General features: G+C 39.5%; 2 protein-coding genes and 1 long non-coding RNA gene across 10 annotated transcripts; 1 reads left to right on the forward strand and 2 right to left on the reverse strand.

Moving 5' to 3' along the window:
• Positions 1–202: 202 nt before the first annotated feature.
• AFTPH (aftiphilin) lies at positions 203–63,262 on the reverse strand. Of its 8 annotated transcripts, XM_036890339.2 has the most exons (11): positions 63,080–63,249; positions 62,403–62,498; positions 35,016–36,973; positions 23,974–24,125; positions 21,927–22,053; positions 21,473–21,529; positions 18,295–18,417; positions 12,365–12,425; positions 10,773–10,853; positions 6,722–6,845; positions 203–1,334 (listed from the first exon to the last, which is right to left on the reverse strand). In XM_036890339.2, the coding sequence occupies exons 3-11, from the start codon at positions 36,939–36,941 to the stop codon at positions 1,187–1,189; spliced, it is 2,799 nt and encodes a 932-aa protein (XP_036746234.2). In that variant the 5' UTR covers positions 36,942–36,973; positions 62,403–62,498; positions 63,080–63,249; the 3' UTR covers positions 203–1,186. The 8 variants fall into 8 exon arrangements, 5 of the variants coding, with proteins under 5 accessions (XP_036746234.2, XP_036746233.2, XP_036746235.2 ...); XR_005025827.2 differs by lacking the exon at positions 62,403–62,498 and having other exon boundaries at positions 10,773–10,795; positions 63,080–63,262; XR_005025826.2 differs by lacking the exon at positions 62,403–62,498 and having other exon boundaries at positions 10,773–10,798; positions 63,080–63,262.
• Positions 63,263–106,945: 43,683 nt separating this feature from the next.
• LGALSL (galectin like) lies at positions 106,946–114,374 on the reverse strand. Its single transcript, XM_036890379.2, has 5 exons — positions 113,986–114,374; positions 113,104–113,175; positions 112,867–112,955; positions 112,039–112,216; positions 106,946–110,080 (listed from the first exon to the last, which is right to left on the reverse strand). The coding sequence occupies exons 1-5, from the start codon at positions 114,355–114,357 to the stop codon at positions 109,937–109,939; spliced, it is 855 nt and encodes a 284-aa protein (XP_036746274.2). The 5' UTR covers positions 114,358–114,374; the 3' UTR covers positions 106,946–109,936.
• Positions 114,375–114,598: 224 nt separating this feature from the next.
• LOC130682583 (uncharacterized) lies at positions 114,599–128,339 on the forward strand. The gene is made up of 2 exons (XR_008995829.1): positions 114,599–114,737; positions 127,254–128,339. It is a non-coding gene; the product is annotated as an uncharacterized LOC130682583 (long non-coding RNA).
• Positions 128,340–144,179: the final 15,840 nt, after the last annotated feature.

The following is a 144,179-nucleotide window of genomic DNA, read 5'->3' on the forward strand; positions in this document are numbered from 1 at the left end:
TCTACATGAAAACAGCTCGGCTACTGAAAGTACTGATTCAGTTCTTAGGGGCCAGATCCTAATTCCTTCTGGTTTCAACAAAGTGGAAACCCTACAAAATGATTTCCTCTGGATTGAATATGGTAAAATGGAATAAAACTTCACATCCCAACTCATTACATTTTTCCCTCAGATACCAAAGTTACAAAGAAGCTAGACTAAGTTTCTTTTAAATTATTTTATTTTTGTGTAACCTAAAAGGAAATTTACACACTGAAATCTCAAAAGACCTGGGCATGCACATTAACCTTGTTAGAGGTTCTTCTACATGTCTCTCTTTTTTCCATAGGAATTTCCCCAAACATTTAAAACCCATAGTTTTTACTGTATATACATCCTAAACCATAGCAATCTATGATTATGTCATTTTACACTGTGCAAAATCCTCAAAAAATAGTGGTATGATAGAACAACAAAAAAAACAAGTAACAAGTAAATTTCATTGTAAGACATTCATACAATTTTGGTCCTTCTCTGAAGCAAACTGATTTAAAATAGACACAATCTCTTCAAACCCCCTCCAATCAAGTTCTGACAATGATCTATACCCTATAAACAGAAGAGCAATTGATGAAGTACCTTGTAAAAGGTCAGACAGCAGTATGCCAGACTGAAAAGATTAAAAAAGTGCAAAAATGTTAACAAAAGCCAGATCTGAAACAAACCCACCACACATACAATTAAAAAAAAAAAAAAAAAAAGAAATTAAAAGAGCTTATTTAGCAAAGTAATTTGACATATGATATGAAAAATTAACAGGACACTGAATGCAATCTGAAAAGACTGAAGGGGATTTCACAGACAGTGGAAACTTGAGTTTTTAATTTTCTTTTTTTATCTCAAAAGTTTTGTAAGAAGGACACCACCAGTGTATTTCACAAAGACATAAATGTATACACCCCAGCAACACAAAAAAAGAATAAATCTTCAAAAATGTTCACCCCAATTATTTACATTTTTTTTCTAATATAAATTTAGGACTTCAGTATGTAAATAAATATACATTACTATGTATATACCTTTCTAGTGCGGCTTACCAACAAATCAGCTGAACTTGATATTTTTTAAAATTAAAGCAGGTATGCTTTTGATGGTAGGGAAGGGACAGAGGGAAGGAAAAGCAACGAAACTGTCCAGTTCCCAGCAGTTATCCATCAGCATTCTCCTGGGAGCTTGTGGATGGTGTTAACGTGGCTGGGAACATCAACACCTTGGCATGCATGAATGTTAAGTCAGGAAGACTAGCGATCACCTTGATGGCTTCTTCACTCAGGTGCTCTTCCCTTTTCGGTTTCCTATTGACAAATGAAAAAGAGTAGTGTGTTAGTGTGATTTTGCTCTAGGTCAAATGGGAGAAAATCCACTCTTGAGGTAGACAGCAATCTGTGGGGTGTTTACCTTTTCCTCATCCAGTTTCTGGACCTCGTAGTACCTTTTTATTGTGTGCCTCCTGTGCCAGGTGCCAAATCCTACAAAGATGTATGCCCTACTTATGTACATTCCTTACAGCCAGGCACATACACATACTCACATGTACCTATGCACAGCTCGCAGCTTCACCTAAGACTAATGCATCTACCCAGGCATACTTCTAAAATGTTACTGAGTAGAAATACAATGCCCAAAGCCCTAACAGCACTCCGCCCAACTGGATTTCCCCAGACCCCCTGTGAAACTACCACTTACCTCAACATAAAACAAAGTATGTCTGGCACAAGACCTTGCAAGTCATTTTAACCTTAGGCTTTCTTCTTCCCCAGTGGGGAATTCCAGGAGAGAAAGGCCTCAGCTCAAAACCACTTAGCCTTGGCCCCACTGGGACACAGACAGGAGGTCCCAAAGCAGCAGCGCTAGGCTGGCTGCTGGTACTGAGAGTGCACACAGGCAGGAAGGACTTGGGCAGAGAGCAAATCTCGATATCCTATGGGTCCTGTAGATGAAGTACATTTTACTACACTAGCCCCCAGTGTTAAAAGTGAGCAGTTGGCACCTAAGAGACAGGAAGAACTCCTGGTGACCAGGTCTTCCCAGCAGGTAAGCTGCAAAAATACCAACTGAGTCACATCTGAGGTTTCTAACCCAACCTTTATTTTTCCTAGGATGTTAAATATATCAAAAGAATAGTTGTAATCATACTGATATTAAGGTTAGGCCAAAGTTCACTTAAAATTGATTCCAAAAAAAAAAGAAATTGTTGACTCTAAAAAAGCCCAGTTCTTTTTCATTGTAAAGGATAGTTGGTACTCTATTAGGTGTGACCCAAGTTATTTCTTCCACCTAAATATTCTGTCTTTGAGATGGGAAGCAGGAAGTCAGGAGATGGAGCAAGAATGGAAAGATAGATGCAGGTCTTTATTTTATAACTAGACTTTCCTTTTGTTACCACTTTGAATTTAGGCTGAAATCAGAAGATTTTACAGAATGACTGGAAAATCAAAAATAAGATTTTTAGGACCAAAGTTCTCCAATAGGAAGCCAGTTTCAGGGACCCTGAAACCATCAGCAGATCAATCAACACTGAACTCACTTCAAGGGTTTATCAGAAAACAGAATAGCAATTCCAAAGTTTTCTGACTGAAATCTACATTTTTAATTGCATTGAAATGGTGGCAATTAGATGGATATTTGATATGGAATTGGGACAGCAGCATCATTCTAAAGTAAAATCATCATTTTTTTAGTCTCAAAGTGGAAAACTGGAAGTGTATCATGGAAAAGGTCAGTCTTTCATCAATGGTCAATCTTAGTATCGCCAACAACACCTATAATGTAGTCTAGCCAAAATGTTTTTCATGAACATATCAAACTTGTGGATATAATTTCCAGTTTACAGGAAATAAAGGAATAGAGAACTGTATTAAATACTATTTGAAGGAAGCAAATAGACAAGTCCAGAGGCTGGGATGTTCTGCAGGACAACTGGACTGATCTTTTTTAACTGGAAAACAAAAAAACAGAAGGGTGGGATTAGATAAGCAAAGGAGACTTAAAAGCCATAACAGCCAGGTACAATAGTCTTTGTCCAAACCAGAATGTCAGTCTAGGGGAAATGTGAATGTAGCCTGGGTATTAGATGAAATGAAAAATTACTGAAATTGACAGATGGAGATCACTGACTGCAAGAGTAGGTTCAATTCAATATGGACTATAAAAATCTCATTTTTGGCTAAAACAACACATGTGTTTGCACAAAAAAGATATGAAAGAATACACATTAATGAGCTTACTGATCTGAGTGGTAAGAATGCGGATATTTTAGTTTTTAATTTTTGCCTGAATTTTCTTTCTATGATACAGCTGACTGCTTCTATATTGATAAAAAGTTATTAAAAACAGTTACAGATAAAATTGCACTAACAGACTTCCTCATTTGTGAAGTGCAGCTGGGATTTGGGAAAGGAGAGCAAGGAAGAAACTTTCACACAAGGAATGGTTGGTAAAGATTATTCTAGAGTTTATATTTCAGAGGCACTACTTGGAGGCAATATGGAATTGTATTTAAAAATAAAAATTGTATATAGTTTATATATATATGTATGGCTTGTACTTTTATCTGTAGTCACTGCTTTGATGTGATCTAGTTTTCTCAGAACTTAAGAAAGAAGAAAATGCTTGAGGAGAATTTGAAAACAAAAAGTTTTATCATGATTTTTTTTCAAAGCCAAAGGCAGTGACCTAATTTTGATGTATAATCTCTCTAGCTAAGATTTATCCTTTTTGTCAATAGAATACAATTGAGAGTACAGAAATAAACTCATGTCTTTATGGTAAATTGATTTTCAACAAGGCTGCCAAGGCCATTCAATGGGGAAAGAATAGTTTTTTAAAAAAAGTTATGGACACTCCCATGCAAAAGAATGAAGCAGGACCCCTACCTCATACCATTTAAAAAATTAACTCAAAATGGATCAAAGCCCTAAATGTAAGATTGAAGCTATAAAATTCTTAGAAGAAAATCTAGGTGTAAATCTTCCTGACCTTGAAGTAGGCAGTGATTTCTGTGATGGCTATAACCAGAAAGTCAGACAATAACAAGACTCGGTGAGAATGTAAAATGGTGCCACTACTTTGGAAAATAGTTTGGCAGTTTCTCAAAAAGTTGAACATAGAGTTATCATATGACTCAGCAGTTTAACTCCCAAGAAAATTGAAAACATTTGTTTACACAAGAACTTATATATGAATGTTCACAGTGGCATTATTCATAATAGCCAAAAAGTGAAAATAACCCAAATATCTATCAATTGAGTAACAGGCAAGCAAAATATGATATGTTTATACTATGGAATATTATGGAGCCAAAGGAATGAACAGTAATGAATGTTCAGTAACAACATAGTTGAACTTGAAAACTTTATGCTAAGTGAAAGAAGCCAGACATAAAAGGTCACATACATGATTCCATTTATATGAAATAACCAGAATGGGTAAATCCTCAGAAACAGAAGGCAGATTAGTGGTTGCCAGGGCTGGGAAAAGAGGCAGATAGGGAGTAACTATTAATGGGCATGGAGTTTCTTTTTGGGGTGATAAAAATAAAACTGTCTGGAATTAAATAGTAGTGATGGTTGCACAGCCCTGTGAATATACTAAAAACCACTGAACTGTACACTTGAGAAGGGTGAATTTTATGGTATGTGAATTACATCTCAAAAGGTCAAGAAAAGAGAAAAAGACATACCCTTTTGGTAATTAGTTGTTTGGCTTCTTTAAACTTCAGTTAGAGGTCTATGGCTACTAACTAGCTGCCTATTCACTGATTAAGAAGTAATTTTTCTCTGTTTTAGAAAAGGTAAGCAAAAAGATGGAACTATTTTAAAGCTAAGAACTTAACATTTCTCTAAAAAGTGAGCAGTCACTTCCACAACCTGTGTATGGAAAGAAGAGCACCGTACTAACATATGCAAAGGCCCTTATAGAAGTGTACTGGGTGCTGCTGGTTGCCATGGCAAATCCCTCTACCCGACCATTGTTTCTTAACTTTTTCTTACTCTACTGTCCCTCAGTGCTTTTTCACTCTATCTTCTATATTTTGTCAATAGCCAAGGAGATTTTTCTGAGCTTTACTTTCTGTAGTATAATTTATTCAAAAACAAAAAGAAAAATGAAACAAAACCTAAAAACAACAAAGACTTTGAATTTATATATGCCATCCACCTTTCTTTTTTCTCTGTACAACTGAGAATCACTCATGGGGACATTTTACAGTATTACCCTCTAATTGTAAGACTTGTGAATATATGCACTACTAAGCATTTTCAAAAATACAAACTTGGTAACTTGTTTTCTCTTCAATTTGTTGTGTTTTAAGTATGAAGCTGGACAGGTAATAGAGATTAATTCAATGCAGCTACTAACACTGACCCTAGGATACATACTATGGTTTTAGTTTATTCATAATAGCACAGAATAAAAATAAAAATAATTTCTTAGAGTGAAAGGAGTTGTAGAAGTTCCCTAGTGTTCATGGAATGCTTACAGGATGAGTTAAGAAGTCGGGAGAGCAAGCAAGTTAACAATGTGGTTTAGAGCTCCTCCTAATGGCACAAAAAATGAATTCTCATCACTGGGCCTTTTCAAAACTCTACTATGGTTTGTTCAGTGAGACTGTGAAAAAAAAAAGTAAGGAAACAGTATGATCCTCCTTAGAAAAGACTGTCCTAAAAATAGCAGGGGAAAGCCTACACATTAAAGCATCTGTTTTTTTGAAGTTAAATGTGCATTAGCTTTTGGTTAACATACACAGAAAAAATGGACGATAAATTTGTGGAAGAATTTCAATTTGAAAATATGATTTGGAAAAAGAAAAAATTAGAAAAATCAAGCAAAAAACCCCACAAAGGCTTCATTTACAAGTAAGTTCACTTACTAGGAGGCTTTAATAATAGTAGGTAGTGTTACTACGAAGAAATGGGGCAGTGAGAACAATGGAGAAACTGGACAAATGAGAATGTGCATACAGCAGAGCAATTCCAGGACGGTAAGGGCATCCATGATTATAAACAAATCATGGGTTTTCATAATCACAAATGTTAATAGCTTTAATAATAATAAATACCTATTGAATGGGTATTTAAGCACACAATACAGTTTAAAAGGCAATGTGGCAATTTCAAGCTGAAGTTCTAAGACAGGTAAGCATTTATTATTTCAAACTTTTTAACATGGATGCTTTCTACAGAAAAGGGTTGGTAGGCTTGGTAAAGCACGGCTTCGTATCTAAATCAGAGGTGTTGCACATTAGTAAAATTCAGAAAATAAAATAGTGTCTGTCCTTTACTCTTTGCCAGAAAGTGAAGATTAGCCTCAGTGACTCTGTGAAACTGGGTTCCCAAAGAGGATCATCTCAGTGGTTATTAAAGGACAGGAACAATGTTTCTACAAGGACTTTATGATCTCAATACTTAATCAGAATTCTTCTCCATTGAGTTTGGAGGGTGGGTAAAAGAAAACCACATGTCAGTCCTTTTCAGTATCTTATGAAATAGTTCTGCTCTATTGAAGTTTCATAATTAAACATAATTTGATACTGTTTCCTGGAATTAGGCATCTATTGGTTTTTACAAATATAAAGTGAATTTTAATACAATATGTTAAAATATGGCCAATGTATTTGCTTTCCCATTTGGGCTGTTTTGTATAATACAGAATTCAAAACTAGGGTGCAATACTGGCTGTTTACCTGGTAGATGTGCTTGTCTTCTCTACTGTGGACATGAGTCTCGCAAATGCATCAGTCACCTTGAGGCTTGAGGTGGAGATTTCCAGCTTAGAAGTTGTTAACTCATACAACTCTGGATCCACACCTTATAGTACAAAATGATAGTCAGTGATGGCAAGCTGCAATTGGTTACTCAATTAGCCACAATCCAAGATGCAAAAGGCAATTATTCTGTAAACATCTGAGTCTTCTGCAAGCACAGCACATCTTTAAAAACTACTGCATTTATTTTTTAAATTATAAATTCTACTTTTCAAGTTTTTATAAAGTAGGAAAATATTTTTAGAATTTCACTGTGATATAAATATAGCCTTAATTAATTTAACGTTTATGTAGTAGATACAATGCAAATACTGCTAAAATTTGCATCAGCTATAGAAAACTCCCTCAGTTTTGGTTTAGTGATATGAAAGTTATGAATGTTTTATAAATAGCACAAGATTTGTTAAATGACACCTCAATTTTTAAATTGAGTGATTGATTAACCTCATTTTTTGAAAATTCCTCTCTCCCACTTCAGTGACCATTTTTTCTTCATTATTTGCTTCCACACCAAAAGATTGAGAAGTTAATACAAAATCTCAAATATGGTAGATGATCTGGTTATTTAAATATACTCTGACCATTTGAGGATATGAAATATTACTTAAAGCATCAAATTATTACTAAAGATAAATTATATACCACATTGTTCTTTCTTCAGGTAAGAAGTGGGAAGGGTAAAATATTGCATTAAACCACTACTTCTGGACAAAATGAAAATTGTTAATTAAATTTCTATAGTCTCATATCTAAACCTAGTAGCTAACTGCTCAAATATCTTGTTAGAGGAATTCAAAATGATGCGGAGTTTGAGGGTTAGATACATTGTAAGAGTATAAAAATCTTCCTCTGTCTAACTTCACAAAAATATTCATACATATTTTTATATTTCCTTTGACTATAGATTTAACATAAATTATTAAATCTATAACTATAAATTATTGACTATAGATATAATATAAATTATAGTCAAGGGAATGGCAACAATGGCTATAAAAACACTGAAAAGAACAATTAAATATTTTCAACTCAAGCTAAACTTTGGATAATAATCAGATAAAAAATAATAATCCTCTATTTCTTTGGTACCAGGAAATTGAGATAAAGTTCAGTAGTTTCAGGGTAAAACAGAAAGGCAGATTCTAAGGAAGAAATGTCTTATCACTTCATCAATTTCTACTTATTTCTAAAAAAGCCCTAAAATCAGCCCTAAAAATTATACTGTAAATGCAAATATTGATACCAAAAATTTCCTTTTAGGATATTTCAAGGTTAAGACAAAAATCAAGAACTGCCTTCTATTAACCAACTTTGCAGATGACTAGCAGATGTAAACACAGATCTCAGATGTCTACAGAAATCAAACAAGCAGAAGCAGTTTCCACAGTTATCATGTCCAACAAGGGAGGAAGGCTATAGAAAATGTTTGTTGACTCTCCCAAGTTCTTAGTATTTCATTAAGATACAATTTCAAAATATATTTTAAAGGTCTTTTCTTTGTATTTCTTTAAGCATATGGGTTTCAATTAAAATATAAAAAATTGCAGATGCCTGTATAGGGACGAAATGAACCCAAAATACCTTCTTCCTCCACTGTGAAAGGTTAGATTCCAAGTAACCACAAAATTTAAGTTTATGTCTAATGCATAATGCAGAATAAACACTGGCATTCTGACTGGCAACACGAAAGTGCTAGTAAAAACTTGGTTGGGTTTGTAAAAGACTGGCTACTTGGCTGTCATAAAGTGGGAGATTAAAAAAAAAAAGGAATCACCTCCCTATCCCCTCCCACCCTCAGCCCATCACACCATCACACACACAAAATGTACAATGTTTTATGTTTTTCAAAAACAAGATTAACTACTTCCTCTACACTAATAACTGGAGAGTAATCTTTTTAATAGAAGAGTTTGTGTTTTATAGACTCTTACTAAGGCATAGTTTAGTTACATAACTAAAGCTAGCCAACCAAGTTCTATGCCAACCTCCTAAGTCTCACACACAAAATAATTAAATTACTGCAAGTTAAGACAAAATGACTTTCCCAGAAACAAGTGAGAAAAAGTGCAAGCAACTGGGGAAATGGAATACAACACTAAGGTGTTGATACCTGTAGCTTGATAGTAAGTTTTAACAAAACCCAATAGCAATAAACAGAAGCCAATGTAAATTTATAGTCATTAAGTTTATATAGCAGCTAGAGCAAATTAATGAAAATACAGAACAAAAATATTTAAAAGATTCCAAAGTAATGAGGACTGTATTTGAACATGCTAATTTCACTTCCATTACAGCTCTAAGCTTCTGAGACCACTTGATCTTCTCAAAGCTGTGTATACTGAGCCTGGTTATCAGGTCATTTCTGTACTTCTTTATATGGTCAGATTATTTCTGTTCCTATGGATGATTTTTTAACCAAGTGTGAAATGTAACCAAAAATTAAATTTAAACCAGGTTTTAGGCATCCAAAAACAGTGACTTCACTTGAATCATAGTACTAGTTCGAGACAAAACAAAGCTAAGAGCAAATTAAAAATGGGAGCTTGATAATTCATTTTGGGAATACAGTAATAAGGAAACTGATTCAAAAGTTTGGTTTTTTGTTTTTTTTCCCCATTAAATATTAAAAACAATGACTTAGGCTCAGTCAGGTCATTCAACAGCTTAAATATATTTAGAAATAATTTAAGTGAATAGTAAAATACCATTTTGAAGTCAAAATCAGAACAGATTGGTTTTTTGTATGCTTGCAAAATCTTGAAAATAATGAAAATGATAACCAGGGGCTTAAATTGAGGAATCCAGACATTCTATCAAATGGTCTTGGAACTTCCTTAAAGCAGGATCAGATTTCCATAACCAGATTTTGGAGAAGAGCATCCTGGACCCCAGGCTTAACCTGAGCTGATTCTTTTGGCCAACCCCATTTCCCACCATGGCTCCTAAACTGCTGGGAAGTGGATGGCAAGGTTATATAACAGAACAGAACAAAACCCAGAATTTCTCAGGAACCAGGCTGGCTGTCTAACTGGCTGCTTAGTGGGAACAAAGAGGGATCCTTGCTATGCATTCTGGGTATTAGCATCTATATTGCACCCCAACAACTGTCTGGTGATCAATGGGCATGATTACCAGATCACAAGTTGGGATGACAGGGACTCTTCAAAATCATATTAAATAAAATGTAAACATAAAAATGCCATTATATTTTAATCTTTTATTCAGTTAGAAAATGACAAAGTACATTCGTCCTTTGGTTAATGAACTGAACTTTCGCAGGGCTGAACATTAAATTAACAGGCACTCCAATAAGTTTTAATTTCTAGCTTTTAATATCTCATAGCAATTATTTTCTACTATTAACTTTTGTAACATTTTTTCCCTCGCATGGAAAACAGTATACTTTCTATTTAAAAGCTACATAAAAACAGTAATAGTTCTATGTGGAACTATATAACTAAATGGTAGACTCCAACATTTTAGAAACTAATTATACATTTAGCAGCACTAATAAACAACTAATTCAATCCTAGAATCTGTAAAGTTTCTATTACCACAGGCACTACAGTGTGAAGTCATCTTTGCATGCTAAAATATTCTTGTATCTCTAAACATGTATTTTTTTCAAATGGCTTTATGGAATATGCTTTCAAAAATAAGCATGTAAAATACCACATTTTCCACTTATAGGGGGAAAAAAAACCCTGCCTTTAACCTGTCTAAGGACATTAGGGCTATTTTATTCCTAAGAACTACTGTCAGTTCTGAGTATTATACTCTGAAAAAACTTTCCTTAAAATGCATTTCGCATGTCATTTATTATAGTCAGACACTGGAAAATAACAACAGATAGATGAAAGAGAAGTATCAGACACAGAGAATACAATTTACTTGTTCCTTGTTTATAGGAAAGTCAGGTGATGTGACCATGCTTTTAGTAAACCAGAAATGTGGTTAACACTCTGCTGACCTGGGATTGTGCTGCTGCTAGAGCTACTGTCATCCACGGGCCCAAAGAAATCAAGGTTCAGAAGAGTGGAACCTCCACTGGCTTGAAATTCAGTGACCGTGTTGGTGGGCAGCCACACAGAAGGGAAGCCAAGGGAGGATGGGTTATGTGTAAAAAGGGGTAAGACACACACTTGAACATGCAGGTTATAATTAGTAGTCATTACACATTTTAAAATCAACATTAAAACAATGTACAGTATTAGTTTCTCATTACTAAGGACATTTCTAAAGTAACAATTTAACTCAATGTATATTTTCTCATGTACAAAGTAAATAATTGAACACTTAGTAAGGTTTTAGTTAGGCATTCAGTTCTTTCAATCAAGACTTGAAACCATACCAGAAAGACCAAGGGGAAAGTGTATCCGTTAAAGGGAAACAATACTTTAGTCTCAACCCAATGTTAAACCAATACACATGCCCAAATCAATCTTTCATGTTAGTAATGTTTTCTAATTAACTTTTTTATAAGTGACAAAGTTGTCAATTCCAGACACGCACTCGCACATTCAACTTAGTTTAACATGATAGAATAAAGAATGTCGTAACTGCCCTACCCTGACGTGCAACCTCAAGCTGTACTGTTCCCCTTTAACTCTGAAACAGTAATCAGAAATAGTATACATTTTTAAAGAAGTTGTTTGTTAATAAAAAGCACGATGATTTGACTGAATAAGACACCAGACAACAGCAAAAGGTGCATCCAGGCTTTCCTTCAGCACTGCTATTCAAATGGATGCTTTTCAGACATTCTAGGACCCCCCCACTTAAAGGAAAAGCTGATAGAATGACAGGTGTTTTAGACAATGGCTCAAGCAACTTATGAAACATAAAGAGTTAAGAGTAATTGTACCTTAGGGTCCAATAAAACTTGGGATGTCAACACACTGAAAAACTAGCATTTCATGTTATTTATTTTTCAGACCCCATATTACTAGAATAAATTATTCCTTTTTGAAGATTTTCTCTTAAAGCCATGAGCAAAACCAATTATTTCTGGAACTACCTACTAGTATTTTGAGATAAGTTTTAGAAAAGGATCATTTCCATGTGTATATAAGTGCTCTATAAAATATTATTAAATCTGAAAACTACTTTAAGTCAATAAATATGGATGTACTTGCACATTGTTTTGGTTAAATAATTGTGCTTTGTGCTTAAAATTTAGCAGCCTCTAGCCACAAGACTTTGCATCCAAGAAAATTCCATAAATTACAACTACAGAAACAAATTTCAAGTAAATTGATACTATCTAAGATATTATTTAAACTATCTATAGTAAAAAACAAAGAAGCTTGTTTTTGACTTAAGGTAAAGAAACTAAAATTTTACCTAGCTACTACTACCTATATTTGGACAGTATACTGTTAATAATAGTAATGGCTGGTTTCTTGAGCAATTACTATTCAGAAAGAAAGCCTGAATTTCCAAAGATAAGAATAAGAAGTTATGTTCAAACAAAAAAAGGAAATCAGCAGAGAGAAGTTTGTCTGAATTTTGTAGCTTTCTTAACTCTAGCTCTGGTGCTAGAGGCTCTACGGAGAGACGTACCATCTAAAGGGTTAGTAAGGCCACTGCTACTCCAGTCAAACTGGACGGGTGGTAGAGACTCCTAGAGTTGAAAACCAAAACATCAAAATTAATCAGTACAGGTTGTAGCAACGTAAAGAATCCTTAAAAAAAAAAAAAAGGCAACAACAAAAAACTATTACAAGATCATTAGGCAGTAAAATACCTAAAGAAAAAATTGGGATAATTTACAATTTCAGAAGGTTACCTGCAAATATTAACACAAACTGAAATTGCAAAATTTACAAACAGTACAGCTTGTTGCATCAAAAAATTTTTATCTGAGAAATGGAATTATCTTTACATTTTCAAACAGATATTTATGGACTGATTCTATGTGAAGATTTCAATCTACTCACAAATCATGATTTAAACTATTGGCTTGATTACAGTAAAAATATTAAAAACATCACTATTTTCATTAAAGGGTGATTTACTTTATTTCATATGACTAGCCACTTAAAATTTCTTACTAATATAATACAATACAGAAGGTACTATACTGAAAGTGAGGAGATTTGGGTTACTTAAGACCGGGTACCTACTAACCGAGGAGCTGACCATGTATAGTTAATTTAGTTTGTCTCCTTATACATAAAACGAGAAGGTTCAAAGTTCAAGGTCTCTGGTTCTTTACAATTTTCCAAATCACAAAGGAAATCACGGGCCAGTAAATGTGCACATTTTTTAAAAATTAAAAAATTTTTTTAATGTTCGCTAATTTAGAAATTTCCTATAACTAGTATCAGAATTTAACTTTGAAAATAATGTACTGGAAAGTATATTTAGCATTCATTTGAATAGTCTAGGGTTTAAAATTTTGTTAAGTGCCAAGCACATAAAGATAAGATGCACACACAGTACATTTAAGATGGGAGGTAGTACAAAACATTTTTTAAATGAGCATTGTTCTAAGAGTATCTTGTTGGAAAAAAAAATGTTTTTTTGGTTTTCTTCTTTTATTTTGGGGGTGGTGTTGGCAACACTGACATAACCTGAGTTTTATTAGATTCTTAACACTAACATGCTATTGTTTTTTTTTTTTTGTATTGTTTACCACTATACTTTACTGTAAGGTAGTTACTATTAAAAAGTTTATACTCATATTTTCTGTGTAGATAAAGACATTGTTCCCTGTGGGAAAGAAGCATGAATTGGTGATTTCTGAAAGTCTAATCCCATGATAAAATGACAAAGAACTATAAATATATATTGTACAAATGCCATATTCCTGGATTTGATATTATACTATAATTAAGATGTAATAATGGAGAAAACTGGTGAAGGGTACAAGGTACCTTTTCTGTACTATCTTTGCAACTTCCTGTATCTGTATTTCAAACACAATTAAAAAAATAATAAAAACGGTGAAAATTTAGCTTATAACCTACCTGCAAAACTGATAACATTTAGAAAAGATCTTCTTTAGCTGGTCTCAGAAACAAAAAACTCTAGGCATCGCAACAGATTTAACTTACATTATTCTACTTGTAGATCAGTGACACCTTTAGTTCTATTCAACATTTAACAGATGGACAAAAACCCTGGTTTATGCAGTAACAAAATTTCTGGATAAATGGAGCAAAGCTCTCAAAAGATTGGAGACTGACGAAAATTAGGCTTGGGGTGGATTAATGATTGTGCATTGACCATTGACCCCCCTATAGAGAATTTTATTGTTGTCAACAACCATTTGATCAATAAATATGAGAGATGCCCTCACACACACAAAAAATATATATATATACACGCACTTCCAATTGTAAAATAAATAAGTAACCGGGATGTAATGTATAGCATAAGGAATATAGTCAAAATATTGTAACAACTTGGTATGGTGATAGCTGGTACCTAGAATTATCATGTATATAAATGTTGAATCACTGTGTTGTACACCTGAAACTAATGTAATACTGTGTGTCAACTACCCTTCAATAAAAAGTAAAAAAAAAAATGGAACAAAGCTCTTTCATTAATGTGTTTTATCTAAATAATGTTAAGTAGCTGGATGCTTAGAAGTGTTTCAGTGATTTGCTGGAATTTTAGCTTCTCATTTGGGTGTATGGTATTTCAAAGACAAAGCCAGTATTTTTTTTATAATAATGAGGTGCTAAAGCAGGAATCAATATTTAGTGGAAATGAAACACATGACAAACAGGATACCTTACCAATTACTAATGGCAATAACAAGTAAGACTACTCAGAGAGAGTGCATAGGAATGAAGCATTTTAAATCAATTTGAAGCAATGTAGTATGAATGATTACTGCAGAGACAAAAACTCTAAGGAAACAAGGTCATAATAAAAAGAACAAAAAGAAAAAAAAAATGGAGACTAGGGACAGGAGATTTGGGTTCTAGTCCTAGCCAAACCACTGATGTATGATTTTGGGTATATTATTTAGCCTTTCCTTATTGTAAAAAGAGAACACAGAGTTAAATAATTTTTCTTTCTTCTAACTCTAGAATTCTGATTCACAATTGAAATGGCCACATCAAGTAGTCTAAGAGAGAAGCTTGCTAGTGGTTAACTAGTTGGATAACTGCTAGCCAGAGAGTTTAGTCTACTAAGCAGTAAATCAAGTGTGGTGAAAGCATTGACCTTAGTAAGACGGGTATCAGTAATGGCACCACTGAATGATGTGACCTCGAAATTCAGTGGATTAAGATAAAAAGAAAAAAAAAACCCTTAAACTAAACAACAGAAGAATCATTGCTTTTCACCTGTAATTGTCTTTCCAGGTGGAAGTAGCTTAGAAAAAACACCATTAACACTTGTTAGCAAGTTATTAATTCCTAAATGAGATGCAATGGCTACAAGATAAGTACAAACTAATTTGAAAAAAAAAAGAACAAAAAAAACTCAATGGGAACAAAAATTGAGACAGAACAGACACATCAAAAAGCATGCAGTCATCTGCGGCATCTTACTACACTGATGGACAGTGACTTGAATGGGGCGTGGGTGGGACCTGATAATATGGGTGAATGTAGTAACCACAACAATGTTTTTCATGTGAAACCTTCGTAAGAGTGTATATCAATGATACCTTAATAAAAATAAAAAAAGCATGCAGTTACAATGAGAATTACACAACTATGCTAAGTTTGAAAGTCACTGTTCAGTTTTGCCAAAGACAAAAACATAAAAGGCTTGAAGGCTTGATATGCATTTTAAAACAAGGAAAAAAATCAGGTATTGAACAGATCTTTACTGACACATTTTGCTCAACTTCTAACACTAAAGGCTATGGCTGTTTCATCTGAAAGGTATGACTAGCAGGAAGGCCTAACAGTATTACTGTGTGGCCAAAAAGTAAAGTAAAAATAATACATACATTGCATGCTAAAGAATAGTGGCTAAGCAGTATCATTTTATATGAAGAGAATCTTACAATGTATTTTAGATATTTTTATAATATTTTTAACCTGAATGATAAGTAGGAGCCAAGTGAACATCATACAATTTAGTGATGAAGGTCTGGTATCCTAGCACAAAATTCTGATATGCAAACTGAAATCTTCAGCTGAGTGTGTGTGTGTTAGAATGAAGACGGACACAGGCTCAAGTCAATTGAGAAATAAGTTTGAACAACTTCTACTGAAATATTTTCATCGGTTACCAAAAAAGCCTAAAAACTATAACTAATGGGGATCACAAACTTCTATTAAAAAAGTACAGAATAAACTTGTTAATTCAATATTTGTGTGCATTTTAAATGAAGAAATGTGTGCAATGAACGGAATGAAAGGATGTGTTTAATTAAAAAAAAACCTTTATGTAAGTAGCAAGAGACCGAGTTTCACCTTCTAGCAAAAAAGCCAGATATGCTTAAATGTTGCTGAAAATTTCTATACTTGCCTATAAACAGGGATACAATAGTCCTTTGATTACATGTAAGTAGGGGTGTATGTGTATGTACAGAGATGGCAGCAGCTGAGCACATATCATGGAGCTGTGATTAACCTCCACTAAATTAAAACAAGTTAATTTCTGTTAAATTTTCCACTAAATTAACACATGTTTTTTATTAGCTCATCTAGATTAGTTTTAGTCATTTATAATTAAATTATATAAGAAAGAGGTCAAGTCTGACGTATGACTAGAGTGAAATAAGACTGATCAAATCAGCTAGGGGCAAAAATGGCAGGTGACAGCTGATAGAATAAGCAATAGTTTATGGGGCTGTAACACGTGGATATGGTTGGGTGGATGAGTAAAGAAAGAGGCAAGCAAAACAAGCAACAAGTGTCCTCAAATAAGAACAGCTTCATTTTTATTAAACATATTAGGCAATTACTCAAATTACTTTCCCAATACCTAGCACTACAGGATTAAAAAAATGTTGACTGAGGCAGAAGTGGGAATGTGCTATGGGAGAAGTAATTTTGCAATCTGCATAGACAGGGCAGGCCTGGAAGGGCAGCTGACAGCAAAAGGGCAATATAAGGGCAATGAAAGGAAAATAACTAAGGAGACCGTCTACCTATGGAGACATTTTGCCCAAGTCACCCTGTCTGTTGCCCAACCATCAATAAGGCCAGGCATTTTACACATCACTCCCCCTTGCCCATTAATTCAGTGCCAGTAGTAAACTGTCTTCAGAGGGATGTTCAAGCTAAGCCCAAGTATAAACCGCAGTGGTATACTGTGGTGTTAGATGTTTCCTGAAACACACCTGAAAACACAGGACCTTGCTTTACATCATTATTTTCTACAGTATGTTCTTCAAAACACTACTTCTACAGGTGTTATGACTTCTCCCCTTGTCCCTGCGGAAAAGGGTCCTGTGGCCAAGTAAATCTGAGAAATGAATTTAAACTAAATAGGGTAATTCGATGCAGGATTCTTCAGAGTCCTTTGCGTGTGTGTGTGCATGCGTGCACACGTGCGTGTGTGTTGTAAATCTCCAAGGGTGGTTGTAGGGTATGATATGAATGAAGTATTCCCCAGATTTACTTTACCCTGGAACCTTTCTTTAAGGGAGTATCTCTGGGCATTAGTGTACAATGGAACACATTTTGGGAAAAGCTATCCAAATACACATTTTTGTGTTAAATATAGAGATGATATGTAAGGTTAAAAAATGACAAACATAGCAAGAATGTGTTTTAGAAATGGTAATGTTCATTTAAAAATACTAATCTTCTAAGAACAATGTTTAACCAGCATTGAGTCAGTTTCTAATTCGATTTGGGAAAGGTAAGCAAACCAAAACAGCTATTTCCCCACGCCCCGATAAAAGACAGAGGGAAGGCTCTGACATTAACTACATTAGACTGAAATAACACTTGTGCTTAAGTATGTCAAGGAGGTAAAGGATAAAAAAGGTAAGACAGCTTTCTTTTTTCCTAATCCATAGAATGTTCTGTTATAGGCCACATCATTTGCAACTTAAGTGACAATTTTATTCAGACTCTCAAATTAACAGGTTTTGATGTAATAAGCACACCTAAATTTTTTTCCTTTATAAAATTTTGCAGGCTTCACAACACACAATAACATACGTGAAGAGCTGGTATAAATGTAGTGTTTTTCTTTTTTTTTGAAAATCCAGCACTTACCAGATTTGCATGCCAGTAATTATGTTCACACAATGTTCAAGCTGCAAGGGATTTTTAAACATGCTTGCCTCAAAGTCACCATTTTATAGGTGAAGACACTAAGGCCTAGAGTGGTTTAACAGACTTACCCATTTTCAGCCAGTTCTCAAATTGTGCCTTTCTATTTTTGGAAATTACAGATAATTTGTTCATTGTATTCTGAGGGGTGTTAATAAATAGTCAAAATCATGCCCATCATGAAATCAAATTTTATATTTTAAAAACTATTTATATATGAAGGGAAACAACACTGTGGCTGTATGTGTAGACACATACATAAAATATCTATACACATACAGATATTTTTACCTGGGATTGGTCAGATGTACACGTGTTCATTTCTGGTGACATGGTGGTTGTCTGACCAATGGAAGCAATTTTTTCTGCAGCAGATAATGGTTTCAATGGTTCCTTGGTGGGTTCCAACATACCCTGAAAAAGGCAAGTTAATTGAGGTGAGGGGGGAATCAACCCATAAATTTCACAAGGAAGTTAACCTAGTAGAAAGCAAAACAACAGGTCATTTGGAAAATGCTAAAGTCAAGAAAGCTATTCTTAAATTTTGTTTAGAGGAAGTCTTATAGTACTATAAACATTGGGAAATGTTTCACAATAATACCTTTGGAACATAAATTTTGAAGCAAGGCCTTGTATTTTAAATCAGATTTGTCTTAAAGTGCCTAGTTATCACTGTCACACAAAAGTGTACGCATAACTTGGGATGGCAAGGGTAGGAAAGAGGCAAGCACAATGGAATCCAACACTTTTATGTTTCAGACACTGAAACTGTAGGAAAGGACATACTTTCTGAACATTACACCATGGCGGTGCTTGGAAAAGTGAGAGCTAATTCTAAAACACACCATAGAATGTGATGACACCTGCATGCTTTAATGTGAATTTAGTGTTTGATCTTATCTCCTCCACTAAAGGATAGGAGCCTTGATAATTAGTTTCTTGGACTAGCAAAACAGAGACATAGCTAATTCAGAGGGGAAAACAATTTACATGTTCCACTAAGTGTGTTATAAATTTAACATACTTTATGAGTAAGAAAGGAAGACATTCAGGATGGGTGCAGAAACCAAAAAGAAAACCCCCCAGCATTTTGGATCAACATTCTACCAAAGTCTAATAACAATGGGTAATAATCCAGGCTAATGGCCTGAAAAAAAGTCAAGCTTTTACACATTTAAAAATAATACTCGATAAACTCTTGAATATTTATCAACCAGACCAAACAACAGTCTCTATTTACTGTGTGTGTGTGTGTGTGCGTGTGTGTGTGTGGAGGGTGGGGAGCAGAAATCAAAGCTCCAAAATCAGTAAGATTAGAATCTCTGTATTTCTAAAAACAAGTTTTCAGGAGAATCCTCCCCTCCCCCAAAAAAGGGAACACACCAACTAAAGCAATTTACAGATTCAATTCTTAACAATGGTTCATGTGAAAGGCTTTAATTTCGCAGCATCAAAAACAAAAATAAATTCATGGTCTAACTCAATACTATATACATTACACAGGTTTTCCAGTGTGCCCTTATGTAAAAAGACAATGCATTTGGCAAAAATTACTAGTCTTAGCCAACTGTTCTAATGTGAGCTTTCACTTAAACCAGTGGTTCTCAAAGTGGTCCCCAACCAGTAGTTTTTCCACCTCCTGGGACCTGACAGATGTGCAAATTCTCAAGCCCCACCCCAGACCTATTAAATAAGAAAATCTGGGGTTGTGCTCAGCATTCTGTGTTGGTATTAACAAGTCTTTCAAGTAATTTTGATGTGTGTTAAAGCTGGAGAACCAGTGACTTAAATAATCATTTTAGGTACTATTCCTCTGGAAGAGATCAAAAGTTACTGAACATCATACAGTGTAAAGCACCATGGGAAAAATGTGCGTATAATTAAAACTTGAAACCAGATATGAAAAAGAGTAAGTTTCCAAACGACAGGCATTACAAAGATGGAGAATGAGATACATTACTAATATTCAAGAGCTTATTGAGCATTATTTTAAAATGTGTAAAAGCTTGATTTTATTACACATTATTATTAGAGTTTGGTAAAGTGTTGACACAAAATGCTGGTTTTTTTCTTCTTGGTTTCTACACCCATCCTGAATGTCTTCTTTTCTTATTAAAACCTAGAAATGGTAAAATTATTACTAATAAAGATTGTAATTAAGATAGGAAAGTAAAACCTAAGTAAGTATTAGGCTCTAACTCCTCATAAAACTTAAAGAACTGGCTAATGTGCTGAGCCCACACATAAGCATTAAGTAGGTTATTACCCTAAATGTGGTGAAATGTAGGTAAAAGCTCCTACATTTTAAATTCATACTTTCTATTTAGAATGTGAAAATAAGACCAGCAAACTCTAGAATGCTACTCCCTGAGAAAAAAAAGAAATACAATGACCAAAAAATTAAAGAAATGTTCTGGACTGTATTTACCCACAACAGAAAAGAGTGTAGGGATAAGCAAGGTGTTTTGAAAATACAAGATAATCATTTATCTAGGAGCTGAAACTGATAAAAAAAACTCAAGCACGAAAAAGTTTTTGTCCAATTCCACAAAACAAACCCAACTAAAAAACAAAAACAAAGCAAAATGTTGTAATTCAATAATTAGAGCTTATTCATGGAAAAAGTTTGTAGATTTAATAAAACACACAAGTTCCACAGCAAATTCATTTTCACATGCACATAAAGGGTTGTAGAACTTAAATCCCATCCAAGGGTTCCTTAGTTACTATTTTCTTTCTTTCTTAAATGTCATACTTATTTCTTAATTTCAAGTTATTGGTGAAAGAATTTTAAAATATTTTTAGTTTACTAGATAGGACATTTTTATTCACTAATAACTCAAAAAACACAACAAAAAGCACAAACACATCAAACTTTAAAACGTGACTGAGTCTTGATAAGGTACAGAATGAAAATTCCTCAGTTATCCTGGACTACCTGGCATATCTGTAAAAACAAAATCCAACAATTTAAAACATTAATAGAAAAACTAAGGACCAATTGTGGGTCCTAGCTCATTTTCAATTACTATAATTTGGTATTTCCAAGTTTTTATATACGTCTATAGCCTCAATATTGCGTATCCGAAAGTGATTATAAATGCACTAAAACAAATTATATTTAAGTCTTCAGATACTTTTTTTTTCTTTATAACAGCAAATTTAGAAGAAGAAAAGAGAAAAGGAGAGACTGACCTCCAAAGGAACATTATACAAAGAGGTATGAGCACTAATATTGCTAGGATAAAACTAATTTTCAATCTAAAACAAAACTGTCTGTAATTAATGTAATAGAGTAATGTCCTCAGATCAAGACTTGAAGGGATTTGTGAGATCAGAAAGGATAGTCTATTTATTTCCTTAATGTTCCCTTAGATGTCCCTTAAAATACACTTTCCATGTCATGCTACACAAGATGATTTTATAGAATAAATGCAGCAACAATACACAGAAACATTTTTGTACTTACCAATCCTGCTGCATACATGGGCACTATAACAGGCTGCTTCTTATTGCCCGTGAAGAGCTATACATGTATGAGAGAAAGAACATATAGAGAATATCTGTCATACAATGAAAGAGCTTCCAAAATATGCCTGAATGCTTTATTACATGCATTATGAATGATAAACTGAAGAAATTATTAAATTGCTCATATGAGGTTATATTTTTGATCTCCCAGTCCAAGTTCATTTTATAGTTAAGGAAAACGACTGACAACTTTTTCTAAAAATAAGAGATGTCAACTGGAGAAAAAATTTAGATTTGTTTTAAAAGTTGGTATATTCTATACATATGAACATTTAAACCAACTAATATTAATTTTTCTGAAGAACTAGCCTATCATAGCTTGAACAAAGGTGTAACAATTTAAAAACACCCATAGTTGATCAAAGGATTTTCCAAGGTACTAACAAACTCACAATGTTTCGGGTATCTATTCCCAAGGAGCACAAAAGCTTCTTGTTACTATGGGAGCCGCCCCACTGGTATCTCAAGCCATGTGCATCGTGGATATCCTGTAGCTCGGTCCACACATCCAGCAGTTCCCTGAAAGCCACCAACAATAGGTTACCAATAGCTTTCACCACAAATTCTACTTTTAATGTGACTGTGAAATATTAAACATTCCAATTAATCTTGTGTGTCTAACATGAGTATACAACTACAATCTCAATGAAATCAACAGCCAATATTAGTTATCAAAAAGGTTAAGTTAACCTCACTTGAAATAATATACTAGTAATCAAGCAAAAATTTAGTCCATGTTATTTTTTACTGTAAAACAAAAATATTTAAAAGGAGTAAAAAACCACTCAGCATTCTACTGTCTTACTATAGCCACGTAATATTTGTGTTTTCTTCTTGAGTCTTGATCCACACAGTTCCAAGTACTGCATATGTATAATCTTGTATTTTTTTCAGATTTTAAGCATGTCCTCATCTACATACATATCTTTTTCAATGGCTGTGTAATGTTCTATTAGACTGATGCACTATTATTTATTCAGTCACAATCCTACAGTTTTTGAAAAAAAATTTTAAGCATTTATTTGAGCAAAAGTCAATTAGAATCAGACACACAAAGTAAGAAGTAGTTAAGAGTACACCCCAATTGTAGTTTTATATAAGTTATTTGTACTGTTCTGCTCCTTTTGTTGGTAAGGCAAGAATATCTTCCTGTACTTTATAGTGTATTTTAGAGTTGTGTTATTTCCTTTAAATCTGTTGCAAAGAGATTTCTCGGTGTAAGAGTGTAAACTATCTGTACAGCTAGCACATTAAAAACAACAAACATCTAAACAGTTTAAGATGGCCAAAACATAAATCTCTTCTGTCTCTACTCAAAACAAAAATCAAGAAGGGAAAAAATCCACAGTCAATGAAATGAAGAGATAAAACTTTGCATCAGAAGTATCAGTCACCAAGAGGGACGAAGGAGAGGCAGAGAAAGACACTGCCTCTATAGGCAGAGAGTAATGAAATGCAAGGGAAGCGTCCAGGAATAACAATAACTTTGAAATTAAAATTAGAAAATCAATATAGATCTTCTAACATCCAATAATTAATACGAGTTCCAGAAAGAGAACAGAGACAATGGAGGGAATGTCACTGTCAGTACAAGAGAATTGCCCAATACTGAAGAACTCCAGTTTGAAAGGGTCTCGAGAAAAGGTCCTACCTAGGGCTCAGTCCGGTGAATAAAGACACTTATATCAACATACTTCATTGTGAAATTTTGGAACGTGAGCAACAAAAGACCCCAAATTATAAATTTAAATGGGGGTAGAATAAAATAAAATTTTATCTCCCATGTGCCATTTTTCCTCAGGAGGCTATTAGAGGATGTGCTCCACCAAAATATAATCTAAGGAAAGAGAGGTCCCAAGTCAGTATGTGTTTAAGAGGCCTCGACTGAATCCATTCCAGATTGGAACAGGAAAATGGAGGTCATCTATCAGATTAACAGGTTTTGGGAGGGTAGGAAAAGACTCAGTAAATGAAAAAAGAGAGGTAATCATTAAGACCAGGAAAAAATTGTACTATAAAGGAAATAGTGGCTTAACAGTGAACATTATATGATTAAGATAATGAAAACACCAAATAACAACATAACCCGAAACTATAAGAATATTGGGAAGATAAAGGGACAAGAATAGCAGGTATAAGATCTAAATTCTCATCTATCACACTAGGAAGTCAAAAGATTATATATATATAATTGTTTGGAATATTGATTTAGAAATATTTTTTTGAAAAGTGTTTGGAATATTGATTTAGAAATATTTTTTTGAAAAGCTCAAAATGGAGAAGCAGAGTTTTAAAAATCATGTCTTTAAGCACAAGATGATTTTTTGAACTTTAACACAATAACGTCACAATAGTTTTAGAACTTTAATGTTTTATGATAAGTTAGAACAGTTGAAACTAACAGATATACATGCTATCTAAAAACTGCCTACTACTTACCCATTTTCAGCTAAGGCCTCTCTTGTTTTTAATGGGAAGGTGCTTGTTTCCAGCAAGTGCTGCAGGGAAGTAACTTCCTCTTCAGTATCAGGGACAAACACAGAAGGAAAACATGCTTCGAAAATTCGTTCCAGGCGGTTTAGTAAAGCTGTCTGCATCAAAACATCCCCCAAAAGTTTATTTTCATTTCTCTAATTTTAATAATCAAAGTTCTATCATTAATGCACACACACACACACCCCACTTCCACACCCTATCCACTCCTGCGAGAGAGAGGTGAACTGTATCACCACTGAGTGAAGGAGCGTAACTCCATAGAACAGTTGCTCTAAATGATTTAATAATCATAGTGGTAACAGTAGTGACAATTAAACATAGTTACCTGACAATCACCATACTTGGTAATTTACAAATGTTATCTTATTTAATCCATTACAAAATTCTACAAAGAAAAAATTAAAGCCCATTGCACAGTGAGAAAGCAGTCTCAAAGTTTGAATAGTTTGTCCAAAGCAAAAAATGAAAACAAACGAAAAACCAGACAGCATTCAAATTCTTTCCACCACACTGGGATGTTTCTTACTATCACTAATTTACTCTAGGTTTAGGAACAATTGGATTGGATGGTTGTGAAAAATACTATGCTGTTACCCTCAACCAGAACCTTTTCCTTTGACATAAACATTTAAATTTTAAAAGCTTTTTAGAAATCTCTCTGCTGCTAATAGAACAAAGTAGGGAAGAATGTCTCAATTTTTACTAAGAAATGCAACACCTCATTTATCATTTTGATGATCTATGTCACCTTTTAGGATTTCCATTTCTCTACTCTTCCATGGTGTCTACACATGTATTTTTGAATAGAACACTGACTTTTCCCAGCAAAGCCTGCATATTCCCTAGAATATTCTCACTGAGAACACTGGCATTTGGGAGTACTTTCACTAATTAAAACTTGTTGGGTTTAGAGTGACACATTTTTTGGATACTACTAGGTTTATTTTACATGTGCAACCTACAGTAACATTTATTCCCACTTTTCTAGCTGGATTTCAGATACACATAAAATATTTTCAACACAGCTCAATTTACTACTTAAATATCAAACAGGAATACAAACTGGGAATAAGTTCAAGCTTGTTGAAAGATTAAGTGTACTACTGGTATGACACCCAATGTACAAGTAAAGACCACATCATGTGGTATTTCCTGTCAAGTAACAAAACACAAGTTTGATTTCTATGCTTTATTTAGTAGTCAGGAAACAGAAAAATGAAAAACAAAAGGAAAAATTTTCACAAACACATTTTCTAAACCCAAATTTCTTTTGGATGCAGTATCACAACAAAAAACTTAACACCGCATAATTAGTCTCAGGGTACTCTTCTGCTGTCTCTACAAAAGTTACTCTAGCACCTTCATTATATTCATGTGTGTGATATGGGAAAAGGTTCTCAGTATCAATTATGAAACCTACAGTAAAAAGTAGACTCAAAATCCCAAGGCTTGTGAAACTTGAGTGCGTCAAGGGGACTGGCACTTACTTGCTTCAACAGAGGGAATGGACAGACTTTACTTTTCAAAGGATCAGATAACCATCTAATTGGAAACATGATGAGTGTTGGGTCCTTCTGGGCAGGGAAGATTAAATAAAAACTCACATATGACCAAATTTTATTTCTCTGTAAATTTTAAACAAAATCTCTTATCCTCTTTGTTATCCTCTTAATGAGATAGAAAAAATATATTTATCAAAGAAAGAAATGACCCCCAAATACTTTCAGTCGTTTGAGCAACATTACATGATCTTCAGTACACCAATAAGCCAATTCTCAAATTAGTGGAATGTACTTGAACAAACAGAACATTACATTAACCTAATCACCTCAACTTTTTACTTCTTCTCAACCCTTTTTCTCATAAAGAATATAAATTCTGTGGAAAATTTAAAAGAAAGTTTAGGATTATATTATATTCAATTGCTTCAAATTTTTTTGTTGAATGAGGTAGAGCAAGGGTCAACAATTTTTTCTGTATAGGGACAGATAATAAATATTTTCAGCTTTGCAGCTCATCCATAAATGAGTAAGAGTGGGTGTGTTTCAATGAAACTTCATTTACTCTAACAGGAAGCAGGACAGATCTGTCTTGTAGGCCAGAGTCCGCTGATCCCTGAGGTATAGCAATAAAGATTCAACTAAACAATGCACTGACTGAACAGAACCATCCATCACAAGGAGAAACTCAACAATTCAACAAGAAAGCATCAGAATTAACAAAGATTTTGATTAAAATTAAATTTCCTCTGACACCTTACTTTTAAAATATATCAGTTTCCAACTATCCACAAGATCAGTTTGATGGTAAAAGGACACCCTCTAAAGAGTTTCTTACTACTATGTTGTCCACGGTAATAAGTAACTAATGCCAGATTTCACTTATTACTAGTTAATTCCTTAAGTAAATGGCTGATGTAATTGTAACACTTCAGTAGAGGACTATGGACCCAAGGGATGGGATTCAGTTTCTGGATTTATAAATTGGAGACATCAGGACCTACCTCACAGGGTGGATGATGGAATTACAGGATTAAGTGCTTGGCAGCCAATGTGTGCTCAAGAAGTGGTAACTTTTATCACTAGTATTATTATACAGATGATACATACAGACACAGTGGCCTGCCAGGGAATAAAATAAATGTCAACACTGCATTCAAATCTCACTAAGAATGTTTCTCTACCATATACTTAACATTCTAAACTATTATGAAAACACTTGTTCCATCCATCAATTTCTATTCTCAGTAGTACCCCCATTTAATCAAAACCAGTAGACTTCCTATTGTGGTTAGATATACACTATACAGAAAGAAGAGTTCATATAAGCAGGGTAATATAAATAAAGCTCCTTTTTTACTCATGCACTCTAGAAGAATAAACTCATTATATTTTAACACATTATAAGAAGTTAAATAATCTAAATATTTTGCATTCTCCCCAGGATCTTCATATTGAGTTGGGAAAAAAGTACCAAATTAAAAAATATTTATCTTTAAGAGCTGCTTACATAAACAGAACCTGTTACTTCTTGTGGATTTTAAACTTTGGAAATTGGTGAACATTTTGGTTGACTTGTTGGTATGTGTGACTTAACCCTGATCATACTATGAAATACAAAGTATGTGAACCACACATTGGGTGTGTTTAAGAATGTTTCACTTCTCAAGAAGCATAATAAAAGTTAAAAAGTGTGACGGAACATAGACCAACTAAGAATATAACTAACATAATGCTCAGGAAAGAAAGAAATGACCTATGTAAGAACACTTTCTCTTGTGACCAGACAGGTTTCCTTCAAGAAGCAGGTTTTCTTAAACAGATTGTAATCAAACACTAAATATTTTTTTTCAAAAAAATGCCAAAGATTCCTTTAATTCAAGTTCCTTTCAAACAGCAACAGTCAAACACTAAATTTTTTAAAAAATTATTTTGAACATAAAATTTGAGCATGAGATAAAAGGCATACCAAAACTGTTGGTATTGGAAAAGGTACCAGGTTTGTTTTTGAGTATTATTAAATAATTTTAGCTGATTGAAAATATATACTTTTCCTCAACATAATCAGCCAAGGTAGTTTAATATACCCAACAGCCTTAAACCAAATCAGAAATAAAATTAGTATCACATCAAAACTAGAGTCAATAAAGTGAAGTACTACTTAAACTTGTATTCTACTGTGCATGAGTAAAAAGGAACTGCTTCTATGAACTCTTGCTTCTATATAATGCATATCTAGCCATATTAGGAAGTCTACTCCTGGTTTGATTGAATGGGAGTACTATGCAATTTTTAAAATCCTTGTAGCTGATTAACTCAGAAAAAGAAGAAATGAATTGAACAGTGATGTTTATTAACATATTCCAGTACATGCAGACTTGTATTAGATATAAAATTCCAAAAGATTATATTTTATTATTTGGAATTAGTGGTAAAGTCAGACTGGCTGAATTCCAGTTTCCCTAGGCAGGTGAGGCAGCATATATAAAGCAAGAAATACCAGTATAACCCAGTTCAGGCAAGTAAGGGCCTAAATTCAGCAAAAGATCAAAAGAAGCTCTCTGACACAAAGTCAGAAGCTACAAAACCCTGATACAGTGCATTAAAGTTTGTATTTATTGCTTATATGGTCCTTACCATGTGCCAGGCATTTTCCAAAATGCTTTACAAATATTAGATCATTTAAGTCAAATAAGAACCACATAAGGAAGGTAACAGTAATAATATTATTACCCCCATTTTCTAGATGAGAAAATGGAGCATTGAGAGGTTAACTTGTCCGTAGCCACATGAATATTACATGGGAAGGGCAAAACCTAACCTAGGAAATGTAACGTCGGAGTCTGTGCTCTTAAACACTACATTTTCAAAGCAGTTCTAAGTTCAATGTCTAAAAATTTTGTGAGCTTTGAGGACAGGAACTATGTCTTATCTTGAATCTCCAGCACATCATTGGTACAGGAATGCTAACTAAATCAATGTGCACCAGATTTTTCAAAAAACACTCCACTTTAAAGACTGCAGGGGTATATTTGTTCTACTTATAAGTGTATTTTATTGTAAGCCATCTAAATCACTTTTGTACATAGGTTGGATATGTTTACATGATTATAACAAATATACATAACAACTGAATGCTCTACATATGTAACTTGATGAATCTCCTAAAAGAAACCCTGAAAGAAAAGCATTACTTTTTCCATATTATAGATGAATAAACTAAAGCTCATAGAGATTAAAATCATTAACCAGTCTCATGTTGCTAGGATCTGATCCAAAGTCCAACTCCAAAGTCTACTTTCTTTTCATCAAATAATGCTTTTACCTGCTTTTTTGTGATCTTTCAAACATTCCTAGCCATTAGATAAGGGATTCTGCTGTTAACTGCTGAGGTAATAACTACACTTAAAAAGCAAATTACGTCATCTAACATTACAATTCACAGTTTTCAACAAAGCTGTTTTTAGTAAAAATTGTTAAGTTTTTACTAAGGAGTCACTGCTGCACTGACCTAAGGCCCACATAAATTAATGTGAGGGTAAAAAGTAAGTACATACACACTTAGCATACTAAGTATTTAGCTGAGGTTCCAATAGGAACTAAACAGCAAACTAAATAAAATAATATCCCCACAAATAAAGTTTGAATTTTAAATGCTTTCAACTTCAAAATCAAAGAGGAATATTAGTCATCAGTTCTCTGTTGAATTTGGATTTAGGAAATTGGTGGCCAGTTACCTAAATACCAGTTTGGGTAACTCAGTCATGTCCTTCAATGCATACATATCTCAAATTCTGAGCCAGGCAAACATCAGCACATCTGGTAATTAAACATTTTAAGAACTGGGGGCTCTGATAAATGTAAGGTTGAAAGTCAAATGCTCTTCAAGGCAGGTGCCAAACTCCCTTTTTATTTTCTCTATTTATGCCCAGCGCTAAGAAGCCAAAGGAGGTCTGCTACCTGCACAGAAGAACCCTTGTAGTCAAGGGTTCCTACCTGTCAAAACTATTCTGAGAATGGAAATTAGCCTAAAGCAGCAGCTTTTCTCTCAAAATAGTTTGAAAGGTGAGTATACAGCCAGAACCAGGAGTACTGCCATGCAAATTCTCCTTTGCCTCCCTATTACTTTCTGTTCAAAAACCCTGTTGAATTTCCAAACAGTTCATTTCTGAGATTATTCAGTAACAGCTAACATTTATTAAGGGAAGTGGCTAATTCAAGTAAGTCCTGAAACCTGAATCTGAGTCTCGGAGTATGAATCCAGAGCTTTGTTTTTAAGCACTATACTATACCCAGGGCCAACTTATGCAGTAGGCACAGGGCCTAAGGCCTGCAATAATTTAGGGATTCATTAAAATGTTTAAATAGCTAGTACTGACATACTTGTCTTTATAGGAAGTTATAAAATAGAATTTTAAATATCTTTTATGGGGAAGGGGTTCACAAGAGTTGTATGTGGCCTTGGCTATACTTGTCTCTTAAGGTATGCTGGCTTTTAACATTTCTTTCCCAATTTTCTAATTTCTCATGTTTGTTTTTCTACCAGTGTCCTTTATTTATTACCTTAAACATCTCTATAAATTTTATTTTCACTTTTTCACCAGATAGGATTTCTGGGAAAGCAAAACGGATATTATCCAATGGTTTAATTCATCAATGGGGGCAAAGCAACATGCATAAATTCACGTATACTCATTCTCAGTTCTGTCACATCTCTACGTCTGGGATTGGAGGAGGGCACCCTGGGATAGATAAACAAGCAGCCATCTCATTTTACTCACTGGTGCAAAATAAGTCATATTACCTAATGCAGAGCTTCCCAACTGGTATGCCCCCAGTCACAAAGAGCTTACAAGTCTTTACTGAGAGTCTCATTCAGTTTTCCAAAGGGGTAAGACCAGTACCTAGGATCCTAGATTCTGGTTCTTATGCCATTCAAATGTATATCTCCTTTAAAGTATCATTCCTAAAATTCCTTCAACATATTTCTAGTTAGTTTTCCTTTCTTCCTTAGGCATAGAAGTTGATTAATGTCAATAATTTTAATATTGATAGCATTAGGTTTTGCTCTAAACATAAAAATTTTATGTTTAGAAGAAACATAAAATCCACTGGGTAATTTTATCTTCCATTTAAGAGGCTAACTTATCCCACATCACCATTAAATATTAAGTAAGATATCAAGTACAATCTACAACTGTAACTATCAATCCCCCCATTTCAAGCTATATAAGAAGAGTGACCTATTATAATATTTACCATGCTCTAAAAAGATGGCTTGTCCTTTCTGCACAATTTCTGGATAAATTCAATAAGTATTTCTATCTATTTTGGAATTGAAGACCAGAATTTCAAATTTTCTAAGCGAAAAATAGCAAAAGGAATTGCCATCTAAATACTTCAAGTAAGCAAAGAGTTACAAGGCCACAATCTTAGTTTTTAAAAAAATTGAGATATAATTGATATATAACATTATATTAGTTTCAGGTGTACAATTACTGTACATACTGCAAAATGATCAGAATAAGTCTAGTTAACATCCATCACCACAGTTACAAATACTTCTTTTCTTGTGATGAGAACTTTTGGGTCTACTCTCTTAGAAATTTTTAAATATACAACAGAGTATTAACTATAGTCACCATGCTGTACATTACATTCCCAGGACTTTATTATTTTTTAACTAGAAGTTTGTACCTTTTAACCACTTAATTTCTTTATTTTGTTGCTTACGTCTGTTTTCAATAATAAGTGTTCACCCACAGAAAGGAAAACTTGCACAAATCTTAGGCAGATGTTTAAATAAAGGTGAAAATGTAGGATTTCAGTTTGAGAATGCTGACTTACTGGTGAACAAACCAAAAACTTAATCACAAAATAAGCCAGAGTATTAGTGAATCTCTTCTTTTTTCCTTTTTGTGATGTTTAAAATTTTAAAAGTTTTCAAAACAAATCTTTAATAACATTTTCTGAGTAGCAATATCAATTAGATGGCTAATAAAGAAAAAATGACTCATAGCTTCCTTTCCTATAGCCATTTAATAAAAAGAGATGACCTAGCATTTACCTAAATTTTCAAATAACACTCATAACGATATTTTAAAAATTTTACAAAAGCCCAGAGTTAAAAGCAGTGCTTATGACATCTCCTTTACCATATAACTAAGAAAAAGACCGTGCGGCTATTTCAATCAAGATTCCTTTCTGGAACATTAACAGGTTAAAAAATAAAACAGAAATAAAAGTGACAAGGTGGCACAATGGTCTTTTGGAACAAAGGACTGCTTTGAAAGTAAGGAGGATTTTTTTCTTTGTTGTCATTTTGTTTTGTTTTAAATCTTAGATCCAAAAGTGAAGGACAGTTTTGACCTCTTTCCAATTTGTATAATACAGATACCACTACTTGCTTTTCTCTACAATTTATAAGAATGTTAACTAGAGCATGAAAAACACTGAACTCTGGGTTCTCAGCAAAAATATTCACTGAAGGAGAAGAGTATCTCAATAAGTGGTTTTTTTGGCTTTTATATCAAGCTTGAACCTTCTGAGGCTTGCTGAACCCACATCTGACAATTAGTTTGACTAAGAACATTGTTAAGTTTGAAAGATTTCTTCTTGGTTGACTTTTCCCTAACTAATTAACAAATTACTATAATAAAGCTGCAACAAATGATTGCTGACTCAAGAAGATATATTTTATTAAATATTAAGTGGTCTTTTGCTAGGCTAAAAAAAGGGAAGTACTAAAAAATAGGGACTTCAACAATGTCACATAGAGTGAAAAGTAGAAAAAATCTGAAATGACAACTATACCATTTGTTGACTTCACAAAACAAACAGCTGTTCTCTGTGTCTGTTAGTTGAATTAACTGAGCAAAGACTCTTAAAATATTTTGTCAAAGCGTAATTTGGACAAAGCCACTTGATAGCACTCTGTCCAGTATAGACAGAATAGTTGCATTCAGATAAGAGTCAACAGGAATAAATCATTTTAAATTCTACCATTGAAAAAACCTAATGTTTACTGTCACTAATATGTGAGGATTTCTGTGCTGTCCTCAACACTGTAACAACTAGGATAAACATTTTAAGAAAAATATTAATAAATCTAATCCTCTCCAAGAGAACTAAGTTAATGTACTTTTTCAGCAGATTCTGGAAAAGGAAGAAACTGTGGGCCACAAACCTCCTTCACAACAGTAGGATAATAATGAAAATCACTTCCAATTCAGTCACTTCCTCAGCAGGGCTTACCCATTTTCCTAACTCAACTTCCTCCCAAACTTCTCTTCAAGCTCCTTCCAGCATTTTATCCTTTCTAACATCCAGCTCCAACTTATTTTCATTTTGTATAACCCACTCAGCAAAAATAAATGCCTGAGGACTGAGCCAAACAAATCTCAGGAAGTTAATGCATCTTGCCACATCTATACAAAATCATACTATAAAATTTTACAAAAAAAAAAAAAAAAAAAAATCAAACTATAGAACTTATTTTTCAGATTTTTTCACTCATTAAAAATTTTATTGTCATTGTATCTTCACAAAAGTCCTTTGAAGTATATAGTATCTCCTCTTTACAGACTCTATTTGAGCTCAGAAGTAACTTGTCCAAATTCATAAAGCTTAAAAGAATATGAGTCAAGACTCAAATTACAGATCTGTAAGATTCATAAAGCCCATATACTTAATTACCTCTTATATCTAGTTATCAAATTAGACATAAACAACTTCAATCAACTTATATGATGCAAAAAAATCCCTTTGGAAGTGGTCATATTTTTAAAAATTCATTATCTCATGATGTTAAAAGTTCTAAGGCTATAAATTAAAGATTATCCAATACTGGTGTCACCTTATACTCTAGGAAGATGAAACCAAGTAGTGAAAGGATTAAAAGGTCAAAAGCAAGACTTCCCTTTGCATTATATTAGTTCATACACATAATTAATTCACTCCTTGTTTAATTTAAACTTTTAATCTTCTTTTTCCCTATGTTGTACTGCATTCCTTATTTAAAACTGCAAGCTTGTCTCAATAATAAATTACTCACTAGGAATAACACCCAGTATAGCCAAGCAATGTAACAACTGAATCAGCAAATTAAGCTATTCAGACACTCAAAGTCAAATAACAAGTGATTAGCTGTACACACTAACTGGTTAATACCATAATTTCTAATATCTTAATGTATCAAAGGTATCAAAGCAATAATGTATAACCATTTCAATTAACACTCAGACTTTGGAAATATTTTCAATTGAAAATGGTTTGCTCAGCAAAAGATAACTGGGGAAGTAGAGTTTGTGGATTCTGATTTTATTTTCAGTATCTTTAAAAGAAGCCTGTGGACTAACTGTTATATATCAACTGTCAGCACAAAGCAGGGATTTTCCCTAGGAAACACCCTCTAGAGTATTCTCTTCCACATCCCTGGGGTTGAGGAAAGGTTAAATTTAGCACAGGGTACAACTCAGGACTGGGGAATAATCCAGGTATCAAGCTGTACTTCTAGGGGCTACTTTAGCTCAAAATAAATCTTAATAAATATTTTCTGAAAGAGTCTAGACCAGAAAAGAATAAAGTACAGGGGCTGTGGGGTAAAAATACTCTCCCTGACACACATACTCCCTAAGAGTATACATATGTACACCCTGCAGGAAATTATAAGCAAATAAACACAGCCATAGTAAATCAACCTACAGCTATTTCTTGTTCTAGGTCTACACTTTAATTCAGCTCACATAGAGTGAAAAGTAGAAAAAAAATATCAAATGACAACCTCCCCCCAGGTTTTTTTGTAGCTGTTAAATTATAAACTCCAACAGTGACTGTAATGGGGTATGTGGAGGGAACTTGATAATGGGGGATCTAGTAACCATAACGTTGTTCAAGTAATTGTACATTAATGATATCAAAATAAAAAAATTAAAAAAAAATTTATGAAGTCCAAGTCTGCTTTTTTCAAATTCTTTTTCTGTCCTTCAAGTAAGTCCCTACAATCTTCAGCTCAAGTAATGGTTTCAAATTTTGCTTGCTCTCTCCTGCAATCAAAACTTCAATTTCCTAAGTCTTTCATAGACAAATTGAAAATTTTATGAAAAAAGAAAAAAGTCTTATAAATCTGTTTAATCTTCTTTGAAAATCACTGTAAAAGTAAAAACTGAAGGATTAACTGGAATAGTTAGCTACTTAATCCATTTTTATATAAGTGGTTATTCATCTAAAAACCAAGTTGATGAATTTCTGTAAATACTAAAAAAACTCACTGATAAAAATAAAAATCTGACCAAGCATTATTATAGGACTGTCTACTTAAAGTTTACTGAGGATTGTGAAAACTGTAACTAATCTACAGATTGGGCAAGCATTATGTATCAAGAGACTCCTTTACAGGTACCCAATTCACAAATATTTTTGAAAGCTGAATTAGAAGCCTCCACAGCAATTAACACATCTTATAAAATAGAGAAAATCAGTAAATACCTGAACTGAAGTGGCTGTGTCCTGTAACTGGCCACCAGCAACTGCTCCTTTGGAAGTTGCTAAGGGGACACTGTGCATTTTGGGAGTTCCTGGAGTATCCATCTTTTCATCTGTCCTATGTGACTGCCAGGCTTCTTTTCGATGATGAGATTCGGCAGTCTGCTGGTCTCCAAAAGCAGCCCAAGAGCAACTATCTTTCTGTCCATCTTCAAAAGCATCCCAATCTACAACCTGGGTAGGCCCAGCTGAACTGAAGTCTGCAAAATCATCAGAGTCTTGAAAAGCACTGCCGTCATCTTCAATATTTGGCACAGAATCAAAATCTCCAAACTCACCTTCTTGCTCAATTTCCAGTTCTGAAACAGGTTCATTGCTTGTCTCAGTAGCCTTTCTTGCCAACTTACATCCCTCTGATAAAATACCAGAAGTCTGTTTTAGGTCTGACTCAGTAAATATAATTTCTTCCTGGCAATAAACCGCATTTATATCCCCAAATTCTCCAAAGTCATCACCTGGTTCACTATAATGTGGAAAGTGCTCTGAGGACTCTTCAAAAGTAACATCGCTCATTGAATCTTGAGTACCAGTAACAAAAGGTGGAGTTGTGCCACTAGCTGTGCCAAAGTCACCAAAATCATCCTCGTTAGTATCATTGCAAGTCACAAAGTCATTACTGCTGTCACCATTTTTTACACTCAGAGAATCGTCTAAAACATTTTCTTCTGCAGGATCAATGCTGGGGCGTTGGGAATCAGTGAACTTTCTGCATTCTTCTTTGGAAGAGCCAACTTCATCTTCACCATCAGAAGTTGAATCCATGCATAGGTCAGCACATTTAGAAGTAAATAAATCAAGTTTTTCCTCAGCTTTACATTGTTCTCTCCTACTGGCTTCAGAATTATCAGCTGGGTCTACTGAACTCCAAGTCTTGGAGTGAAAGCCTGAATTCAAAAATTCATTCTGTTGCAATGTTGGAAGGCCTTGTTTTTCAGTACTGAAACCTCTGGTACTTGTTACACTTATTTCTGAAACACAAGCCTGATCCCCTCTATCAGTGTCTCCCTTATCATCAAAGCTTCTACCCAAAGACCCTTCTTTTACAGAATGCAGCTCATTGACTCTATTAATTTTATTGTTTTCCTGAATGGCTAGTACGTCTCTGTCATTTAAAAATTCACATCCTATTTCTTCTAGTTGTATCCTTTCCTTTTTGGAAAATGTGGCAAAACCAGAAAATTCCTCAGCAGGACTAGGTTCACAGTCTAAATCATACTCAGTACCAAGAGTGCTAAGAGGCTTTCGTCCTTTTGAATCACTGATAGTGTCCAGATCATCTGTTCCCTGAGGATTTACAGTTTCCAACACTGCAAACCCATTTGTTAGAATCTCCAGACAGGGTGGCTTTTCACCATTGCAGTTCTCTAACCGCTTGTTTTGATGAACAACATTCATATCAGTTCTAAAATCTCCTGGAGAGCAACTTGCAAGTGTTCCAACATTCTGTCTCTGCTCCACAACTTTATTGCAATCTCCTGAACCTTCTATGCCATCAATGGAAGTATCTAAAGTTTTAGATGCAATTATTTCTTTGCTGGTGGCAGAAAGTAAAACATCAGACTGTCCTTTCATAGGAGAAGAAAGTTCAGCAGTGATGTCCTTATCATTACCATTTTTAATGGGCTTAAAGTTTGTAAGGCTATCTATATTATCTGAGAAATCATGAATTGGCATAAAATGGTTTGAAGGTACAAATTCTTCCTTGGGACAAATATAATCTGGTGTATCAAAATCAACCAACCCTACACCAGAAGGGCTAACTTCCGAAAACCCACCAAATTCTCCAAATTCATCATCATCATCATCCTCGGCTCCATTGTCTAGTGGTGGTGGAGATGAAGAGTACATTCGAATGATGTCTGGCTCCATTGTTCAATTGCTTTCAAGTAATTAATTTATACCTGGAAAAAAAAGATTTTTTGGGGGAAGGGACAGATTACATATAACAAGTTCTTTCAAAATTCTCTCAAAACCAACTGCAAAACAATGCAAATTTACAGTGCTGTTTTGTATCTTTTAAACCATTTTTCTCTTACATAGCTATAATATAATGGCAAAAAAAAAATCTTCTCTTCTAATGTATGCTTCCAAGGGCACTGGTAGTACATTACTGAATCTGGGGACTCCAGGAAATTTCAAATAATACAAAAGTACACACATCTACAAAATTCTTTCTTGCGGCACATGATTGTTCTCTTAAGCACTCTTTCCAGTTCATTGGTGACTCCGGGCTTGCCTTATGGATTTGCCTGAGTTCTTACTAAATAAAAGACATGAAAATTTTATCTGTAATAATTGATACAAATATTTTCTTTACTTTACTTTCCAGTGTTTATTTCTAACCCAGGTTAATTTTTTTTGTCTTTGTTTTAATGGACTATTTGTTTGCACAGTTTTAGGTTCACAGCAAAGTTGAACAGAAGGTACAGCAATTTCCTATATTATCCCCTGCCTCCATTCATGCTTGGCTTCCTCTATTATGAACATCCCCCACCAGAGTGATACATTTATTACAACTGAATCTACACTGATAGCCCATAGTTTCTATCAAGGTTCACTCTTTGCACTGTACATTCTATGGGTTTGGAGAAATGTATAAAGACATGTATGTATCCACTGTTATAGTGTAACCCAGAGTAATTTCACTGTCCTAAAATCCTGTTCCAACTATTCATCCCTCCCATCCTGCCCTGGCAACCACTGATGTTTTTACTTTTCCAGAATGTCACAGAGTTGGAATCATACAGTATGTGTCCTATACATACTATATGATTGGCTTCTTTCACTTAGTAATATGCACCTAAGCTTCCTCCATGTCCTTTTACAGCTTGATAGCTCATTTATTTGTAGAACTGAATAATATTCCATTTTCTGGATGTACCAGTTTATTTTTTATAACTCTCAATTTTGAAATTGGTTAGGCAGGACTCACAAGATGTAGCAAAAATAGTACAGAGTTCTTGTGTATATTCTACCCAGTTTCCCCCAATTATAATATGATAATGATAGCATATGATCAAACCAGGAAACTGACATCAGTACACTATTAACTCAGCTACAGACCTTGTTTAGATTTCACCGGCTTTTTCATGTGTGTGTGTGTGTGTGTGGTTCTAGGAAATTTTATCACATGAATATAGATTAAGGTAACCATCACTGCAACTGGGATAAGAACTGCTGCAAAAATTGTTCACTAATATTCATCAATATAAAGAAACCCCCTTATGGTACCCCTTAATAGTCATGTCCTTTCCCAAACCCTAACTCCTGGCAACCACCGATCTATTTTCCATCATTATAATTTTGCTACTTCAAGAGTGTTATGTAAATGGAATCATATAATGTGTAACCACTTGAAGTTGGCCTTTTTTCACTCTGCTTAATGCCCTTGAGGTCCATCTATGTTGTTGCATGTATCAACAGATCCATCCATGTTACTATATATCAATACAGTTCAGTCCTTTTAATTGCTAAGTAGTACTCCACTGTACAGATAGACAAGTCTGTTTCTCCATTCACTTCATGTAGGACATGTGGGTTGTTTCCCATATTTCAGAATTACAAATAAAGTTGCTATAAACATTTGTATACAGATTGTGACATGAACATGAGTTTTCATTTCTCTAAATACCCAGGAGCATGAATGCTGGGTCACATGTAACTTTTAACTTTATAAGAAACCACAAAACTGTTTTCCCAAGTTAATTTTTAAGGGGTCAAATCAACTTGATCTTTTCATTAGTAACTTTCTTCATTATTTTGCTATCATAAAAGCTTAAGATTTAATAAATATTCATTTTATTTTCTTCTGCTTTTATTAAAGTATTTTTTTTACATTTAATTTTTGATACATTTCGAACTTATTTTGGTGTATGATTTAAAGCAAAAGTCTAAGTGAACTTTTTGTCTAAATAGCCAATTACCATAATCCCATTTACTGCATAATCTTTCCCATATCCACTGGTTTATGATATCTTTTTATATACATTTAATTTTTAAATGGAATCTATGTCTGGGTTGTTTTGTCCCTCTGTATTAAACAGACAAAAGTGCCACAAGACAGATTTAACATCAAAGGCAAAGGGAGAATTAACCACAAAAATCCTAGATTAAAACTAGCCCATACAACAATGAATTAATACTTTCTGCAATTCACAGTTGCCAAGTAAGATACATGGGGAAAATGCTCACTACAAAATTCAATCAGTTTTGCAAGTCTAAAAAACCAAAACAGAACAAAAAATCACTTTCTTCCAACTCTCAGAAAATATTTTTGTAAGACCTTGTTTTAGGAAGAAGGTACCTTAGAAACCACTTAATTTAATACAGAGATGAGGAAAATGAGGTCTACTAAAGAGCAACTTTCCCAAAGGTCACATAGCTGGTTGGTAGAGAATGGCTTCAGAATTTTGAAGAGGACCTTTGAGGTCAATGACTGGTCAGTCTCTGAGAGTTATTTGAAAGAAATGAGCAAGTCATGAGAAAAGTAAGACTCCATTGTAATATATCTGCCTTAATTGTTCCCCTTACAATATCAGCTTCATAAAGAAGGAAATCACTACTTTACTTCTGAGATACTTTTTCTGCTGATTGAAAGAGAAAAGGACAAAAACAGTGAAAGATACATACAAACACTATTTTCTTTCCTTGTCTAGAGTCCTGATAATGCCTTCTAATTCTTAGTGTATAGGGTAATTTGACCTCTAATAGTTTTCATGTAATTATTAAATTCCTATCATTTAAAAACACTGTTAATGAGTGTGTGGAGAAAAGGATACTTGCACACATATTACTGGTGGGTGTGTAATTTGTTACAAGGTTTCCAGAAGGCAATCTGGCTATATTATTCAAATTTAAAAAAATAAAAAAATAAAACCAAGTGCTCCATGGGGATGATTTAAGCAAATTATGCTATATTCTTACAATGGCATATTACATAGCCTTTGATGTCATGATTCCCTTTCTTTTAATTTAGAAGTATTCATAAGGATGAGAACATGTCAAAAGAACACAATTGCCATCTCAGAGGGACTCCTACTAATTAAATTAGGGACAACTTGAGTGTCAAAATAAAAATAATAATGGATTATAATCCACTGAATAAAATAATAAACTATCAAGTACTTACATATATAAATAGGTATAAATTGAGAATAAATTGAAAGTCAGATGAGGAACAAGATATTGCACAGTTTCAAAATACCTCCAACAACATACTTAATTACAAAGGAAAAGAGTGTGACTTTACAGTGGTGAAGCCTGAACTCTTAATCATGAACATCATTAGTAATGAGAATACTGAAATCGTGCATCACCTGACAAAATGCAATGAGAACACAGGATCATTTCTGGAATATTCCTGCAAAAATACATAACCTGAACTCATTTATGAGGAAACTTCAGACAAACTTAAACTGAGAGATAGTTTAAAAAACAATCGGTCTATAATGTTCAAAAGTATCATTGTCATGAAACTTAAGGAAAGACTGAAGAAATGTTCTAGGTTGAAGATGACTAGAGACATGACAAGTAAATGTAAAACCTGATTCTCAACTGGCTCCCCTTTCTATAACAGTCATTCCTGGGACTACTGTGAAACTTAAATCCAAGGATTAGATAGCAGTAATGTATTGATGCTAATTTCTTGATTTTGATGTGGTTATGTAAGAGAATGTCTGCATGTAGGAAGTATGCATGAAAATATTTGGGTTAGTAACAGTTTCAAATTGTTCTGGAAAAAAAACTTACACTGAACTTGCAACTTTTTACAGGTTTGTCACCTTTTCAAAATGAAAAATGAAAAAATGAAAAGTATTCAAGATTTGTTTGCATTTAAATATGCACATTTTATAATAAACACGTTACTTATAGAATACCTTATTTTTTTTACTTGTGGCAAAATACACATAAAATTTACATTTAACCATTTCAAGTGTATAGTTAGTGGCACTAAGAATATTTACACTGTTACACAACCATCACTGCCACCCATCTCTAGACTTTATCTTCCAAGACATCAAAATATTTTCTGTACCCATTAAACAGTAATTTCCCATTCCCACTCCCTCAACCCCGCCTTTCCCGCAACCACCCTTCTAACTTTCTGTCTCTATGAATATGACTTGAGGCACCTCATATAAGTGGAATCATACAGTATTTGTCCTTTTGTGACAGGCTTATTTCATTCAGCATAACATCCTTAAAGTTCATACATGTTGCAGCATGTGGGAGAATTTCATCCTTTTCAAGGAATACTATTCCACTGTATGTATATACTATAATCTGTTGGTGGACAGTTGGCATGCATCCACATTCTGGCTACTGTTAATAATGCTGCTATGAACATGGGTGTAAAACATACCTTATTTTTTAAACCTTTCTTTTTTTAAAATAACAGGACACTAACAGAAAGTTGCAAAACTAGTCGTCTTGTACACCCTTCACCTAGCTCTCCCTAATGGTGACATCTTATATAGCTCTAGCACAATGGTAAAATTGGAAACTGACCTTGTTGGAACATTACTACTAACTACACTACAGACCTTATTCAGTTTTCACCATTAAAAAAGATTTGCATTCATTTGTGTTTGTGTGTAGTTCTGTTCAATTTTATCTCACATACAGATCTGTGTAACTAACATGACTATCAAGATACAGAATTGCAGCCACTCCTCTACCCAATCCTTATCCCTGGGCAGCTAAACTGCTATCTCCATAGTTTTGTCAATTCAGGAGTGTTATATAAATCATATAATAGATAACCTTTTGAGGCTGACTATTTTTACTCAGTATAATGCCCTTAAAGTCCATCCTGGTTATTGCATTTATCAACACATCAATCATTTTTACTGCTGAGTAGTATTCCACCATCCAGATAAACCAGTACATTCAATCATTCACCAACTGAAGGACCTAAGAATTATTTCCTATATTGCATTATTATAAACAGCAACAAATACTACATTAATAATATATATACTAACAGTATATTTGAACAGTAGATATACTAAAGATGCTAAGAACATTTATGTACAAGTTTTGTGTGAATGTAAGTTCTCATTTCTGTGGGATAAACGCCCAAAGTATGATTACTGGGTCCTCTGCTAAGTGCATGTTTGGTTTTATAAAACCCTGACAAACTATTTTCCTGAATGCTCTACCATTTTAACTTCCATAATACTTTATTTTTAAAGAACCATCTGTGATGTTTCTCTTTAGTAATATCTGTTTGTGGTTAACCTATTGCTTTTTCTAAACTTTTCTTTGTTTGGGAAGTAAAATTTTCTACTGGTTCAATGCCTATTTCAAACTTGGATGTTAAGGTAAAAACAAAGACCTGAGTCAGGAACTTTGTAACCAAATCAACAACACAGAAAGTAGTTTTTCTTCCTGTCACACCTTGGCAAGGTACTCATCTCTCTTTCTCTTTCTAGGTGCAACAGGCTCGATCAGCCTTCCAGACTATGAACATTTCCATATTTTTCAAAATGGTGTCACCTATTGAAGAGAAGAGAAGGGTACACATTCCCTTCTATCAGGTCTTGGCTCTGGCCCAACTTACCCATCAGTCACTGCTCCCAAGTTTCAGCCAAAAATGACAAGCAAGACAGTGTGAAGGAGGTCCAAAATTTTCCAGAAAATTCTTGTGTCCAGCCCAACTCAGTAAAATTTGTTAGTTGAAGTATTATTTGTTAACTGAAGTATTATTTGTATAATGAATTTACATATTAAGTTTGGCTTAGACAAATCAAGGTTTTTTTAACAAAGAAAACCTGGACTTTAAATAGTTATTCCTACTTAACAGGACAAAGACAGGAATAGATGAGCTACTTTAATACACTGCCGGCATACAGCAAGTTCAATAAATGTTTCTTCATCCTTCCTAATCCTTCCTCCACAGCACCAGGAGTCCTAATCAGTTTCCAATTTCTTTATAACCTGATCAAGCACTCGTGTGTGTGTGTGTGTGTGTGTGTGTGTGTGTTAAACTTGCCATTTTTATGTCTGTTTATTCCAAGACTTGTCAGAGAGGAGTAAACAAGTAATGGGAGTATCCACGAAAGATTCAAGCCATAGTATACACAAACAGTAGACATGAGGCTCTTATGATTAAGTAATAAATGGGGTATCTTAAAGGTAGTCAGAGCACGGAGATGGAGAATTTGAGCAAACCACCTATACTTTGAAGATTTGTTCATGAGAAATCACACCTTTGTGAGTAACAGTAATTGAAAAGGCAAGCCAAAGAAGACCTTCAGGCCTACAAACCATGAAAATTAGAGGGTCTTGGGCTTGGGAATAGGAGGTCCAATACAGAAGGATCAGAGTAACAATCCAGAAGTGCAGCAGCTATCTGCAGTGCAGCTCTGAGCCCTGTGCTAGATTAGTTGCTAGGGTGACAGGGCATACAATGGGTGAAAGTGATTATTAATCTCTCACAGGAAGAGGAGCTACGCTTGCTCAAGGAGTTTTGGCTTCAAGTCTGAAATGGTCAAGGAAAAGAAGAGATGGTGAATCTGTAGTTTGAAAGCTCTGGGGTCAAGTGGTAAGGTATGTTTGAGAAGGCACGGGAATGAAGAGGAATGGGGCTGACTACCACCTAAGACTATCTGGTCACTTAAGAAGTTTCCCAAGAACAAAGCTGAAGGACTTAAACTACCAGACATGAAGACTCCGTTTAAAGCTACACAGTAACATGACAACAAAGACACCATTACAGGGTAGTGGGGAAAGGCCAGCCTTTTCAACAAATGGTGCTAGATCAGCTGGATATCCACACAGGGGGTAAAACTATTTGATTCTACCTACCTTACACAAAAATCAGCTTCAGATAAACTGTAGGTCTAAATGAGAAAGGAAAACAGTCACCTCCTAGAAGATAACATATTTTCATGACCTTAGTGAGGCAAGATGTTTTAAACATGATGCAGAAAGCAGTAATCATAAAAGAAAAAATCGATGTATAGACCAGATTAAAAACTTCTGTTCATCAAAGTAACATTTAAGAGCGTGAAAAGGCAAGCCACTGTCTGGAAGAATATATTTGCAATACATGTAATGTCAAAGAACTCATGTCCAGAATATGTAAAGAATTCCTACAAATCAATGCAAGGCAACCCAACAGAAAAACCGCTTAAATATTTGAACAGGCATTTCACAAAAGAGGATTTCAAATAGTCAATAGCATATGAAAAGCCAGCAGGGAAATGCACATTAAAATCACAGTAAGACACCACTACACACCCACCAGAATGGCTAAAATTAAAACAGAACAATTTTAGCCATAGCCACTGATGGCAAAGATATAGTGGGAGGATAAACTGGTATGCCCATTTGGAGAACCGTCTGGCAGTATATACCTAAACTGTATAGGTAGATACCCAACAAAAGTGAGGACTACATGCACTCAAAGACATGAACAAGACTGTTCATGACATTATTTTTAACTGAAAATAACTCAAATGTCCCTCAACAGGAGAATGGTTAAAATAAACTGTGGTATATACTTACAATGGAATATATGGCAATAAAATCAATTATTACTACATACAATGACATGGATGGCTATCAAAAATGTGTGAAAGAAGCCAGATAAACACACACAAAATACATATTGTATGATTCCATTTTTATGAGGTTCACAACAGGCAAAGCTAATCTATGGTGATAATTCAGAACACTGGTTACCTACAAGGGGTACTGACTGGAAGAAAGCATGAAAGAGCCTGCTGGATGCTCAGAATGTTATTCTCTCTAGAGCTGGGTAGGAGTTACACAGGCACAAATATTTGTACAAATTCATCCCATCATAAAACTAAGATTTATGCACGTTGTTGTACATATGTTGTACATCACTACAAAAATTTTCTCAGATAATCAATATACTTAGATTAACAACTACATTACAAATGAATATGTGACCATAGTTATAAATGTACCGTTCTATTAAAAAGAAAGTCTTACTTATTTATCTTCTGGGATTTAAGGCCATAGATGTACATATGGAAGAAAGATTGTGTACTAAGAGTCCGACAGATGTTAAGTTCAGGTTCCAGTTTCCCTTTACTAACTATGTGAATTTGTCCTCTCTGAGCTTCAGTTTCCTACCTATAAAAAGGGGCTAGAAGTCCCTATCATTTGATGCTGTTGTGAGGATTACAGATAACAGATTTCTAGTGCCTGGCACATTCCGTGCACTAAGTTATCAACTGTCATTACATTTTAACTTCCATGAAGTATGTGCTCAAATCATAACCTACCCTTAACAACAGTTTAATCAGCTTAATCAATGTTTGCTCAGTTGGCACAAACATTCACATGACTCTGCATATACTTTAAAAAGTCATTGAAAGAACAGGTCATTTCAGAAAAATATCACTAACCACACTGAAGATACATGAAGCTAACTTCACTGCTAATTTCTAGAACCAATCCCTAGAAAATACGAAATAATGCCCAAAGTTGAAGAACTGAGACCATAACCTCTGAACCAACTCAAGGGGCCACTAGTAGTCTGTTAAAAGATGTAGGTTTTGAAGTGGAACAGGACAATGCAACCTAGAAGTTCTCACCATTATCGTTAAGTAAACTGGTTGTGGAAACTATGCAGTTAGAAGAAGGACAAAAAGGGTAAGGCTTCTAAGAAGGTACCTGGTTGGTATGAAAAGGATTCTACATATCTCCCTCTAAGAGAATAAATCCTTGACTACTCTTTTCCCCTCCATCATCCACATAAAGTATTAACTACCTTTAATGTTCTTGGGCTCACATTCAGTGGTAGTGATAAGGTCTCCAAGAGGTCATCTAGTAATCTCCCAAACATCGAGAGTTCTTTCCAGACCAGATAAAAACTCATCAGAGAAAAACCCATCTTTTACTGGGTACCAGCCCAGTTGCATCAATGTGTACGTCAATTTTCAAGGCCAGGTAAGCACATCTCGATTATACTATCCAGCTTTACTGAGGACCCTCCAGTCCAAACTTATTTTCATAGGGACTGAGATGAGGCAGTGGTAAGGAAACATAAGCAAGAAGGATGGTGGTTAAGATAAGGGAAAATAAAGACAAACAACTGTATCTGAAGTTATGTCACTGACTTTAACAGAACAAACTACACTAGCAAGTTTATTTAATGGATCACACACACAGAAATTGCTACCTTTTTACTACAATATGTCTGATGAGTTTTTATCTTGTCTGGAAGGAACTCTCAATGTTAGTGTTAAATCATTTGGGGGAGTGAAAAGGATCTGTATTTTCTTTAGAAAAATGAGTATGTTACATGAACAATTAACATCAATTTGCATCACAAATGTTGCTTGCTTTTGCAGTAGTTCAAATTATTCAAATCTTTACTGTAATATCCTCATGGGAGTTTTGAGATATGATCAAAATGTACTGTTTCAATGAATCTGCACAGCCTACATTCCTGCCTAAGAGTCATTTTGTCATAAAGAAACAGAAGAGCCCTTCTTCTGAGCCATATGATGATTTGGATTTTAGTTTATTTTTTGGTTTTCAATATATCTAGAAATGACTGGATTGTGACAAAAGTTTTCATGCTCTAAAATTTTAAGTCTATCAAAACGATAATTTTCATTTTCTCTCTTTGAGTGCTTTTGTTTTCAGCATATTAGCTCGGGGTGGCCACTAAAACAGTGAGAGCCCCTAAAAATAGATGCTTTTTCAGTAAAGAATTTTGTTGTTTGTTTATTTTTAGGACTACCATACTCTCTTCAATATAAGTTGCAAACTTTAAGGCTACTTAAAGTTTCCCATTCCCAAAGCTGCATATTTGTAAGAGATCTCACAATTCTTTGAACTTGCCAGTTTAAAAAAAACATGCAAGCATCACAGACATCAATTGTATCAATATATCATCAACTGCATAAAAATATGCAGTATTATTTAAAACATTTGTTAAATGAGTATCTTACATGCTTTCATTCTCTACCTAAATCAACACTAGTTATTCAGCGTTTACTATATATTGTTACTATGTGAAAAGCGTTCATGAATTAACTTCATTTTACAGATGAAGAAATAAAAGCTTAAAGATGTTAAATAATCCCTCACAAGCTATAAAACTTGAACATGTCTAAGTGCAGAAATAATTGACAGCAAAAATCAGAATTACAAATATCCTCCCTTAAAGGTCTCTGAGTTATTTAGAAAAAGGTTTCTGAAACTTCCACAATAATTTGGAAGGAGAAAAAGGATGCTTACAAGCTAATAACCAATAAAATGGCCAAGAAGTGAATCTCTTGTTCCAGTATTAATGTACACAGTGGTAAAAATGCAGTAAATGAAAATATCTAAGTTGATCATGGCCAAAAGTGACAACCAAATTTTTGTCCTCCTGGTTTTGATGTACTCAAGGATGATTCACAGGAGTATAAATACCACATACATGATGTAAATGACAACAGGGGCGGCAACACATATTCACTCTTAAATAAATGTTGCTAAAGAGCAGTAAGAGTCATCATTTTATAGGAGCTGGTTTTCAAATATTCCTAAGAATTTTTCTCTTTACTGTGCATATTGAACTTCTACACAAATCCATAAGGTCTTTTACTTGTGTTTAGACAGTTTCACAGTAAAAACTGAACAAGGTAAGTAAAACATTAGAAATTGTTTTACCTTTATCAGATCACCATATTTGAGAGTTTACTATTATTTCCAAAAGGTACTTTAACTTGAAATTGAACAAATAACACTGGATAACTGTTGATAACAAGGCAACAAAACAGAAGCTTCAATGAGGATAGATGCATTAGCTCTTGGAGAACAGTTTTCTCCCCTAGTATTCTCTGTTCTTATTATATAGTTACAGAATAAATTAGCCACTTTATATTTTCCACCCTAATATCCCTGAAACTTTATAATGAAAACAGAATTGGAAATCAGGTACTACTTCAATTTCCTTAATTAAGTAAAATTCATGAAATTTTCACTGAATAAAATCTTGCTTACTTCCTCACTATTGTCCACAGACAACCCCTGGACCTTCTGTTCTTCCCAACTGCTTGTTCAGGGGCATCTTTGAATTTCTCCATTACTACTGATGCTTTCTCTCATCAGCCTGTAAATAAATGTTCAAGACTCTTTCATCCTCAAACAAATCAGAGCAAAACACAACAAATCCCTCCCTCCTGTGTGCCCTTCTAGCTCTGCCCTCCTCACCAAGCTTCTTGAAAGTGCCCTGTCTTCACTACCTCTACTTCCTAACCTCACTCATTCCCAACTCAGCACGATCTGCCTTCCATCTCACCACTCCACTGAAATTGCTCTTCCAAGAGTTACCTCACTTGCGCTCAGAAGTCTGGAAATGTGGAGGCACAGGCCTGTATTGCTGACCACTGCATCCTCAGGGCTGGCTCACAGCAGGCACTAAATACACTATTACTGCTTTTTCTGGAGCATTTATTCTACTGATCACTTTTGAACTGAGTCCCCCCTTCCACCCCATCACCAGATTTCTATAACCCTAGCACTGGTCTCCTAGTGCTCCATCAAATAAGTTAGGACATATCTAAGTTCAATCTAGGAAAGTAAGTGTGATCTGAGACAGACTGGCCTGAAATGTGATATGTGATATAAAACAAACCCAATCATTTGTGCTGCAACCTGTCCGAAGAAAGAATTATTAAGAGGAGTATACTTATATGCAAGTTAGGAAAAAAAAACAGCTAAAGGACAAAAATTTGTTCATGTTTTTAACAGACCAGCTAACATGAGTATCTGCTTCAGTTTGAGGCAGTGTCTTGGCACAAGAAGAGGTGTCAGCAGAGCATGACACTACGCTGGATAATCCAGCTAATTTCCCTTGTTCTTGTTCTCTGCTCTCAGTAACTTTCTATAGTACTTCATGTAAATTTCCCACAGATTCTGCAATCAGACAACATCAATACATGTTTTGAGAGAAATTTCTTCCTGTCAAGTTTTAAATTAGCATTCTAATCAAGACTGCTAAGTTAAACCTCAAGAGCCCACGGTTTTCTAGAAAAACAAAAAACTAAACCCTACTTTGTAGACTTTCAAAACTAGATACCACTGTAGACTGCAACTAAAATAGGTACACCTGGGCAGGTCCTTGGCAGCTGCCTTTGGTCTTGACAGTACTTTTATTTTATAAACACATACTATTAGAGCAGCTCACCTTTTAGAGAAAAAAGCACTTAGTATAAGTTACAAAACTGCAACCAAGTGCAGTTAGAATGGAATTATCTGAGCTAATGAGAAAGGAGACAATGTCGTAGATAATATAAAATTCACAAATTTGGCCTTAGAGTGTGACCTATGTAACAGCAGATCTACCTCACAAATTATGTCTTTGCCAAGTGCTATTAGTTTCACTTTAATTTGTACACTGGCAACTCATTAATCAAGGAAAAGATGACATGTGAGGCAACAGAAGGAAACCAGACAATGAGCCAGGTTTAAAAATAGTCATAAATTATCCACAGATAGCAACATATAATGACATTTGTGGGGCAAATTATCATAAAACCAAAGTTTTGTATATCTGAAAAATCAAATATAAACACATTCCCAAAATAGTGTTCGTGAGTATTCATATGTATGGTATATAAAGCTCCACAAGTAGGTCCACCTGACTGATAACTTCATGGAAACTATGGAAGGAACTCCCATGGCAAACAGATTTCTAGCTGGTTGACCCTTTAGTACTGCTGCTTGGTTTAAAGTTTTACTTTCTCCTGAGAGGTAGGAAGGCTAGAGGGTAAAAAGAAAAAAAAAATTATTGTTTGCAATGTACCACTATACCTTTAAGTTAGAAATAATTTGAAGAATTAGAATTCTTCAAACACCTGCTGAGACCCACAGAAAAAATATCTAATATATGTATACATACATGAAAAAGTTTCACTAAACAGCATTTGCTCTTACTCTCTGTATAACCTTAATATTTTTAGTTCTGTTTCATTTTTCCTTAAAAGCTAAATTGATTTTGCAAACCTAAACAGGTCATAACCCAAAGTGGAAAAAAGAGAAGTCTGACAAGACACTAAAGAATTTAGAGAAAATAACCAAAACTAACAATCTCCCCCAAATACTATTGGCATCACTGATAGGCAAAAGCAGTGGGTCCTTCCATACAGGGGTTGTGAACAATGTCAGGTAATTAAAAAAAAAAGCTGTGAAATTTGTCTGTATTCTTTACCTTTAAATCATGTAAGCAATATGATTTAAAGTGACTTAAAACTTATGCAATATTTCTAACTCCAGGTATTTTCTAAGACATTGACTCCCTATGATCAGTTTTACAAGAACAACTCATTTTACAGACTTGAAGTTACCCCTTAAAGTTTGCTGCAAGAAAAAAATACTCAAAATATTTCTGTATAAAATCTTAACATAATTTGTGTTAGAAATGTATACCTACAAGAAATGTTTGCATGCATCAATTTTGTTCAAGGTTTAATCTACCTCATGATAATACTATTATTCTCTTTCCTTCTGATCTACTTCCTCTAAATCCAATTATTGCTTCCAGCATATAAGAGGGAACCCAGCTTCTTTTAAAACAAAGAACTCCTTGATCTGGTGCTTACAAGGACACAATGCACTCTTAAACTACATTATTTGAATGAACCAAGTAATGTGATACAATTAAAAGTGTTTCCTAGAAATCTGAGGCTTTCCTATACACTAACAATGAACTAATAGAAAGAGAAACCAGGAAAACAATAACATTCACAATTGCATCTAAAAGAATAAAATACCTAGGAATAAACCTAACCAAGGAAGTGAAAGACCTATACCCCAAAAACTACAAGACATTCTTAAGAGAAATTAAAGAGGACATTAACAAATGGAAACTCATCCCATGCTCTTGGCTAGGAAGAATTAATATTGCCAAAATGGCCACCCTGCCCAAAGCAATCTACAGATTCAATGCAATCCCTATCAAATTACCAACAGCATTCTTCAACGAACTGGAACAAATAGTTCTAAAATTCATATGGAACCACCAAAGACCAGAAGGAAGAATAAAGTGGAAGGAATCTCGCTCCCCAACTTCAAGCTCTACTACAAAGCCACAGTAATCAAGACAATTTGGTACTGGCACAAGAAGAGAGCCACAGACCTGTGGAACAGAATAGAGTCTGCAGACATTAACCCAAACGTATATCATCAATTAATATATGATAAAGGAGCCATGGACATACAATGGGGAAATGACAGCCTCTTCAACAGCTGGTGTTGTCAAAACTGGACAGCTACATGTAAGAGAATGAAACTGGATCATTGTCTAACCCCATACACAAATTCGAAATGGATCAAAGACCTGAAAGTAAGCCATAAAACCATAATACTCTTAGAAAAAAACATAGGCAAAAATCTCTTAGACATAAACATGAGCAACTTCTTCATGAACATATCTCTCTGGGCAAGGGAAACAAAAGCAAAAATGAACAAGTGGAACTATATCAAGCTGAAAAGCTTCTGTACAGCAAAGGACACCATCAATAGAACAAAAAGGATCCTACAGTTTATATTCACAAATGACAGATCCGATAAAGGGTTGATAACCAAAATATATAAAGAGCTCATGCACCTCAATAAACAAAAAGTGAACAATCCAATTAAAAAATGGGGAGAGGAGCTGAACAGACAGTTCTCCAAAGAAGAAATTCAGATGGCCAACAGACACATGAAAAGATGCTCCACATTGCTAGTCATCAGAGAAATGCAAATTAAAACTACAATGAGATATCACCTCACACCAGTAAGGATCACCACCATCCAAAAGACAAACAACAACAAATGTTGGTGAGGTTGTGGAGAAAGGGGAACCCTCCTACACTGCTGGTGGGAATGCAAATTAGTTCAACCATTGTGGAAAGCAGTATGGAGGTTCCTCAAAAAGCTCAAAATAGAAATACCATTTGACCCAGGAATTCCACTTCCAGGAATTTACCCTAAGAATGCAGCAGCCCAATTTGAAAAAGACAGATGCACTCCTATTTTTATTGCAGCATTGTTTACAATAGCCAAGAGATGGAAGCAACCTAAGTGTCCATCAGTAGATGAATGGATAAAGAAGATGGGGTACATATATACAATGGAATATTATTCAGCCATAAGAAAACAAATCCTACCATTTGCAACAACATGGATGGAGCTAGAGGGTATTACGCTCAGTGAAATAAGCCAGGCGGAGAAAGACAAGTACCAAATGATTTCACTCATATGTGGAGTATAAGAACAAAGGAAAAACTGAAGGAACAAAACAGCAGCAGAATCACAGAACCCAAGAATGGACTAACAGTTACCAAAGGGAAAGGAACTGGGGAGGATGGGTGGGAAGGGAGGGAGAAGGGGGGGAAGAAAAAAAGGGGTCCTACGATTAGCATGTATAATGTGGGGGGTGGGCACGGAGAGGGCTGTGCAACACAGAGAAGACAAGTAGTGATTTTACAGCATCTTACTACCCGATGGACAGTGACTAATGGTGTATGTTGGGAGGACTTGGTGAAGGGGGGAGTCTAGTAAACATAATGTTCCTCATACAACTGTAGATTAATGATACCAAAAAAAAAAAAAAACGTGAAAAAAAAAGCAACATTCAACATTCAGCCCCCACAAAAAAGTGTTCCCTTTATAGAACTTTGCATTAAAGTAATAAATAAAAAATATTTTCAAATTCATACTACCCTCAATCTAGGAAACAAGCCATTTATAGGATAAAATTAAAGATAGTAATGGTGGAAATATATACTGGTTCACATACCTGAGGCAATTTAGTAATATACCAAAAATTTTTAGGCACATTTTTTTGACTATGTAATTTCATCTCCAAGAATATATCCTACAGATGCATTCATAAGTATGCAAAGGTAGTTTCCACAAAAACGTTAATTCCTGTATTGTTTGTTTTAAATAAAGCAACTGAAAACAACTTAAATATCTATCAGTAAGGAATAGGGTAAATGAAAAGCACAGCCATTTTTAAAAAAAGTTATATTACTAGTAGTGAAAGGTGCCTAAAACACATTTTTAAGTGAAAAATGCATTTCTGAGAGGCATTCTGTCTCTTTTATCCTCTTATCATATCATCTTTCTCCTCCTCCAGTGGATCTGCTTCTTCTGCTTGCCTCATAAATATCAGTGTTCCCCAGGCCATGGCCTCCCTATAGTCTTTTCCCCAAGAGACCTCATCTACCTTTTGTCTGTGTGTGTGCTTATAAGGTCCAAAGCTCTACCTGTGGGCTTTCCAAATGTCCAGATATGCCTACCCAAATGCCTTAGTATCTCTATCTGGATGTCCCAAAGATATCTCATATTCCCCAATTCCAAAACTAAAGTCAACCTCTACTAAAAGAATACATAGAAACCATTGTTCCTATACAATATTCTGAAATACAAGTGCAGAAATCTGAATGTTACCCCTGACTGCACCCCCTCCCATAAATGAAATCTACAAATTAAATCCTTTAACATCTCTCACCATACTAGTTTTAACATCCCACAATCAATACCATTTTTTTGGGTCTCATAGTTTTTGGCCAGGATTACTGCAGTCCACTCCAAACTCCTTATTTTAGCCAACGGTTAAAGATACTCCCTCTTTGCTACAGCCAGACAAAATTACCTCCCAATTCCTTCACTGGCACAATGTTACCTCTACATTGTCATATATGGCATTTCTTCTAATTTCTTATTCTCATCTGTTTGAAGAACCTTACTAAGTTTTCAAAACCTTTCATGATGAAGTTTTTTGTTAAGTGAGATGACCAATATTTATCAAGTTATTACATGATAGGTACTGTGCAGGGCACTCATTCATACACTATCCAATTTAATTTCAACTATCCATTTTATAAGTGAAGAAACAAGACCACAGAGGTCAATAAATCTGCTCAAGGTCTCACAAAGAGTAAGTATGGAAAGTAGGGTTCTAACATTAAAGCCAGTGTTCTTCTCATTATGCCAGGTTGCTTGTCTGAATTAATCCTTCATTTTCCTACCTCTTTTATCACATTAAACAAAATGAGTAAAATGAGTTTCCATGTTTTTCTTTCCTGGTAGACTGTAAATCAATGCTTCTCAATCTTAGCTTTGTGTTAAGTTTTTTAAATTTTTATTTTTAAATGGAATAGATGGACCTGAATATTTGCATTTTTAAAAAGTTTCAAAGGTGATTCTGATGATTAGCAAAGGTTGAGAATCACTGTATTAAGGTTTCAGAGGACAAGAATATTACTAGGCTTTATAACTCTGGGGATGACATTAATGTCTCTAAACTTCACTGGTGAATGCATTGATATAGGCAAATCAGTAAAATAGTACCATTTCTTGCAAGAAGTTTTCACTTACAATGATTTGACTGTACAAATATTTCTTAAAAGTTCTGTTGTACACATTTACTAGAAATATCACAAAGAAATTTAACACTCTTAAGATTTCAAAAACGGAGTTCATAACAGTAAATCATCAATACTTTTCTGAAAAACAAAACTTGGAAAATTTCCTTACAAGATCAAGTTTAAGTTACTGCAGTGATCCCTCAAATGGATATAATTATGTATATAAGTTAAGTGTTACATATTCTTGGAAAAATAAAACCATGTTTAAAAAATTAATCAGTTTCACTTGCAGTTGAACATTAAGAAATGAATATGTGAAGAGCAACAACAGAAACTTCTCCACTTCCAGAAACCAAGGTCACTGGTAATCTGATTAAAATCTTCACTTTTTCTTTAGGTGTAACACTTGCACTGTGCTTCCAGTAAACTGAAACCTAATGAGACGGACAGCTATTGTTTGCTGGTTCATCATGATATAGGAGACTGAGTCTGAAATATGAAAGGAGTAAGAAATGATGACTTAACTACAAATAAACAGTAATGAATACTTAAGCATTCTGTTTGGGCTTCAGGTAAGTGAAAATCTGAATTTGATACCTGGAATTCTTAAGTTTTTTTTAGGAACAAAGATTTAAAAATACAGTGCAAAAAGAGTTAAATTATCTCTTAATGCAGGTTCACTACTTTTTTTTTTAGGTTCATTACTTTTTATAAAACACTACTAAAAACAAAAGCCTGAAGAAAATAAATCAATGCTTCAGATTTTCAGTATCACTGTAGCAGAAGTGTTTTACCTGCAAATACTCCAGGTCAGCATTTCTACATCCACACAATAAACAATTAAGATGAGAAATGTAAATAACAGCAAAAATAGAAACGGCTACAAAACATAAGCAGTGACTGAGATGAAAACAACAATAAAAATAGTGCTTGGGAGGGTGGGTGAGGCACAAACAGCACTCATTTCATCCATTCAAAACACTATTGTCTTATTAGGATGTACGCAAATATTAAAGATCCTACTCCTTGAAGTCTTTCTTTGAAAAGTGTCATTTAAAGTTAGCATTCAAAAATAAGATGTGACGTAGAGTGATCTCCTCTATAACCTAAACACAGAATTGTTAACTTTAACATAAAAACTGAATCTTAGCAATGTAAGATTTTTGCATTTGTTAAGTTTATTAGGTATTTTACCTTTTTTTCCTGCTTATCTAAGATGGGGGTCTCCACTTCTATTTTCTAACTTGTGAGCACTGGTGAAAGCTCTCTGTACTTTTGTAGTACATCATCATATCATAAGCAAATTGAGTTTTCTCCATTCCAATTCTATGCCTCTGTTTTTCCTTATCAATTGTGCTGACTAATGCCTCCAATACCAAATCTAATAGTAGTGGCGATAGTAGGCATCTAGTCCCCATTAATCAAAATACTGATTTTTTTTTTGAGTTATATATGTTTTATCATATCAGATATCCAATAATTCTTATTTTAAGTTGCTTTGTTTAAAAAAATCAGAAATGGGTTTTAAAATGCCTTTTCAGCACTTAAGGAGATAATTACATAATTTTTCCTTAGATCTATTAATGTAGCGAAAAATACCAATACTTATTCATAATTGTTTGCAGCCTGTTCAACAGGGAAGTCCAGTTTGTTTTATGCTGCAGGAAAAAGATAAACTTCCAGATAATCAAATAAGCATTGTGTTAGATTATCTACTCAATTACACATGTCAAGCAGACATATTTAACTTCTTTGATCTAACTTATTCCTTACATTCACTTTTACAAGCACACTTCAAAACAAAATTTTTTTCTAAATATTAAACATACTCAACTTAGTAGTGTTAAGTTCTTCCCAGTTTCATCCAGGCTCTCTTCTTACTTAATTCTCCCTCCAATTTCATCTACTTAGAGTTTAATTACCTCATTTTAGGACTCCCAGATTTATCCCTACAGCCCAGCCCAGCCAACTCTTTACTAGGTCTCTCCAGCTGAATTTCTTAAAATCTTGAATGGACCTTAGTAGGAACAGAACTCAAGCTTTTCCTCCTCCAACCTGGCCCTCTACCAGGACTCTCGAAAGACCTGCCCCCACCACGCACCCAGTTACTAAGCCTGAAACCTAAGAGTCATCCTTGGCAAAGCTCCCCAACCTCCAGTATCTCTAAAGAATGATTTTTATCTCATAAATCCCTCAATTCTGGAATATCCATACCTCTTCCCAGCCCCTCTGACTCCATTCTGGTCTAAACTGACACTACCATCAAAACCAGTCTCCCTGACTAGTAGTCAATCATGCCCAATGCAAATAATCTTTTAAAAAGTCAACTTGATCACATCAATATCGTTTGTGACAGATTTAAAAAATAATCTTTAACACAGTCTATAAACCATTTCCCTCTCTTCAGTGATGATGGCTCTTCCCTTCCCCCATTGTTTTCAATTCTCTAAGCTAGGCTTTCAGTTTTTGGATGACAGACAACAATAGCACTCTTTTGTGCCAAAGGGCCTTTGCACCTGCAGTCCCACTGCCTAAAACATTCCCTCCACACATTCTTTGATTCTTAGATGACGGATCAATTCCCAGATAAGTTAGTCCTAATAACCTCCCCCAGCTCCTCATACATATATTTCTTTCAGAACATAAGAACTGCAACAAGTTACAGTGTGTAATCACGCATTTATAATTTAGAAAATAACTGCAAACTATATATACTATGAAAAAACATACTGACAACCTTAAATGTAAGAAGGGATTTTTAAAAACCTGTTTACTACTTTCTAAAACAGTGAAGTTGATCTTATACTTCTCTTCCATAGATAAAAATAGGCCTATGTCATGCTTTAGACCAGGAGTGTCCAACTGAAATAGAAGCCACATACACAATTTTGTATTTTCCAGTAGCCAATTAAAAGAAAACAGATGAAATTAATTGTATTTTGCTTAAGCCAAAGTATCCAAACTATTTTTACTTTTACATGCAATCAATGTTAAATATGTATTTTAACATTAGTTTTCAATATCTGGTGTATATTTTACAATGAAAGCACATCTTTCTTTGGATTAGCTTTATTTCAAGCGCCACATGTGGCTAGTGGCTTCTGTACAGCACAACATAGTTCTAGAAGATAATACTGTATTTCATGTACTTAAATAGCTTGCTAACAGAATCAGACTTATTTTAAAACAGCATGGCATTAAGCAATTCTAACCTTTTATTAAACAAGTACATGTCTCACATTTAAACCTTTCAAAAAATTTCAAATTAAGCAAATGTTCCACATTCCTGAAATGCCCAAATCCGAAATAAAAATTCAGGTAAACAATTTTAAAACTGCATTTTTACTGAGTATCCTGAGGAGATTACAGGAAGATGGGTACTCTCGAACACTGCTAGTGGGAGTAATTTTGTTACAACCTCTTGGAAAGCAATTGCTTTCCCTTTGTTTTAGCAACTCCACTTCTGAGACTCAGTCCCATGGAATCAACCAAGACAAATTCAAGGATTTATGTACAAACTTGTTCATTGAGATACATTCATGTATGTGTATGTATGATACTCATATATCCATAGAAAAGAAAAAAAAACGAATGTAAACCAAAATGTTTACAGTTACCTCCCTGTAGTGTAATTATTAGTGATATATTTCTTCTGTTGTTGCTTAAAATATACATGTATTTAGTGCTACTTTGTGCCAGGCATTTAAAACAGATGGGTCCCTGACATCAAAGGGCATTCCCGCTTTCTTTATACTTTTTTACATTTCCCAAATATTCTACAGTAAGTATATTATCCTTTCACACTTACAATAACCAGAAAAATATAATACGGAGTGGATGCTGATTTGGGCAAATCAGCTATAAAGGGACATTTTCTGGTCAACTGGGGAAGAATTTGAATATAGCCCTGAATATGATTTTACATGAAAATTTCCTGAAATGGTAAGAGGAATCTAGCTGTCTAAAACAAAACCTACAAAATGGTCTACATAGTAAGATTTCATTTTGGTAAAAGTGCACACATATAAATACATAAGAAAATTGAGTGGAAAGATATGTACTCAACTGTTAACAGTGGGGAATACTGGGTAGCAAGAATGTGATTATTTTTCTTGCCTATGTTCTACAATGCTCTGGTAATAAAAGACTATTTTTTAAAATTAATAGATACACACATTCCCTATTTACTGAGCATCTACTATATACAAAACTGTGCTAGGTTCCAAGAGGTAGAACTGAGTAAAGGTGTCATAACCTTAAAGAAACTTATAATTAGGGGGGAACAACACAAGAAAAACAGTAGAAGTGATTAATGCAAGGCAGAATATAAATGACAAATGAGTACAATGTGATTACAACGATTCTAAGAAAAAGATCTCACTTGACTGGGAAGAGGAAGAATGGTGAAAATTAGAAAAAAAAGCTTCATGAAGGAGAGAGAATTTGAAATGGGAAGTATTGTCATGGAGAGGAAACAGCTGGCACTAAAAATAAAGCGTGGGGCAACTGTCAAAACCAGTAAATCACATAATACAAGTTTGGTCAGAATGTAGGATACATGAAGAAGGTAGGCAGTATGCTGGGAAAGTAGGCTGTGAGGGCCTTGAATTTTCAGGAGGGAGTACCTTTGGAAGTTTCTTGAATTTAGCAAACAAATTAAAAGAGGTCCCAATTCAAGAAACTGTCCTACCACTTTTCATCACTACTTCTTGTACCATCTTTGTTCAAGCCATTACTATCTCTTGGCTGTATCATTGAAACCACCTCCTAATGGAATCTTCCTGCTTCCACTCATGCGCTTCTATAGTTTTCTGTACAGCAGCCAAACAGAGCCTTTTAAAACATAAGATTATATCACATCACTTAAAAACCTGCAATGGCTTCCTATCTCACACAGTGAGGGGAAAAAAAGCCAGTCATTTCAATTACTACAAAGTTCTACAACACTGTTCTCTTACTCTCTAACTCTTGGGGCACATATACTACTTTTCCATTTGCAATTTTTAAAAATATTCCAGGCATACTTCTGCCTCTACCACTCTTTCCCTTCTCTTCACTTCCTTAAGGTCTTGTCTTCTCTGACCCCACCCTACAAAACAGCAAGCCCCCACAACCTCCCACTCCTGGCTCAGAGTCAGAAAGCCTTATACTACCCCATGTCCCAAAACTGGCTCTATTTTTCTCTATGATACTTAACATCTTTTGTCATCTCTCTCTTTTTGTCTATCCCCATACACATATACAAACAGGCCTGTGTGCACACACAAACAAGTGCAAGAAATTGAAGCTCTAGGAGGGCTATTTTTTTTTTTCTTTGTTCATTTCAGTATCCTCAGCACTTAGAACAGAGCCTGACATATTTCAAGTGCTCAATAAGTATTTGCTGTATGAATGAAAGAAGAGAATACCACGGTGTTAGTAGATATTTGGTTGAAATGGTTTGTGGCATATTTTAAGTATTTACAGGAACAGGACCTACAATGAATTTATTCCAATTTACTAATTCATTTTCCTCTGGAACTACTCACCAAAATAGTGTTTGTAAATTAAACTTTGAGCACTGAGACAACCGTTAATTTATTGGCAATTTATCTCTGTAAGGTTTACTCAAGTTTCTTGGAATAGGGGTGGTGGTAACTGAATGACAGGATGAAGTCTCAAATATCCTTTGTTCCTTCTTTTTCACCTATCCCAAACTAATGAATATACTTTAACTCCCTGCTTCCTCCCCACTGTATAGTTTCTTTTTCTTTTCTCCAAGGAGTAGGTCTAATCCAGACCTATGAGCCCCTATACCAGAGTAAGGCCAGAAACAGAAACTAGGAGTTTGATACAGGGCTGCTGAGATGGTTGGCAGCAATTAGAGAGAAGCCCAGGCACAGAAGTTACTGCAGAGGAACCTAAAGAGAGCAAGAGTTCTCAATTCAAGTATTTTCAATTAGAAGCTCCTTGTATTTTATACAGGAAGTCTACACAAAAATGATACTAACTCCTTCCTGTCCCCTAATTTAAAAATACACAATGCTAAAAGACAGAGTGATACTTTATAAATGAGAAACCTGAACTTTTTATTATGATTTCAAATTTATAACAAAGTTTAGGAAAAAAATATATATAATGAATGATCATATACCCACCACCTACTTGTGTTAAATCTTTTACAAATCTGCTTCACAATTATTTTAAAGACAGTAAAGCCATGGTTGAAAAATCATGGGCCCTTCCTATATCCTTTAGCCCACTCCAGTTCTCCAGAAGTAACTTTTATTCTGATTTGGTGTTCATCATTCCAAAGCATGTTCCCATACTTTTGCTACATATTCCACTATTCCCAGAAAATACATTGTATAATTTTGCATATTTTAAAAGCAATATAAAAGAACTATATAAATATCATAAATAAAACTATCATACAATTTCCTGGCTCTGCCACCAGCTGTTTGACATCAGGTAAGTTACTTAATATCTCTGTGCCTCAGTTTCCTCTGAAAAATAGGGATAATACCACCTACTAGCTTAGAGGGTGGTTGTGAGGATTAAATGAGTTAATATCAATCACTTAGAAAAGTATCTCAAACACAGTAAGTATCAGTGTAATTACCACAGTTGTGAAAGGACTGTGATCATATATATAGATATGTACACACACACACTGATTAACTACCAAAATTATGTATATATGTATATATATATTCCATATAATGCCATATATTTTTAAACTGCATAAAAACTAGAAATACTTATGAAGTTCAGGCTGTTAAGGTTCACCAGCCTACTTAAAGAGGAATTGAAAGTGCTAAGCTTAGTTTCTGTTTTTTAACTTACAAATTGTAGGTAACATTAAATGAAAATATTTGATTCTAATAATTTATGACTGTTTAAAAACAGCTAAATACTTAAAGGCCCTCTTTTATGAGTGTGGGGGGTTGGGTTGAAGAGTAATCCCTCAGTGAGATGCTATACAGACTTTTTACACTGTTAAGGGAGGCACTTTAGATTTCACACAAAATAAAACATTGATACTCAAACTTCACTACTTTTCTGGACTAGTTTTTAAGTAACTGTAAGCAGAACAAATTAAAACTTAAAATGATGCTTTATAATAGGATTCACCTAGATTACAAGACTTCTAAAGGCAATTGGATTCTGCAAAATTTATCAATGCATTGTGGACATATTTTTGTTTTGATGTAGGATTTTTATAATAGTCTCTAGGTCAAAAGATCAGAAAACATCAGAACTTAAATGCCCTACATATTATGGTGAATTCCAGTGATTTCTTTTCGTGGGCTTTTTAAAGATTTTTAAATATATCTGTTCTTTGAAGATCAATTAATATATCTAACTGATAAACGGGAATTCAATCTTAAGAGCATTTACTAGGTGCCATTTACTGGGCTGGATATTGTACACAGGATCTGTCTTTTAATCATGTGAAATATCTTCATGGACAAAAATTTAGAAGGCTACCACAGAAACTTTGTTTAAACACACATACTTCTGCAAAGAGTTAAAAACGATTACTACAAAAGCCAGTATTTAAGGCGGCAAAGCATATGTGTATCAACTGTGAAAATTATATAAACACAGTAGTGTTGAACACGTTTCCCCTAGAATTTAGCACATTATTTCTATGTATAAACTGCGAGCAACAAATAAATGTAACATCAAGGTAATTATCACCCTCTTCCACCCTCCAAAAAAAGCCAAACTCGAGTACAAAAATGTAGCCAGTGAAAAGGAAGATAAAGTTCAAAATTAAACTCCCACTTTTCTTCTCCTAAAGTGAGAACTTTGAAACGGAATCATTGCTTTTGTTTCATTCGTTCCCCCCACCCCCGCCCACCAGAAAAATATTTACTAGCAAGAGTTAGTCCTTCCCTATGTCCCAACAGAAGAAAATTCAATAGGAGAATCTCAAGCTATAACTGGCATTCATCAACAGGAGAAAAACCTAGCCATTCTCAGTACTTTCCTAATGAAGAAAGTAACCTACCGTCTTTCACCCGATACTCCGTCCCTTGCCCAAGCAGGATGCAGCACCTGCCAAATTGGGCGCTCAAGGAATGACGGTCCAACTTTCGAACGCAATCTGGGAAGAAGACTCAGATTATTTCGTGAGGAAAGCAAGAAGGGAGCAGAAAAGGTGCTCTCAGGAAGGACGCATGAGCTTTAGGGCTCTCCTGTCTGTTGGAGGATTCAAAATCCTCTTACTTCAGAGACTCTTGGAAGCAGCACACGCCGGTAGCGGCCGGCCGCGGGCCTGGGCGAAGCAGTGTTTACACCTGTCACGAGGGAGGCGGAGGCAAGGAGAAAGAGGAAGCCGACCAGAGCCCCAAACTTCTCAACAGCTCCCGGGAGGGAGCGGCCGGCGCGAAGCTGTGGGCAGCAGGAGGCGGAGAGGCAGGGGAGGCGGGAAGGGCTCACACTTCCACCACCCGTGCCCGGGAAGGCGAGAAGGGCGCCGCCGCCGGCGTCCCTGCACCCGCCGCGGAAGAAGGAAGAACCCAAGCCCAGAGCCCGCAGGCCCGCAGAGCCGGCACCGGCCGCGCAGTCCCCGGCTCCGCAGCAGGCAGGTGGTCTCCGCTCGGGCGAGGGTCTGGCCTCCGGGTTGGGCCGGGTCCCCGCACCTTCGCCTCCCCGCATCTAGGGGAAAGGAGTGGTGGCGCTTACCTGACTCGTTCGGGGCGGCCGCGATGGGCATGGCTCAGGGGCCCGAGGAGGAACTGTCTCCCCGGGGAAGGACCTGCTAGTCCGACGTGGAGCTGGCGAGAGCGGAGGGCAGGCTGCTCACTGCCCTGTCAGCCAAGCAGCGCCATGGACGCCCACCCGGAGTTTCAGTGCTGCCGCGGGACCCCCATCCCATTACCCTCCGCCCTCTTCCGCCGCCGCCGCCGCCTCCACCTCCTCCTCCGCGGAGACCCCCCGCCCACTCCACACACTCTCCCATCATGCAGCGGGGGAACCGCTGCCGCCTATACGTCACTTCCGGGCGCAGGTGGCTAGGTCGCGGCCGAAAGCTGATGGTGCAGAGGGTGGGGGAGGACATTCCAGGGGAAGGAGTGTCACAGAATCTTACCCCAGCGCAGGCGCCTTCGCACAAAACCCCGGCCGCCATTTTGGGTGCGGGCAAGCTGCCTTTTTCCTTTACTTCCTTTAGAGCCCGAACTGTGGTGGATAAAGACGTTCGCGCATTCCACGGCTAGCTGAGACAGGGCTCCCGGCAGGGGACAGATGCTGCCCCAGCGGTTTACGTTAACCGGCCGCTCAGGACTGAGTTGCGTCTCTTGCTCTCCAAAAAAATTAAAAATTGCAAAGGTTTTGAACTGCATAACCTTATCTTTATCAAAATCCTACTGGAGAGCACTTACCAGCTTGCCCTTTTCTCCCCGAAAAACAACTTTTCTTTCACAGTCCAAGTCCCTTTCTCTTTAAGCTGACAGAAAAGAAGCTGATATTTAACAAATAACAAAGAAGAGATTATTATAACTCAAACTTCAGATGGGAATCAAGAGGAAAACACCCGCCGATCTGATAAATCGTCTTCGGTACCAACACCAACAAAAATAATTGGGGAGTTTGCTAACGGATGGAGACGGTAATTTTTCATAGATGCTGTGAACAGATGATGAAACTGAAGAAATCAACTTTTGTATTTCTCTAAGAGGGTTCATAACAGATTCTGCCATCAGCCTTAATCAGTTGATCGTCTGCGTTTGCATTATCGTTCCCCTCCGTTACCATGAAAAGCTTAGACCACCAGCCACTGTAAAAATCAGACTACGAGGATTATTGTTACTGTCCGGGATGATGAGCCCAGGGTCCTACCCAGCAAATCATGAGCCCTGCCGGGGGCTCATTCCTCTCACTTTAGCCAAACCTGCACCAGTATTTGAATAATTTATAAAATAGTTCCAAAGCAGCGAAACTCGGCAGCTACGCAAAGAAACAAGAATGGGCAACACCCTTTTCAGCCGCAGAAAGGTGTCCACTCCCTTGAGTGGAGAAATTATACAAATCCGGGGAAAGATAAGGACAAAAGCAATTCATCACTGTTTATCCCGCCTCTGCAACGTTCTGGACAAATTAACTTGGAGCGCTAAAACAAACCCGCATTCATCTCTTTAGAGCTGAATTCTGTTAAGGGTTACGGAGCCTGCATCACTTTAAGTTGGAGTGCCAGTCGCTTTGTAATGGTGCTGTATTTTTTTGTTATTGCTGTTGCTAAAGCAAGAAAAATCTATACGGCTCGTGAAATTTATTCCTATTGTATTTCGCCCCCTGCTGGTTTCAGCTCCTGTACAAGCTTGAATATATGTCACTCTACGTGTTTATTGACCAGAAATGAAAGAACCAAAAATATTTGTGTGTGTGTGTGTGTGTGTGTGTGTGTGTGTGTGCGCGCGCGCGCGCGCAGAAACTGGAAATGAATTAGTTTTGACGACACGTGCTTGTTTTGATAGCTCTTCTAAACAAATTAGGATAAGAACATACTACAAAATCCTAAAGCAGACGCTCTACCAAGAAAGTGTTTAAAATGAAATAATGAATCTAAGCCTCAGAACATCAAAAAGAAAAACCTGGTTGTGGAGAAATGTCTTCCTGATTTCATGTATAACTTGATTACAAAAAGATGATTTTTGTCAGATAAATGCAGAAGGCAATTCTATTTGCTTGAGGACAATTCAGAAATCAGCGCCCAACTTTGTAATATATGGAAATTGAGTAGCTATTTGGCCAGCTGACTTGTGAGTGTAACCAACAAATTTGTAATTGTTAATTTCACAGGTAATTTTGAAGACAGTTTTGCAATGCTTATGAAATTGTATTATAAAAGGGAAGTATTTCTGAATGTTTTTAAGGTGATGAATCTGGGGGAAATACACATACTAAAATTCATTGCATTTGAATCCAATGATAGTATTATTTGGCTTTTTTTTTTAACTATGACTATAAATATATTATCTAAGATTTGTATTAGGAAAAACAAAAAAAGACCAGGTATCATATGATGTATTACTTGCAGTTTCTTCTCCTGTACAGACTTCGTAGAAAGTTGTAATCATAATGTAAGTCGATTTTGTATCCCTTTTTCCATGTAGTATTATATGTATTGTGTGTGGGCATTTCTTCCTATCCCTTAATATCATATAAAACCTTAATTTTGATTGCCTACATAGTATTTGAGTGGACAGACCATGGTTTATCCATTATGCTATTAGTGGATATTTTCTACTATTACAAACAATACTATAATGAACATTTTGCACATATGGCTTTGTCCAATTTTAGGAATTTTTTTCTCAATAAAAAAAATGATTGAGCCAAAAGACTATGAATATTTTATTGGCACTTCAGTATCTCATGTTATTTTCTAAAAGTCCATACCAGTTTACAATGTTATCCTTATATGGGAATGTATCAGTTGTACCACCTCCTCACCAGCAGTGGATAATTAAAAGGAAACAAAAAGATCGAATTGATCTTTATAGACTAAATGTTGAAAGGAACTTAACTCATATTGTATAAGAAATCAACAAACAAGCACAAAACCCCAGAATATGGAAAAGCAGGATACGTAGATCTGATTCTATGAATGGACTCTATTCCATTATCACTATGATTTTGTTTAAATTACTTAACTGCTCTGGAACTCAGTCTTCTCATATGTCAGATGAGAGAGTAAAACTAGATCACAGGTTCTCAAGTCTTAGAACAAGTAACTATTCAGTCTTCTCATATGTCAGATGAGAGAGTAAAACTAGATCACAGGTTCTCAAGTCTTAGAACAAGTAACTATTCAGTGCATCTATCTCTTGAATAGAATATGGTCAAAGATTTGGCCTGTTCTGCAGAAAATGTTCATCCCTCAGATGCTCAAATTTCTTAGGCCTCCCAAAGCTTATTCATGGGAGGGGAATCTATAAACCTACACCAGATAATCTCCAAGGTCCTTTCCATATCTAAACATTTTCCTATGGTATAAACCAGTAAATACTTTATGGCTAAACAACATTTTTTAGTAGATAAATTGTGATATATTTATAGATGGATTATTATTCAGCACTTAAATAAACTAGAGCTATAGTTGTCAATATAGTTAGATTATAAAAGCAAAAGTGAAAAGTTTCAGAATGAGTAAAATAAGACATGAATTTTATAATGTATGTGACTTCAAGAAACAAACCAATACATTATTATTTATGGATATACCTTTGTTATAGTATAAAAATATGAACTGGAATGATATACACAAAATTCATTAGGGGCTAGTATGGGATGGGTCAGAAAGCACTGAAGAGGAATTTATCTGTAATTGCAGTGTATTATGTCTTTAAAAAATCTGAAGTAAATGTGACAAACCATTTACTTTTTTCTCATTTTTTCAGTTTTACTGAGATGTAATTGACATAAAATTTGTATATATTTAAGGTATACAACTTGATATTTTGATCAAATCATTTACATTTAATTCGAGGGGGAAGGTACATGTGTTCTGTTACATAATTCTCTGACATGTTCTGTATTCATTTTTTCATGGTTAAAAAACAACTTTTTGTTTTTTAACTTTTTCAGAACCAGTTGATTTAAAACCATGAACTGTGAAAAGCATCCTAGAGATTTCTGATATATTAATATATATCTGTCTTTATGTGGTAGTAGGATCCAGGGAAATGTGGCAGAGAGTTCCTTACATGAGGGCAGAGATTTCTGTCTTACTCATTTCTATATTCCCAGCTTCAAGGACATTGCCTGGTATGTGGTTGATGACAATATTTGTTGAACAAGAGAATGACATTCTCTTGAATTAGTGGAATGAGCATTTCCAGAAACAAAATTAAAAAAATAGTTAATTGTTTATAGCTTTGTTGAGCTTTGCTGTTTATCATGGTCTTCAGTGGTTTTATAGTTATCCTATCCTTGATTATTTTAGTAATTTGTCTTAAAATTTACTGAATAGTGTTATGCACTCAGCATTGTACTGAGGGACTACAAAGAAATAGGCCTTTATTCTCACCCATAAACAAAAGAGTTCACAGTCTAGGTAGGGAGACAAGACCAATATACTTGAAACAATTGCCACCTTCAAACTTCTGATTCTATAAAATGGAGAACAAATAAACTCTGAGCTGCATAGGACAAACAATAAAAGTTCAGAGAAGATCTGTAGGAATAGTTGGGAAATGCTTCACTTCAGATATGTGTTTGCCCCAGTATATCTGATTGGTTCTACTGGGGGGTACTTCGGACTCCTCCATGCCCAGCACATCAGGCCCTGCCCCTCTACAGCACCCACCCTTCCTTCCTAGAGTGTTCAGTGAGTTTCTCTGAACTTTATGATGTTTCAGTGAAGTGTACTTTGTCCAGGTACTGTTCTCATGCTGCAACTCCTGAATTCTCTCAAGCTTTGAAGCCTAAGATCTCATACCTTACTTAAAGAATTTAAGAATAATCCTCTCATTGTTATTTCTCAGAGGCCCACCACTGTGTTCCTCCACATTTTAAGCATGGTCCATGTTCTCTTGACTCCAAAGCCAGGTCTCTGCAATCCTCGTGACTAGCCTTTCTTCTCATCTTTGGTCAGGCCAAGTAGCAGCAGCCCCATGAAGACCACCAGTGGGAACTTCCCTGTGCTCCCTGGAAACTTTTACCAGATCAATACTGTTGAGCTGAGCTTATAGCTGATTAGCCCTTCAGGGCTGCTCCCTGCTGAGAACTAACACTCCTTCAAGACTGCCCCTCACACTTTTCTGCTGCTTTGAAGCTCAGTACTGGCACAGGCCTGGGATGCCAGCATTCTGTCATCTGCTCCCTGTTATCAGAAAAAGAGGCAACTTGGTGTATGGACAGAGAATTAGATTTAAAGCGGGACAGACCCAGGTCAGAACTTTAGCAACATCATAGAACCTTGCGGAGAACTTTCCTCAGCTGTAAAAATCAAGGTAGTGCCCCAACCTCACAGAGCTCCATGCACATGAGATGAAATAATAATATATGTAAGAGATTCCAACATGGAGTCTGGTGTTAGTTAGTCCCTTAATGGAAACCCCTACTGCCACCCAACTCATCCTTGCCCCCCACCAGTGATTCTCTCCATACCCCACCAGCCCTGACATTTGGCAATGTTCAGAGAAACTTTTGGTTGTCACAGCTAGGGTGGGCTGCTACTAGCATATAGTGGGTAGAGGCCAGGGATGCCACCAAACATCCTACAGGCAGAGGATAGCCCCCATAACAAAGAATTATTCAGCCCCAAATGTCAGTGCCAAGGTTGAGAGTCCTGCTCCAGACTACGCTGAAGCTGCCTTGCCTTATTCTGTCTGCTGGGACCGCCAATCCTGGGTACCTCAAGTATCTGCTCCTGCTCCCCAAAACTTAAAATCACTCCAGGAACCAAACTACTAGACTAGTTTTGGAGAACTCCCTACTGCCATTTTGGGCCTCTGCTGGTATGTTAGAGCTGAAAGAGACAGTAATTACAGTGCTATGGTCTCTGGGCCCATATCAAGTATAGCAGACCCTACATTCTCAGAACTCAAAGGATTCCATGCAGTGAATGTAGCTGGACTGCTTTCTCAGCAAATCAGGTCAGACACCGCCTGGAGCAGAGCCGGAGGGCCTTGTGCAGGGGCTATCCTGGGACTGTTCTCTGAGGTAAAGGAAGACTTGTCCTCAGACTCCAGCTGGGATCTTCACCTCCCTTCCTTAACACCATCAAGAAGAGCATCTCTTCTCTCAGTAGAGCAAGTCTGCCCGAAGCTAAGGGCTCAGAAGGAGAAACCACTTCTCTCCACACTTTTAGTTCCACTGTGACCCTGCCTTAGACTATTCTGTTTCATCCAACCCGGTGTACATTATTTTTGCTCCCCCCAACACCCTCCCCCAAAACTGGAAGACAAAGACAATTGGACACGATGAACCTCCTGATGTGACGCAATGTGAAGGGCAGATGGCAAAAGGACATAGTATTCTTGCCAAATATATTTAACATGAATCTTATTAAGCCTTTAAATCTACCTTCCAGTTTATAGGAAATACTGGAGGAACAGGTTAAACAAGACAGCAAAGAAATAATCATACCAACACAATACATGGATTATTCTACAAAACAAATAACTTGGTCTCTTCAAAGAGCCATTTTAGATGAAAAGAGACTTGAGAGAAATAACCAAATGCAATGCTTGGTTCTTGATAGGATCATTATTTGAATAAATCAGTTATAAAAGACATTTGGGGAATAAAATTGAGGAATTCTGAATATGGACCAGCATTAAGTACTCTTGAAGAATTATTGTTATCTTTTTTAGATATAATAATTTTTTTAGATATATAATTATGGAAATGGGTGAGAATACCTTTACTGTTTGGAGATGTCTGAAATGTCATGATGTGTGTAACTTTTTAAAAAATGGTTCAGAAAAAAAACCCATATGCATAAGGATAAAGTAAATGCGGCAAAATGCTAGCAATTATTGGACTGATGCTAGGTGGAGGATATCTTCATGTTTATTATACTACTCTTTCTACTTTTCTGCTATTTTGAATATTTTCATAATAATGAAAAGTAAAAGAAAAGACTATTTAAAAAATACCTGAGTATAGAGATGAGATCTGGAGTTCTTTTACATTTACTTCCATATCACCGCATTCCCTTGGCAATCATTGGCAAGTACACATTTCCAATTCGGGAGCACGTCTTGTAAACAGTGATCTTATAAAAGGGCTTTAAAGGCATAGAAAGGAGAAAACAAGGAAGGACTGCAAGTTCCAAATCAATTGTAATTAGTTTAAACCCTCTAATATGCACAAATCCGGTAGAATTACAACTCTGCTCAAGAGAAGCAGTTCTAATTCAGTGTTAGCAAGAGAAGAGCAGGAATTACATTACCGTGAACAGTGCACTATTTAAGTGGCAGAATCAACTGAAGCCCTCTCTGTGACTTTCTGACACTTCCCTCTACCTGGAATGCCCTTCTTCTTGCTTCCTGCAATGGACAATTGTCTTTTCCTGTGATTGGGGAAAATTGCCAACTTATGTGTCTAGGTGGAGGGTAAGGCCTTCCTCCCAGTATAAAGGCTGAAAGTGCCAGGGTGGGGAATTAAAGACGGCAGAAGATTTTCTTGCCACTGTTTACATTTTGAGATGGAGTTTGTCTCTCTTCTTGAGTGTGTGCTAGCCTGTGGCTTGATTTGACTCATAGAATGGGTGGAAGTGGTGCAGTATAACTTTTCAGGCTGAGCATTCAGAGATCTGAATCTGTGCTTGGTAAGCTCCCTCCTGGAGAGAGACATCATGTGAAATGTACAACTGCCCTGAAAGCACCATGCTGTGGGAAACCCAACCTATGTGGAGAGGACCTAGAAAGAGAACTGACCTGCTCTGGCCTAGCTCCCAGCTCAGAACCACCCATGTGAGTAAGCCATCTTGGGCATTCCAGGCAGATGAGCCTTCCAGTGATTTTAGACCCAGTAGACAACACTTGGAGCAGAAGAACTGTAGTTGAGCCCAGTTCATCTACAGAATCTTGAAAAAAATAATGGTCATTGATGATTTAAGCCATTCTGTTTTGGGGGTGGTTTGTTATGCAGCACTGGGTAGTGAAAAATAGGTAGACACTTACTTTCCCAGCTTCCTTTGCAGCTAGGTGTGGCATCTGACCAAGGCTCTCCTAAGCAGATGCCTTTTCCCAAACTTTGAATTAGGGGCTTATAACACATGGAAGCAAGAACCACAGAGAACTTTTTCTGATGATGAGGTAGCAATTACAGCAAGACTGAACTGAGGCAGCGGGGGCTGGTTGCTATTTAATGTCCAGGGTCAGTGACACTGGCAAGACCAGCTTCAGCAGCATCCCTAGTCGACTAGGTCTCTGGCATGATTTGGGGAGATGTTGCTGGCTGTGTGGATTCTGAGCCTCATTCTCAAGTCATATAGGAAATTCTAGGAGCTACCTAATATTCTAATAAACTTCTTTTCTATTTACTCAGCCAATGTTAATTTTTGTTAATGAAGAATTCTGACAGATACTCCTCCTAAACTAGCTGGCTTCTGTTTTTTCCTTAAGATAAAATGCAAAGCTCAAGAACTACTCCTCCTGGAAACCTTCACTGACATTTTCTCTGTCCTGCATCCAAATCCACCGCTCCTCTTCTAAGCCTTGTAGTGCCTTGCATGTATCTGTAATACTGCTCTTATAGCCATTGTGATTTCCAGTTCCTCAAGCTGTCTGTCTCACTAAACTGATACCTTTAAAGGAAAGAACTGTATGTCTCATCTGTGCATCTCTAGTGCCTAGTATAATGTTTGTATTTAATATTTGTTGGATGAATGAGTAATTGAATCAGTGAAGTGGATAGTATGAAATTTAGTGTGTTTATTATAACAGCGCTGGGTGTAAATAGGCATCATTTCTTAAGTTGCTGTTTTTTTACCATTTACGTTCTTGTCAGAACACTGATGAAGTTCTCCTGACAATACAATAGAGCAAACTTTAGAATATTGCTTTTATGAAATATTCCTGTCCATTCTTTGAATATTATTGATATTCATAATCTTAATGTATTCCTTCTCAATCTAGTAACTATTCCCCTTTTATGCACCCCTTTTATTCACTGTTATTCCAATGATTACTTATTCTTTTTGATGTAAAAATGTTGAAAATGTGGGTTTAAAAATCCATTTAGCGATATTCCCTAGAGTACTTCAAGTATTTGAAGGGGAGGCTTGTGTAAGAAAAATCACTTTAAAAGTAAAGAGATGACAGCACTTACAAAGCTTCTAGCCTTATGATTTAGTGAAGTCATGGCAAACCTGTTCTCATTTGAGAAGAGCCTAGGGTTAAAGATGAGAGGAGATGTTTGTATGGCCAAAAATCCAGCTACTGAAGCAGAATTCTCCCACTGCCTCAGGATCCCCAGGCTTGGGACACTGGCAGCTGTGCCATTCAAAGTCCCACAGGTGACAGCGAAGCACACCAAAAGTTGAAGATTATTAGGACAAAAGACCATTTATTTTCTTTTGGCTATTAGCTTCATTTAACAACACTAACTGGTATGTCAAGTCTTGGTCCCAGGTATCATGGAGACATAAAAGGAAGATACTCCGTGTCCTCCAGGAGTTTGCAGGCTGGTATTGGATACATCCACAGATTTACATGTTTTGGGCACTTTTCTATATATTTTATACTTTGATAAAACAATTGTTAAATATAATAGTCTCTAGCTCATGGATCTATATGGGACCTAGGTGAGATGCTGTAAATACAGTACTGAACACAGGGCTTGGGGCATAATAAGTACCAGCAAATGTTAGTGGTTGCTCATGTTGTGGTTATTCCATGGGTTTTGTATCCCTGCCACCTGAAAGAGATAGCCGATCTCTTCCTGCTGTATCAGCTGCATGGAGTTTGAGATACACAAGCCAAACCAAGAAGAGGATGGCATACCTCTGAATACTGTGGCCCATTTCTCAGGACTCCTGAGCATAATAAGTTAAAGTGGATCAGTGTTCCAGGTGTCCCAAGGCCCTCTCTTCCCTGTTGTTCTCAGAGTAGTTCCTGGGGTTGAAGCAGCATTGAGTCTTGGGCTGTACTCAGGTATAAATGAGAACCTGTAAAATAGACTCAAATTCAGAGAACTGACTGGTGGTTGCCATAGGGGAGGATGGGTGAAAGGTAAAAGGGATACAGAGGTACAAAATTCCAATTAAAAAATAAATTAGTCAGGAGGATGAAAGAATAGCACAGAGAATATGGTCAATAGTGCTGTAATATGTTTGTATGCTGATACACGGTAACTACTCTTACCATGGTGATCATTTAGTGGTGTATATAAATGCCAAATCACTATGCTGGACACCTGAAATCAACATAATATTGCATATCAACTATATTTCAATAAAAAATACTGAAAATAATTCCCATTTTAAACATTAAATAAATGCTCAATAAAAGTGAAAAAAAGGAGAACCTGTAAAATAACATGCATTAACTGGGGGACTGGAGTTGGTTGTTCCCAGTCCTGGGAGCTTTTATGAGCTTACCACAGTGCTTTCATCCTTCTATCAGAGTTATGCACATGTGACACTCAAATGTTTATTGAATGAATGAGCATAGATGTCTCAAATTCATCAGCAGTGTTAAGCCTGTGTTACCTTCCCCAGAAATGTGTCCATCCTGAACATCTGGAGGGGCTGATCATACCAAGGTACCTGCTGAGAGAATCCAAGTTATCCATCTATTGTAACACCCAACCTTGAGAAATGTTATGAAAGCTCACTCTTGCCAACTCCATCACAGATCAGCAATCTCAATGTGCAGTTACTCAGAGTCTGAATCTATTGGCCATGTATGGCAATCACTCTCTGATGGGGTATTTCTTGAGACTCCCTTTCCATGGACAATGTGATTGTTTACATTGAAAACTCTTCAAAAATCTGCGAAAAAAACACTAACACTGGAAAGTGAATTTAAGAACATTGCATAATACAGGGTTAGTATGAAAACAACAACTGTATTTGCATATGCTACAAACAAATAATTGAAAAAAATGAAATTTTAAAAATACCACTTACAATTTCATTCAAGCACAAAATATTTGGGAATAAATTTGATAAAACATCTGTAAAACATTTATTCTGCAAACTACAAATCATTGTGAGAAAATTTAGCAAAGATTGGAGATGTATATGAATGAATGAGATACATAACATCCATGGAGTAGAAAACTTGATAATATTAAAGTGCAATTTCCTCCAATTTGACATATGGATTCAACACAGTCCTACTCAAAATCTCAAGCAGCATTTTTTTCCAGGAATTAAAAAAAAAATTAAGGTATAATTGACACACAGCATGACATATTAGTTTCAAGTGCATATTATAATGGTTTGATTTGTTTATACTGAGAAATAACCACCACAATAGTCTAGTTAACATCCATGACTCTGTTTAAGTTTGAAACAAGAAACCAGAGGTATCTTTTTCCCTTTAGACTTAGTTTTTATTAAATGCAATCTATGAAACAAATCACTTAGATCTAAAAGTTTTATGTATTCAATGTTGTGTTGTAAATGCACTGTTCTTGGCTGATAAGGAAGCTGAAATGAGGACCTAATGAAGTAAACAAAAAGCCTTTGTTAGGTGACTACTGGGATAGTAATGAAGGCCTCAAATTAGAATAAATTTGTCAGTGCACTGATACCCACCCATCAAGGTACAGATTTTTTCTGTTGTCATTAATTATAAAAGGATAAAAACACCATTGTTGGCAAATGTTTTTTCTACAGAGCCTCATTGATGTCAAATGTAAACCTGTTACATCTGTGTGGACAGAAAAACTTGTGATAAAGGCTTTGACAGTTGTGGAAGGTGATAAAACAATTGTAGGAGCTGATGATGGTTCACAAATTGCCTATTATTAATCACATTGAGATACATACATGAACTTTCATTACATTCAAAACATTTTTTCTTCTCCTTTCTCACCTTTCTCTGGGTTTTTCTTTTTTAAGACCATACTGGGTGATTTCCAGTGTTTGAGACAGCAAACATCAGCTCTATTATCTTTTTCTGTAGTGGTTAAAAAATAAATAAATAAAGGTTCTTACAATTTATAAACCTAAAATTCAGTGAGGAGTTTTGTTCCTTCCATAGTGTGCTAAAATATATATCCTGAGCTGAGAACTCTAGGAAGTAGCTCTCACAACACCACCACATGACTTTCAGGACAGCTGGGAGGACATCCCCCAACGCCTCTCCCTATGGTGTCCCTCTTGCCCTTTCTTTCCTCCTGCCCATTCTTCTCCCAAACCTGCCTTCCCTGAGTCTCTCTGAACCAGAACTGGCTTTGGTTCTCCAACCACCTCCACCTCCAGATCTGCTCAGTTTGTGTTTATTTAACTTAGTCTGGCAAGGTAAGAGTCTTGGGCCTTAGCCAAGCAGACCACCTGTTGTTCCTTAATCATTCCCTTCGGGTCTCAAGAACTATGTGTTTTTGTTTTATTATTTTACAAAGATGGAATCATCTGACACCTGACATGGTTTTGGGCCAATTACTTGAAAAAAAAAAACCTCAATGATATATTATGGACATTTTCCCCTATCAATTTACACAGAGCTTGCTCCTTCCTTTTTATGGCTGCATAGTACTCCATAATGTGGCTGATCATACTTTCTTTTTTAACCAGTTCCTATGTTGATTGACATTCAGGTGTCTGTACTGTGTTTTCCTGTGACAAATAACACTGTGATGTCTTGGTCTGGGGAGTGGGGTAGAAAGTGGAAGGAGAGGAGAGCAGTAAGTTTGGAGCATATCAAAGGGCTGCAAACCTGACTTTAGATGTGATGATAAATTCATCTAGTAATAAAACACCTCCAGAGAGTGAGGGGATGCTCTGGAAATGGCATGAGAGTGAGGGTGGAAGGAAGTGGAGAGGGCATGATGAGATGCCCTCTGAAGAGAGGGATGATGACCAATGGGCAGGCCTCATTCTTCCCACCCTCTCACTCCTTTTTAGACAACCAGCAAGTTCTATCAATTACCAACACAGTGTTTGGGAGGGCCAGTATTAACTCGTCTTCTCCCAACCTAGTGCTTTAACAATGGGCTCTTCTATGCCAAGGGGTCTATAGCAATAGGGAGGCTGTTGGTGGATCGTCCTTGAGTTGAGACTTCAGTTCTCAGCTTGAAAGTTTGCTTTGCAACTACTGAAGTGTTCTTAGGAGATAAACAGCACAATTAAAGAACAGCCAACCTTGAGAAAGAACACAATATATCACCTGCCTGGTTGTGCTTCAACTCAGCTGTTTACCTTCATCTCTCAGGGTTGCCCCATTCTATTCATATTCTTTGTACTCTTTTGCTGTCCATAACTATGTTCCCAAAGTATACCCCATTAGCCCTGCTGGTTCCTTCTCCTTTTTTATTTTTTTTTAAACCTTTGCGCAATTCATAATACACATGTGCAGCCTCCAGCATAACTTCTAAGAGTCAATACCACTTGGCCCGACTTTTTCTAAAGTATTTAACTTTCTCTAAAGCATTTTACAGTTACTTCTTTTCCTCCAACAGAATCACCCCTCAGGCATCACTTATTCGGAGAGATGGTCATTTCCTACAAGGCACATTATGCAAAGAGCAAAGTAACTAATAATTATAACAATATGTAATATGATATCTGTATATACTAAACTATACACCTAATGGCAATCTAACACCAGTCCCAAAATAAAATGCTGTAAATTCTCAGTTCTGTAGAGTCTACTTGAATCTCTTACTTGATTCAATCTTCTATGCAGGTATGACTGCATAGGAAGGTTTTATTCTCTTTCCTTCTGTCGATGCTCATGCTTGGGCCAAAGCATGGCCCTGCTTCCCAAGCCTCCTCCAACCTCCGCTCCGTGCTTGGGTTTTCTTCTGGGAAATTGCCATGGGGCTTCTGTTTGACATGGGGTTTCCTGGCTGCTTCACTCAGTCTTTGTTCTCAGGACCGAGTGAGAGTAACTCTCCTCACTGCTTTGTGCCATTTGCTGGAAGCTCCAGCCCATGGACACGCCCTGAATGGCTTGGGAGATGATACCTTGCTGTGACACCAGTCTCTGACATCTCTCCCGCTGCCAGCCTTTTCCTACTCCTCCTTGGAGAACTGTCTCTTTCCCTGCCAGGGCTTTCAGCCTTCATTTCCCCAGGAATCGATTTTCTCAGTCTATCCACAAAAGCTCAGGAGGAAAGGAGAGGGCCTTTTATTCATAATTGGCCACACTGTGGTGTGGAAGCAGTGGGAGTAGGAGTCCATGTTCTCCAAAATTGACATAAATGAACCTTCCAACAAAGACCAGCAGCTGCTGTCACTGGAATGCAGAAACGGCTTACTTTGTCTGGAATGATCAATGATGGGATTACCAGCAAGTCAGTGTGTTACGGAGTGACTTAGAGTATGTTACTGGGTGAGGAAATGAAGATCAATTAATTTTATTTATGGTGTGTATGGATGGGTGTGTGTGTGTGTATATGTCATTTCCTTCTTTGTAAAGGAACTAGCTTCTGGAACCCAGAGGGCCAGGTTCCAAGGGGATAATTAGGATTTCAACAGCTTACTATGAGTGGAAAATTTCATTTCTCTAGAAGTATTGAGAAGTCTCTGCTAATAGTTATTCCAACCATTAGTTTGTTTGCCAAAGATTTATATTGGACTTAGACATTCAGATAGATATTCCAACAAGCACGACAATCAGCAGAGGCCTGTAAGGACTTTTCTGGAGGAAATCAATCTGTACCCAAGGCATTATCCAGACATGTTTGTTTTTCAGGTTCATAAGTCATTTTGTTGTCAGAGCAGCCTTTTATTCTTGACTTTCTGCTGAATTCTTCAAGGTGGCTGTTGCAAATTCCTTTCACTCCTCTCAGAGGTCCTCCTTACTCCCCACAGATGACCTCTACACCTAATTTACTGAGAAGGTCAGGCCTCAGCTCTCCTTCTCGTGATCTCAATTCTGTGTGCATCATCATGCATCCTTTGCTTCTTTCCTTCATTTTTTCTACCTACTTCAGAGCAGCATCTCCCATCTTTGCTCCCAAGTTAAACTTTTCTAGGGGTTCTGGATTTTACCATTAATTTTCCACTTCCACCTCTGTTGACCACTATCTCCCTCTTTTGGCATATTCAAGTTCTTGTTCTCTTCTAGCTCCTTGAAAACATACTTTATATCTTGACTGAAAAGCCCCATGCCATGCTTCCCATGACCATGACCTGTGACCATGCTTCCCTATCACAGTGCTAACCTTTCTTCCTGCAAAGTGTAGGCTACAGCTTGTCTGCAGCCATCACAATTTGTGTTAGAACTGGCCTCTCCAAAGTCACCAGTGAACAGCTCAAACACCACATCACCACCTCATCCTGCTGATTTCTGTAACCCTCAACACTCCTGACTATAAGTCATGCTTTAAAAAGTGGGGTGGGTGGGGGTGGGCTGTGGAAATTAGAGAGTGAGAAGAAGGTAAATGAGATTTTTAGAAGACAAGTGCAGTTTTTGCAAGTAGCTATCAAAGTGGTAAAGCTGAGTCAGACACACCAGGACCCTGGGCTTTATTCCTTTTTGTCAGTGGCAGAGGGGGCGGAGTTGACTCCCAGGCTTTGCTGCCAGAGCCAGGACAGCAGGTCCTGTACATTCTTGTGGGCTTGGGTGCAGCCCTGACTGAGAGGAACAGCAGTGTGGCTTTCATTTTGGGGAAAGGAGTTGGACAGACACCCCAGAGCCCACAGGGAGGTTTCCCCTTATTTCGTGAATTTAGGCATATTGATAATGCTTACCCCAAGTTTTTCCAATCTAAAGAACCCAAGTTACTTCAAATCTAAGACTATTTCCAGGAGTGGAAGATAACCTTGGATGCTCCCTCTGTCTTCAGATCCTTTCCATGTTTGCACAATACTCTCCTCCATCTCTGGCCTTCCTCTCTCATTGGCCCCTCTGTTACATGTGCTCTGGAAGTCATAACACCTTAAGGTTCCCCTTCAGGCCGATGCCTCTTCTCTGAGTATGTCTACCCTTCATTTCTCATTCATTCCCATGCTTTCTGACAGCCTAATGAAACTGCCTCCTGCTTTGATGTGACCAAAATTATCCTAGATCCTAGGAGGTACTATTATGGATTATTTTGAAAGGTGTGCAAACATATATCAGGCTACCCCCACCCTAATTTGCCAATTTGAAATGCTGTGGGTGCTGATGGTGGCCACATTCCTTCATGTTAGAAATTACATCATCAGTTCCTATAGAAACAATAGTGTTCCTTCCATAGCCCCTTGATGTTGCTATGATCTTTCATTGTTCATGACCTTGAATTTAATGGCAAGTCTCCTAGTCCCATCGCCTGTTCTTATGAGAGCCTCAAGATGCATTGATATGTAATGATAACTAATGAGGAAACATGTAAAGAATGATGGCATTCAAAAATTACCATTTGGCCACCACCACAGTAGTAATTGCTTCAGGCAAGATTCATCAGTAAAAGCTAAGATTAGCAGGCAAAACTATGATAAGAAACAGGATATTTATACAATCTCAAAGTATCTCTCCATAAGACACTTACTAAAAAGGTAACACTAGTAATTTTACACTGGAGAAACCTGGCAGATACCACCTTAACCAAGTGATCAAAGGGCACATAACCATTAATGGGGCAAATAGGCATCATGTGCCTCTTGACATGAAGCACTGAGAAGGTGACTACCTGGCTTCTGGAATATTTCTGACAAAGGTGCATAACCTAAATCATGAGGAAACAGCAGACAAACCCAAAATGAGGAACATTCTAGAAATCAACTAGCTTGTATGCTTTAAAAATGTCAAGGTCATGAAAGACAGAGGAACTGTTTCAAATTAAAAGGGATTAAAGAAACATGACAATTGAACACAACATATGATTCTGAATGTGATCCTGGATCAAAAAAGAATATTAGTGGGGCAACTGGCAAAATGTGAATAATGTTTATAGATGAGGTTATACTATTATTTCAGTGCTGATTTCTTGATTTCAGCAATTGTGTGATGGCTATAGAAGAAAATGCCCTTGTTTCTTAAGAAAATATACATTGAAATATTTAGAGGTGAAGGGACATCTTGTCTCTAATTCTCAAATATTTCAGAAAAAGATTGCATATATGTAGAGAAAATAATAAAATTAAGGGTTATAATGTATTAACATTTGGGGAATTTGGAAAGAATATACAGAAATTCTTTGCACTATTTTTGCAACTTCTCAGTCTGGAATAATTTTATAGTATAAAGTTTAAAGACACCTCATAATAATACTGCAACATTTATTGAAGACTTGATAAACACTTACCAAGGACTTACTAAGTACTCTTCAAAGCACCTTGAATGTACAATCTCTTTTCATCTTCCCATTAACCCTATGTGTTGGGTACTCTTATTATCTTCAAGTTTCAAGTTAAAAATGAGGCAACAGGTTTAGAGAGATTACAAATCTTGGCCAAAGTCACACTGTTAGCAATGGTGGAGCCATAATTGAAAGAGAGGGTGTCAGATTCCAGAGTTCATGAACTTTACCTCTGTCACGTATAATTTACTGAAGATTGCTTAGATAAGCAGCCACCTGGCTGGCTAGCTCAGCTCTCTAGAAAATTCCTCAGTGAAATCACATCGTATAGACATAACCAGGACTCTGGCTGAGACTAGATGCATAGTTTTTAAGCACAGTTTTAAATAGGGGTAAGGAGAGACTGATACTTCTTACCTCTACCTGGTTCTTCCTCCTTCCCTGAACACATTGAAGACAACATTTCCTAGTTTTTTTTGCAGTTAGGCAAGGCCATATGACTAGTTATAGCCAATAAAATGTGAGCAGGAGTGATGTCTGTCATTGCCAAGGTGAAGCATTTAAGAGCAAGTATGTCCCCTCTATGCTCTCTCTTCCCTGCCTGTGGTGACTATAAAACCAACACGTTGAAACGGCAGAGCCACAGGATGGAAATAACCTGGATCCTGGAGTCACTGTATGAAGGACAGAGACCTGGAAGTAATAACCCACCCCTGCTGGATTTTGTGTGAACAATAAATAAATATTCTGTTAAATTAAGCCTCAGAGTTGTCAGGGTTCAATTATAGCTATAGCCTGGCCTAGCCTACATATTCTACAAGGGCTTAAATGCCTGCAGGGCTTGATCAGCAGGCAGTTAACATGAATGAGGTAGAGTAAGACTCAGTGCTAGGACAGGGTGGGGAGAGGGACTGTGCTGAACTGGGGATGCAGGTCCCATTATAAGAGAAGAGCTGCTGCTCAGATCTAAGCTCATTCTCTTAAGAAATGATTTGGAGCCAGCATTGCCATATCTTAACTAAATTTTATTTTTTCAAGAAAAGCTGGAAATATCAACGTTGATGTGAAATCTCCCAGTTTTTAAATGTTGGCAGCTCATATGGATTAACAAAATAAAACAAAACAAAACTCAGACATCCTTGATGTTTCTCAAAACATCATAGGTATGTTTCTGTCTTAAGGTTTTTGCACTTGTTGGTCCTCTTGCCTGGAAGGTTCTTTCCCTAGACATCTGAAAGATTTTTTCTCCCTCTTTTCTGGACATTTGCCCAAATGTCCCCTTCCCAGCAAAGCCTTTTCCAACCACTCTCTTTAAAATCACAACACCCTCTTCCTTTCACCTTACAGTCTCTTCCCCTTCCTGTTTTTTTTTCTTTCCCAGACTATTTATCACCTTCTGAATAAATAATTTAAAAAGCTCATTGATTGATTTGCCTATTTCCTACCACTATATTCAAAGTACATGAGGGCAAGGATTTTTTCTGCTCACTTTTGTATGCAAATGTCAAAATAGTCCCTGGCACCTTAAAAGTGCTCACCATTTAATTGCTAACAGAACGAATGTTAAAATACACCTCACTATGTGGGTCAGACAAAGCACAGCTGGAGATTTGGTTCAGTTCATGGCCATCGGTTTATGACCTTGAATTAGGCCCTTATTGAGCAGTCCTTGGCAAAAAGTGCTACTGAGAGTTGTGAGCAGTTTCTTGCCTCCCACAAAATAGATGTTGGATTTGTTTTGTTCTGGAAAATGGACCACTGTGAGTTTTAGGAAGTCTTGTCGATTGCAGGGAGCCTGTGTCCGCCTAAGTCTTCACAGAATACTGTGACATGAGTCTACTTTTCTTCTTCTCAGGTTACATGTTCCCACCCAGATTTCTGACTCAGTCTTAGCATGTGGACCAGTCCTGGCCTTCCGGTTACAAGGGGTCCCTTTTGCTGACTAAGCTGGTTTCAGCTGGGTTCAGCTGGGTTCCTGTCACTGTGAATGAGAGTCCTGGCAAGCTGAATGTGACTTTGGGCAAGGTGTTCCATGTTTCGGAGTCTCAGTTTCCTTACTTATAAGAAGGAGGAGGTCAGGTTAGAGATGCACTCAAGCCTTTTCCAGGATTTTAACAATTCAGAATTCTAACACATTTAAGGACCCCAGTCTGTGGAGCCCAAATACTTTTGACCTTGGTTCCCTGGAGCCACATGTCACCCACTGCCCCATCACCACCAGTGCCTCTGACTTACAGTGCCTGCTGTTCCTAATTCTCCTGGAGGTTGATTGTCCTGGTTACATTCAGGATGTTTCCTTGATGGCAGAGCCACTTGTATTTCACTTCTAATTTCTCCAGATATGCCTCCAACATGATCTTTGTTGGCATTTTTCTTCTTTCTGCCCCAACTCCTTTTTGCTTCCCTCCTCCTGCCCCCCCCACCTGCCTCTTATTCTATGTCTCATAAAATCATATTTATTTGCTAACCTGCAAGTAAAATTAAGACATTTTTAGATCTTTCTTTTCAGGACCCTATTGTGTATCTAGGTTGTTCTACCCTTCTCTTCCTCCCATTTTTCTCTGGGATGGATCTTATTTTATCAGCTCAGGCTAGAAAGCTACTTTACCTTATTCTCTCTAAGTCATAACAGAGTCTGCCTCACTTTCATTTAGGCTGGGAACAGCCTATCTTCCAGAAATACCAACTTCCCACCAACTTTTCCTTAGCTCCCAAGGCCAAGACTGTATGGATTGGCCACCTCCTCGGAATGAGGATTTCAGATTCAGCTTTGAGAGGGAGAGAGGGAGAGAGAGACAGAGAGAGAGAGAAAGAGAGAGAGACAGAGAGAGAGTGTGCATGCGCGCCCACGCAATAAACTTGCCTTTTATACCATGAGCTACTCTTCCAACACCAGCTGCAAGATCCTCTCCTTCTCTTCTTTTTATTCCAGTCCTGAAATCCAGCTATAGCTGCTGAAACCCCTCTGAATGGAACAGGCTTGCTCAAAGCCCACCCCTGGGAGGGCTGGGGGGAGTGGAGCTCCCATTGCAGTGTGAAAAAGGATCGTCCTTCTCTTCCTGGATGACTGAATGCTTTCAGTTGCAGCATTTGATCAAAGCCCCTGTGAAATAACTCCTCCACATTTGGTGAGAAAGGATAGCTTTTCCTTGTGTAAAGTCCTACCCGGCACACTGGGTCAGGGATGGAAGAGCGTGTGTGCTAATGTTTTGAAACAAAGGAGCATTGGATCTGTTGCACAGGCCATAACAAGTGGAGAGGTACAGAAAGACCTTCTGTGGCTGAAGGCAGCACGACGGGGACAATATTTAGCAAAGGGGACCTATCGTTTCTCTGCTCTTTGAGAGAAAGCTGTGTCTTCAAAGCACAATCTCCCCTTTGGGACCCACCCCCTCTGATGATGTTAACAAAGATACTAACATTAATAGAGATTCTATTCTTTTCTCCTTTCCCCACCTCCCTTCCAGAAAATCAGCACTTGGGAATCTTGTGGGGAGAGACAGAGCATTTCCTTAATTCCAGCCTGCCAAAAAGACCCTGGCACTTATCTGAAAAGACATCCGTGCTATATGACCAGGCTGAGAGGGATGTGCTTCCATGCCCGAATGTTTCCTGTCTTTCTAGTGATTTCCTCTCTCTCTGTGATTGACAAATACTTTCAGACGCTGGAGGTTGAATAAAAAAGAAACCAAATCCTGCTGTGATCCTATCACAGCTGGGCCCTTCATGCTCGTCTCTGAGTGTGAGGCAGGACCAGCGTGATCAAAGAAGAGAAAGCAGATGTTACACCACCCAGAGGAGAGGGGAGGAAGACGAGGCAGGGGGCCTAGAGCACCGAGGTACCCCAGTCACAGGCCTGAAAACCAGAGCAGGTGGGTCTGAGGAACTCTGAGAGGGTTTTTACTGACTGAGTCACTTTTACTGACTTCCCTTTTCCTCTCATGAAATTTGGGAGGCTTGGGGGGAAAGCACTTGGGAGGATTGTTTGGGGCAAAGCGCACACCCTTGCTCCTCGCTGTTCTCATCTGTAATGGGGAAGTATGCATCAGGTTCCTCTGAAATGCTGTGGTCCTGAGGCCGACACAGGCAGAAGGGGCCAAGTCTCATGAAGCCAAGCTATCAAGAGAGCTCCCAGTGGTGGCCATTCTGCTCTCTCTGGACCAGTGTTCTCAAACCTGAGCGTGCTTCCAAGTCCCCTAGAGGGCTTGTTAAAGCATAGGCTACACTGGACCCACCACCAGAGTTGCCTTCCAGTAGGACTGGTGGGGACTGATAATTTACATTTCTAATAGATTATCAGGGGAACCCAAATCTGGGATCACAGGTTGAGAACCACTGTTAGTCCTTTCCCATCCGGTGGGAGAAGGGTCTCCGAGGTGAAGATCACTAGGATGGAGCACCACCCAGCAGTGTTGCAGCCTTGAGGATGCATACCTCTTCCTCCCACCTGTAGCGGGCAGCCTGGTCCTGACTCAGCTTAGACCAGAATAACTCCTGATAAATACTCCCATTTCCTGAAGAGCCTAGATAGCTGCTAAGGCCGCCTCATGGGCCTGCATCTGGGCCTTTGGCTGGGGATCCCTGTTAGTCTGAGTGTTCCCAGCCAGGGCTGACTAGGGCTTTACTGCCCAAAAGAAGGCAGCTCTGCTAATGCTGGACTCCCAAAGGCAAGGAGTATATCTTACTAGTTTTAGTATTCTCACTGCTAGCATAGTGCTGGCTCAGCATCAGGACCCAATAAATGTTTCACCAACAAAGACCCTGAATATTTATGCAAGACCTAGTGAAGGAGAAGGGCAGAAAGCGATGGAATCAGTTTTTTAAATGGTCAGTTTACCAGGGAGACTGACCATTGTTTCTGAAAGCAAGAGCATCTCTTGTAGCTGGGTGAATCTTTCTCCCCTATGAAACTACACAGGCTTTCACATAGGCTAAACCGTGTGGACAGGGAGAGGGCTGCAGGAACAAAATCCACCAGCAGGGGGAGCCCCTATATTTGCTCCAGAGGCTCCTGGCCCCAAGCAAGGCATCCCACAAACCCTCTGTTCTTATTTAAAAAAAAAAAAAATCCCTGTTTTTTTGAAACTTGCCTCAAACCTTTATTTAAATCAAGGTGAGAATAACTAAGCAATGCACAAAAAATTCCCAAGCTGAACAAAAGTAGCAAATACAGATAGCCCTCAAAATCCTGAGGTAGACTGTTCCCACGGATAACAACTCTCCCACTCAGGAAGCTGCCCAGCGAATAGACTTGCCCAGTGCGGGAAAGGAAGGCATTCTAGGGACATGGAAGGAGAGCAGAGGCTGTGAGATGGGAATAAGGTGTTTGGGGGACAAAGAGAAAAGACTAGGCTGCTTGGAAAGGATCCCTCTCCCCACTTCATCCCTCAGGCTAGGAGGCCAGGTTTGGGCAGAGACTCAAAGCAGAGCCTGAGGACGACCACAGCTGTGAGATTACCTACCTGAGTATACTCAGTTTTCCGCTACCAACATATTTCTGTCCAACTGCCAGATATTCAGAAGATATGAAAGTGGTACCTCACGGGAACCCTCTATCAGTAGGACAGGCCTTCTGGTTGGGCCTCTAAGTGTGATCCCAGGCTTGTGCTGCTCCATTCCCACACTTCTCTCAAAGTTCCTGTAGTGACCATGGTAATCATGCCGTGGAACACAATCAGCATCTAAGACCATCTGTGGGTGTAGAACAGAGCAACTTCAAGTGATGCAGCTGGGGATCAACACATCACTGGAGCAACAACTGGACCCTCATTAGCAGCATTATCTGTCCCCTACCCTCGTGACTGGATACACCAAAACATGGCACTTTTCACTAGAATAGTCCTCAAGCTTTTTATTACTCCATCTCCAAAACTGGTCCTCTTCCTGTACTGCCAATCTGCTTCAGTTGTCATTATTCACACTCTTCTAAACAAGAAACTTTCCAGTTATTTTTCACTCTCTACTATCCATTTCCAGCCAAGAAACCCTGATCATTCTATGTCTTAAATAATCTCTATCCTCTCCCCTCCACAGCCACAGATTAGGACTCATCTGGATGGCTACTAACCTCAGTCTTCTCTAATTCCATCCTGAACACTGATTCCAGATAATCTAAAAGTCATATTTGATCATGGCATTCTCCTGCTGAAAAGCCATTGGGAGCTCCCCAATGCTGGTAGCGTATGGGGCTATGTTGCTTTCAGGAACCAGGTTGGGTATGAGTGAACTGAGTAAATGAATGAGTGAATGAATAGGTTCAAAGAGATGGGGAAGAGGAACTGGGAATAAGGAAGTTTTATTAAATTCTTATCGTGTGGGAGACTACACCCTGCAATCCTGAAAGCCTTGGAGTTGAATCCAATCAACACAGGAGAATAAACTTATTTAAAATCTTTGATTCTATATTCATAACATCCCAGACAGGCAGGCTTCTCATTTCCTTCCCCACTCTACTTTATAGATTCTAAAACACTTTGCACTGCTTCCTAAGATTTATATTCATGAAAAATGAGGTACCACATGGCCCCATGTAGCATAGCTCACTGTCCCCTAAAGGGCCTTTCTATAGTCAGTTGGGTGGGTATGTCCAACAGATTTCCCCCTTTTTCCCCTACCCAGCCTCTAGCTGGAGAAAGAAATGTGGTCTCAGAAGTAGAGAATGTTTTCTCTTTTAACACAGATCCTCATCTTATACTCACATTAGAAAAATATCTCATTCTGAGCTCTCACACACAGATATACACATACTATTTAGCTCCATATAAAAACTGCTGTTACCATGTTCTCATCCTTAATATCTGCATTCTGGGGGTAGCTGGCCCTTGCTCTTGCACTTGACAGGAGCTAACAAGTAACCACTGTGGGTGTCACCAGTACTGTGACTGGACTGTCTCAAGGGTGAGGCGATGAGAAGCTGGTTTTGTATTTATCTGCCTAGGCAACCGTCGTGTTTACTTACTGTCTGTTGGTCAACTTCCAAACCAGCAGCACCGCACCCGTTACACTGGGCTCTAAGCTGGTTACTGACAGGTTGGACTGCCAGTTGTGAGGAATTGTTACTTTTAACTTGAGCAATTGGTGGTTTCATTTAAGGAGCAGTTTTATAAACACACATCAGAGTTTCATCTGACAAAAATCCTTAATGCTCAATGAGGTATTGAAACGCAAAGGTGTGGCTTTATACCAGTCAGACTGTCTTCTCCTTTTCTTCAGACTGACAAATATCATGTTTATCAATCCTTTGGGTTTGTTGAGGCTCTATGGTGTGTTTGGCATTGATCCAAGCTTTAGGAATTCAAAAATAAATAAGGGCTGGTCTGTCAGGAGTGATAAATGTGTGAGCAGGTAAATGTAATGCGGGGCCATTGGGCTAGTAAAGCATGCAGGGGTAAGGTGCTGTGGGAGTGCTGAGGAGGTGGAGGGCAGCTGGGGAAGGTCTGTGGAATAGTTGATATTTGAGCTGGGTGTAAAAGGCAAGGAAGAACATTTTAAGGACAGCATGTGCCAGATACTGCGCTTGGTGCTTTCCCTGGACTGCTTCATAAGCAATGCTCACAACAGCATGTGAGAAGGGAATTATTATTACCCCCATTTTGTATGAGGAAGCAGAGACTTGTGGAGTTTAAGTCATTTGCCTAAGTCACATACCTATTAAGTCAAGAAGCTGAGATGTGAGATACTGCCATGTACATAGTAAGCACATTGAACATTAGCTATTATTATTTTATGATGATGACTGCTAAACCCAGGGCTATCGCCTCTAAAGCCTATGTGCCCAACACTGTTATCATGGCTCTCATGTAAAAGAAGCATATTTCTGGGTCTTACCCCATATCACTAGAGGCATGAATCCTTTTAAGTGGTATTCTTAAAGTTTTGAGTTAATACTTGGAGACTTGCCTAAATTATGAAGAAGACAGACTTGGTTTGTGGCTCTCACTGGTCACACAAGTGCCTGTGCCTGTCTCCTTATGTACTCTTTTTCCTTCAGGCTGCTCCTCCTGCCCTTTTCCCACTTTTGAAAAATCTGCTTCTTGGTAAAGGATCAGAGAGCTTAAGTCCAAATCTTAGAACATGAAATATGGAAAACCATGGGGATCATCAGTTCACTTCCTTGGTTTTACAGATGGAAAAACTGAGACTGAATCAACCAAGAGAGTTTTTTTTGCTTCAAGAGACATAAGATGCTAGCAATAATGAGGGCCTGCTATGTGTCAAGCAACTTAAACTATCTCAAGTGAAAAGGGAGATATATATTTGCTTTCAGGGGTAGAACTAGCTTCAGGGATTTAAAAAAAAAACATTTCATTAGTTTATTTATGCTCTCTTTTTAATCTAACTCTTTTGTTTCTACTTTAAAATGTGACAGCTTCAATTGCTCCTGGTATAGTTGGAAATCCTTTATATGACTGGTAGAAGATAGGGCCATAGGAAACCCCATTGTTCCATGTCAGTGATTTCAGATGAAAGAAAGAACTTTTGTCTCCTTATTTCATTGTGTGTAATCCCAGGGAAAGGCTCTAAATGGCCAAGCTTGGATCACATGGCTACTTCTTGGCTCAATCACTGCGGCCAACTGGATGTGCTGTAATGACTGAACAGACCTTGGTCTCATGTTATCCCTGTGTATGTCAGTGAGGAGGGCGCTGGGGTTGGGGAATGGTAGTTCACTATGGAAATCAGCCTCACCAGAATCATGTGTGTCTTTATAGAGGAAAGAGGGGTACTCATACCAGAAGGTCAGTTAGGTAATCAGCCTTCTAAGATGGTCTCCAATGTTCACCACTTCTGGTATCCAGGCCTTCATGGGATCCCCTCCTCATAGCCTAGTGACTCACTTCTGAGGAATAGAATATGGCAAAAGGGATGATATGTCCCTTCTGCTTTTATTTCACCAAAGTCTCTGATCCCCTTTCCTTGCTCCTTCTGATTAAGCCAACTCCCAGGTTGTAAGCTGCCCTGTGGAAAGGCTCATGTGGCAAGGAACTGAGGGTTGCCTCTGGCTAATAGCTGGCAAAGAACTGGGACCTTCAGCCCAATAGCCCACAAGAAAGGAGCCCTGCCAATGACTACTGAGTGTGCTTGGGAACGGACGCTTCCCCAAGTGAGCTGTGAGAGCGTGGTCCCTGCAGCCCTGTGAGGGACCCTGAGCTGGGTGATGTGGCTAAGCCATACCCACGAGCCTGACCCACAGCAGCTGTGAGATAAGGAATATGCATTGCTTTAGGCTGCTGAGTTCTGGGGTAATAGGATACACAGTGATAGAAAACGAATACAGGGAGGAAGGACATTCAGCAGACAGAAAAAAGACACAGATATCTACCATAAAACCTACTATAACACAAAATACTATCATTGTTCTGGTTCCTGAACAGACTTTTCCTTCCAGTTGTCTATTTCTCCCTGCCTGGATTACCCTTTTTTTCTTCATACCTTTTATATCTTTCCATTCTCTGTGCTTTCATAAGAGCCAGCAGGAAAAGGAGAGGAACAGGGAATAGAAATATGTGAAGATGCTAGCAATACTGAGGGCCTACTATGTGTTAAGCATTTTGTAGGCCACTTCCCATGATCTCCTTTAGTCATTCCCCCAAACATTTGGAGGCTGGTTTATTAGTTCTATTCTACAGATAAGACACTTGAGGCCTGGAGAGTTGACATGATTTGCTGAAGATCATTTATCAGGGAAGTGTTTGTTCTGGGACACAAGCAAAGCGTGTTCATTCCACTGCAGCGGGCTGCCTCCTGGCATGCAGAGAGTTGTTTTTATCCAATAAACAGGCCCCTTTGTTCTCGTTGATGGACAACAAGGCTGATTCCAACATCAGGCCTTCGCTAAGAAAGGGCTGATCAGTTGGATTGCATGGCTTTTTCAGAATTATTCTGTTCTTTTCTTTCTGTGCCAACAGATAAATTTCTAACCAGACCTGCTTCCAGCTAAACAAATCCCCTGGGAAGGAATCCCTTCATCACTCTCCAAGTCAAATCGCTTCTGTGTTAAACCAAAGGCTGAGCATGCCAGGGAGGACCTGGTGCCACCTGCTCCCACGGGCACCTGCCACAGCCCTTGTTTGTTGAGGAAGGATGCCCACCCCAGCAGAGAAGGCCAACCAGGAATTTGGGGGCCCAGAGAGGATATTCCAGGCTTCTATACCAAGAAGCAGAAAACCTCAACTCTGGCTTTTGCTGCTACACCAGATGGAGTCATGTGATGGAGGGGAGAGGTCTTATTGGCAGATATAACTGATACCTTCACCAAGATGACACCATAAAGTCTCATCAGCTGAACAAGAGAAACCTGTAACAGAGATTAGACTACAGGCTTAGTTTCAGAGAAAAATAATTTCCCTGAAATGTTATTCTGTACCATGTGAGTCATAGCTGAACTGCCAAGGGAAGCATTTTTAGAACATCACAGAGGGGACAGTCAAAGGTCTAAGCCTTTAAAGGACATTTTTAAAGGTCAACTGCTTTTCCCTGGAGGGGGTTCTTTAATAGGGACTATAGAGATGGATAATAATTGTGGTACTGAGAAAGTGGAAAAAATACTGAAAAAAGGAAAAAATTACTTGGAATCAGCTTGTCATCCAAGTTGTGCCTCCCCCCTTGCTGCACTGCTCTGATCTGGGGATGCAGTGATGTTTAGCTCAGGTTTCCAGACTGTCCCCTCTTGTGGTCCTTACCAACTTGCAGTTGCATTTCAGTATTAATCCAATTTAGAGAACTGAGAATTACATTTTAGCAGGGACCACTGATAAGGAAATATACCCCAAATTCTTTTCCTCCATTTGTATTTTCCACATTCTGGATTCATTGCCATAGTCATTCCCTTGTGACAAACCTGGGATGTATTTGTACCCGCACCAATATTGAGCCTGTACCTGGTGTGTACCAGAAGCCTAATTTAAAAACCTGGGGGAACAAATTGGATGCATGAAGTTTGAAGGCAGAACTACCTTCCTCACGTCTGGGCCAATTGGCTCGTTTTCAGTTTCATCTTCACTCTAAGGATTTCTCCCAGGCTAGTCTTCAATCTCTGCTGTTTCTGAATTCCGAGCTTTTCTGTCCCTGCTCCTTGGGCTGTTCTGATGCTTCTGCCAGATTTCCCAAGGCTCCCTCTCTGCTGGGGCTACGACCTGCTGAGGCCACCTCTTCCCAGTGTTGTAGCTGGCCCTGGAATGGATTAGATACTTTCTGCTCAGCAGCCATAGCTGGGGGTGTTCTTGAAAGGCTCACCCTGCTCCAAGAGTTCCTACCGAGCACCCTTATCGATCACTTAATGTATGCTAGGCTTGTGCTAAGCTCTCTATGTGCAGTGTCTTCATTAATCCTCATAACAAGTTTGTCCCTCTTGCCATCCTATTTTACAAATGAGGAACAGAGAGGTTAAATAACATGCACAGAGTTGCAAATCCAGTAGTGGTGCTACAGTTTGAATTCAGTCAACCTGGCTCCTGAGCCTGTGTTCTTTACCACACTGCTATTGGCTGCTTCCAGATCTTAGCCTATTCCTGCAAGGTCCTTTTATTGACTAGTTGTAGATCTTAGCCCATTTCCTGCAGGGTCCTTTGGTCCTAGATATTTGGGTCAGGTGCAGCTGTATCATGTGATAAGACAGGTACTCAATAAATTATATTCAAGGATCACGTGTCAAACATCTGCTGGGTGCAGGACACTGCTAAATCACAAACCTGGAGTAGGAGTTTTCTGGTAGAGGAGAATTATGGCAATCTTTCATTGGATGACTGGGAAGGGAATCCTTTTGCTTGCAAGAACAGATCTGACCTGAGGCAAAATTGTGAGGTGTCTCATCCCTGTATGGCCTTTCTTACATCCTGTTCTGTTCTTCCTTCAACTAGGAAGCTTCTCCTCCTCCACCCAGGACCTCTCTCCAGGCCTCTGCACCTGCATTGCACTCAGAAATAGGTCGCATGCATCTCAGTACATTTTTGATGTAAGCTTTATTTTTGGATAATCCAGAGGAACATACTTCAGCAATTGCTTGGTTCTGGAAAGGCCATAACACGTATCCCCAATTTCACTGAGCTTATAATTTGATAGGTGAAAGTAGACATAAGTCTTTATAATAGGGTAAAATGAAATAAGAGCTCTAAAGGGGAATACACAAGTGAGGTTGGACCCCAAGCCGGTTAATGAAAGGCATTGTTCTTTCCTGAGTGATGGAAATTTAAATCTTGAGTGGAATATTAGTTGCACAGGGAAAATAATTTTCAAAGCTCATCAAATTGTGCACTGAGTCCTATACATCTCTCCATGTGTAAATATTACCTAAAGAAAATCTTTTTTCTTTGAGAAATTTAAAAGGCATAGTTCTAAAAGAATACCAGGGAGCAGACACAGAGTCATTCCCAAGTGTCATATAGGTAAATCATCTATCCAGATGATAAATCCATAAATCAACTAATATTTATGGAGCACCTAATTTGTAACTGGACTGTTCTTGAATCTATTGGTGAAGAGACAAAGGTCTCTTGTCTTCACAGAGCTTACATTCTAGCAGGACCCTTCAGCTGGCAGAGGATGGGAAGATTTCCACTGGTCTCAGAAAAAGCAACTTGAAGCCCTGTTCCCAGATGGCTTCAATAGTCCATGAAAAAGGGGGATTAGTGAAAAAGACCAGAAAGCAGAAAGTTCTTCTGTGCTTTATAGACTAGAACTGCTCTTTCATGTGGAGCCCAGAAGAGCCTGAAAATTGCCCAGCCCTAACCCCAGAGTCATCCTGTGGCTTGGGAGGGCAGCGTCTATACCACTTGCCCACCAGTGACTTTGTGGGCTGAGAAGACAGTGTCTCTGCCACAAGTCCTAGGCCCCTTCCAGCAGATCTGCAAACAGGGCATGGGCTCTGGTCAAAGCCAGCAAACCAGAAGGTTGTAAAGTTATTTTCTGAGCGCTGGAAGAGGCAGGGCGGTGCTGGCACTCTTTGAAATCAAACCTATGTCCTTAGAAACACCATGGCAGGGCTTGGCTGAGCCCCAGCGGATTGCCTGGTGCTGCTGTGAGTCACAGAAACCCCAGGCAAGAAGAGGCCATCTGAGAGGGGTTGCAGGTTCTTTTGAAGTCTCAAAACCTTTATTAAATAAAGGATCCAGGAAGCCTTGATCATGCAGCAAAATTTAATAACATTATATATAATAAAGGACAATGATGCAATGTATAATCACTGGTAATTAAAAGTGATCTAAGTGACATATAATCTCTGAATTTACAAAGATAGCACAACTTATGCAATAAATCACATTTCACACTTAGTCTTTTTCCAGTAACAACAATATGATGAAATTAGAGGGGTAGAGAGTTGGGGTTGCAGTTTGTCAGACCTGTGTTAACATCTCTCATCTCCTCTTCCAATGTTTGCACCCCCCATAACCCATTTTTTGTCCTTTAGTTGACCATACTTATATTGTTTGCTCTCTGTTCCATTTGTTGAAAACATGTATAAAGCTTCCAAGTGATTTGGGAAACATTTGGAGGTTGAATAAGAGAAAGGAATTAAATTCAGAAAGAGCCTCCTTAAGCCTAAAAATATGAAAAACTTCAGCAGTCTTATGAAAATGACTGAAATGTCCTGATAAAACGAGGAATGGGTGAGCATGCCAGAGGAATGGGTGAGCATGCCAGTTTTTCCCCAGCACATAGGAACCCTTCTCCAGAGGCTGCCTCATCGGTGGTGTGCCCGGAGCACCATGCTGGCCCCCAAGGGGAAAGACACAGGAGAAGAAAAGACACAATCAAGAGAGATGGGCACACTTTTGGAATTTGGAAACTGTGCACTTTAGTCCATTTTTTTCTGAAAGTTTCAGATAGTAAATAGTTTAGGCCTTGTGGGCAATATGGTCTCTGTCAAAATTATTCAACTCTGCCATTAGAGTATGAAAGCAGCCACAGACAGTAAGTAAGCAGATGGGTGTGGCTGTGTTCCAATAAAACTTTATTTAGGAAGACAGGCCCTCAGTTGGGTTTGGCCCACAGTCCCTGTATTATTAGTTAAACGACAACAGACCAGAGATAACTAAGCACACAAGTGGGGAAATGAGGCTGGAAAATGGACTCAAGGAAGGCCATGTGTTTACTAAACCCCATTTTCTTTTCCTTACGGACATATAGGTAGCCTCTATTTTTCCAGCCTCTCTCATAGTTAGGTGGGGCCATGTGGCTGAGCTCTGAATAATAGAGTATGGGAAAAAATAAGGTATGCTACTTTCAGTTCTGACCCCTGAAAGACTTCCCAGGAGAACTCCATGCTCTCCGTTGGTCTTCCCTTATCTGCTGACTGGAACAGAGGACCCAGTGGAGAACTCTGAGGCCCTGGGAATTGCAAAGTGACTTACTTGGTCAAAGGAACCTGGGTTCCCAGATAAAGGGGTGGAGCAGAGTCTCTCTGCCAGCACCATCAGACTTGGAACATGAGGTGGGCATTAACTTTTCATTTTGTTAAGTCACTGAGCATTTGGGTTGGTTTGTTACAGCAGCCAGGGTTATTTACTGAAACCAATACAGAACCCAAGGATCACGTCACTTTGTGCCACGGACCCTCATAAAGACCCAGAAGTGGATGCAACACATATTTTCCAACTCAGGATGGAGGGGTTTGAAATCAGCAGAATTATTTGAATTTGGGGGTAAAAAACCAGTCAGGCCCTGAAATCCTACCCTAACTATACAAAATCAGGGGACGGCCTTTTTGAAGTTGTTTTCCAAACATTTTATATAAAATGAGTCCATTTAATTCTCATAGAAGCTTTATGAGCAAGGGTGTTCATTAAACCTTTAGTTATGGGAAGCAGAGACCAATTAAACTAGTTTAAGCAAAATTGTGGAACTTAGGATAAAAATATAGGGGCATTTCCCCAGACTTGGTGATACAAATAAAGCCCAGCTTCAGGTCAGGTCAGGGGTCCAGAACAGGAAAGCCATCAGGACCGTCTCAGCTCTGCCTTTCTGAGCAAGCTGCTTTGTTGCTCAGTAACCCAGCTCTCCCCTATCAAAGATGGCCAAGCCCAGAAATAGATTTTGATTTCTTCCTTTTAAAAAACCAGGCCAGACTGAACCTGAGTCTCTTGGTGCCCATTCTAAACCCCAGGAGAGGAAGTCCGATTGGCACTGGGCGGTCTGGATCCACTCTGTCCAACCAGGGGTGGCCATGGGATACTGACACATCAGCGGAGGCCCATCCTAGGGGAAGCTGGCTCTTAGGAGGGTCAGGGAGATGAGCAGATAGGCAGGGGCAGAAGATTTTTCCCTCATTTCATACACTGTTGTTCCCATTTTTCCCACAAGGGCAGTGTGGCACAGAGAGGTTGGTGAATTCCTAAAAAACACTCAGAGGCCTCAGCAGGCTTGTACCACAGTCACCCTTGCTCCTCACCCAGCTGCTGTTTCTCACCACAGGTATCCATTGACCCCTCATAAAGCAGTAATTGCCTTTTGATGTTTAATAAAAGTAGAGCCACCCCAGGTCTGGCTTTCCCTACCGTCCTTCCAGAGAGATCCTTGATTTGCGTGGACAGCAGGAGTGGGGTGTGAGCTAAAGAGCCAGAGAGCTCTGGGCTGAAGATTAGAACTATTGGACAGCCTCTGATAGAAATCAGCTGCTGGGATCCAGACTGAAAAATTCCTAAATAGTATGATTACTAATATTAATGCTACCATACTAAATAGTATGATTGTTAAAAACATTTAAAAATTGCACAAGTAGCAGTAGACTTAAATGTTCTGGTGGACAGGAATCTGATCCCTCAGTACTGATGTAGCACAACCCTTGATACCTAGTATTAATCAGTAAATATTTGTTGAAAGATTGAATTTTTATTTCCTGCAGAAAAATTAGGAAGTCCTGAGCAGCTAAAGGAAGACAAGACTCACACTTAATCTCATCACTACCTCTTGAAATATATCCCTCATACATTTTTATAAAAATAGGATTTTATTATACATTTCTTCCTCCCTCCCTCCCTCTTCCCTTTCTTTCTCTTTCTTCCTTCTGCTCTCTCTCTCTCTCTCTTTCTTTTTTCACTTTACAATATTTTGGGACATCATTTGTAGTGGCAGCCTAAGATTCCATCTCATGATCACACTTACTTATTGAAGTTGCTCTCCGTTTAGGTCGTTTCCAGTGTTCCCCGTACTCTAAACAGACTGTAATCATTCCCTGGCATCTCCATCTGGAGGTATATCTGAGGCTGTTCCCTGGGGGTGCCTGGCCCAAATGGCATATGTGCTTTTGATGCATTTTGCCAAGTGGCCTGCCTGCAAGGACAGTATGTGCTCCTACTGGTGCTGAGACGGTATATTTTCAAAGGTCTCATTTTTTCAAAAGTGTTCACTTCCACTTCATCAAATGCTCTTAGGAAGCCTGTCGATTTTTCCTGTCTAGGCAAGACTCCTGCTGGAAAGACTGGCCTGGGCATCTTAGTGCTTCAGGAGGCAGCATGCTGTTAGGTTCGTGGGAAGCGTGTTGGTAGGGCTTTGATCTGGACCAGCCTCTTGGCCCATGAGCTGCCCTTTGCAGTTCAGACAAGAGCAGAAAAAAAGGACATCTCCGTGTTCACACACACTAAAGTTCGCAGTGTTGTTTGACAAGCAGAGGGACTTCCTCCCACAATGTTTTTATCAGAAATTGAACCCTTTTGAGACTACGGGCCACAGGATACGATGGCTTCAGGAACATGACGCTGACCCAGGGCAGTGCAGGATGAGTCTGAGGGCCATACAAGGCTGCAGCCTGGCCCCTTCTCACCTGGGAAGGGAGAGCGCCCGAGTCCTGCTTGGCAAAAGCCCTAGATGGCCATTATCAGTGACCTGAGAACCATCAATGGAGTGAGAACCAAAAAGTATTGTGCCTGATGGTGAAGCATATTCACACTGAGGATAATTCAATGACCATAGCAACCTACACCAAAACCACAGAAACCATTTCTGATATGTACGAAGTGCCCTAGGATGCACAGCTAGTAACTAGCAGTTTTAAAATTGGGAGTCAGTTTCCTGAATCTTTATGGTCTGGCTTTTCCACTTCCCTGTGAGGAATACTCTCATCCTGTTCCTGCTCGGTTACACACCCTGGGGTAAAACGACTGCAGAAGGGAAACACTAGGTCCATCCATTGAAGGTTTACTGCAGGGCAATGAGTGACTTTCTAAATGACAAGAGGTGCCATCATTCAGCCTGAGTCTTCGAGATAATCATGCCACCATGAGCAAAGAGACAAACTCATGAAAATTTAGTCTTTAGTCACTAAAATCCCTGGGTTGTTCATGACTGCAGTACACTATCCAAAGGGAGGGGCCCAGGGGGGCTGTGGGGCAGGATGGAGAGAAAGTTACCCAGGAACCGAGCTCAGCTATTCCAGACACCTTTTCCCTTAAGACCTCATCACACTTGGCCTTGGTGTCCACCACCACCTGCAATTCCCACATTGAGCTAATGGCCTGTTATTGGGAGGAGAAGCAAAATGCTCATCTTCTTGGGAGCGTGGGTGGTGAGGAAGCGCTCAGGAACTGAAGGGCCCACCTGTGAGGACAAATGTCTGTCTCACAGAGCTACAGACACCCAGGGGGAGGTAGATGGACCTGCAGAGCCCAGCACCCTCTGTCTTTCAGCAGCCTCAGCAGCATGTGTGGCTGCAGCACGTGTAGTTGGGTGACTGCATATGGGCCTTCTGTCCACCAGGGAGCCAAGCATTTGTCCTGTCTGTCCCCAACATGGACTTGCTTGGGGCTCTATTTTAGGGTATGAGTGGGGGCCTCAATATACTTAGGGAAACTTGGGGTCCAGCCATAGTCCTCATTGTCCACCTCATGTCCTCTCTGGTTTACACTCCCACTTTCTGACCTAATTTCGTAGGTCTCTTAGGAAACATTGTACTTCCCCATTTCATAGAGATGAACAGTTCTCTGCAGGTGGAGGATCCTAGGATCTGGGAGAGCCATACCTGCAAGCTGACGCCTGTTTGGAGTGTGGGCACTGGGCACGCCTAGCAAAGCTGGGCCCCTTGGCATCTGTCTTTGGGCAACTGGGTCATCACAGATGATAAATGTATCTCTGGTCTCTTTCAACAGACTTTCTGCTGGGAGCATCTCTATAAATCTGAACCGTCCACTATGCTTGTAGCAGAGTGCTCTATTCACACACGCCTTTCTGAGTTCACCTGACAGTGGGAGCTTTATCTCAGCCATTCTGTTTTGTAGGGCATCTTCACTCTGTTGAATAGGCCCTTCTGTCTTTCTATATCTGTTTTTCTTACCCTTGAAGAAACTTCAGTTTCTTGGAGGGTCACCTTCCTTGCTCCCTAAGCTGGGATAATCCTTGGAGAAGAGGTGAAGTTCTTAGCCGACTTCTCGCCTTTCTGAGCCTCTTCAGTAGCCTTAGAAATGCCCACCTCACCTCTGCTTCTCACGCTGCCTCCTCCTGCTCCTGGCTCTTCTCTGCAAAGAGTCCTGGCCTAAGAAGCAAGAGATCTGCAGTCTATCTCTACAGCTACTTTTGGCAAACTGTGTGATTTTCAGCAGCAGGCCCATCTCCCTGGGCCTCAGTTTTCTCCCCTGTAAAATGGCAATATTAGATCACCCCAAGAATGAATTTTATGCTTTTGGTCAATTTTCTGTCTCACTTTAGACCTAGCCTTCCAAGTCCCAGTCCTGCAGGGCCAATATGCTGTTTTTCCAGATATTTTCTTTGAATTCAGGTGTCTTCTAGAGGTAGGGCCTCATCTCCAGAGTGTGATTGTCCTGGTAGGCACACCACACCCTGTGTCAGGTTGGTGAGTGATATTCTGGAGCACGATTTTGTGGTGTCCCCCACTCACTGCAAACAATCACCCAACCAGATCTTCCCAGTCTATGTGGTGCTTTCCTGTGCCCAGAGACTTCACTTGAAGCAAACTGTGTAAGTAGGAGTTTTCTCTCTTGTAGGCCAGGGGTGGGGTAGGGTGTGCTTTGAATCTATTATAGTCAAACACAGATCGACTTTCCATTTAATGTTGATGGTGGTGTCTCACATACACAGCTTTTCATAAAAGCCTGTGGCAGGGCACCACAGTCCACCCGTCTCACCTAAGAAGTGTGCTTTGTTCATTGTTCAACCAAGGAGTTACTTTCTGTGGAAAGAGAAAACCCGGTGCTTTTTCCCTCTAGAACCCTAGGGAGGTTGTAAAAGCTTCTAGAATGGATAAAAAAAAGAAGTGTGTACTCTTTGGGTCATTCAGAAGAACTGAAGAGAGCTTGAAACCAGACAAATACAGAGTCTCATAATCTCACATTTGCAGATGACTGAAAATGTACCCAGGAAGTAAGATGTGACCAAACAGATGATTAATCAAAGCAGGGGCCTGCCCAGTAAGGAAATCTTAAACACAAAACAAAACAAACAAAAAAAATAAACCAAAAAAAACCCCCGCTATAACATAAAACAAAACAAAATCATAAAACCCCTAAACACAACAACAGAAACATGGGATAAGTAGTAAGGCTCTCAGGACTCCCCAGAATTAGCTCTGAGCAAGCTCATTAAGGCCTAAGTGGTTGTCGTCCATCTGGCTACAGCTGCGGGATGCACTCGGTGGCTTGTTGGAATAAAGATGCCTTGGCATTGCTGTTTTACCAGCCAGCAATTAATCCCTTCAAAGCAACACTGGGGGTGGGTCAGACACGTAACCTCCCCTGAAGAATCAACCAAGACAGTAACATATGTCCCAGCTCACCCAAGAAGGCCTTGGGGACCCCAGCAGGACACTGCTGCCTCTGGCCACTGATCCTTCCAGGGCTGGTTCCCACCCTGTCTCCTCAAAGGGCCCCGCCCAGGATCCTGACAAGCAGTGAGGCGCAAAGTCACACTATGGGAAAGTCACCTAAGCTCTCTGGACTTGCTCTTCTCATCTGCAACATGAGAACCTTGCACCTCTCCTATTCAGGGAGCCTCAGAGCTACTAAATTGAGATCTAGAATGTAAAACAGCACGGAGGGAATGGTCGCTCTCCTGTAGTTCTAACAGCAGCCATATGCTGTGCTCTCATTACACACCAGGCACTATGCTAAGTGCCTTCTTTTGCTTAATCCTATCAATACTCTTGTAAGGGAGATATTTGCAACCCCATATTACAGAAGAGAAAAATGGGGCTCAGACTGGTCAAAACTCATCCAAGTAGATCACAGAGCTGGCAAGCAGGAAGATTTAAACCCCAATCTCTCAGCTTCTCTGAGTGGAGAGACACCAATTCCCCTCAAAAACGTTGCCTAACATGAAGATTACAGATTGGGCTAATTACAGAGCTCCAGTCAAGGCTTCAGATGACTGCAGCCCTGACTGAGAGCTGAGCTACATCAGGAGACACCCTGAGTTAGAACCACCCAGCTAAGCTGCTTCTAAATTCCTGACAAACAGAAGCTGTGTGAGATAATAATTTTTGTTGCTTGAAACCTCTAACTTTTGGGATAATTTGTTGCAGAGCAATAGATAACTAATACAGTATCTTGGCTACCATTCATTGATCCAACAAACATTATTTATTATGACAGGCCTCATGTCACATGCTTGGGGTGCAGTATGAACAAGATTATATGGAACATACCCTGTAAGAAATGGTCACCTTGTAGGAGACATAGACATTAAACAAGCAAATGAGCAGATAAGAGAACGCTGAGAGGGAAGAGGCACCTTCTTTAAAGTTAAGCTGTGGGGAAGTTGAAGAGGGAGACCTTAAACCCGAGTCTTGAGGACAGAAAGAACCAAGAGGTTCTGGCATTTTCCTCCCCACCTGTCTTAATGTCCTCACTTTTTGCTGCCTTGGGTTCTTTTGGAAATGAGGCAGGATGTTAAAGAACCTGACAAATGAAATGATAGAGAATTTTTGTTTCTCTTAGGGGCAGAATCTCCCCTGTGGAGAAAATGGCCTTTTCTGGGTGAATGATTTAAAAAGCCCCCTGGTAGAGCTGGTACAGGCCAAACAGCTCCCCCTAAGGGAGGGAAGTGGAGCGATTTAGAAACTGCCTCATAGAGGGTGGGGGAGGGCTGGAAGCCAAAGAGAGACTTGGGGAGAAAAAAGTGTCTAACAGGAATTTTTATTACTTTGTTGAGTGGTATGTGTTGAAATGCTCTTCTTCCCACAAAATGGCCAGTAAGATCACTTGCTCTGGAATATTTTGTGGTGTAGGTTGGCTTTTTGAGGATATGACAAAGTACCATGTCCTCCTTCAAAACTGGCTTCATGTAAACCTGAGCCTGTTCACAGGAGATCTGCCGCTTGTGCGTTAGACAAGCACAAATACAGTGAGTGGTGCTAGTCATAACCCTAAGGAAGTGCTTTTGGTCCCCACCGCCATTCTGAAAGGACGGCTGTGCCCCTGAAGCTCTCCAGTGTCACTGCTGACACTGGACAGAGGCTGCTGAGGCCTGAGGCCCGGACAGGTACTAGAGCAGCTGCCAGCACTCATGCCAGCGTGGCCTGAGGAGGTGCTAGGAAACAAAGGCTGGATGCACGACTGAGTGCTGGCCAGGCTGCCGCTGCCTCACCCTCAGGAAGGGAGGGGGGTTCTCCCAAAGCAGGGTGTTCATTGCAGGACCCCAGTTCTAGGCCTTGGGCGTGGCTCCACGGAGCTGGGCCTGGGACTGTGTGAGGGGTAACAGAACTGAGGGCGAGTTGCCACTTCCTCCTGAAGCTTGCCCGCCTACTGGAAACAAACTGCCTGGGGACCTCTTTCTTCCTCTGGGGTGAGTTCTTTCCCATGGCACCTTGGTCTCTGATATGGATAGGCCTCCATTAGCCTTTAAATAGAGAGTGCCTAGACTTCCCTGGATTTGGATGAATGGGACTTAGGTTCAAATAGGAACTTCTGCTACTTACACTATTCCCTAAGGATCTAGAGCAAACTTAGGCCCAACAGGGTCTGACGTGCTCAACCTGTATTTTCCAGTATGGTAGCCACTAGCTGTGAGTGGCTATTTCAAGTTAAATTAATTACAATTAAGCAAAATTTAAAATTCAGTTCCTTAGTGGCACTAACCATATTTTAGTGCCTAATAGCCACATGGGACAATTGGCTACCATAAAGGACAGTGCAGATTACAGAACCTTTCCAACACCACAGGAATTTTATTGGACAGCCCTGTAACCAGTCAGCTCATAAAACAGATTCTGCTATCAAGGAACTAGCTATTAGGTATAAATAAGAAAACTACCCACTCAGGATAACCAGTGGAAGTGAAGTGTGTCTCACACATGGGTTAGGCACAAAAGTCAGCATACAAGGCAAAAATAGCTTCATGTCAAAATTCCCTTAAAAAATCCCTTAGGAAGGGATCGCTTTTTCATCTAGTGTTGGAGGAGATTTTGTTTCTGTGGTTGAGTGCCAGAAGAAGGATTTGGTTTTTAGTTAGGAGCAGTGCACAGCAAATATCAGTATCTTTCAACACGGGCGGATATGACACTTCAGGGAGATAGAGGGTTCAGCTAGGAGAGACGCAGGAAGCAGAACCAGCTGAAGGCCCATCTGAGCGTCATCCCATTATCAGGCTCTCTGCTCTTACAATGGGATGACGAGTGGCGTTGTCCACAGTATTTAACAGTTCTTTTCTATATATGGTGTTTTTGTTTTGTTTTGTGTTTTGGTTCCCAGTGTGTGGAGCTGGAATACAGTAAATGCATTTATGATCCGATTTCCCCATAGATGTTCCACAAAGCAGCCCTTTCTTGGTCGGGGGCTCCATTAAATAGAGGATCTCCTCTCCACCAGAGCCCCACAGGTTTTGTAATCAGCTAACTCTTTCTTTGGGGGGTTAGAATTTCAGCTACATTACTGAGCTTTGGGAAAGCTTGCCCTCTGCCCTCTTGACAACACCGGCCTCTCAGACCAGACCTTAAGTTGGTATATACTGGGACATCTGGTGCAGTACAGAGGTGCAAAGGGTGTTCAGGCCCTTGGAGACTCAGCTGAAGTTCTTTAGATTCATACACCCTCCTGAGTCCCCCAATAAGGGGTGAGCTCTGGCCTCTGGAAATCCTGTGGCATGCAATATTCTGCCTACTCAGTTGGGCCTATATATTGACATTCGTGGTTTTGTGTACTTTATATGTGCATGACCTGTCTTTCCAATTAGATCATAAATTCCTCAAGGGCAGATGGCCTATGTCTTCTATCTCTTTTCCTAACCCACAGAGTTTAATATGGTGCCTTCATATAAAAGTGCTCCATTCATTTCTAGTTTCGTTAAGAGCAATTCTCTTATAAGATAGAGGAACTATGGACATGAACTAACTGTACAGATATGTTTTAAGAGCACAAACTATATAAAAGGCCAGTATTTGCCCTTCCAATGTAGCAAGTTGAAATTCTAAATTTTAAATTAAATTAAAAATTTTAATTTTGAAGTTATTGAGGATGGAAAGAGACTCCCAAATCAGGAATTTACATCATTTCCAAAAGCAAAGAGAATGTTAGTTTCCTTAAAGAACCTCCATCTTTATGAGGCAATCCCAATATTTGACTCTAATCAGAGCCTTAGGAGAGCAGGTATATTTCCAACCTTCCTAAAAAAACAGAGACTGTGATCTTATGGTCCATAGTGTGCAAAAGTTTGAGGATTTTAGAAATGTGGAATAAATGAATGGCTAATTAGAATCTTGGCATAATAGACCACACTACTCCATGAAGATTCTTATTCTAAAAAATTATTTGTTTTGGGTAGTTTCTCTCATTTTTTATGCTTATCTTGTTTTTTTTTTTAAATATAGCATTAAAAATCATTTTATGGTGAACAAAATATCATTTTTATTACATTGGGAGAAACCCATGCTTTCTAATATTGGAACAGCTATAATAATACAGAGTAAAAAAAAAATCCCTCAGTATATTTTACAAACATCCCTCTAAATACTGCCTAATATACTGCTAGTTTTGACTAGGCTTTAAATAAGATAGGTTTAAATGAAATCATCTGAAATGCATATCCGACAGATTAGACACAGTCAAGGATTATCACTTTTCAAACTGTTTCTTTACAAAATTCTGGACCATTATTACAGAAATTGAAAGTATGATTATTTTAATTCAGGCTTTATCAGCTCTAGGAAATGTTTTACTCCTGCACAACCTGTTGTCTCCACTGGGTCTCCAAACAGTGTCTCAAGTGTCATTACTGCCATTTCCCAGAGGAGACAAATGAAGGCTGGAGGTTTAAAGCACACACAGCACATCCCTGAGGCTTGGGTGCCCCGTTCCTATTCATCCTCACCACAGCCTCACCCCTTCTCTTCCTCCTATTCCCAGACCAACTGTTTAGGTAAGCTTTGATTATTTGCATTTGTCTTTTCAGAATTACTGACAGAATACTGACAGAAAGGGAGGTGCTGGAGTTACTAGCAAACGTCACCGTTCTTACTCATGAAAGCTCGGAAGGCTTCCAAAACCCCACATCATCCCCAAGGCCTGTGGCCAGCGTGCCACCTCCCAGGGCCCATCATTTAGGGACGGGTCTGTGTTGCCCTGTCAAACAGTGAAGCCTCCTTACTCTCTCTGTCTGCTCATCTAGTCACCATCTTTCCTTGGGACACGGGCGGGTATATCAAAGCAAGAGAAAACATCAGTGGCTATTTCTTCCCCTTCTCTCTTGGTTAAGAGTTGTTCCAGCACCTTGTATACACCCATTTCAATTAATTATGACATTTATGTCTTGCAAGGCAGTTCTTTGCCTTTTGCAGGAGGCTTTTTTTAGGAATAAAATCACTGTGAAATTAACATGGCAATTAGGAAGCGAGGCCAGCATGCAGTATTGCCGACAAACTTAGGTGTATTTTCTTGTGGGAAAGGAAGACTTGAAATTCCTTTCCAAAATGCCTTGAACAGCTCATTTGGGCCATTACCACCTGCCCTCTGCCCTTTTACAAGTTAGAAGCCACTTGGTGTATTTGCCTCATGGAACAACTGGGTGCCACCTTGGTGGTTCTCCAATGAATGACTAAATTGAAATGCTTGCCAAGAAGGAAGGAAGGCTTCCTCCAGAACCTCAATCTTTCTGGGAGCATCCACTGTTTAAAATAGGTGTCAGGCTGCTACTGAGGTCCTAACCCAAGCCAAAAAAGGAGGACTTTTGCAAAACTCAGTTGAAAGGCACTTCCTTTTACTATAGTGTTTTTGTATTTGAGGTAGGGGTGGGAGTGAGGAGAGAAGGATAAATCAGGGATGACACATAGTTTTAATGTTATGACAGTTGCATGATTTTTTTTTGGCAGAGCATGATGCCCTGTGTTGAAATGCAGTTTTACATTAAGGAATCCACAGATCAGAATCTCACAGCCCCATACAATCCAATACTGATTTACTGAATGATTATGGAATTCACAAAGGCAGAGCTGCTTAATTTGGGATCCAGGAATACCTATACCATCCAGGACGTTTCTTAAAAATACAAATTCCTGGGATCCACTCTAGAACTACAGACACAGAATCTCCCAGGAGAGAGGCTGGACTTCTGTCTCGTAAGCACGCTCTCAGCGTGATTTTTATTTAAGCATCAGACACCTCTCTGTTTTACTCACTGATGTATCCTAGTGCCTAGAACATTGACACAGCTCAATAAATACCTGTTGAATGAAGCCCTAAGTGTCTGAGGCACTTGGAGGCTCCAATTACAGGTATCTTTCAGATCATCTAATCCAAAATGCTGTCATAAAACAAGTACAGTGTCATATCCCATAAGGGACCTTCCCAGCTAGGCTGAGGTACAGGGGAAGCTCTCCTGTCTCTGCCCAACAGCCTCAGCAAACTGCCCCACCTTAGCAGGCCTCTCCCTTCCTATACTTACTGCAAAAGCTGTGACAAGACCAACCTCATAGTTTTGCATCCTTAAAAAATAAAAATGAAAAAAGAAAGGAAGGGATTAATAAAACCAACTAACATGTAAGTAGGACCCCAGATCCAGCATGTGAGTAAATAGCTGTCCACTCACCACTTGTAACTGAAGCTTGGCAAACCTCCATAAACCATAGTTTTAAGTGTAGGCAGAGGGCTCAAGTTTCTTTCTTAATCATTCAAATCACAGGAAAGAGAAGGCAAGTGGAATGCTATCTTTCTTATGTATATACACTGTGCTAAGACCATATTTAATGATTTATTAAGAACCCGCTGCATCCTAAACAGGTGAATGGATACAGAAACTGGCACATCTACACAGTGCAATGCTACTCAGCAATAAAACGGAAAAACGGATCCACACAACATGACTCTCAAATGCACTATACAAATGGAAAGAAGCCAACCTTGAAAGATTATATATTGTATAATTCTCTTTCTCTTTATATGACATTCACAGAAAGCAAAACCAAAGGGACAGAGAGCAGACAGGGGTAGCACAAAAGTATTTTGGGGTGATGGAACGATTTTGTATCCTGATTGAGGTGGTAGTTACACAAATCTATGCATGTGTTAAAACTCATAGAACTGTACAACAAAAGGTGAATTTACTGTATGTAAACTATATTTAAAAAGAACCCACTGCATACATAACATAAACTCATTAGGTGTCTAAGGGCCCTGAGTCACTTCCCTTCCCTCGATCAGTTTCTCAGTGCAGGAAGCACATGAACAAGTAGTCTTGGAATATGAGCGTGGAAGTGTAGGAATGCTATACCATACGATCTATGCTAAGTACATCAGACCCAGCACCAAATTCAGCATGTAGCACACTAGAAAGCATTTTGTAGAAAATGCCTTTATTATAGTGCAAATAACTTTCAGCAGTGACATAATAATGTAACAACACATTCAGCAACATTTTACACCACGCAGTAAATAAGAAAGTGTTTCTTTGAAAATATGTCATCATAAGAACATCATTTTTACATTAACGCCAGAAAATGCCAAGGCTGTTTCTCTTGAGGCAATAGGGCTCCATCCCTCTTTTTGGATATTTTCTTTTTAATACAAATGAAAAGATTTACTCTTTTAACAAATCACTATCAATTCAAGACAGTGATCTCTTAGGGGGTTTTGAACTGAGGTTGGCAAGATTTGAAATGGGATTTTGAATTTTATAAAAACAATCATTTTAAGATAATTCTGGGATAGCCCAGAAAGAAGTCACTTCTATTAAGTTTTAACTAGATATATATATACATTCACTCCAATTTTAATGCAGAAATGGACAGATTGTCTAAAGCCTACCTTTTATTCTCCCAGAGCCTGATTGTTATTTACACTCCTTGGTTTGGGTCATATTGCAAAATTAGGGCTCTGGTCAGAAATAACTCCTTACATACCCAAATGCTTTCCTGTGAAGCTTTAAATTGCACTTTCTATCCTGAATTCCCACCTTAGATCTCACATGCCCATGAAAGGATGTGAACACTGATTCTAGTTTATAGCTACTGATTGGTGCAGCTGGATTAGCCCCCTGCTAATTTAGCTAGACTTGAATCAAACCATCACATCATCTACACTGATTCCAATAGGCTTAACCAAGAGGTTCTGACCCACCTCCTCCAGAAAACAAAGGGTTAACAATGTTTCATTACACTAAACTGCCTAAGGGCTTGGCAGCTAACCCATCAGCTGATAGGTAGCTAGAACTGTGTCAATTGCAATCAGTTGTGCTCTGAGCTCCTCCAGTTTCTGCTGAATTATGCAGTGGGTGGGAAAGGATGGCACTCAAAGGAAACCTCCTGTGAGGGTCTTCCACCAAAAGCAGAATAAAAACCCTTACAGATACATTTCAGGGCGCTCTCTAAGTCTCTCTACAAACACTCCTCAAAATCTAGTGGCTTTACAGGCCCTAAGAAGTTAATCACAGGCCTGAAAATACCTGGAGCCACAGAACAGCCCTCTTGGCTGAGTATGGCCAGTTAAGTCAGCTGGTACATAAAGCTTTTCAGGGCTCAGCAAGTCTTGTTGGATAAAATATCTTGTTATATAACACAATGGAGCTGTGTGAAACAGTTTCAAAGTTAAGAAGAATCCAAATATATTCTCTATGAAAAATTCACAATTTCAGTTTGCTTTTGCTTAGACTTTGGTACTGAAACACTGTCTACATTCTTGACACGTGAAAATGATGTGGCCACTTCAGTGCCTCTGCATGTTGTGTAAAAAAACTCAAAAGCAAAGCAGGACAAGGACATGTCATAACAAGATGCAGTATACTGTACAAACAAAACCTAAATTATATATAAATACACCCCACCCCAGCACCCCTTTCTCCCCACTACCTGACCAAAGCAATGCCAAGGGGCCTTTCTGCCTGGGCCAGTGCGGTGCGCCAAGCTCAGCACCCAGGGCTCCAACCGTCCCTTGCCTTGTGGTCACAGTTGCCGCAGGCTCCTCGCTCCTGGAGACCCTCTGCTGCCTGATCAGTTCCACAAGGGCAGGGAAACTCAGCTTAATTGGAAGCATCACCCTACAGGCTGGACTCAAGAGACTTGGAGTTCTGTGAGTTAACCTTCCTGATAAACTAACTGGATCATTTCCTAATCTGGATCCTGTCTTATCCCAATACCTCAGCCCAGTCAACACAGTAGGAAGCATCCTGTGCTCTGAAGCTCCATTGCCTAGGGATATTGGTGAGGGTCACATAATAAAAGTGATACAATGAGCTAACAGATTAAGCTGATATCAATTATTTCCAAGTAAGTTATTTGGGGCCATTTGCTTCTGGTTTACACTGCATTCCAGAATCACTTTCATATTATACTTTTAAAAGTTTATATGATAGTCATTTAAAAAATTGTCTATGCAATCCCCCCTGATACGTTTTCAATTAGTTTAATAACAACTTAATGAGCTATTATGTAAATCTAGGGAAAAGTAGATAATTAGTTTTCAGGAAGTCAATACTGTGCTAATTCACAGTAAGGAGAAAAAAGCAACATAAATAGAATTTTACATAATTGTCAATAACTTGAAAAGCAGTCTCATCCACATGTTGCAAAATTTTCCCAAAAGCACTTATAGCGATTTTTATCAAGAGATCCTAAGTTTAGGGATATGGAGGACACGACTCAGTTCTTTAAGGTAGAAACTCACCTGTTTCATGATTGTAATATGTAATTTCCCCCCTCAGATCTAAGATATTTGTACATTCAAAAGTTCATAACTTGCTGTTCTTGAGACATTACTCATTCTCTAATACATATGTTGAGTATAAATAAATAACTAAAGGAAAGCTTTAAAAATTTGAATTAACATTATGCAGTGCAAAAAAAAAAAAAACAAAAATGAAAAACGAAATAAACAACCAAACCTTGAACAACCTACATTCTATGTAAATACCCTGACTAAAATGTTGGTTGTGCTACACAATTCCACTTCAGTGCAGAAATGAGTTGATTTCGGTGTACCGTCTCTGCTGTTTTAAGTCTTTAGCACTTTTGTTTCTAAACATCACCTTGCTCTGAAAAGATGAATAACTTGCTACCAAATCACAAATTATTACAAGTCCATATAGTATGAATAAAATCCAGCATAAACGTATTACTTTGTCTTGGGAATAATGGCTCGGTGTCTTTGTTCCGACAGCTTCCTAAGGCCAAACCATTTGGGGTTTAAACTGCACAGAGAGAAGAGACAGTTAAGCTTGCCTTTTGTTTTTGTTGTCTTTTCAGGTCTCCAAATCTTGCTGGGACACCTTTTCCAGACTGACAGATAGCTGTGGCAACTGATCCTATTTGAAATAGAGGTGGTTTAAACTGCATCAGCCAAGCTTAGTGATCTGGAGGTCCCCGTTTATTTTTATGGTGTCGATTGCAGATAATGCTTGAATGCGGTGGTAAAAATCAAAAAGTTGGTGTCCATCCACAAACACTCTGAAACGTGGGTGCTCACAAAGAATTTCCACCTGGAAGACACAAAATAATAATCTCAGTTCACAATGTCAAAGAACATGGCTGATGAAAACAAACAATACTTCATTTTAGAGAAAGACAGCATCTTCAGTGGTTCTCAAACACTGAAGTGCACTGGAATAATACAGAAGGCTTGTTAGAACACAGATTGCCAGACTCCACCCATGAAATACTTGATTTCGTCGGTCTAGAGTCTAAGAATCTGCATTTCCCCCGAGTTCCAAAGTGATGCTGAGGTTGCTGGAATGGGGAACACCCTTTGTGATCCACTGCTCCCCAGTAATCAATATCCTTCAAATAATTAAAATTGCTTATGTCTTACTGTTTCTCCCCTCTCCTTGTACTCCAGGAAGTAATGTAAAGTATAGATTTATTTCTCGCCCGGAATCCTCCACTGCCATCCCCTGGATAATTCTATCCCGCCTTCAGAGGAACCCGTCTCTAGGCAAAACTGGTCCCCATTACTAACATGTAATAATAGTCCAGACACTCAAGCAGGGTAAACACTAGAACAGAGAGAAGGTTACACAATAATTACCATTGGACTAAGGATGTGTAATTAATAAGGCTTTGTTAAGCCAAACAGAAATACTGTTTCCATATGGTAAAAGTCTTTTCTTCCTCTTTTCCTAACCTAAGTCATTCTCCATAGAGTTTAATCATTGGTTCTGTGCTATGTATTTATTAAAAGCATGGGTATTTACCATGTCAGGAGAGACTCCATATGTGATATTAGTCATATTTAATTCATATTATTACTAAAATTTTATCAAGAAGGGCCAATTTCATTTCAATTTTGTTGTTGGGGAGCATTATGTTCCTCCTGGCAGTCAGAAGCTCTGGTTACTCAGACTCATGAGCTATGTATCAAGACTCATCATTAAGAAACTGTCACAGCAACAGGAGCCTGAGGGGCCATTACGGTTCCAGAGGAGGGCAGGGACAATGAGCAGGGTGCCTTCCTCAGACTATGATTAGAAAGAAGGGCAGTAGTATCAATTCTATCACTGACATGAAAGTCATGGATTCTTATTCCCCCCCCAGACTGTAAGATGAGAAAAGAAATGATTACTTCTTTGTAAGGCCCTTGTAAATTTCTAGATGAAGAGCAACAGGTTAAGGTAACTCTGCTTTATTAGGCACATATGGATGCATCACAGAGCTTTTATCTGAGTTGTCATACTGTGATGTATGTTAAGGTGTAATTCAGACAACCTAAACATCAAGTCTGACATTTCAGTAAATCCTTTCCTAACACACTGACTTGCACCTCTTCCTCCGCATTGTCCCTCACAAAAGAAGGGGCTGCTAATGCTGCTTGATTAGATGGGAAGTTTGGGCTATGCTTCCTGCATGCTAGACAATGGAGAGCAAATCTCTACCCATCCAGACCCAAGGGAAGGAATCTGTCATCCTCACAGCCTGTGACAATGAATGAGACCGAGGCTGCTTAAACCAGGAGGGAAACAAGGACACAGACAGGCCTCATGAGCAAAGGGAACCAGAGACAATATAATTACAATCATCATATTCCTAAAAAAAAGTCAAAACTAATAAGGTTTAGTGCTACTTAAATGTCAAGAAAAAAATGAGGAAAATTCTGGGTACTTCTTAATATTCATTAATCAATCAAATATTTTGGGACAGGTATCTATTAGATGCCTACTACTATGTTCAGTGCTTCATAGAAATTTATTCTTAACAATCTGGACATACAAACACCGGTCTATTTACTAAATGTACTGACTAACAGAGCCAAGAGCTACTTCAGCAAGTATTAATTTGTATTAGTAAACACAGCTCTTTTGATCTTTTTTGTTTTTTTCACCATCGGGTAACAAATTTCCTGGACATGCAAAAATTCTGGCTGCTTAATGCACTCTTGGCACTCACCAGAGTGGAGCATCATCAGCCTGCCAGGGACTGGAACGGAAGCTCTTGAGGTACTCACCCTGAATGGCTGGTCTGGGATAAATGGAAAGTAAGGGATTGCTGACTGTTCTTCACCCTTTTCCCCAGATATACAAGAATTTCTGAGTAGCTGCCGGTCTGTGAACACAGCTTTGAGTTCAATTGCCACATCGGCAGGAGGATCTTCTGAGTCACCACAGGTCAGGCTGATGGCAAAGCTGAAAAGAAAATAATCTAATTTACTCAGAGTTGGATATGACAACATTTAACAGTGACCCAGGTACCCACATTTCCTCCTTTTTCTCGGGGTTTGTCTACTTTTAATGGGCCACTACTCTTTACACAGGAGGTTACACTATGTGTGGAGAAGTAGGCTTGCCATCAAACCAGTTATTTTGTTACCGATCTGGTGACAACTTTGATGGCGTTGAAAATAACTAAATTAGGGATTTCAGATACCCTAAACCAACTACAAATCTGTATCTTAATCCATTTCACAATTTTTAACAAATCCAGAAATTGACCAGGGGACATAATATCTTATCAAATTTGATTCTCATGTATAGTAACAGTTCTTGCTATAAGCATCATTTTTAAAAACCATAAAAAAGAAAAAGTCCTTTGGCCTCCCTAAGGGTAAAAGAGAAAATGATGTGAGCCTATATTTATAATCACTGATATAAATAGCTGTCTGGAGAAATGATGGCTGAGATTCATACACATTCTTTTCATGGGAACATGGTACTTTCTTGGCACTTACAGCTAGCAACACTGGCCACACAGAGAGGAAGAGAAGAGCAGTAAACCACAACAGGCAGAGCCTTGTAACTGCCTGATAGGTCTGGGGGTGACAAGGCCTGCGCCTTACCTTTCAGGGTTGAGGTCTACGATGCCCATCACCAACACCTTCTTGCCTGGTCTCATGCCACCTTTAATGTGCCCACAAAATGGAACTATCTGCAAAGAATGAGAGGAGAAACAGGAAGTTTACAGCCTGTGAGGGAAGAGCAAAGCCCTCAGCTCCTTTGGACCTGACACATTCCAAAATGCAATTATAAAGGAAGAAGGTCCAGATACAGACACAGCACGGAACGAAAGCACTTACCAGCCGTGGGAAGTACACGTCTGCTTGAACTGGAGAGCCCAAGGAGTTGTTTAAATGTCCATCATCTAGTTTCTAAAAATAGAAGCACACAGATTGGCTTTCCAAAGGCTCTTGTTTTGGGGGGTGGGGGGTGGGGGATGGGGATAGGGGAGGGTATGGGGAAGAACCTAAACAAATATGGTGCAATCCTGCAGCCCTTACAGAACACAGGCAGCATCTGCAGACGCGGCCACCTCACAGTCCACTGAACCCCCCCCCACACCCGAACAAAACCTGCCCTTTCTGCCCGGTATAAGCTCTTAAGATCCCAGACCCTTCAAATCTAGATCAAAATCAAGGTCGAGGCACACCGGGGAGTCGGAGCTCCGGCCCGGTGGAGGGCAGGCCTCTCTCCAACAGCAAAAGCCTCTGGACACGCTGTCGCCCAGGCCTGTCCTCGGGGACGTGGCTGGAGTGGAGAGGCTGCGCTCAACTTCTCTCAGGGTCCCCCGGAGGAACCCATTTCTAAGGGGGAATCCCCAGGACTCCGGGGGGGCGGGCGCAGGGCGCGCGTCCGGACACACACACGAGCACTCACACGCGCTAAGTGCACACACCTGGCCGGCGATTGCACTGTACAGAGAGGGCTGTGGGTCACCCCCGCCCCGCCGTCCGCCCCCACTCGCCCTCTGGCCAGTGGCTCGCCAACCTGAGGGTCCCCCGGCCCCCCCACGCAGGCCGCGCTCAGCCGGCTCCTACTAACAGGTACCGGGACACCTTCCCACGCGGGGGGCGCCGCGCTGGGCCTCAGCCTCCTCTCCGCCGCAGCCCGGTGGGAGCAGGCGACCGCGGCGTGCGGGGCGGCGGGAACGGGGAGCTTCGCGTGCGCCCCGGCACACTCACCACTACGGCATCACTGTCGGCCACCGATCCCGCCATCTTCTTGCCCAGCACGGCTGGGTGCACGGCTGGCGGCGGGGGACGCGGGACACGGCGCGCGGGAGGGGATCCCGGGGCGGTCCTGCGCCGGGCGGGGGCGCGGGTCCGAGGCCGGCGGAGGCGCGCACACACACACGGGCGCGCGCGCGCGCGCGCCCGGGGGCCCGGCGCCGACCCGGCCAGCGGGAAAGGCCCAGGAGCTGGCGGCGGGGGAGGCGGCGGCTGCTGCCTGCCCCGCGGCTGCCGAGTCGGGGTGCTTTCCTTCTCGGGGTGCTGCGGTCGCCGCCTGAGGAAGAAACGTGGCAAGGGCCGCGCCGCGGCGGCCCTGGACGGCATTTAAAGGCCGCCGGGGCCCGGCTCGGGAACCGGGAACAGGGCGGGGACCCGGCTGGTCTGCCGCGTCTTGCTCAGCTTGCCCTGCCCCTCGGCCATTAGAAGGTGGCGGAAGGCTGGGACGAGAGGGCCGGGCCTGTCCAGGTTGTGGCGTTCGGGAGGGCGGGGTCCTGTGGGCCCTCCTCGACAGGAGGATGGGTGGGACTGGGGTAGTGAGGGCCTGCCAGGTGACAGGTGCTTGTGACATCCCGGCGCCGCCCTGCAGCCAACCTCCTGCCGCGCGTCCTGGGGCAGGTTGGACGGTGAGGCCGAGGTCAATGGAAGACTGGGTGATGGAGTCCGTATTCCACAGCTGGAGAATCCTTTCAGAAAATCCCAGCAAGGTGAGGGGAAAGATTCTTCGGCTCTGTAGGGTAGAAAGGTAATGAAAGTTTCTTTAGACTTGCATAAAGAAATATTTGACCCAAAGCAAGAGGCAGAAAGGACTTGCAGTAGGGACTTTCATATCCCAGAAGGCTAGGTACAGAGCAGCCCTCTCCCTGTAGGAGCATGGGCAGGTTGGGAGTCCCAGGAGACTGTGTCTGGCAGGTCTCTGGATAGATGTCAGACTGAGCTGGGCACAGCGACTGTCCTCAGAGAGCCTCCGCTGGGCCCTGTGTCTCACAGGTCACCCGCCCACTCTGGAGTAGTAGATTTCTCATGGAAAATCTCCTGATAGCCTCTGAAGAGTAATTCTAAAGAGCTATACTCTTATTCCAAGGCACAAATTCCTTTGTGGCAGTTCCACACAAGGATGATTATGTAACTTCTCAGATAAAACTGTATCAACATAGCCTCTATTAGGTGACATCTTGGCTTAAGCATCCCATTGTGTGAGTCACCAGGGTGTTTTACACTAATAAGCAGGGAGCATGTGTGACCTGTTGTAATCCCAGAGGGATCCTCAGAGGCTCCCTTCCTGTTACAGCTGCTGGCTTTGTGGCCTGGAACATCACTGTGGTTTTTGTGTCTTAGCTTTCCCTTTATAGACCAGAGCTAATCATGGTAATCTCAGTCAAGTAGGGAGAATTACCTGCACATGCCCGTAAGCCACAGTCATATGCTTTGTGTGCTGTGGATTAGAGACCTAAATGCAATGTAGCTCACATTTTTGCTCTTGTTGACCAGTCTTTGCTCAAAATCACACCTTATTGATTATTTAAAAATATTAGGCAGTCACATGAAACTATGGACATTTTGAAGGTGCACTTAGATATATCTCAATTTCTAAAAGTCTGGTATAGGGAAAAACCACTCAAGTAGTTTTTTTGTCAGTAGCTAAGAGTGACACAATCCATCATGGTGGTTAAGGAGCTTGTGCTTGAGGTTCAAATCCCGACTAAGATTGATGAGCTGTGTGCTCTTGGACAAGTACTAAACTTCCCTGTGCTTCAACTTTTATGTGAACCAGCAATGGCAGCGATGACAATAATGCCTCTCTTGTATTATTGGGAAGATTAAATAAATTGGTTCTTGTGCCTTCCTTAGAATAGTACATGGCACATATTAGGCACTTACTCCACATAAACAATGAGTCTCTGCCATGTACCAGGCACTGGAGCTCTAGCAGGCGCTTTTTTCTTCATTTTACATTCTAGTGGGGAAAGGCAGTCAGTAAAAGTACATATAATAATATGTCAGGTGGTAGAAGTCTTGGAAAAAATGGTAAAGCAAGTAAGGTGGGAGAGAGAGAGAGGAGTTGGGGTGGTGCTATTTACATAGGGTGGTCAGGAAGCCCTCCCCAGGAAAGTGACGTTCTAGAAGACCCCTGGAGGAATGGAGGCAGCCACTTGGATATCTGGAAGAAGAGGTTGCTGGCAGAGGGAGATTCAAGGACAAAGTCCCCAGGGCCAAGTGTGTGAAGGGGTGCAGTGACCAAGGGTGATTAGAAATGGACAGGTTTGGCTTTCACTTGAGAGAGAGCAAGGGGTGACATGGTTCGCCTTCTATCGTAGATGCGTCTGGAGTGGTGTGGGGCTGCCTGCCGGGGGGAGTGACGGTCGCAGGGAGAGCGGTGTATAGGAGGGAGGGTAGAAGCAGGATTTAGGAGGCTTCTGCACCAGTCCAGCAAGACAGAACGGCAGTTTAGACTCAGTGGAAGTGGTGACGATGTAAGAAGCTGGGAGCCCTTGGCAAGTCCTAGCTATTTTTATGTAGCTTTGAGTGTTCAAGTGTTCATAATTGACTTCTGAGCCTCAGTTTCCCCACCTGAAAAATTAAGGGGTTGGGCTCATTCACCATTTCTTCTTAGTTTTTAGAAAGTTCTGGTTCTAGCTGTGTAAGTACCATCTAAATGTAAATGGGTTTGAGAGTAGGTGCGGCTGAATGAAAATAATCTTGGATTCAATCTTTCTATAAGAGGTTTTGTAGGGCAGAGAATAACCCTTTGGTTTGTTTTCTGAGTGGGGTCGAAGATGATCAGATTGCTTCAGATGGGTTTCTTGCATATGGCAATGTAAGAATAGGAGCTACTGAACTTTCCTAGAATACTTGAGTGTGGAAAATGGCCTTTTATTCTAAAAATGCTTAATTCCTTTTCTATCAGTTCATTGAATAGAATGGTTCATTTTGAATATGGAAAGCAGGGAGAAAGCCTAAATGAATTTTTTGTCATAATTAAACCTGAGCAGAGTCAAACTACCTCTCAGAAGGAAAAGTCATTAGTAAACTAATGAATTAAACACTATTTTTCAGTTGTGTAGTGAAGGACAGGCAAACTTTGCTCTTTGCTTTGCTGACAGGCATTTGTGTCTAAAAAACACACTAACCAAGATTATGACCATTTTATGAAATGCAACAGTGAAATTTCAAGATGAAACTGCATTACTACTGGAACCTGCTAAAAAGGCTAAAAAAGGTTGGAGGAAGGCAGTCAAACAGATGATTCACATCAAAAAAAGAAGTATAAACAGGCCTTTGAAGAGGGACCTTGTTAAATGATATTCCTAAGTGAAAACAGAAGACCATTTATTTATTTCCTTCCCATTTAGTAGTATGTTTTATTCAACTGTGTACATGCAGAATCTCTGATATCATGAAAAGAATACCATGCCAACATCATTTCAGCCACCATTTTGTGAGTATTGCTGTGGGCTGTGATAGGGAGGGCCAGAGAGAGAGATGGTAGATGCAGGAGTCTTGTCCTGGAGGATCTTACAGCTCAGTCTGGGGACCAGTGGCAGAATGTAGTGGTGGGTAAGAAAATAAAGCCCTTAGGCCTATAGCTTGAGCCCTGAAGTGGAAACTCTGTCCTGTTCAGAGGTCTGAGGCAACTTTCTGGAGGAGATGATGGACCTCTGATCACATGCACAGCAGCGTCTTACAATATCCCACAGAAGCACATCACCAAAAAAACAGCACTGTAGCTCTACTTGTGGCCTGAATTCTAAAGCCACTCCTTTCCCTGCTTTGGCAACCAGCTGAACCCGTGTTCCCAAAGGCTGCCTTCTACTTCCTGCCCTGGTCCAGGTAGACGAGAGTCTCCTTGCCTTGCACTGTGACTGCCTTCTTAGGCCTCCTATGGGCCCTGATCTCCTAGGCCTGACTTTGCCCTTTAGACTGCTGGTTTTGTGTGTCTATATACACATTGGCTAGGGCAGGGTTTCTCACTCTCAGCACTATTGACATTTTAGGCTAGGAAATTCTTTGTCGGGGGGCTGTCCTGTACATTTTCCAGTTGTGAGCCCTAGATGCCAGTGCTCCCCCACCCCCAGCAAGTTGTGAGAGACAGAAATGTTCTCAGATATTGACAAAGGTCCCCAGGGGGACAGTAGAGAACCAAAGATCTAGAAAGTTCTTTAAGAATCTATTATTCTTATATATATATATATATATGATATGAAATGTATCCAATCTAATCTGAAATTTGCACATCAGGAACACCTCCCTTTTACTTGGCTAGTCATTTCTTCCTGATGCTACTGGAGCACTTTACAAATGGTTCCACAAACAACCCCTAGAAGAAAGGAGGACCTGTAAGGGCCCCTGTGGGTGTGGCTGCCAGCCCTAAGTATCTCTGTGATATTGAGAAATGTGTGTCAGTTTTGCATTCTGTTCCACAATATTGTCATGTTTATTTTGACATAAATATAATATGCTCCCCACACCTGTAAATAAAGTAAAATTGAGGCATCCCAAATGTTTAACATGTTTATCCTGTGGCTTGATGGCCTCCTTACCCTAGGCCCCAGCAGAGTGGTTGCAGCCTACTTGGGAATAAGATACTGCACAGTTTCACAGGCCAGTCAGGCTTTCAACTCTCCATAATTGATTTTGTCAGGCCACTCTCTGCTCATGATAAATATTCAGGCAGGCAGTGAAATCTACAAACTCAGCATTCTTTTGTTTACCTAGTTAGGCAGGAGGGCAGACATTTATCAAGTTATTTTTCTACTTTCAATACATTTCTTATCTATTTTAGGAACTATGGTCACAGTTATCAAATAATTACTTTAGACACACACACGAATTTGTGTTGTACCAGAGTAATTAGGGGATAACCATTAAACTTGGCAGGCAGTGCCAGTTTCTAACATTTCATTATTTTCAGTTTTATTTATGAGAAAACGAAGCAGCCTCCTACTTAGGTCTTAATTACTTAGTGCAGGAAGGATTGATTTCTGAAAACCTCCCCACTAAAGATAATGATGCGTCCATTCCCAGGAGGAGTTCCGGGCTTCAAGGTATGCGCTGCTTCTGAGCCCGGGGATGTCACTGTGGGCCCTTTAGCATGTCTGAGATATCACTGGTGTGCACTTACCTCCTGAGGGAGCTCACTTCTGTGAAAGGTAAGGAGAGCCTTCGCTGATGGGGAAGTAAAGCAGTCTGCCCAGGGAAACAGAAAAGAACATTGCTTTCAGCATTTGGAACTAGCAGCATGAATGAAAGATATTTTAACATGCTTCCCAGCAGGGTTTTGTGTGTATGCTGAGAGCCAAGGATGCTTTTCTGTGTCTTCTCTCCAGCCTCATCTTTCAGCAATTCCACAGGACAGATCTGTTCCTCAGCCAGTTTTTTTCCTTTAAGGAATGTGGCAGGACTGAATGGCAGACCTCGGTGCCTAATTTCACTCTTCTCATTATGCTTAACATTTCTGTTCTCATTTGCTGGTTTATAGTCCTCCCTTTCATTGCCTCTGTGATTTTATTTTCTTGTCAAGTGGCATAAAGGGTTTCTGAGTTTTGTAGTTTCATGGAAACTTGCATGGCTTGCCCCAGTGGAAGGAGACCAAGATCCAGATTTAGCAGTCATTTGGAAATCCTAACTAATGGGGAGGAAAATTGAGGAGGCATGCTGCCAGGTGGTCATTTGACTTTTAGAGGAAACATGTTTGTGTGACACAGATTTCTGACTATTTAAAAGGCGAACTACACAGTGTAGGGAGCAACATAGCACAGCTTCTGGACAAACTTATTGGCAGGACAGACCTGGGCATTTAAACTTGGCATCTAAATTTGACTAACTAAAGAGATTCAGAGAAAACAGACTTCATTTCTTTATTCAACAACTCTTTATTGAGCTAGGGTCTGTTTTTGGCTGTCATTATGATCATTTTTTACTTTCTTAAAAAAAACAACACAAGTAACCATACACATACTTGCCTTTAAAATACTTATCCTCCTCTTTGATATGAGTTCCTTAAGGGTATCTCTTTTCTCCTCATATTGTAGGTCCCTCCCTGCACACTGCTTCTTCCCTCTGACAATTTTCAGAATGGGTCTAAGAGTTTCCCCACCAATGTGTCAACTTAACCCAATAAAAATGAAAATAGTTTTATTCAGAGACTGATTCCATTCTACCTCCAATCAGACAATGCAGTTTCTGTCTAAATTTATTTTATCTGGTACAACTTGACTTTAGGTCTGAAGTATTCAAGTGATTAATTGGTCCCATAGAGAAAGATGAAATGAAGAGTTGCAGAAATATTTTAAATTACAGAAGAAGTTTAAATTGGCAGTCTACAGTGATTAAACTCAGCACATTTCATTCATTCACAACCCTGGTTGGCTCAATGTTGCTCTTAAACCTAAGAATTAGTTGGAACTTTAAATCCAGGAGGGTTTAAGCTAGGCATGACTTTTCAAGATTGCCTGCCATGTGTGTTTTGTGTGTGTGTGTATGTGTGTGTGTGTGAAGGCAGGGTGGGGTGGGAGGGAGGCAAATGCTTGGCTTTTCTTAAAAGGCAATCCTCAATCTATTTACTAAGCATAAACAAAAGTAACTTGGGAAGAGGAAGCAAAGAGGCTGTCTGTGCTTGTTTTTGATCCTGTTGACTTAATGCCAGGGAAACTCTATCAAGAGAAGAGAAGAATCTCATCCTTTTTTTTTTTTTGGAGATGACTGAGGCACAGATATACAAGTATTGTATTTCTATCCTTTGAACCTTTCTCTCCTCATGGATACTCTCCTTGACACTGATCTGGAATCTTCCCCCACACAACTGGATTCTGGCCAGTCCCGCCCACCTTCCACATCACTTGCTTGGGCACTTAATGATTCAAAATAGCTCTTTTCCCCAGGAATCCCAGCTTCCACCCTGGACAGTTTGGCCCACTTCATTCCTGGACCTTCAGACTCCTCCTCCTCCTTCCATTAGCTTGGCTCTTCTGGGCCTGTCTTTTGTGAGTAGCTTCTCAGCCAGCCTGAAAGAGGAAATTGAGAGCAAATGCATCACATTTATGTAGGGTTCTTCGGAAGGCCGTCGGGAGCCGGTACTCTTCCTTTCCTTTCCTCGCTGTTGATAGACTGATGCTGGAGCTAGGGCAGGCCATAAAATGAGTATCATCCATTGTAAGCCAAAGCAATAGAGCTAACAAGTATTCTAGAGAGGTTAACAACTATGGGGTGGCTCCACATGGTTTACACAGATTATCCAATGCCAGATGATATGCTATAAGTAGAAATAAGTGGGAATGAGGTTAGTGAGAAGAGAGGACGGGTGAGATTTCTCAGTGTGGGCAGAATGAATAATTTTTCAGGTATAGTAATGTTGTTCATTCTCAGTGCCCTCATAGTGGCTCATAGAACAGCCGGAGGTTCACCTAAAAGCCCTTAGAAATTATTGCACAATGCTAAAATAGATCATCACCCAGGAACCTGAGAACCCACATCTTTTAATAAATAGTAATTGAGCTCCCTTCTTCAATGTCTGGCGTGTGTTTAGACAGCATAGTCTTTTAAAAAACATAAATTGTATAACATCAACTATCCTTCAGATCACTTGTTAAGTTCTCATGGTGTATAGAATGAAACCCTATTTTTTTGCCATGACTTTTAAGCCCCTGTAGGATCTGGCTCTATCTCTCCAACTTCCCCTGGGGGCCACACTCGCCCGTGCTCAGCTGCTTGGAGGCTCTCCCAATAGCCACACGAGCTCATTCCTCAGGGTCTTTTCGCTTGCTATTCAATCAGCCTGGAATGTGCTTCCCCAAGCACTTTTCTGGTTTTTCATCCTTAAATTCTTACCTCAAATGTCACCTCCCACATGAGATCTTCCCTAATATAGGCTCTGTCCAAGGCTCGTTACTATATCCTCATCTTCTCTACAATATTCACCTCCATCTTTAACTGTCTTGTTTATTTCCTGGTGTGGATCTTGTCTTTCTTCTTCATGAAGTGAAGTGAAACTGGGCATGAAGGCGTACTGATTGATGAATGAGTGAATGAATGCACTAGTGAATAATGCACAGCCACAGATATTCATCTGCGGATGAAATATAACTCGGAGCTGTTAGGTTCCCCAGGGTCTCATAGCCAGTGTCCACTGTTTCCCCCTGTTATGCAGCCTGAGAACAATCCTTGTGTTGACAAGTAAAGACTCTGCCCTGAGGCATCTTCCCACCTCTGAGCAGCCTTGATTCTAGATGCCATATGAGTTAAATATAAATTCATAATCAACTTAGGCAAAGCCATTGAACCTAAATTTAAAATGCCAGAAGATATCATTGTAAGCAATGAAAAGTTGAATTGGTAAGATCAAGCACAGAAAAATAATAGTGAAAAAGCTTCCCAAAGCACAAACATAGCAATACAATAGCTACATTGGCAGTGTTATAATTTCCTCACCCTGATTATGTAGACTCTCAGCCTCTTTAAAGTAACCTGCCTGATACTGAATGTTAACTATAGCATCTTCTTTAAGAGGGATGGCCATTGATGGCTAAAAAGATGCCTTTACAGATTGCCTATTTAACTTTATTTAGCAAACACAGAGTTCACTGTGCTCCAGGTACTTCTCTAAATACTTGGCAAATGCCATCTCAGGTTGAGCTCTTTGGAAGCAGCAGTGGAGACTGTCTGGGGTATGAGGTACTTAGTAGGGTTTAACACCTTCCAAGAGAAGGGAAAGAAAGCAGGAAGAGATCAAATTGCAACGCAACGCAGTCTCACTAAAGCCTTGCCCACCTGGCAGGGAGCTGGAGACGAGCGCTGTCAGTGTCCTGCTTCAGACTTGATGGCCTGCCTTTATACCCCTGCCTTGCTGTCACCAAACTTGGGCTCTCTCAGGAAGGGCATGGTCTCGAGCAAGTGGAGACAAAAGTCATCAAAAAGGTGTGACTGCCAGTTGACTTATGAGCTGGAGCCAGGCAAGCAGGGGTTCCTCACTGCCTCCCCATCCTTGGCATGTGGGTTCTACCTGCTTCCCAGAAGCTGCCTCAAGTACATAGCCGAGATAATGATGTATTTTTGAGACTATCTGGACTCTACATGACTGCACCCAGTTAAGACTTCCATAAAACCTCTTCTGACCTGGTGGGTACATGCAGTGATGTACTCACCCTGTGGCCACCCAAGACAAGCCACCTCTGTAAGTTCCCTTGCTTATTAAACCTGCCACCTACCAACCTGAAGTGGCCCACCCCCTTCTTCAGTCTCTCCCTACCCTCATACAGGGGCAGGTTTCAGAGTGTACCTGGGAAACTCCCAAGGAGCCTGCAGACCAACAGCAAGGCAGCTCTCTGCAGCTGAGGCACCCTCGAAGCTGGACTTCGTAAGCTGCATCTGGGCACCAAGTTTCCCCTGCAGGGGGATCTGGGTGGTGCACCTCTGTGTCTGCTAAAATGTTAACTCATTTAACTCCTGATACAACCCCTTGAGGTAGGTCCTTTTATTAATCCCAATATACAGTTGAGAAAACTGAGGCATGGAGAAATTAGTGAACTTGCCAAACTAGGTCAGGCAGCAGAGCTGCAATTTGACTCAGACAATGTGGCTCCAGAATCAGAGCGCCGAACTACTCAGCTGTGCTGTGTTAGCTATTACTTCATAGAAAGGGTTGTGGATAGCCTAATAATAATAACAGTACTGGTTGTTATTGAGTTCTTGTGTGCATACAGGCGTGTGTGTGTGTGGAGGGGTGGTGGTGGTGCATGCGCTTGCCTGGTACTGGTGCATTTATTAGGAACAACATCAAAAGAATGGTAATGTGGGTTGCTTACTTCATTTGAATATTAAATCCTGCCTGTAAAAATCTAAGAATCAGGACTAGATGCTGAGAGGCAATGACGAAGCCTGAATTCTAGTACAAGACAGCATGTGTTGGGAAGGGCCTCTTTGGAGTTTAGGGCCAAAGAGTAAGTAGGTGGAAGAGAGGCCATAAAATGCAGGGCAAGGCCAGTCAGGTCTGTGCTTTGCCAGTCACAGGAGTGAGGTGTTAGATAAAAGGGCTGAGGGAAAAGGGTCACCACGGAAGAGGGTCACGGAGGAGAAGAGGCTTTGTCAGGTGTGAGCGGGGTGGGCCCTGGGCCCTCTCCAGAGGGTCTATTAGGCAGTATGACACTCCCCAGAGTCAGAAGGGCAGCAGAGATGGTAGAAGACAGGGGTCTTGATGGCTCTCCAGGGGGGATGTGCGTGAACTTGGAGAGAAGACTGCAGGAAAGAGGTTTTCCATCACTCTTTTTGGAATTACACATAATCTTTTAAAGATATTTAAATATCATTTCCTAGGTTATGGAATTAGACTTCTTGTTTCTGAATACCAGGCTCAGGTAAGGAAGAAATCCAGGGATGAAAAATTTTACTTTGGATGATGCAGAATATACATTTCCCCCTATTTGCAGTTCTTTTTTTGTCTAGGAGAGTCCATGAAATAAAAGTCATTATCCTTAAGAATTTTAGCTCCAGTGGGATCAACAGGTTCCACATTCTTTTTCTTAAGTTTGGTGAAATCCCTTCTTTGAGCACAATGGAGAAATTCTGTTTTAATCCCTCACTGTCTTTATTTATATATAAAGACATGGTCCAAAAGGTTGGAACAAAATCTTGGTAGTAAATGCTCTTTGCAAAAATAGTCATCAGGGATGAAATCCAGCAAGAGAACATGTAAACTTCCTAGCAGACCAAATGTGTCCTCTGAGCCAGAGGGATTAAAGGATCTATTTGAGATCTGAATAAAGGTCATTCTTGGGACTGAACTGATGATGTCATTATTGTTGACCCTTATGTTACAGGTTAATTCCCTTGTCACATTTGAGGTCACATTCTCTTATGGATATTTCAACATGATTTGCTTATTTTTATAACACTAGCCACCTTAGAAACTTACCCTATAGCCCACAATATAACAATACTCTAAATAATTCACAAAGCAAAGCAAGTACATAGATGTTAAAAAGTAATTTAGAGCTACATGAGAACTCATGATGCCAAATACAGATCTTGCTTAGAATAAATGCTCGGTTGCTGAACCAAACTGGGAGAGTGTAAGGAGACGTTTGTGTATCAGAAGCATAGTATAGTTCTAATGCCATCTTTTTGAAAATGAGCCTGGTTTCAGAAAAACATAGCTGTTCCCTAGAGTAAATGGTTTGTATTTGGGGTGGGGGACAAATCATTTCTTTCTGGACTTCAGGATTTACTTGAAGAATGTTTTCTCAAACCTGACAAACCTTATGAAAGAGTTTTGGGATAAGAGGCAGGAATAAATAGGAGGGTCATAATTTGGTGGTGGAGATAGGAGCAAGGGTGGAAAGAGGGGATGTTTTGGAATCTTTCTTGCTCTCTCCTGACCCTCTGAACTGCCATTCTGCAGTCACTTCTGAGCTGGGCATAGTGCGTGAGACATGATGAAAATAAGCCCTATTCCAGGTGGGCTCTTTCAGGACTTTGAGGGGCCCGTTTAATCCTGGGACACTGTATTTGGAAGCCATCTCTGCTTCTAGGACATTTGTGTCTCCTAAGCACTGGATTCAGTATCCAAAAGTGAACTATTTCATAAAACCTATACTCACCAGCAAAAGCAGGACACATCCTTATGATAAATCAAAGCATTTCATCACTTGAAAGTGAAGTTGCTGGATCATAGTGTCCACGCATCTAGTAGTTGTGTAATTCTGCTAGGTTTCTGTCCAACGTGGCTGAACCAACTACACACATTTTCTGATTTCACGTGATTTCCACGCAGCTGAACCAACCTGAGGACAAATTCATTTTCCTCTTCTAGGAAACAGAGACAAAAATACAACATCCAAATTCAATCTCAGTCATCAAAATTCAGTCTCCAAAAGATATATGGTCATGGACAGAGCTAAAATGGATTTTATTGTCATCTGATTTGTGTGTGCTTCTCCCCTGTGATGCATGCGCCACATGTACTCTCCAGCCTGGTGCTGTCCTTGAATTAACTGTACACTTCTCCCATGAGGTGACATTCAAGTTGCACAAAGACCGCAAGGTCAGCGAGGGCTGGAAGGGAAAGTGAGTGTGGCTCATAAAACCAAGAGGCACTTACAATTTAACAAGATTAACAAGTGCTGTTGAGAAGAGCTACCCAGCCTGAGTCAGAGAGGGGAGATGCCAGCTCAGTTCTCTTAGCTTTGCTGTCACACCACACAAGTGGAAAGCTCCTGAAAGCCTTTCATGAAACTGTAGTACAGCTCTTTAGAAAATGATGGTATCTTTAATGATTATTTCTCTTGGACTTTTACAGAAGGAATGAGTTCTTTTTCGCTGGCTCAGTTATTTGCTATTAACATTTCTTTTGTCTGCCTTGTTAGGGAGGTTATATCTGAAACTTGCCCAGGTTTTGAAATCCAAGTCATTTAATACATAATAAGGTCTCCCTGGACTGTTTTGGAACAATTTCTTCTGAAAAACTAGAGTGCATTCAGCAACAGCAAGCTAAAGAAGACAATCCATTCCCCTTTTAGGCTGCGTGTAAAGGCATGAATTAGTGGAATTCAGTAAATAACTTGTCACTCAAATGTCTACCAATCTTCTTGTCCCTGAGCAAAAGCAGTTTTTCTAGATCAGTGTTTTTAGCTTTTATAATTATAACAACTGCAATTCTCAGAACACACCGTGCTTTATATTTCATATGCTGAAAATAGGGTTTAAATGCTCACTGACTAGAAGATCTCAGGAACATTGGATAACCCCTATGTAACCAGTGTGTTAAATGCTATATCCATAGGGGGAACTCCCAAAGGTATGCTAGGTGTATATATATATATACACACATTGCAATACAGGCAGGTAAATAGAGCACGGTCATTTATTTAGATAGATGCCTTTTAGATGCCTGATTTTTGGGTTACGTACAAATAAGAGCTGCAAGTGCTCTGCCTGCCAGTGCAGGGAGCTTGGTGTTTACACTGTGTCAGACACTTCCCGCTGATAACCTGATATCCAGTTTCCCCTCCTTCCATACAGACAGAACTTACTTTGGAGTGAGGGGCTACTTGCCAGTGAAAGGCTCTATTCCCCAGACTTCCATGCTGCTCAAGGTAGTTCTGTAATGTAGTTCTGGCCAGTGAGATTTAAAGGGAAGCCTAATTATGGGGCTTTCAGAACAGCCACTGTTTTCCCCATAAAAAGCTGACCTATACCTTTTGTTTTTTGTTCTTCCTCCCTCTTCCTTACAGGAACCTGGACTCTGAGGGCAAAGCAGCGCCAAGCATGGAACAGAGAATTAGGAGGAGTCTGGTCCCTGACAGTGTCAAGGACCTTGGGTTGGCTAACCCTGGAGTGTTGCCTCCACAATTATTACACAAGAGAAATAAGCCCCTTGTTTTATCCACTGTGGTCAGGGTTCTGGTTCATGCATTTGAAGCACTGGTGTATATTACCTAATTTCCTTAGAGCAGGGCCGCTTGCCTCAGGGGCCCTGGTTCTAAGCAAGAGCGGCTCAGTTGACCCAGGAAGTCCCTGAACTTAGGGTTTGAGGAAAGGATCCCATTAACAAAAAGAAAGAAAGAAAACAGAAATTCTTCTCTTAACCCCCGAGTTACTTTCAGTGATCACTGTGACATGAAAGGCAAGAAGATATTTATTTGTTTGGTTCTCCACTTCAGAAAGAAACATATGAGAAAATCTTCAGTCTTGGGTTAGGTATAGAGTTCTTAGACTGATTTGTTACAAAAAGCACATTTGTAAGAGTAAAAATCATAACTTGAATTTCATCAAAATTTAAACTTTGTTCTGCAGAAGTCCCTGGGGGAGAGGATGAAAGAAGAAATTACAGAGTGGGAGAAAATACTTGCAAGCCATGTGTCTGTCAAAGGACTAGTACTTGAAATAGAAAAGACTCGAAACTCAACAGTAAAAACAATTCAGTTAGAAAATGGGTATAAGACATGAGGAGACAGTTCCTTGAAGAAGACATACAGATGACAAATAAACACCTGAAAATATGTTCAACATCATTAGTCATTAGGGAAAGTAACTTAAAACCACAGATATCACTACAGAACCATCTGATTGGCTAAATAAAAAACAGTGACACCACCACCAAAGGCTGGCAAGAACATGGAGAGACTGGATCCCTCACACATTGCTGGTGGGAATGTCAAGTGGCACAATAACTGGAGAATATTCTGATGGTTTCTTAAGAAAGAGAAACACACGATTACCCTACAACCTGGCAACTGTGCTCTTGGGCATTTAGCCCAGAGAAATCAAATATTACATTCACATAAGAACCTGCACAGGAGTGAATAAAACAGCTTTTTTTTTTATAAATACATCTTCAAGTCCACTGAACTGACACTCTTTTTAATCCAATTGGCACTTCCTATATAGAAATTCTGGACTCATTGCTTCTGCCTTTGTAAACAGAAAGAGAAAAAATATATATGGAAAATAAAACCAAGTACTTGATTTGAAGGCTTGATACTAAGCCTTCCAGGGAAAGGAGAAATTATACACTATGTAAACCCCAAGGAGTTACAGGGCTGTTCTTGTAATCATTGATCTGAACCTGGATGCCACTGGGCATAACTCAGAGTCCTGAAAAAATAAAATGTTTTGAAAGTTTAATGAATTATTTATTGAGCATCTGCTTGTGTGAACAATGAGATTTCTACATCAAAATAGCCTGTGTACCTAATAATGATTCACATTTCACAGAGGAACACAGTGAGGTGCAGAGAGGTCTAGGTTTCTGTTCTGCTCTGGGATCTCATCCTCACAGTCAGTCTTAGTCAAGGTTTCCTACCTCTTGGTTTCTCAGGTCTTTGGCCACCATCAAGAAGAGAATAATGGGAGCACTCTGAAATTGCACCCCCAAATTAGGATAAGAAATCTTGAGGAAATCTATGTGCAAAGAAAGGAGGTCTTTAAGTACTATCTTTGTGCTGTCCTTTCTCCCATTGCATTTCAGGTCCTTCCTTTGGTGGGCTTGTCCTAGCAATAATAAAAGAAAAGAAAATACTAATATTGAGGTTATTGTAAACTTTCAAATCAAGAGGCTCCAATGGTCGGGGGGCACAGAGTTTATGCCCCAGCAAAGACAGCAAAGGGATGAGAAAGGGGAAGCATTTCTTGCCCTGCCCCTTCCATGCCAGGGAGACTACTTGGGGGTCTCCTGTACTGGAGGGGAAGAGCAAGGGGTGGGGGGACTTTGCCATCAGGCCCATCCTGCATTATTTGAGAATATCACTTGTGTGTGGGGCAGATGAGTCATGTGGCAGTTCTCCTGCTGTTAGAGGCCAAATTATGTCCCGTTGCCAAATTCATAAGTTAAAGCTAATACTGCAGAATGCAACTATACTTGGAGGTAGGGCCTTTAAAAACGTGATAAAGTTAAAATGAGGCCATTAGGGTGGGCCCTAATCCAATCTGAATGGTGTGCTTATAAGAAGAGGAAATTCAAACACACCAAGAGACCCCAGGGATATGTGCACGTGGAGGAAGGGCTGCATGAGGATACAGCCAGAAGGCGGCCACCCGCAAGCCCAGGAGAAACCAAACCCACCACATCTTCATCTTGGACTTCTGGCTTCCAGAGCTGCAGAAAATGCATTTCTGTCGTTTAAGCCACCCGGTCTGTGGTCAATTTTGTTATGGCAGTCTTGGCAAACAAATGCACCTGCCATCTGGTGAGTGTCTACCATCAACAGTGGGGATGCCTGCCCATGCCTGGTAACTTTTCTGAGCTCCATCCATACCATCCTTGGCAGACACCTTCAGCAACTGCCCAGGCCCTTATAAGCCACCCCAACAACAGAGGGTCCTTGGCCCCAAGAGGGGTGAGGATGGTGTGGAAGGGACGACCCAGCAGAGGAGCTTGGGTGGGGCTGGGTCATGGGGAGGGCCTTCCTGGCTGCAGGCACAGAAATTCCTCACGGTGGCAGAGCTGCATCTCTGTAGATTAGGGTGAACCGACTGAAGGAGCCAAGCCCCCAGGAGATGAGGGCCAGTGGAAATTGGTTTCTTTCTCTCCCTGGGCCTGGGATTCAAAAGCTCTCTCAGATGACTTGATTGGGACATGTCTTGCCTAACCAGAGCCAGGGTGCCCTGGAGGAGCCGGTATAAAATGGCCAGTGAGCAGCATGGCTCCGGGGCAGCAGCCAGCAATACTGAGACCCATGGGTTAGCATTCCCAAGGAGTCCCAGAAAGCCTCTGGTAGAGGATCCAGTGCAAGTCTGGCCTCTTGGGATGTGTGGGTCAGGGGCTCAGACCGTGCCTTTTGGGCGCCAAAGGGAAGGGTGACCTCTGAGTGTGGGAAAGTGAGGGGCATCTGGGTGACAAGAGAGGCTCTGTTGTGGCCTACGTTTTCTCACTTTGCTCTGAGCCTCAGCTACCATAGCAACTTTTTCCTTGGAGTTTTCAGATCTGGTTTTAGTGCTTGAATTGAAAAATAAATAATGAGATTATATATGTTGGAGCAAAAGGAAGCCTGTGGTTTTATGTATGGGTGATGAGAGGGAGCACAAATTCATCCCTTTCTTTTTTTTTTTAACTTGTGTCAAAACAACAGTTGCATAGATGAGAGAGAGAGAGCGTGTGTGTGAGTGTGTGTGTGTGTGTGTGTGACCGGAGCTGAAGTCTTAACCCATGTGGGTATTTTTCATACTCTAGCAGGGGCACAGTGACAGCTTCCTTAGCCCTGAGATCTGAGGAAGGAGCTCCAGCCTGGGAATGAGAAAGCATGCTCCGACTTGCAGCTAGACTCCAACTTCTTTGCTTATAAATTGCAGAGGTTGGGTTAAATGATTGCAGAATATAGGAACTGTAATTTTACTTCAATCTTACAAGTGTTTAAGTAAAATCCTCCATGTCACTAGGTTCCTCATCCTGAAAGTTAAATGGCTGTCCATGTGTGTGTACATGCAGTGTGTATAGGTGTAATGTATATGCGCAGTGTGTGTGTGCAATGTGAATGTGTTCTGCATAGCATGTGTATAGTATATGTGTGTTTGGTGTGTCATGCACTGTTCACTTTTGTTGTCCTGAGCAGCCTCCCACATTGCCCTATCTATGCTGGATTTCTGGATCCTTTAGAAAACCTCTCTCCCACACCCAGCCAAATAAGTAAAAACACATGTGAAAAGACTTTCTTATTCCAGTGCCTCTTGAGTTGCAGCCAAACAGCTGGAATTACATGCTTTGTATAAACCCAGGGACGTGGCATGGCAATGGGAAATTCCGTTTGTATTTGGCAGTCAGATTCCTTCTCCCAAGAGCAATGAAGAGGGCAAGAGAGGGCAGAAGGGGGGCTCTCTTGCCAGCAGCTAAGTGTGTGTGTGTGTGTGTGTGTGTGTATGAGTGTGTGTCTACAGTTATCTTTAAATAAAATCTCTGTCTTCTCTAGCGTTCCCCCATTTCCACGTGTATTTGCATTTCAGACTCCAATTTTAAAGTCAGCCTCTTCTTTTCTCTGCTTCCCTTCCTCCAGTTCTATTGTTCTTCATTCACCTCTCCAGCCCCTTTGTGTTCTCTTTGGCCTCAGAACAGTGCATCAAGCTCCTTGTGGATTAAGCAGCTCAGGGTTCTTCATCTGCTGCACAGAGAGGGGCCCCAGAGGAAAGCAGGGGCGATTAGAATGCTGCACAGTTTCTATAGTGCTGGTCCTTGGAGGCTTTAATAATACGTCTACTTTCCTGGGTACAGAAGGGTTTTCTTCTTGATTCCAGGGACATACACAGCTGCCAGGGTCCTGCTTGCCATCCCACATCTATTCCAGTCAGGTATTGCTGTTTAATAAATCAACCCAAATTAAGTGGCTTGACACAACATTCATTTATTTTGCCCACAAATCTGTAGTTTGGGCAGAGCTCTGCACTCACATGGCACATGCTGGGGTGGCTCAAAGTGAGGGGTGGCTTCAGAGTGGGGGGTTGGAGTCTGGGAAACTCATCCACTCACACTTCTGGAGCTTGTTGCTGGTCACTGGCTGGGACCTTAGCAGAGACTGTCCTCTGCAACAGCTGCACATGGCTTTTCTAGGTGACTGGTGTTCTCACTGGGGGCTGGGTTCCAAGAGGCAAGGAGGGAAGTGCATATTATCTTTATGATTTAGTCTCAGAAGTCATTTAACTTCACTTCTGCCAGGCTCTACTAGCTGAGGCAGGTGCAAAGTTCTGTCCAAGTCCAAGAGGGGATGACAGAATAGCATGTGTAGTGTGTATGTGCATGTAGTATACGAGGCATTCTATTGTAGTAATGTAGTGTCTAGCATTAAATGTATGAACTCACACTATATTGTGGCAGCTGTATGTGAAATACAAACTGATACATCTCTTTCCATATTTGCCATCCTTTTCTTTGCCTTTTACAGTGTTATTGGTTTAAGTTTATAGACAGCGTGAATGTGGAGTAAGAATTGTGTCTCTGCATGGGCTCTAACGCTTATGCTTTTGCTGGAATCATGTGGTGTGCAGAATGGTCTCAAGATGGGCCCTGGGATTCCTGGGATTTCTGCCCCTGGTGTGTATGTCCTAAATAATCTCCCCTTGAGTATGGGGACCCTGTGAATAGGATGGTATTTTACAGGTGTGATTATGTTATGTGAAATGGGGAAGAGGATGGGATTTTGCAGATGTAATTAAGGTCCCTAATCAGTTACTTAGGGTCATTCAAAGGGGAGATGACCCTGGGTGGGCCTGGTATTATCAGGTGAGTCCTTTTGAGGCTAGTTCAGACATTTCCTAAAGACAGAGCTTCTCCCGCCCTCTTTGAATAAGTCAGCTGCTGTGTTGTGAGAAGGCCATGTGGCTACAAGACGAGAGCAGCTTCAAGACATTGAGAGCAACCCTCAAATAACAGCCAACAAGGAAATAGGGACTGCAGCCCTACAACTGTAAGAAATTTCTGCCAGCAACTTAAATGAACTTGGAAGAACTCTAGATGAAAACACAGCCCAGCTGACATCTTGATTTCAGCTTTGTGAGACCCAGAGCAGAGAAGCTACCATGAGATAATAAATGTGTTGTTTGAAGCCACCACGTTTGTGATAATTTGTTATGCAGCAATAGAAAACTAACACAAGACATGACCATGAGCTCCACTGGCAAGAAAACCTCACTGAGTAGGTAACTGGAGAAATATGCAGCAGGTCCAGTAGCAAGACTGTGCACGTGTTTTAAGATTCAACTCAAATGTCAGCTCCTTTAAGATTTTCATGGATTCCCTTTGGCCAGAAATGATCTCTTGCATCTGAAATCCTATAGCTTTATTTGTAAGGTCTTTTGTTGTACTCTCACATTTTGTTTATATTTATCAATGTACATGTTTTGTTTCCCTGACTGGATCGAAAGGTCCTCTCAATGGAAATGGTGCCCTATTTATTTTTGTGACACCAACATCCTTAGCATAATTCTTTGCTTATCAACAAATGTTTCTTGCTAATTTGCTAGGTAATATTCTCAATGATGGAACTTTAAGTTTTTTTACTGAGGCAGTTTGATAATATATTTTGGTAGAAGAGAAATCAGGAGATGGTCTTCACTATTGTTTTAAGGTTGTTAGTTTATGATATCATAAATATTCTGGTCCTCATTTGCAGCCAGTGAGAACATATCTGTCATTTGAGATTCTGCAATTAAGGCTTTGAATGTTCATCCAATAGATTCTGGTTCCCAGACTCTGAAACTCTCTGCCAAGATGGAATCACAGATCAATCTGAGTAATCTTTATTTTTACCCTGAAAATGGAGAAAAGAATTTCCTAAACCACTGGGACAAGCTGCTGTGTAGCTATTACCTCTAGAATGAAGACCACCTTGTTCATGAAGGTAGGGATGAAATTTCTTCTGGGAGCACTAAAAACAAGTCTCTTTAGAGAAACAGGTAGCCTTTAACTCCTCATTTGAATTTGGTTTTGGTACACTGAGCATAGAGGAAGCAGGAAGGCCAAAGAACATAAAATAGCCATGCTTTTAGGTCAGCAAGACTTTTGCAGCAAAAGAAGACGGCAGCAAGCAGGGGGTGGCTGCTCTGAGCCCTGGGAGGCCCTTGTGTCTGAGAGACCCCACACAGAGTTGTGCCTGAGGACTGGCACACCATAGGAAACTCTTTTTGGCAAGCTTGATTATTAATAACACAAAGCATTGCCATTAATAATATTCCTTGTAGCTCTTACAAAAACAGAATTGTGCCATGAAAGATTCTTTTGGGGTCAAGTTATTAGTCAGGCCCACACTTATGTGCTTTAGGGGAGCACTAACTGATTACTCTGGTCTCAAGAACACCTTTTGAGGACTTCCAGATCTGAGCCTTATGAAAATAGTGAGTAAAAACAGTACACTTATGTTGCTCCTGAGAATTTGCCAAGAGTTTCATATATATTGCCTCATTATACCTGGGGATAGGCAAAAAGCTATCCTTCCTTAACTGGGGCTTCTAGGGGCAGGTGAAGGTCAGGGACCATGGTTGTTAAGGCCTCCAATGGCATCCCCTTTGTTTGGGAATTGAGTGTGTGTCCTGTTCTGGTTGCTAATATCACGAGGCCCCAGACATGTGGAGCTGACAGATCATCAGATCACTGTTAGTTAGCATCAAGGTGGTGTTAAAGGCCTGAGTCAGAAATCAATCATACCAGCTATCCTCTGGGTTGCCCTGTGGTTATCCCCATGCTCCATAATGAATCTGAATGTGACAGGTCCAGATTTTATATTTCATATGGAGGATGAATAAGCATTTGCGAAATCTACCAGGAATTATTTTCCAAAAATCTTGATATGGGATCTGTGGTATATTTGCTATTCAGACTCTAGGCAATCCTTGGAGCTCACTCAATAATTATCCGTATAAATGGTTTGCAAGCTAAATATGTCAGGGAAAAAGGTTGCAGTATTGTGCTCAAGAACAAACACCTTTGAATACTGGACTAGCCGTCTGGTTTAAGAGTGTGTGTGTGTGTGTGTGTATGTGTGTGTGTGTGTATCTGGAGAGAGGTGAGACAGAAGCTATGAAGAGAGCTGGTATGTGCCATTCCCCTGTTCCCCTCCTAGATTGTATTGGGAGGGTTGGGAGGCGGAGTAAGAGGAAGGAGAGAGAGTAAGATTTGAAGAGTAAGAAGATTGGGATGAGCAAACTAGGCCCATCCGCCTCTGCCTTAGCTTCGCCTGGAGAGGTTTTTAAAGACACATATTTCTAGACTCAGCTCTAATGATTCATGATCTCTGGGGGTGGGGCCCAGAAATCTACATTTCACACAACCAGGTAATTTTGACATACTCATTGTAAACCACTGAATAACAAATAACAGACTGTAAGCAACAGAGTAAAGAGTGCTGGACTAGCAGTCGGGTTTAAGTTTAAGTTCTCCTACCAGCTTGCTGTGTGACCTTGTGGATGTTGCTTTGACTCTCTGGGTCTCAGTTTCCTTATCTGTAAAACATGTGGTGGACAAGTAAGTGCTAACATTCCATCCACCTTGTAATTCAAAGACTGTTTGTGACACAAATGTCTGTAGCCACTCAGGGCGTTTGTGAAGATCTTTTGGAGGATGCAGGGAGGAAAGGCCCTGGGAGAGAGGCCTGGGCTTGTGAGATGTGTGGGAACAGGTCTCAAACAAATGGCCTCTTCATCAGGGTTGATGCTGGTTTTGTGTGGCCTGACATTTATATAATTTGAGGGTCCTCTTTAAGAAAGAGAACACTGGGGGCGGAGCCAAGATGGTGGCGTGAGTAGAGCAGTGGAAATCTCCTTCCAAAACCACATATATTTTTGAAAATACAACAAAGACAACTCTTCCTAAAAGAAAGAGAACACAAAATAACGACTAATAATTCAGTATAGAAGTGAATATTAGAGTGATAAATCACAACAAAGTAGATATTTTATGAAAAATATCATAAACAGAGAATCCAGAAAAATAACATAATTTTTTATTGATTTGTTGGCCTGACACACCTTTATACTTTTTCCTATAGCTTTGGCCTGCATACATTTTGATTTTCTCTTCATGTGACAATGATTTTACACCATCACTTTCTTTAGAGGAAATAGAAAGACAACTCAGTAGTTCCTCCAATGGGCTTGAAATTTGTTTTTCTAAGTCATTGATAGTTCAGTATAGTTTCTTTCAGCTTTCCAACTCATTACTGATAATGTCGTGTGCATTTTTAGGATTGTAGTCGAGTCTGGGAAGACCTTAATCAAGTTTCTTTTATATCAGAGCTGTAAGAGTTAGAAGAATTTTTCCATATACTATCTTCTGGCTTCAACATTTTAATCCTTGGGTTTTTTTCCCTCCATTACCTGAATAGTTCTGGTGCTGGGTGCCCCAGGTCACATTCATCGTACAATATCTCCAGTGCGCCTTCACGTCAGAGCACTGGGTGGGCCGGCAGGGCCCTTCCTGCAGCAGGATGGCTAGCCACCACTGCGCAGCATGTGCAAGGGAGTGCAAAAGCCCTCCTGAACCCACTGAATGTATGCCCAACTTGAGTGCTTCTTAGCCAGATTGCCAAAATGCCCATGACCTTTCCAGGGCGGCCTGACCCGAGGGGACACATGACTGAGGAGCTGGAGAGTGGGAAGAGGCTGTGGTCTTGAAGAGTTGCTGTTAGAAATATATATATATATATATATAAGACATATGTATTTATATATGTATATGTCTTATTTATAATGTATATAGTATAATATGTATTACAGATGGAGCCTATGACTTATACATATTATATAGATATATTCACATACACTATATATATATGTGTGTGTGTGCGTGAATATATATATATATATATATATATATCCACGATATATAAGATGTTACCTACTATACAGTATAATATATGTTGTGCATATAACTTTATTACATGTTATACTATATACATATCCTATATATTGCTATACCCACACAGACACATTGCCAATTTTACTCAAACACATGACCATGTGAATCCGTTGCTAGGACCCTCTGAGAGCCACAGAAGAGCCCGTACAAGATGTTAGGTACAGGACAAGGGTGTACCTAATGGAATGTGGACACAAGAATTCCTGGATCTTAAAGCTTCATTGGCTTTATAGAAGATCCGCCTCTGCTCTGATGCTGGGACAGGGACCAGGGTTGATTGTGGGAAATCACAGGGCTGAGATTCTTCCCTGGAGGGTCCTAAGTGTTTTGAAAGGTTTGGGCACTGACCTCTAGGGTGGGGGGCTGTGACCATGGCAGCAGTGTGGCGTGGAGTTCATCTGGATTCCCTCCCTTTGCTCCTCACATCCCCAACCTGTGAATCAGGAGGGTGAGAGCCACACCTGTCCAGGTAGCTGAGCGGATATCCCTCAGTTAGCTTGTTATCCTCAGCACCCCTGCTCCATGAAAAGGTGAGGGTTAATCTTTCAGAGGAGTGGGGAGGAAAATTCTAAGATGACTAAGTATCTTGAAAAGGGCTGAGAAACAGCAGCACTTCCCTGGTACTCACTTAAAGAGAGCACAGGCAGAGCCCGACTGTCCGCAGGGTCCAGCAGAGCATGCGGCCGCCTGTGTCATGCTGGGAGCAGAGCAGGCAGGAGGCTCACAGGACAGAGGAGGGAACTCTGCGGGGGGCGGGGGTGGGGCGGGAGTGGGATGGGGCAGTGCCTGTCCAGGTGATTGACTTTACATGCGAAGAGATAACCGGAGACCTTCTAGAGTCACCAAATGTGGAAATACCCAAGCACACAGACTGGAGCTAATGGAATGTGGACACAAAGACAGTCGAGAGCAATACACTCCCCTTGTGATACAGTTACTGCACAGTTGGCCAGGTTCACTTACACTAGCTAAGTGACATTCTGGAGCACCAAGCTTCCAGAGGAAGATAGTCACGGTGAACCTCATCCAAAGGACATCTGCATCACAGGCATTCTGGGTCGTGAAGAACTAGTTAGACCCCCGTTGTTAAATTAATACCATGAGCCTACTTTTAAATTCTTATTTCTGCCTAGAATTCTGCAAGTGACTTCATTTTGCAACTAGAGAAGGAGTAGAATTGGGCAGGGAAGTGCACTTCAGCTGAGGGAAGGCTGAGGAAATGCACTAGAACCCAAATCCTGGGAATCTCTACACACTCTTTGCTGAAGACTCAACTGGATATAAGACTGGTAAAGAAACAGGAAGGCATCCCCTTCAGAATTCCCTCTCTTCCTTGGTTTTCTTATGATTTTTTTAAAATTTCAAACCAAAGAATAAAGTATGTACAGTATAGCATTTAAAGCACATTAATCTTTTGTGTACAGCTCAATGAATTTTTGCATGCATATACACCCAAGTCACCACTACCCAGATCAATATATAGGACATTTTCAGCATCCCAGTAAGTAACCCTTTTCCTTCCTAGTTAATAATCCTTCCTTTAGTCTAGAGATAACCACTGTTCTGATTTCTATCACCATTGATTTGGTTTTCTTGTTCTTGAGCTTCATATAAATAGAATCATTCAATATATTACTTGAATTAGTTTTATTTTTTGTTGTTGTTATTTGTTTTATTATTACTACTATCATTTATTGCAATTTTTTATTGATATACAGTCTTATAATAGTTTCAAGTATACAACATGGTTCAACAGTTACCCATATTATTAAATCCTCACTCCCACTATACAGCTACTATCTGTCAACATAGGGAGATGTTTCAGAATCATCGGCTATATTCTCCATGCTGCACTACCATCACCATGACCAATCTACATTATGATTGAGAATTTAGGTGCCCCTTTATCCCCCTCACCCTCTCCACCCCCTCTAACCCCTTCCCTATGGTCACCACCAGTTCTTTCTCGGTGTCTGTGAGTCTACTGCCCTTTTGCTCATTCTGCATTAATTTTCTATTGTGGTATAACAAATTACCACTAACTTAGTGGTTTAACACAACATGTATTTATCATCCCACACTTTCCATGGGCCAGGAATCAGGGCACAGCTTAGCTAGTTCCTCTGATCAGGATGTTACAGGGCTACAATCAAGGTGTTGGCTAGGCTGTGTTCTTATCTGATGGCCTGACTGGGGAAAACCCTGCTTGCAAGCTCATTAAGGTTGTTGACAAAATTCGGTTCCTTGTGATTGTATTACCACTGGCTAAGGCCACTCTAAGCTTCTAGAAAACCCCTGTTGTTCTTTTCCATATGGACTTCTCATAGGCCTTCTTATAACATGACAGTTTACTTCATGGAAATAAGGGAGACTCCCTCCAGTTTAAAGACAGTCTTATAAAAAGTAAACTAATCATGGGAATGATATCCCAGCACCTGTGGCAAATACCATAACTTAATCTAGGAAGTGACATCCCATCACCTTTGTCATATTCTGTTTGTTGGAGACAAGCTACAGGTCCACCTGCAATCAAAAGGAGGGGATTATATAAAGTTGTGACTTGGTGGGGGGTCACTGTAAAATTTGTCTGCCACATTCTACTTTGTGTCTGATTTTTTTGGCTCAAACTCTGGTTCAACCTGTTGTCTGTGAGATTCATCCACTGATGAGTATATCCATTGTTCATTCTTTTTCATTGTTGTGTAGTATTCTTCAACATGGATAGACCACAATTTATTTAGCCATTGTAGTACCTATGGATATTTGGGATGTTTCTACATTTTGGTTATTATGAATAATGCTGTTTTAAATATTCTTGTACATGTCTCTAGATGAACATATGCATTCATTTCTCTGGGGTATATAATTAAGCATGCTTAGTTATTTTAGTTATAATTTAATTCATTCATCATTTATTTACACTAAGCCCTTCTTGCTGCAATTTTAAAAGTCATGACTTGGGATTGAGCTGGAGGATAAAAGAGGGGTTGACTTTTGATGTGACAATTATGATTCACCTCCTCCCCCTTTGCCAAGGGTGGTGGTATTGGATCCCTATTTTATGAACGCTTTCCTAATGATTCCTCTCACCTCCACCTTTTCTTTCAGTAACCAATAAAACATAAAACAGCAACCACCCACCCTAAACTTGAAAGTCTGCATTATGGTTGCTCATCTGGTTTTAGTGGGATACCACTTTCTGTGCTTTTCTCAACGCCTGGTTTTATTATACACCTGTCTGAGAGCCCTGCACAACAGAGGACTCTAACAGAAGCATGTGGAGTACTCCAAGGGGCTGCAGCCCCTACCTCTCTAACCTTGGAAGGACTACCAGAATCAGGCCCCTCTTACAGTACAGGGGAAATGGAAACATTCAGTCATATGTGAGAGGAAAGGCCAGGTGATGAATTAGACTTAGAAATACCCCATAAGAGCAACACTCCAGCCTTTCTCTATAGCTTGAGATTTCTTCCACTGTCCAGGAACTGAATAGATTTCACAAGGAGTCCTTAAATGCAGGTGAACCCCATTTTGAGGATATCCAGAGCTAAAAATCGAGCAGTGAGTGATCTGAATTCAAAATGGTTCATAGAGTTCTTCTACACAGCAGCTTTCACATGGAAGTGTTTACTGATGGCATGACTGCACATCTAATCATCCAGCTAGAAATTTCAAGTCCTGTTCAATTAATGTTGCCTCATCTCTCACACCTAGTCCAAATAATTACAAATCCTCTCTGTGCAATCTCATAATCATGTGTTTAATTGGTTTCTTCTTCTTTGCCTCCATGACTCGACTCCAAAGTCCTGCATCCATGCTTCCTGGGTCCATAGCAATGGCTACCACTTATTAACATTCACCATACGTTGGAAGCTATGTTAGGCACTTCATATACATTATGTCATTTAATTTCAGATTATTCCTGAGAGGTAGACACTTTTCTCTCCAGTCTATGAAGACAGGGAGGCTCAAAGACTTTAGACCTTGCCAAGCCAAGCCACGCAGCTTATAATAGCTGCGATAAGGTACAAACAATTTGAATATGTCAGTGCCAAGGTCTCGGCCCTCTAGAGGCCAGCTGATCCTGCCCTAGGCAGTTAAAGGGGTGTGCTCTCCTCCACTGAGGAGACGAGTTAATGGTGGAGAACCAGAAGTGGTTTCAACAGGAAATTGCTCCTGCTCCTCAACCAGAAAGGAAGGAAGGAAGGCTCAAGAACAACGATTCTAAAAACACAACAGTCATTTTGGCAGAAGTCTTTAAAATTTAATAAACAATTCGTGTTTTAGGCATATTCAGGCAGATCATTCAGCTCCTTATGGGTACATTTTCCATGTGAGTCATTCTGGCTTGATCATTCATTCATTCAGCTAGTATTTACAGAGCACCTGTAATATGCCAGGCACTCTTCTGGGTGCTAGAGATGTAGTCATGAAAAAGAAGACAAAGTTCTTGCCCTCATGAAGCTTGCATTCTAGTAGAAGAAATAACAAACAAACAACGAACCAATACCCAGACAAAGGGAGAAATGATTATATGTGAGTGCCGTGAAGAAATGCATAGGGTGCTGTCATAGAAAATAACGGGTTGGGAAATATTTAACCCAAGATATGCAGAGAAGGGGGAGATGGCCATGCTTCGTGCAGCAGGGAGGAGCTTTCAGACAAAGACGTCATGTGGACAAAGCCTCTGAACTGTGAAAAGGGTTGGATTGTCCCAGAAATTAAAAGAAGTTGGGTGTCTCAGAGCAAGGAAGAGTAGCGCTATTACTGAGGAATTAGTTTCCTTTTATCTTCTGTACAGTGTCTGTTTTGTAACTTTCACATTTTCATTTCGCTTTGTTTCATAGGAAACTCAGAGCCTATTATATCCCATTTTGTTAATTTTATAAGATTACTTTAAATCACTGAGTGCTAATTTTCCTTCTGCATGAATCTCCTTTCTTCTACCTCTACTCTATTTTCTACTTAACACTTTATTGCTTTATCAAATTTTACAAAATCTTACATTGAGTGGGTTTTGCAAGTCACCTCAAAAAACATTTTAATGATACAGAGTATCGTATACATATATGGCTTCCCCTTTCCTACCACTCCTTCCGCATCTTATGTGGGGTAGCAGGGACCACACTTCTGGGGTGTTCTGAGAGTGAGGAGAGTGAGGGCTGTCTTAGACTCCCTTGACTCAGCCAGTTTGGATGGAACTCATCTGTCTCAGGATGGAGGTGTGCCTTCCTCTGCAGTGTGACTGCCCACAGCTATGCCAGCTGTTGACGGGTCATGGATAACGCTGCTTACAGAGATGCAAACAGCTGCCCAGGGGTGGAGATTGTTTGTGGGAGAGATGAGGAGCAGGCTGCAGGTGTGGGCATCATTTCTGCACAGCCCCACCGTACTTGACATCCAGGTGCTGGCTGTCTCCCACGTGGACCCCTCCTCTCTGCCTTGGGTGGGAATCTCCAGCCTCCCTCTGTGCTGTGCCCCACCCCTGTGGTGGGAGAGGAGGCCTTGTGTGAAGGGTGTCACCTACCCAGCTTTCCTTCCTGTCCTCTTCCAAACTCACTTCCCTAGAGCCTTGATTCTCAAGAGCATCATTTGAAAGGGGAAACCCCCATCCCAACTGAATATTAACTGTGTTTTTCTCTTTATATTTATGCTAAGAGAATTGTAATTCTCTTGGGCAATCTGAAGTCCCTTTGACTGGCCAGGGGAGAGGGAAAGGAGGAAGAAAAGCATAGTAACAGACTTACCCAGGTTTACATGGGTGAAACACATACATGAGACAGGGACCATAGATGTAGTCAGAGTAGGGTGAGGGCCTCTGGAGGGGGCAGGGTGGGTTAGAAACCTTCCGTAGTTCCTTCTTGCTTATTAAAGGATGAAGTTCAAACTCTCCTTGGCTCGGCCTCCACACCCTCTGGCCTCCCCACCTTCCGGTCCCAAGCTCCCCTTCAGTCAGGCCCTCTCCCCACCACCGCACTCATGCTCCGACCTTGGGAACCACCCAGGGGGCCCTGCTGTGAACCTTGCTCTTTTCCACCCACAGCCTTTGCATAGGCTGTTCACAGTGGCTGCAGAACTCCCCCACTCCCTCCTATCAGGTGCTTGCCTTGGAAATGCCTATTCATTCATCTCAAATGAGCTCAGTCCCTTCTGAGCTAAGCCCTTTGCAATCCCAGCACCTGGCACAGTGCAACCAGCCCTGGATGAACTCTCGAGGATGCTCCACGGTGAGGTGAGAAATGCCCTCCCACCTGTCCCCAGAGCGTTCAGATCACTAGACCCTCCGCAAGAGCACGTCTCAGGATCATCCTGTTCTTAGTGGCGCCTGCCTTTCCCATTACAGCCCTCAGGGTAAGACCCTGCCTCTCCTCCAAAAGTGAACTCGCAGGTCACCCTCAGGGCCTGGCACATGGTTGCCACCCAGGATGTTTGTTGAATGGCTGATTGAGTATTTACAGAATACTATCTATGTGAGAAATGAGCTGGAAGCAGGAAAAGCAAAATACTGGAGGCATTGCCCAAGAAACAATAATCAGGTACAGTGATAAAGCCTCCCCACACAACTGACTAGTTCACTGTGAAAATGGAATTTGATTTGCAAATACATGGACATCACCACAGTTGTTGAAGGCAGTGGTTGTCTCTTTTTGGGTCCTCCCCCACCGACATCCTGAGTGACTCGTGGGTATAATGGTGTCACCGTCCTGCAACAATCAGAATAGTCTCACCAGACAAGGAGGCCAACGGCTCCTCACCCAGCCTGAGGGAGACCCTCTGACCACCAGCTGCTCCCCAGATGCCAGCAGAGAGGTCTATTGCTGCGGGACCACGGCTCACCCCCAAAGCTTCGGAGGCTCCCCTCTCTCCATATGTTTCCAGTTTCCCACTCCCATTAGCCATTACCCTTCTGGCTGGTTTTCTGGCCTTCCTGATTGCCAGATCTGGGCTGCAGGCCCGTGAGTCCTGCATGCACCTATAACACTGCAACAGGGCGGAAGGATGTCGTCATTCTCTGGTACCTAGAGACCTAATTGCTCTCTTTATTATCCTATTGCTCACAACTTCCTGTTCCTTCCTGCCTTGTATTAAATTCCTAACATCCATCAGTACATAAGATCCGCGAGGGCAGAGTACTGCAGACAAAAGTAGCTGTTGCGTAGCAGATACCTTGTGGAATAGAAAATGAATGAATGAATGCAAGTATGAATGAACAAGCATTTTCCGCTCAAATTGCAGTGTGATACAACTACATGAATGAAAGCCGTAATGCTCCTCTGGTTGTTTCCCCAGCTAGGATATCTCCCTGTAATCTGTGATGCCCTCA

The sequence above is a fragment of the Manis pentadactyla genome, chromosome 2, assembly GCF_030020395.1.
Source record: "Manis pentadactyla isolate mManPen7 chromosome 2, mManPen7.hap1, whole genome shotgun sequence".
In the NCBI taxonomy this organism is placed as follows: Eukaryota; Metazoa; Chordata; class Mammalia; order Pholidota; family Manidae; genus Manis; species Manis pentadactyla.

Excerpts from the sequence above, each read along its gene's own strand:
- AFTPH (XM_036890338.2), bottom strand. The coding sequence starts at position 36,941 with ATGGAGCCAGACATCATTCGAATGTACTCTTCATCTCCACCACCACTA. Across the intron at positions 22,054-23,973 it reads GAGGCCTTAGCTGAAAATGG|GGAACTGCTGGATGTGTGGA; the intron begins GTAAGTAGTAGG and ends GGTGGCTTTCAG. Across the intron at positions 6,846-10,772 it reads TAGCAGCAGCACAATCCCAG|GTGTGGATCCAGAGTTGTAT; the intron begins GTCAGCAGAGTG and ends TTGTACTATAAG.
- LGALSL (XM_036890379.2), bottom strand. The coding sequence starts at position 114,357 with ATGCCGTCCAGGGCCGCCGCGGCGCGGCCCTTGCCACGTTTCTTCCTC. Across the intron at positions 112,956-113,103 it reads ACGTGTACTTCCCACGGCTG|ATAGTTCCATTTTGTGGGCA; the intron begins GTAAGTGCTTTC and ends CATTCTTTGCAG. Across the intron at positions 112,217-112,866 it reads GTAGACCTCAACCCTGAAAG|CTTTGCCATCAGCCTGACCT; the intron begins GTAAGGCGCAGG and ends TTTTCTTTTCAG.